Genomic DNA, 111,411 nt, shown 5'->3' on the forward strand with positions numbered 1-111,411 from the left:
TGCATGCTGTTTGTAAACATCATTAAAAATAAATAAAATCACCCACATTGCGTGAGCTTTTATGTAAAGCCCAAGGCATCACTGATCAAGCGATCAATACTAACGTTTAACTGCATTATATTGACTGCAGTTGTTCACGAGATAATTACATCCAGGTTTGTAACAATTTTCAATAATCCAATATTCGCAGTAATGATAATAATTTAATATTTATTATCGAACAGTATAATTTTTTAACTTCTGTGGCCCGAAGACATAAACTGCATTTGTGACCATTAAAACGCTGCCTATGCATAGCGATAAATTATTATTCAATATTTCATCACAATGCGGTTTTTAATTATTATGCCGCCGTTCAATTTTAATATCCAAAAAAACGTCCTTTAATTTATAGTCCAATTATTTGTGCACATAAAAGCGACAGTTGCAAAATATACAAAAGGGGGGAAATAGTGCCGGCACATAAATCAGGGATTATTTATTTTGTTGACAGCAATATATTTGTATGTGTTTGCAGAACTAACAGCTTCATATAGTTTGGTTTTGACCGGTTTATGTACTCAGTTGACAATTGGTACTATCTGTGGAACCCGTAAGTTAAATAACGAAATATATTTGGTTTAATTGAGGAAAGTAAACATCTAGGAACAGTTAGACGAATTGAACTGGTTGATAAAAATCGATATTATCACGTATTATAAACTGTATAACAATTTGTGGTAGAGATTTGAATAATTCAAGGGTGTTTAAAGGTACTTTAAAAATGATTCAGAGTGTCATTTTAGATACAGCGTTGTCTTCAACCACGATGAACTATTTATGCTTTGAAAAGAGTTTCTCAAAAATCAGTTCGGATATCAAAATCTTTCCTTCTGGAAGTCGCCCAAAACACGACTTCCTCTTTCCCTAAACAGGTTTCATTAATTTAAAGTACACCCGTCGCTCTAGCACATTTGCTCACGATCAATGGCAGTAGCAACTTTTCACTGAAACCCTGTTTGTAACTCCTTGTTTGAAATTAGACCATCTGCGTGAAACGTGGATACAAATGCGTCCAGTAGGCAACAACTGCAATTTAACCGCAACTTCAACTCGTCTATTATTCCCGTTAAAGCCATGACATCAATTATCCGAGCAATGTTTACAAGCAAAACGACAAACTGTTGCGGACTATTTGCAAGTTCTAGAGGTAAACCCTCCATTAGATGAGAGCGTTTCAAGCGACGTTGTTTTAATTAGAATGGAAAATGACAAATGCTGGACGCTTTCGCCGAAATAAGCCCTTCAAATCGACCCTTCGCTTCGTCTTTGTTTGCACTTTGTCTTATTTCAATACACTTTGCCCCATTATGCGCGTCGACTGATGAATTATTTCAGATTTGTGCATTAAATCCATCATCGCCACAAAGAAAATTGTATTAAACTTTGGAATTTCCATTTATTCTCATATCCGCTTGTCACAGATTGGCAAATGGTCGTTCGGGTGGAATGTTTCTGATATATCTTTTGAAATTTGTTTATGCTGAGCAACACGCGAAAAATTGAGTTAGAAAGTGTGGGCGGGAATTAAAAGTTTACTTTGGAAAGTGGCGGATTGATACAAGGGTGCTGCTTGGAGGAAGTTTCTTGTAGCCGAGGGGAAACCCAGACTTCTCTGCTAAGTTCAACTATTAATAATAATGCTGTTTATTCGCGCTTAACTTAAGCGATTCATTAGTTAAGAAAAATTGTTTGCTCCGTATACTTGCTTACACAAGATCGTCATATTTTTTATTCCTTTGAATTTTTTTGCTTTTGGTACCTATTTAGTCCACCACGAAGTTTATTATTATTTTTACCTTTACATTATGTAGCACAGATATAAACTTTTAAATACAAATCAGTTAAAGTTTTAATGAACGTAATTTGATCTGAATAAGTGGAAGGGATTGCAAAAAAAAATATATTTCGTTTGTATGAAAATGTAAAAAAGGAGACAGGTCCTAGTTGAGAACAAACCTATTTTATAAATTTGTTCTGAACTGATTAATATCATCAAAACTTCGGACCATGCTAAAGATTTTGTGATCTGCGAAAAAACCGTATTCCAATGAACAAATAAAATGAACAGAAATCATAATATTGTAAATGCTACAATCTTGTATTTAAGTACTACGACGGCTTTTAACTTGCACTGATTTTTCATACATTTCGATAGTCAGTAATTTTTTTAATTCATTCTTTCAATGAGGAAAATTAACAGGACTTCAATGTATTCTTTTAGTTACAGTAAATTTAGCTTACATTATCCTTAAAAATCCGCAAAATTATAGATTATAAATATTATTATTATTATTATTATTTAATTACATATTTTTCGGGATTCAGAAAAAAATCGCAATAGCGTTATTTTTAAAATCTGTCTTACAATATTTAATGGAAGCCACGAAATGTATGAATTAAATTAAATTTTAATATACAGAGTGTTCATAAAAAATCTAAAACTTCATAATTTTGAAGTATCAATATTTCATTTCTTTTTTTCCTTTCTGTCCTTACCCAATTTTTTGTCCTCATTCTTTTACCATGTTGATGTGTCTCTTAAAAAAATATAGAAAATACTGAGCGAAAATGAAAAGATATTCTATTTGAGAATACTGAAATATCGATATTTGAAAATTGTAATAATTAAAACATTTTTTCTCCTTCCTTCTTTTTGTTCCATTTCCTTTCGTAGGTTTTTAATTGCCTCTTTATTACCGTTGAATACTTGATTTTTCATCTATTTTTATGTATTTGAATTTCAACATTGTACCCTTAAAACAGAATTATTTTCTGGCAAGAAACTACCAATTACCACATCTGATACTAGCCTCACCCATCCGTCTTCTATTTTCTTAGAAGGTGAATCATTTGCCAAAACCAGCGTCATCTTAGCAAGTACTAGCCCCGCCCACCCGCCCTGTATTTTCTTAGAGGGTATGTCATTTGCCAAAATCGGTAACTTTTTTTGGTCGAATATGTCAAAAGTGTCAAAATCAGTCTTATCTTATCAAATATTAGCCCCGCCCACCCACCCTCTATTTTCTTGAAGGATATGTCATTTGCCAAAATCTGTCTTATCTTAGCAAATATTAGCCCCACCCACCCACCCCCTCTTCTCGTTCTAACAACTAATTTTATTTCTGTTCAGTATAAGATCATTCCACCCACTCAGAGCGGATAAAACCAATCACTGAAATGGGGACCGGGTGGGTGGGCGGGGCTAATTATGTTCTTCTCTCGAGTGAGAGTGGATACTAATAGAATTTAGGATGTGAAAAAAGTAAAAAAAAAACATCAATCGTAACTTTTTTTTGGTCGAATATGTCAAAAGTGTCAAAATCAGTTTGATCTTATCAAATATTAGCCCCGCCCACCCACCCTCTATTTTCTTGTAGAATATGTCATTTGCCAAAATCTGTCTTATCTTAGCAAATATTAGCCCCACCCACCCAGCCCCTCTTCTCATTCTAACGACTAATTTTATTTCTGTTCAGTATAAGATCATTTCACCCAATCAGAGCGGATAAAACCAATCACCGAAATGGAGGCAGGATTGGTGGGCGGGGCTAATTATGTTCTTCTGTCGAGTGAGAGTGGATAATAATAGAATCTAGGATGTGAAAAAAGTAAAAAAAAGCGCCAATCGTAACTTTTTTTTGATCGAATATGTCAAAAGTGTCAAAATCAATCTTATCTTATCTGTTTTTTTGGAAGGTATTTGATATGCCAAAATCAACCTTATCTTAGGAAGTACTAACCCCCTGCCCTTCTTCTAATTCTAAGGACTAATTTTACTTCTGTTAAGTATAAGATCATTTATTTGATTCAGATCGGATGAAATCAATCACTGAAAAAGAGGCAGGGTGGGTGGGCGGGGCTAGTTATGTTCTTCAGTCGAGTGGGACTGGAAACTAATAACAGAATCTAGAATAGTCCAATGAAAAAAGTAAAAAAAAAACGCTAATCGTATTTTTTTTGTTATCCTATTTGATATAAATTTATTTCTTATATGTATCATGCACCTAACCTGACTTGACCTAACGTGACCTGACTTGTCCTGACTTCTCTATTGTCTCAAATATACAAACAAATTTTAAACATTTCTGTGAAAAAAATATAAAAACCACAAAATACAAAGTAAGTAGTTGTATTTTTTCAAAAATTAATAAAAATGTCCTTTTTTAACAAAAAAAATTTTATATTTAGCGATTTTGATGGAACTGTAAAAATTGCTATATGTATTTCAATTAGCGATTTTGAAAAAACGGTAGGAATTTCCGAAAAAATGAAGCCGAGAATGACTTCTGGATATCGAAATCTACAAGAAAATAACTTCAACTATTTCGAAAATATTTGAAAAACGGTCGAAAATGTCAAAAGTGCCAAAATCAGTTTTATCTTAGCAAATATTAGCCCCGCCCACCCTCCCTCTTTTTTTGGAAAGTAGTTGATTTGCCAAAATCAGCCTTATCTTAGTAAGTACTAGCCCCACCAACCCCCATCTTCTCATTCTAACGACTAATTCTATCTCTATTCAGTATAAGATCATTCATTTCTTTCAGATCGGATAAAATCAATCACTGAAAAGGAGGCAGGGTGGGTGGGCGGGGCTAATTATGTTCTTCTCTCGAGTGGGAGTGGGGGTGAAAAGTAATAATTAATAGAATCTAGGATGTGAAAAAAATAAACCGAAAATCACTTCTGGATGTCTTTACTTAAGTTATTACACTATTAACAGTATAACTTCTCACTCGAGAGTTAAAACGAACTGCTATTTTTTTACAGCTTGAATTTGAACATTTATTCTCGAATTGGCCGTATTTAATGTTGTGTTTATTTCATATGTATAAAGCACATATGAATATTTATGTGATATGGGGATGCGTTCGGAGCACGATGTGATTTTTGTGAACTCATTTTGATTTCATCAATAACTTGAATAAATGCATAATTTGACGTGAAGTAAATTCTTTGTTGTTCGAAATACTTGATAGAGTAGCAGAGAGTGAGAGAGGTAGAAGTAGAGTGACGGGTTCGTACCCAAATATATTTTTTTCATTCTCATTGTTCATGTAAATATTTATCTGCAATACCGAATTCTCAGCGCCAAATTGCCTAGTTTTTTTTTCAGTCGGCTTTGTGTTTTCTTGCTCGACTGCAATAATTTAAATTTGTAATTATTATTCTTCAGAAGAGAAAATAATGAATTTGCCGTCCATACTTTGCATTTTGATTTATGATCACTTCTTCAACCTTGAGGTTCACCGCGTAGGGTTCCATTTTGTTGACCATAACAGCTCCGATCCAAATTTTGAGTTTCTCACGGATTTTAGAACTTTGTACATATGTCTAATAAAACTTGGTAGTTTATAAACTCTTAATTTGATGAATGTCAGAAATTACAAAAACTGGTTACATTATAAAGAAAACATGTTGTGATGTTTTTATACGATTTATTCTATATTTAGACACGTTCCATGTAACATGTAATTTACAATAAATTACTGTGTAGGGGTGTGTCCAAGCAGTTTATTAATATAATTATGACTATAATTCAAATATAGAGATTGATCCTCTTGCAAACGTCAAGGTCCGGATGAGATTACACTATTTAACGCAATTCGCAGCTTCGCGGGGTAGGGGAATTACGTCACGGCGCAGCCCTCTGGTCACGGGTTATGTAGAATTACGACTCTCCGCGCAATTCGTTCTTCGTGGAAGGAATTGCGTCACTCGGTAAAATCGTGTAAGTGCATTCTAGGGGGCGCAGCGACGATTACTTAAGCCCTGCCCTTTATCTTGTCACGGATTTTGCGGAATTGCGACTCCCCATGCAATCCGCCTTTTGCGAAAGAAAATGTGTCACTCAGCGCAATCTCATCAGAGATGGTAAGTGCAATTCCAAGGGGAGCAGCGAGGATTAAATAAGTCCTGCAATGCGTAATCTGTTACCGGGGAGAAGATACGAAGGATTGTGTAAGTTCTGGCTAGTACAGTCCCGATTCGAGGAAGGAGGTTGGAGTTGTGTCAACCCAGCCAAGCGCAAATTATGAAAAATATGGTGCTAGTAAGAGGGAAAAAATTGCTTTCAATCAGTCAAGTATAAAAATTTGCATTGTTTTTTTTTTATTCTTTGAAAGAACGGTTCAGGTGCTACTGTTCCTTTACAACCCTGTTGCAGTTCTCAGAACCTATTCTGGACTGTTTTAGTATACAAAAAAGATTCCTGCTTACAAGCGCTCAGCAACCTCGTACTCCAAACTCCAACGTACTTACAAAAAAATTAGTACTGAAAATTGTTTTTCCTGAAATAAAATAAGCAGCAATTTGTTACCTTTGATCACTAACAAAAAGCACAATTTTAAAGGTGCACATACCGAATAAAACAAAACGCTGACACTTGTTATCATAATGGATGGCTCTTCATTTGTTAACCGTTTAATTACACACTGTCATTCAGTTCCGTGATAAATCTGATAAATTAGACAAATAAATTATAACGATGAATATATGCGGAAAATTACGGACATTGCATTACATGCGCGTTTACAAACTGCACATGACACGAATTAATACAATTTGTCCAATGCGTCAAACCAACTTATCTTGCAATAAAAAGCGGAATTTCAGTTGTCTCTCCCGATAACCCCACATTTTTAATTCCAGACTTTCTTGCCAAATCTTTGCTTTTATATCATTGCGAGCAGTAATTCCGCTCCTTGTCTGACATTTTCCGCTTGATTGTACAACTTCGCTAAAATTTTGTTGACAATGGACCATTATTACAACACTAAATGCAATTGCGACATTATTCTCTTTACTGCCTTCACTTTACGACTTTAATCAGGATATTTTTACTCCGTCATCGTGTATACTACACGTAATTGTCTCGGTCCAGAGGTGGCTCGTCAGCCGTACGTTTGTTCAAACTAGGCATTCAAAACTGTTTACCCGCGTTTACGGAAGCTAAATTTCAATTTTAAATTTGTGCCCCTGGAGTATCAATTAGTGTAAATATTTATTGCTCCTTCAGCACCTTCTATAGCATGTTGTTCCTGTTCTTAGCTGTAATTTTAACGCGATTCAGATGCTTTTTGTGTCATTTCCTTAAATGATATGTGATCTAGATTTAATAGAATTATATAGTTACAAAGTGCTCCATTACAACAAGAAACTTTAACGACTGTAATTTGTTAGTTGAGTATGTAAATGGTAGGCTGGGAAGGTCCTAGATGTCGGTGTTATACATAATTAAGGCAGAAATTTTTATGGCAAAGCACTTAGTGTTATAACAGTTAAATGCTTAATTAGCACTTTATTTGAAAATTTCTGCATTTAGTACGTACAGGTGAAACGATGTCTTCATATTCATGATATTTTACAATTAACTCAGGTCTGTTATTACTTAGTTTTACACTTTATTAGCCAACCTTACTTATATATTATTTCTATGTTAGTCGAAAAGACAACATAACTGCGTTGCTATTTTATCACTGCAAGACTTGAGTGAAACTTAATTAAAGTAAGAAATCTCAATGTCAAAACATTTTTTCTTGTTATCAGCTTAGTAAAATCCACACTCACTTGATACGAAGAAGATAAAGAAAGGTTAAGTGTATGGTTGCATTTTTCCGGAATAGTCAGTTACGCCTCATTAATTTTATTACGGTTTTTGCATTTCAAATGTTGTTTTACTAATTTTACCTCAGAAAGAATCGTACAATGCACAGCAGCGGACTTTTGTTCCCAAGTGATATCCAACTGTGACTGAAATGAAACATTTTAACATACATGTGCACAATAGTGTAGCTGTTGAGATTACAATAGTAAAATATTGTGTCTTTAATAATTAAACATGAAATAAATTCAACAATTTTCCTAGTGGTATATCCATAGGTGTAAGGTCAACACAAAGGCAGATTTTCTGATAAATATATTTTTTTAATTAAAAACGTTCATTCATGCGTTGTTAACACACCTTCAGAAACTGTAGATTAACAAGTCGCTTTAATTGGATTACGTTTGGTAATGATCAATTCAGAAATAAAGTCTTAAAAAAAACCGGAAAGCGATAATTTTGTACGATTCAAACAAGGACGCCTTCATTTCACTCAAATTTGTGTGTTATATTATAATCGAGGCACTAAAACAGAACTTTTTATGAAAAATGTATGATCATCCTCACACACATTATAATGATGTTACCTTCAAATTGTGCTTACGGAAACGTCAATCCAATTTTATAAAATAATATACTACTGTTCTTCTGCTTATGAATTCACCTTGTTCCTGTTTACTATTATTGTAATTTTTATTTGATTCCAGGCGGCGTCTTCAGTTTTTTTATTAATCAAATCAAGAACGGTACATCCCATTTTTTTATTGTTATAATGTACGTATCAGACATCATGTCCTTGCTGAAATGTTAATTAGGATATGTTCCAATGACAAAATTCACTCGAAACACGAGTTTGCGCTTTATCAATGCGTTCAAATTTTTAGAGCAATTGTTAATCGTATCATTTACAAAGGAATCTTAATAATCCACGCCAGACCAAATACAGACAAGTCAACAGGGCGTGCTTTGGTAACATAATGCGTTCGAATCAAAAACAATGGCGGAGTATGAGTGATTAAAGTATGATACATTAATGAATGTTTTCTTTAGATATTTATATGGAGTAAATATTTGTTTGTGATTTTTTTTTTGTTAGATTGGCAACATATCTAATATTTTATGTTGGCTTACCTCATCGTCTCAACCAATCAACACGTTCGTTGGGCGTGCTCATGTCAAAACTGACAACTGTGAACTGACACACTACCAGAGCTGTCAATAAATCAGAATTGCCAACATAAAAATTTGCTTCAATCATTAATAGTCACCCGGTACTTAAAGAACTGGATTTATTTAATATACTTCGTGGGTGCGGGAAGTTCTGTCTAATAACATAAAATCAATTTTATTGTTTTTTATTATTCACATTGCGGTACTAACCATAACCTCAATGCTTAAATCTGTACGATTATTTTAATTTCCCGAGCGTCAGCGAAAAACATGACTACTTTCATATTTTCTGGACAAGAAATCAATTGTTTTGTACTCTTACGAAACAATAGATCTCCAGTTTCCGTTTGTTTGTCTGCCGTCTGTCCAGATTTTTATTAAACAAAAACTCTCCTTAGCCACTAGACCGATTTTTGTCAAATTTTGTATGTGTGTTGGTAATATCGTGTGGACGGCAAACCCCTAACCAAAATTTGTCTTATCATCCCCACCAACACCAGCATAACATTTTGCTTGCGCGTTGCGCGCCATTTAAACTTTTGTAAAATAATATATTTCTATACGTGTTGTTTATTAGTTTACTTTCATTTTGTTTATAATTTTTATTGTTTGAATATTGTTGTTTTTTATTCGCATAATATGTGGACATGTGATGCCCCCCATTGTAACAAAAATATTACAATACAGTAATGTCGCGTCCACCTATATTTAATAATAATTATTATTAATTATAATAACAGCTCCCCACCCAAAAAAAATATATCATCCATTTTGCACCATTATAGCTTGATTAATTAGTTAGTCGTGTCAACTTTCATTTTCTTCCGATTAATACAAATTTCGCTATTGATGATTGATGCTTGTTATCTAAACGTGCTAACAATCGAATTCTGTTGAAGAATAAACAAAACAGTCGATGTTGAGCATGTACTGAGAAATTGAGAATGCATTTTGTCACACACACAAAACAAAAATCGCAAGATCAAATTTTATCATTTTTCAAGGAAGTAACCTTCGACCATTTTTTAAACACTTTTAAGTATTTATCTCTAGTAAATATTTATTACATTTTTCTGAGTTGATGGCGAGATGAAGAGAATGTATAAATGTTATTGTGTTAAGAAAATTAAAAAAATAATTAACTTAATGTCAGGAAAAGCGGTAAAATTTGGAGAACCAAAGTTAATTTTTAGGTACAAGTGAAAAACGTGTGACATTATTTAGAACTTTCTTCAGTCCTGAAACATCACAATCAAACAAATTGAGTTTGAGTTTTTTTTTGTCACAAGACCGACATGTTAAAATAATAATACACTTTTCCAGAATTTTAGGAAAAATAGCTAAACAATTTTTGATTTAATAAATAAAATTAGATGACTCATTTACTAATTTTTAAACGTCATGTATAACTAAAAAACTGAAGTAGGTATAGTCGAACAAATCTCACTTCTTTGAATTTGAATTATAAAATTTGATTTTGCAATTTTTGTTTGGTAATAATCTTCATAAAATAAGAACCAGGGTCGCAAATGACCCTGCAGCCCCAACCAACAGGAAAAATTGTATTATTGTCAATGTACATGCTTAACTTCGATTGTTTATTTTTATACGTTAAAAGAATGTCGCAATTTGCACGTAGTCTTTTTTGTTTTTTGTTTAATGTTAATGAGTTTATCTCCTCAATATAGAGCACTAAAACTATTAGTTAAGCCACAATGGAGCAAAATATTGTGAATTTTATTAATATTAAATATAGACGGGTACAACATTACTGTATTCTCACATTTTCGAGAACATGGGGCGACTCGTTCTTAAGTTGATCAATAAAAAAAATTATTGAGACCTTAATTTTATTAAATTTATTTCATATAATATTTATCATCTACTGATATTCCTAATATATCTACACTGAAAATTTTACAACAATCGATCCATAGTTTCAGAGATTATCTGTCTGATAAAAATCGATACAGGCGAGAGACGACAGACAGATGAAAACAGGAGAACACTTTTTTCGTACTCGCAGAGTCATGAGACATCGAAAAAACGTGAAAGTATCAAGTCTTCCGATGGAATCGATTACAATATTTTCTTTGCTTGCCCTCGGGAATAAAAAATGCGATTTTTTGTGAATAATGCTAGAATCTTATTCTTAATCTTAATCTGTGTTCTAAAAAGAGCTATTTATTTCGTGTAGAATTGTTTTCATCTATTTTTCAGAATAACCCACATCAGTAAATATATTTGCGCTAAGTTTACTTTACAAAATTTTGAGATTTTCTCAAAGAGATAACAGATGAGTTCTGATTAGTGATTTCCTACAATTTTAAAGTATCTAAAACCTTCTAAGCAATGGCTTCTATAGTTTCTAAGCTAATTTTGACTTTTTTTTGAAAATTTACATTCACAGGGTTAAAAACAGTAGTAGATTAATAAATAACCAGGAATACCTATTATACCGCCTGTCTGGAAAATGGCGGATTAACTCTTCAGTACGTTATATACGGGAGTTTCGGGAGTCCCAAAAAAATTATGAAAAAATTCTTTATGATGTAGATTGCGAATAAAACGTAATTTTATAAACGTAAAATTGGCAACACAGCACAAACTGTTATGTACCTATCCCACAATTTGTGTATTTTTCCATTTCGATTCATGTAGTTTAGACTTAAATATGTACAATTAGATTATATTATCATGTCTTTAACCCGCTTCGTGCATCCCGTGCTCGGTATAAAGTTCTATTTGTATTTATTTATCTGTAATCATTTTCTTTGTAAACCGAGTACATAAAATGCTAGCAACACATCATTCTAGACAATTGAAAATTAGACAATTCGATACAGTCCGTTCGGTTCCTTTCAGTTATCCCGTATTTTAGCACACTTATTATAATACCTTTAAGAAGATTTTGTTAATAAATGGTGATATTGGAATCTGGGTTTTTCTGAGACAACTAAAGACAGGAGTTCATAACATACTGGTGTCAGAAGTGAGATAGAGATAAACATATTTCCTGTCCGACAAATACAGCAAGAAGTCCAACTTAATCATCAGAAACTGGTAAGTGGAAATATTCTTTTTGTTGTCCGTTTTGTTGTCTTGTTAACACCGTCCAATCCTTTAATAAAATCAAAATGACTCTTAATTCCGAAACTCAAACCCCTAATGAATCGTACAGTCTTTCCGACATTCGTGCTTTACTTCCAGAAACATTTTCGGGCGATCGTAATGACCTTTATGATTTTCTCCAAAATTGCGAAAATGCCCATAGTTTATGTCAGTCTCCACAACAAAAGAAATTAATTTTAGCTTTTATTGTATCCAAATTAAGGGGATCAGCTCGTGCACAAATTCGGGAAAAAGAATTTAATACATGGGATGAACTGAAAGAAGTTCTTATCAATGCATTTTCAGACGGTAAAGATTTTAGTCAACTTATGGAAGAACTAAATACTATCAGTCAACTTAAACATGAATCTGTTATCAAATTCTATACTAGATTAGATCAGATGCAAACGCGAATACTCAATTTAATCTCTCTTAAACACAGTACTCACATAATGGGTAGAAACGAAACAATTCGCGACATTTCTTTGCAACGTTTTGTTCTGCATACAGTGGAAGAAATTTCTACAGCCTTGAGACGTTCCAAACCTAAAACTCTTTCAGAGGCTTTAACTGAAGCTCTGTTGGAAGAAAAATATCTTCTAGCTAAGCGCTCTGATAACGTAGCAAAAAATTATCACAAAAGTTGTAGTTATTGTCATAAAACAGGTCACTTTGTAAAAGATTGCCGTCAGAGGTTAAAAAATACTTCTAATCATGTTAACTTCAATAATGATCAAAGTAAATCAAATAATTTCAATCAAAGTAGAACAAATAATTTCAATCATAGCAAACCATCAAAATTCTGTAATTATTGTAAGAAACCGGGACATTTAATTCAGGAGTGTAGGAAAAGAGAATATAATAATCGGCAGAGAAATCAGTCAAATCGTAATATTTCCCAACCGCAAAATAATGCTGCATCTTCATCTCAAGAGGTTCATTTAAACTTTCAAAGATCCCAGGTGATTGACCGTGCCAGTGGATCATCTATAAAATCAACATATGACATTCAAAATTGCATTAATTCTAAAAATCAAGTCTCCTTACATCCGCTAACAAACAACAGTTCATTATACTCCAGTTCAAATACTGATACGCGATTACAAGAATCTCCCATTATTTCAAGTCGTCGAGTTATCGACATTCAGTTATCAAAAAATGACAATGTTTCTTATATAATTATTCCGCATGAAGGCAAACAGGGTATTGTTTATTTCAAATTCCTAATTGATACTGGTGCAAATATTTCTTTGATAAAAACTCAGAAACTTAAACAAACCAATCTAACATATAACCCTAATGACACAGTGATTTTGAACGGTCTTAGCATAAATTCTCCTGTCGAAACCTTGGGCACTGTTACTCTAATACCTAGAATAAACGATCATGAACTCGGTATTAATTTTCATATTGTGAAAGAAGACACTACTAATGTACCATTCGATGGACTAATTGGTAATGATTATCTTCTCACCCAACAAAAAGCCAACATTGACTTTGATAATCTTAAGCTAACTATTAAAGACCTTCCATTTCCAATAAACATAAATTGCAATTCAAACCCAAATGATGAATCATGCTACTATTTATCTCCGCGTTCAGAAACTTTAATCAAAGTAGGTATTTTGAATAAAAATATTTCCGAGGGTGTAACTCCCGAAATTCCTATCTGCGAAGGAGTCTTTCTCGCTAAAGCTATTTTAAAAGTAAATACTGATAAAACCGCTTATACGACTATTCTAAACACTTCCGATAAGAAAATAAAAATTGATTATATTAATTTATATTTAGAAGATATACCTTTCGCTAAGTGTCTGTCACTTAACACCTCAACTGAATTTGACAATGTGTCAACTAATAGGCTTGACCTTCTTCACAGCAATTTGCGACTAGAACACTTAAATTCGGAAGAAAAAGAATCTCTTTTAAGCCTATGCCAGTCCTATAATGATGTATTTCATCTACCTGGTGATAGTTTAAGTCACACGACAACTTTATATCACGAAATCAAAGTTACTGATCCTACTCCGGTATCGTCCAAAATTTATCGATTTCCAAAAATCCATGAGTCAGAAGTTGATAATCAAGTGCAAAAGATGCTTCAACAAAAAATTATACGACCTTCTTTAAGTCCATATAATTCTCCACTTTGGGTTATTGAAAAAAAACAAGATTCCTCTGGTAAACGTAAATGGCGAGTAGTTATTGATTACAGAAAACTAAACAATGTAACAGTAGGTGATTCTTATCCTTTGCCACAAATAGATTTCATACTTGATCAATTAGGTCACAGTAAATATTTTACCACATTAGATCTAGCTTCTGGTTTCAATCAAATTTTAGTACATCCTAAAGATATCGAAAAGACCGCTTTCTCAACGCCAAATGGTCATTTCGAATACTTGCGTATGCCTTTCGGTTTAAAAAATGCACCTGCTACTTTTAGTAGATTAATGAACGCAGTACTGAGTGGCTTACAAGGTACTCAATGTTTTACTTACATGGATGATGTGATTATATATGCTTCATCATTACAAGAACATCAGACTAAATTAAAAAACGTTTTTGATCGACTACGTTTGAATAACTTAAAACTGCAACCAGACAAGTGCGAGTTCCTACACAAGGAAATTTCTTATTTGGGTCATGTTATTACTGAAAACGGAGTTAAACCTAACCCCGAAAAAATTTGCGCCATTTCAGATTATCCAAGGCCAACAAATACTAAAACTATCAAACAGTTCTTAGGCTTATTAGGATACTATAGAAAATTCATTAAAAACTTTGCTGCCATTGCTAAACCTTTAACATCACTTTTAAAGAAAGACATTGCTTTCGTTTGGGGACCGGAACAAGAACTCTCCTTTACAACTTTCAAACAGGTATTAACTAATGAACCGATATTGCAATATCCAGATTTTTCAAAATCTTTTACCCTTACTACGGATTCATCGAACTTTGCTATAGGAGCCGTTTTATCTCAAGGTGACCGCGATCTACCTGTAGCTTATACTTCTCGTACTTTAAATAAGGCGGAATGTAATTATAACACCACTGAAAAAGAGCTATTAGCCATTGTGTACGCTGTTAAACATTTTCGTCCATACCTGTATGGTCAGAAATTCAAAATTGTGACAGATCATCGTCCTCTAACGTGGTTATTTAATTGTCGCGATCCTAGTTCACGTTTAGTTCGATGGCGTCTTTTGTTAAACGAATACGAATATGAGATCTGTTATAAACCGGGTAAAATAAATTCCAACGCCGATGCTCTTTCGCGAAACCCCATATTAACCACTTGCGATAGTAGACCATTTCACCCTTCTTATGACGATTTTGTCCGATTTCATTACGAAAACCAAGAAATGATAACTGTAGATTCAGTAAAAGAAAACCCTCTTGATAACTCCCCTAACGCACTTTTAATTTCAAAGGATTTAAACGAACAAAATCTCTATTATGAAACGCTGAACAAATTGTACGATTTCAAATCAATTCCCCCAGAAATTAACATATATGATGTTATACCTTTGACTAATGCTAATAAACAGAAAACATACCTGCTAGTAACACACTTAAATTATTTTGATGTTCCCTCATATAAAGAATTATTTTATTCCTTACTTAATCTGAAAAAACAATTATTAAAAGATAACGTCCAAAAGATTCACTTCAAAAATCCATTGTGTTATAATAAGAAATTTAAATCTGATATGATAAATGAATTAATACATTTTATATTCAATTGCACAGACATTAAAGTCGTCCTCGTTAATAATGAAAAAATTACTCCCTCAAAAGATGAAATCCAACATATATTAGAGGAAAATCATGCAACTACTGCGTCAGGTCATAATTTTATACATTCTCGTAAGAGACGTGGAATTGTCAATGGAGTGTCAACCGGATTAAAATGGTTATTTGGAATACCTGATGCTGATGATGCCGAATTCTATTCTGACTCTATAAAATCCTTATTAAGCCAGAACCGTGACACTCAGTTACTAATGCAAAAACAAATTCATATTATTTCCTCAGCTATAACAAATTATAATAACTCAGTAAGTTCCTTTAAAAATTATGAAATGAGATTAAATGAAAATATCAATCGCTTTAATAATTTTAGCAAAGTTGTTTCTAAAAAACTAAACCAAGTAACGGTTGTCGAAGACATTATTACACATTTAAATTTATTGACACAGCTAATAACTGAATTGAATGAAGAATATGATGTACTAATTTCTTCAATCTTATTTGCTAAGCAAAACGTTTTACATCCGTCTATTATTAACCCGAAAGAACTTCAAACACAACTCGCATCGATTACATTGAGATCGTCTTTGCAATTTCCTATTCCAATTGATGACTATAGATCTTTATATAAATATTTTTCACTTTGTCAAGTTTCAGTCTTATTTGATGGTGACAACTTAATATTTGTAATTCAAATTCCTCTGGTTCACGAACAGACTTTTATACTTTACAAATTAATTCCTCTTCCTATTCCTACGGTAGAAAAAAACATATTTTCCTATATTGATCCACAAAACACCTATTTATTAATGAGTGTTACCAAGACGCATTATGGTCATTTGAAGGATATTTCTGCATGCCTTAAATTGTCTGAATCCGAGTGGATGTGTCCACAACCCGTTATCTACTTGACTTCTCAACGTCCTGTCTGTGATGTTCGCCTGCGAACGGAAAATCTTAACTTTATTCCAGACGATTGTTCTACGAAAACAATGAAAGCCGAAGTCGAAATTTGGCATACACTACGGTCCAATCAATGGTTGTATGTTCTTTCGTCCGTCACCCCAGCCACGATTTCCTGCGACCCGAAGGATGATCAGATTATCGATATTAATTTTCAAGGAACTGGTATTTTCACACTCCGACCCAAATGTAAATGTTACACAATGTCAACCAGCCTCATCGCAAGTTACAACGTGACTAAGAATTTTACGAACTTTATTCCTTCAGTTGACATTAGTAGCGATGACTGTTGTATCAAGGAACAACAAATTTTGAAAGCAGTCGAGATGAAACCTCTGGAATTAAATAATCTGAATTTGGATGAACTTCGTCACAGCAAGCACCAACTTGACAAGTTTGAAGAAGAGCTTCGTGCCGAAATAAACAAACCATTCCCATGGGGACATCGGACTTTTTGGGGTTCCCTAATTGGCGTTATAACTGTTATAACTGTTCTACTCATCTTTTGTTGTTGTTGTTGTAGGTACTGTTTTGACTGTACCTGGTTGCCGTATATTGGTAAACTCATTCCCAAGCGCTCGAATTGCTTCATCGAGTACTGTTACAACAGCAAGAATCACATAACCAACAGTGTGATTTGCGTTCCTGAGTCTCGTCGCAACAACACCATCGATGATGATGATGTCATGTTGCCACTCAAAGTTTTGTCAAAATCGTCATCCAATGAGACGTCTACTTTAGAAACTGTCGAGGAAACACCAGCGGTTTCCAATCCTTATAATCTACGATCTCGGAAATCATTGAGTCGCGAGAATCTTTCCAAGTAATCCTTCGTATGTAAATTTGTACCTATATATTTGTTAACTTTCCCTTTTGATAATGTTTCAATCTATTTTTGTAATAATTTTGTCACTGACGTTCATTTTAAAAGAGGGGAAGAGTGTTATGTACCTATCCCACAATTTGTGTATTTTTCCATTTCGATTCATGTAGTTTAGACTTAAATATGTACAATTAGATTATATTATCATGTCTTTAACCCGCTTCGTGCATCCCGTGCTCGGTATAAAGTTCTATTTGTATTTATTTATCTGTAATCATTTTCTTTGTAAACCGAGTACATAAAATGCTAGCAACACATCATTCTAGACAATTGAAAATTAGACAATTCGATACAGTCCGTTCGGTTCCTTTCAGTTATCCCGTATTTTAGCACACTTATTATAATACCTTTAAGAAGATTTTGTTAATAAATGGTGATATTGGAATCTGGGTTTTTCTGAGACAACTAAAGACAGGAGTTCATAACAAAACCTAATGCGTGAATACCTCCGGCTTACTTTCTGGTTTCTTAGTAACGATGGTGACTGAAATCCACCTTCGTTTTATATCAGGCAAACATTGTTGTCAAATGGAATTTTATCAAATTATTACAAAAACAACACAGCCATATCTTTGCGTATTCTAACTGAAATGGTACTTAAACATAGTCATGGGCGAGAAAAATATTAACTAAAAGTTTTATTACTAGTTATTGTGATAATGAATGAGTTGTTTAGTTGTTAAACGTAGCAAAAGAACCAATTTTAAAATCATTATAACTCCACCAAAATGTGAGAAGGATTTGTTTTACTATTTTTTCCAGACTCACCAGTTGATTGTTAAGAGCGTAGCGGAGTTAATCCGCCATTTTCCAGACACCCGGTATATACTGTCACATAACAAGTGTTTTGTCATGTTCACGAACTAAAATAACGTAATAACGTTTGAAAAATTTCAAGGTTAAAAAAACAAAGATGGATGAATAAATCATAGAGACAGAGAATATTATTTTGTACACGTTAAACAGACTTTACTCAGCACAATTTTGAGATGATGTCATCAAATTTTTGGTGAGGGCGATCAGAACAATTTTCATTAAAGTTTTACCATCAACATAATTTTCTTAAAATGCATCAAAATTTCGTTTCAGCCAATTTGGTAGTTTCGGAGATTATTTTCTGTAGAAAACGGAAATGGAAGCCCGACATTTGCGGATATTAGAGGCTGTGAAACGTCGGAAAGTGAAAAGGTTAATATAAAGGTGGTGCAAACGTAAAAATGAAAATTTAGAGTGACTGTTTTTTAGCCACCAGATCATTTTGGATCTTGTGATGAAAATAAACCAATCAGATTCTTAGATTCACGAGTTAATCGCATATAAAAAATTAATGCTAGCACTTATCTTACGAGAATTAATTTATTTCATAACACAAGATTTAAGACTCTATAACATATATTTACAAAGTCTAATTAGTAGAAATAAAACTAGCAATTTATTATATAAACTGTTTTTACCCTTTTCATTAGCTGCGTGCTTTAAGATTTTATCAATTTTATGCATTATTTATCACGTTTCCGCATCAAAACTAAAAATTTTCTGTACAATAAAACTCCACTACATAGAGGTTTTTATCTAAAGTAACAATACTAACGTTTATGTTGTGGCAATGCGGTTGAGTTATTCTTTGGGCAAAACAACAACTTCTTGGACATTACTTATACACCATTATTCAGTTCATTTCATACTTCAACACTACGAAAATATCAAACATCAGGAAAATGTTGAGCTGTTACGGTCGCAGTAATTTCCTGAAAAATCTTCTCAAAGATCACTATCCTACTCCCACCCATGATTCACAAAAGAAAACATGACATACAAAATCTATTTAAATTTCCGAATAGATTATGTTGATGTAGTAAAATGTTGTAATAAATTAGTATTGCAAGCAAATTCATCCGACTGATTAAAAGTCACCAAAAGTTATGACCATTATCTGCATTCTGTGACAATACCTAATAAAATACCTTAGACATCAGAATAAGGCTTGCAAAAGGCGTAGCTTGATGTATCGGTAATTTTCAATTGTATAATCTAACTTAGCATTGTAAAAGTCTGCGTGATGGATTACGCATTCACGCATTGATATAATAGGCCTGATATATTCGTCAAGAAAACCAATTTTTAGTGTGTTGTTTGCACACAACTCCTCAAGTGAAGATGATCCTCGCATACCGACTCCTTGTACGGCTTTAATGGCTTCCACTCTACACAGTCGTTACAACATTAAAAAAAGACTAAACAATGCTTGAAAAAATTAAAATGCCTATAACTGCCTAAAAACGTGCTCGTTAATTTTATGTGTGTACATACTGATTTATGCAACTATTTAATAAGCATAAAGCTTTATGACATTCTTGATTACATCCTGGTTTCAGGCGCTCGTTAGAAGATAATAACAGCGAAGATAAGGTGCGTTAGAAAAGAAACCAAATTACTTTTCTCATTCTTACCTTGCTTAAGTGGTGCATATGATTAAGTACTGCTCGTTCGTGATGTCAGATATGGTATAGGTGTGTACTTTTGTAAATGATAGATAGAAAAATGCGTCATTCACACTGTAAGAAGCATATTAATATGAACATATATTATTTATATGTGTATGATGACACGATGCTCTCGCAATAAAATTTACACACAAGTGCGCAAGTACTAACAATCATAATAATTTTGTTCGTAAACGAACCAGATCTAACAGTAACAAATCTGAAAAAATTGTTATTGGAAAGTGGGTTCTTAAGAATTGTTGGAGCTGTTTCGTACTATATAAGGTTAGAAGGCAATTTATTTTATGTACGCATTTATTGCTCTATCTTGATGGATATTTGACGTGATATCTTCCACATTCCTATGAATTTTTACGGAAACTTCGAATTATATTAGGTATATAGGTATAAAAGTTCAACGTGCTGGGCATATAATTTCTGTATCACGTTGCATACAAATTACCCTGTTTAATGTTTATAGTAATATAGCAAAATATAAGTTGGGAGCTGATCCTCGGTACATTTTACTACTTTAATAAACATTGTATAATATCTGAAAGGGGTGTAAAAATGGTGATGGTTTATGGCACAGTTAGCTAAAAATTAAATCAGAGAGTGTTGTTTTTTGTACGAACAATCACTGATTCCAAATTTCAAGATGATAACTGACAAATAGCTTAATAAAAAAATATATTTACCATTTACATGGGTATGCGTGTCTTGAACGGGGTGATAAACAACAGTTTGAAATCTATTATAAAATGTATAAGAACAACAGTGAAAACCGCAGCTTTCTACCATATGTAGCTCTCAAATTAAAGCAGCTTGGAATAGTGAGAGATTGACGCTTGGTGCAGTAACAACCGAGTGACAGGCGATGTGAGAGAACTCAATAGAAAAATAGCAAAGTTTAACCTTTACACAAGATGTTCGACTAAATGCTCTTGTATGGGAGACATTTTTTTACTCTGTCTGAGAAAACAGTTAAATCGAAATGTCAAGTATTCTCGACGATGCTAAAACGTTTCATTTTTACTTAAAACTCGCAGTCGCCTATAGAAAAGATAAAACCACAATGTAACTTTGATGTTCCTATTGTAGAGCGGCTTGAGAACATTCTTAAAGTCTGTGTAAAAAATATTGGCCTATGACGTTAAATTCGAGCGAAAGATTCAAGTGCCGCATTGACGACACAGTGTTTCAGACAAAAAAAAAGTTTTCTGTAGATGTCTGCACAGATCTTCAGATGTCAGAAAATCATTTCGTACGAATTTTATCAGCTACGACAATTTTCGAATTTTCCTTTCCAAATCATCAGTAATTACAACACATATACTCTAAAAATTATCTTATAAAGAGTTTTTATAAATAATTCTAAGGGCGTAGTTTGCCATGGATTTCAGAAATCCGGCTTTGCTGAAATTATGCCTCTTTATGACAGTTCTCACTTGTCATTAATGTCACTTGCAACCTGCCATTTAAAGTTATCGTTTTTTAATTTAATTTAATCAATAGATTTGTTCTAATTGGCAATGTCAACAAAGGAAAATCTCCTGGAAGACCTTAAGTATCTGAGGAAGTTGTTGATGATTTGAGACGACTCGAACAGAATCTGTATACATCTTTGACAAGATTTCCTTAGCAGTCACGAGTTCCTGTGGCAACATGAATTTGAAAAATGGGTCCAAAGTATTGACGAAAGAATGTTACAGAACATTTTTGAAATTAAAAGGAAAGTGAACATGTGCCTTGAACAAAATGGTGAACATTTTCAACATTTACTGTGATATTTAACCGCAATAAATTTGTTTCATGAATTAATTTTATTTTTTAATAAGATATGAAATATGTAGATAACCAGTTATACAGATGCGTGTGATACTTGGGCATTTAGTAAAATTCAAAAGCGAAAGGCGGCACGTTTCCACGAGCCTATAATCATTTATAGAAATCCCGTATTATGTTCATATGGACAAAGATATATTGTTCCTTCAGTTAGGCTGAAGTTAAAAATGTCAACGCTGTCATCAGAATACAAAATTGCTATTTGCTCAATAGTTATTTGAGAAATCTTAGTTCTTTTTACTCTAAAATAAAGCCAGCAGAAGAAATTCATCAAATGCAATCGTTTTTGTGAAAAATGTCGCTATTGGAATGTAGGCATTTCTACACCTCACCTCTTTAGTCAACAGGGAATCGTTATGACGTCACGCGTAGATCATCCCCGATTCTAAAATGCTCTAACCTGAAAACGACAAACACTAGAAAGTTCTAGTTTTCGCTGTTGTCTCAGAAAACTTTACTTCTATTTTTATAAAAAATTGAAGTTTTAACTATCCCTTGAAGACTTTTTCTCAAATGTATTTAAATCTAGCCAGTTCTAAATCCTGCATATCTGTCCTGTTAAAAGACATACATAATAAATAAATTTGAAAATAAATGTGCAAATGTATTGGTAAGATGTAAATCAGCGGTGACAGATGTATGCATTTGTAAAAGAAAATTAAAGTTGATTAATTTTGTTTCGTCTAAACAAAGAAGACCAATTACTTAATAAGCTACAGTAAAATGGGTAATAGCTCACAATACGATTATATCACTGTGTAAAATTCACAGTCCTAAGTATTAGCAGTGTCTAGAAAAAATTATTTGAAATTAAATATAAATTGTTATACGCGGCGCTGGTAATGTTTCGTGACCTACATAATTACTACAATGAATGGGACAGAGCGACTCGGATTAAGAACCAAAAAAGTGACTTTATCAGGCTTCAGACATTTTAATCGCAACGTGAAAAACACGAAAAAGGCTAGTCAAAGTTGCTCTTATTTTTGTTCCAATAAACAATGTAAAATCGTTGTGGCGAGGACCAAACATCCGTCAGAATCAAAAGTCGATCATCATGAAACATTACCAAAAAACTTTCGCACTGACCTTTAACGATGAATGAATCCATGAATGAATGATAAGCAGCAAAAAGTTAGTTTTATTTTTAATTGAAACTGAGAGTGTTTACGTCGTTTTTATTCGAACGTTTTTCCAGCTCTGTTTACAAGGTGGCTCAGTATCGAGGGTGGTTCATGGGGGTTTTGCCCCATTCGATTTTTAATTTGTTTTTTCTATATTTCTACACTACTAGGGTGGGGGATGCTGTGGTTAAAATTATTGCATATATTTCGCAGTCACCCTGCAGGTGAGCCCGACATTAGACATTTTCGAGAAAATGCGTTCTTGAACTGATCACAAAAAAAAAATTGAAATTCCCGGGGTTCGAGTTCGAACCCGGGCCTTTCATTTGCAAAGCGTGGGCCCGATTGTCCACCCCACGACGCTCGCTTATCGAACTTCCTATCATGTATCTAACGTAGAAGAAGAATTAAACAATCAAAATTATAATAACAACAAACAGATTCAAGGTGAATTCATAAACCACAAATACAGGAGTAAATTATTTTATAAAATTTAAATATCTTTCCTCCGCAAAATGTTGAGTTTACATCATGAAATTGTTGGTGGGGATACAAAATTGACAATAATGGGTTCACTAGTTGACGACAGACAGACAGACAGACAGACAGACGGAAACTGGATCTTTTGGTACTGTAGGGGTCATGAAACGTCGAGAAAACATGAAACCAGCCATTCACCAGGTGAAGGCGATTAGGAAATAAAGAAGTAGTGTGAAAAACTTGAAATCTGTGATAAATGTACGAAAAAAATCAGAAAACTTCAAAGTTATAATTTACAGTAGTTTTATATTCAGTCTCGACTTTATTACACTGGTTGGCAAAAAGTCAGGTAAAGATTGTAAGAACAAAACTTGGTCTCATGCTATTAGACAGAACTTTCCACGCCACTGAGGTACAATCAAACAAATCCAGTTTTTTAGAAAGAAATATATGTAGATATTACGAGTCAGGGTGTAAAAAAAAGTGGCCCATGAGGGGTTCGAACACCACATCTTCACGTTCTAACCGCGGAGTTAACGAACGTCACACAACGCTCCTCTTACATTACTATAAAATGTTGTAATGCAATATTAATTTTTTTGCAAAAATCTAAAAACTCAAAGCGGATTCATAAACCACAAGTACACTCCTGTACATACATACATAATTTGACAACAAACGGAACAGACAAAAAAGGGGGAGTTATTTTTTCGTACTCTAGGGGTCATAAAAATTCGAGAAAACATGAAAGTGGCCAATTATTACAATACTTCCTTAGCTTACGATCCAGAAGTAAATATTGTTGATTTTTACGTATTGTTACGGTTAGTAATAAATATCATTCATGAATTGTTGTGTCAGTAACGGACACCCCGTACGATCGAAAATAAAATGAATTAGAGTTGGCTGTATAAGACTAATTATACCGCCGATACCTGTCAAGGTCAAAAATTAAACACGTGCAACACGTATTATATCAACATGCAGTGACAAAAAGTGATTAATTAAAAGTTACACTGATACTAATTTATCTCAAACTGAGGGTAATAGTACCACCCAGAGTTTGTCAACTTCAATAACAGCAAATTATTTTGAAATTAACATTGATATTTGAAGAAACTAAACTTTTTAGCTCTTTTTGAACGTAAAAATTTTTATGCACCATCTGATGACGACTGATTTTTTTCCGATATTTTAATCTGAAGTAGTAAAAGATTTGCCAAAAAAAATGGTTGAAGGTTAATTTGACAGAACTTCCCTCGCCCTTAAATTATAAAATTTGACTTGGCGATTTTCGTGTTGTGATAAACCATAAATTAGTGGCTTAAATAACACCCCCGCAGGACGGACAATATGAAATCCATAACGTAACCAACGGGAAAAAATGTAGTTATTCTCAATTTCTCAGCACAAGCTTAATTTCGACTGTATTTATGGTTATACTTCGAAAGAATTGGAATATTAACACCTTGAGATTACAAGCATCACTGCACGAGAAGTGAAAAGAGAATTAAATTTGTTTGATTTTGTCTCCTCAACTCAGAGGATAGGACTAATTAATTAATTAAGTACACTCAGTTTTTTCCCAAAATGTAAGAGTATGTAATTCTAGAAAATTTAAAGAACTTTTATTCGACAAAATTATAAAATGATTTTTGTTTTTGAGGAGATACACGGAAAAATTTTGATTATCGATTTACCATCCTTACGATAACCTTAATCAGTTTGGTAGTTTTAAAATTAAATTGGAAAATACTGTTATACAATTTCGATTTTTTTTTTTTTTCAAAAATCTGGACATCTAGGGTAAAAACTCAACACAGATTCATAAACCACAACTGCAGGAGTATTTTATTTTATAAAATTTAAGTATATTTACTAAAATTGGGGGGGATAATATCAAATTGTTAGTGGGGATGATTAACTAAATTTTGGTTAGCGTTTTACCATCTACAGTATAATCCTAATATACATATAAAATTTGACAACAAGCAGTCCAATAATTTCGAAGATTATGTATCTAATAAAAATCCGGCAAATAGACAGACAGACAGACAGACAGATGTAAATATTTTCGTACCTACTCTAGCGGTAATGAAATGTCCAGAAAACATGGTAGTCAGTCGTTCGATGGACTCGATTACAATACTTCCTTAGCTTACGTTCAAAAAAACAAATAATTTTTTTAATTTATATTTTAGTTAAATTAATGCACATGGTTTAGGTGTATTCTAAAAAAACAGAGGTACAATTATTTTCAAATTAATAGTCGTTTTTTTCATACATTACTTTATAAAAAAAAACTTTTATTTTATTGTTTTTTTATTTTTTATATAAAAAAATCAAAGACAATAACTTTTATCCAAATTTCATCATTTAATGTACTTGTATTAAATGTGAAAAACACTACAAAATGCAGTTGCAGTAAATAAAAGTGTATAAATATATATTTTCTTAAAAACAAAACATATAACATAGAAAAAACGATGATAAATATTATCTATAACAGCTTGCACTATTTGTTATTTTAATAAAATAGTTTTCAGCGATCTTTTCCTTTCGATTGAAACAAAAAGTTTCCCTTCCTTTAATAAAAAAAAAACGAGTAAAAACGCAAAACCGTAACACAATATCCCGAGCCAATTTCAGCAAGAAGCCGAACCACTTAGGTTTGCCATTGAAATAAAAATATAGCATAATATCGGAAATTTAAATGGTATTAAAGCAATACGAGAGTACGTGACCACTTTATCAATTTAACCCCAGCACAATCATACATTATTAATAAGTTATCACTCCCAACCGAATAAAAATTATTGTTTTGCCGGCCAAAGTACAGGAATCTCCTCGAGAAGACGAGTTGATTTTCGATGAATAAATAATTCACAAATTCATCATCGATTCTCCTTATCTATATTTATCTGTTAAGGTTGCCGAATAATGATTTAATAGAGGAGCGATTGAGGTTTCTCCCCCGTTAATAATAGCCATAATTTATGAAGTCGCCAAAAACAGGAAAAGGTACTCACCTGTGGAATTTCAGTTTCGGATTCCTCACGAGCCACAATCGATTCTGTTTCTTCTTTTAGCGGCAATATTCATAGAAAAGAATCTAATTAAATCGTGTCATTAACTCGAAGCGGTAGCGTGCGTTATTCAGAATGAGCGAAATTGATTGGTTTAGCGTTGTTTAAATGCGACATTCAGGCTCCTAATGAGTCCTTATTAAGTAGAGTAAGTCAATCGCCGAAGGGCCAACTTAGGGTTCAATCCCCTTACTGTAGCGAAAGCATGGCATAACTGCTCCATTCTACATTCAAATTCGGCCACGGAAACACAACATGTTAAAGCACATCCCGGACAGCGTCTGGAGGGGAATTCCGGGCGAATTCCGGAAAGCGTTCCAGTGGTGTCACTCACTAACACAGTTTTACGTTTCGTCTTCGTAATATATAACGTACAATTATTAGTTGAGTTGTTCGCTGTATGTAGTACAGACTTGTGTCAGACTGTTATATCGATTAGACGTCGCGACGAGAGCGCCGGTCGCTAGGGTGCAGTGTTGAAAGAGACGGAGCGTCGCGGTGCCACAATCGCTCCGAGTGCGTCGGGGAGTGATTTAAGTTATTAACTTCCAGACGCTGCCGATTCCGGATGGTCATCATCGCTTAGACTTAGAGCTAAAAGCTCTGGAATAGACCGTGAAATGAAACATTCTGCCGCGAAAGCGCTGCATGTTTGGCTGCAGTTAAGGACGAACTCGACAGGATTACGGCGAGCCGCTTTCAAAATGCTCCTCTTTGATCTCGCTTAAACAATGATGTATAGTCATTCAGCAGGGAAGAAGCGGGTTCTGAATGAGGCTACATGAAAAATAAATGACAATGAAAATTGTACGGAGAAATTTGCTAAAGTTTGCAGACAAGAGAGACGTAGAGTCTACTGTGTAAAAGTGGAATGAACCATAAATTTTGGAAAAAATCTAAACATTTATTGTGTACGGAACTGGGAGCGAGGAAACCGGTAGATGTTCAGCTATTGTATCATGAAATTTCAGATACTGAATGGAGGACGATTCAGTGAAGGTAACGAGACCAGCGGGAACTCCGGATACATGTTACAGTTGTTCTTATCTTATGAAATACCCAGTATACTACTTAGGACTAATTATATGAAACAACAGAATTTGTTGATGAATTTCACTGACTTAGCTGAGTTGACTAATGGAAAATTGTTCCAATTAATAGTTGTTCAGTTGAATCATTTTGTCAAACTGTTAATTCACTTGTTGTAGAATGTCAAGATGTCGTCTACCGTTTCCGTTTGTTTGTCTGTAGTCTGAAGCCATTTTATGAGACAGAGAATCGTCTAACTTCTAAACTGTTTACTGTGATATTTCAAGTGCACTTTTAGAATATCGTGTAACGCTAACCACAATTTATCTGTTCGTCTGTTCCTTGAAATTTAAACTGTGACATTCGTATCTGTGGTTTAATAATGTATCAATATTTTTAAAGTTACACAATTTAGTTTTTGTAAAAAAATCTAATTTTTAGATTATTAATAGGAAATGATAAGTTTTTTGACATGTTAGTAATATATAATTGATTTGATAATTGCAGAACAACGATTAAAACTTATTTCTTCATCCTTACCAGGAACATGATGAAATCATCTCAAAAGTTTATACAATAAATCTTATATTTTATATAAGTTTAAGCTTCGCGATACATTTCTTTTATGTTTGTTTCTATTTTTACTTTCTGAGCGTAAAGCTAAGGAAGTATTGTAATCAAGTCCACCGGCTGACCCCCACTTTTATGTTTCCTCAATTTTTCATGACCTCTAGACTACGAAGAAATAGATGTCCCGTTTCCGTCTATCTGTCTGTTTGTCTGCCGTCTATCTGGACCGATTGTTCTCAAATTTTGTTTAAGTATTAGGAATAATATGTACATTTTACATGGTAAAACACTAAGCAAAATTTGGCTATTTTATAAAATAAGATACTCCTGCACTTGTGGTGTATAATCCCTGTTGAGTTTTCACCCTAGACATCCAGCTTTTTGGAGAAAAAAAAAAACAAAAAACTGATGACGTTATCTTAAAATTTTGCCGCATAAATCTTCTCTGACATATGCAAAATATTATGAATCTGTACTTGTGGTTTTTAGAATTGCTTATACCGTGTGGCTTAAAAAAATTAATGAATGAATTTACTGTATTGAATAAATCAAAAACGACCCACTCCATTTTGCCGAAAACTTGGGAATATAATACCTACTTTTATTATTGGTATTACATAGCACCTATTTAAATTTATATAAATGTCCATGCAAAAATCAAATGACGTTATCACAAAATTTTGTAGTGGAAAAACTCACTTGAAACAAACGCATAGCACCCATCTTTACCTTTACTTTAACATTACATACATACTTTTATTTAAGGGTTATCATAAAAAAAAATAATTCGTAAAATAACATCTTCGACCAATTTTTCAAAATTGTACGGAAAAAACTCTCGAAAGAAAAATTAGCAGTTAATTTTTTATGTATATTTAACTGACATTTACCGTACCAACCCAGACAAAATTCCTGCAAATTTAAAAAATTCCAATTTTTGTTTTAATTGGAAAATAAAGTGTGAAATAGTAATTTTGGGAATTCGTACTCTGAAATGGCATCTTGTGAACGTTGTTTTTTAATTACTATTGTACATTCGCTGCCATAGAAAACTGGACCATTTGGTTCCAAATTAAAAAAGAAAATTGGGTTTTGTGGTGTCTTACAAATTAAGACTGCTGATATCTAATTCATTTATAACATTTAAACTGATGATCTAAATGCTGGTCAGTTTTGAGAAAAGGGACTTGAAAAATTGCGGTTAATTTCATACCCTCGTGGACTCGAAAAGCGGGAGGGGTTTAATATTTTCTTACAGGTTTAATAGTTTGTATCGGGTTTACCTATTTTCTTTCAATGCCAAATTTTGAATTTTTCGTGGGTTTTTAAAATTTTATTTACATGTCAAATTCACTAAATTAAAAAAGTTACTAATTAAATCAGCGTACATTCAAATTGCTATTATGATAAAAAAAAATGACAACTAAAACTTTATTGCGTCGAAGTGGTCCAGTTTTCTATAGCCGCGATTGTACTTCTACAAATAAATCCCAACATTGTCATTGTAGATTTTGATATTTTTAAAACAAGTGCGATAAAGAATCATCGACTATGATGCCTAATAAATCTGGTAATAATGCGTTATGTTTAAATAACAAAACCATTTATATTTTACAAAAAAAAAAAAAAACTACATTTATCCTTTTTTAGGTTTTACCTGTTTTTGATACCACATTATTAACCTATGAATATTATCTTGTAATTTCAAGCAATCTTTTTTGCATTCCACAATGTTTGCAAACTTTACATCCTCGGTCATAAATAAATGTCTTACTGACTTCACCACATTGTCACAAAAATAATAATAAACATTAAGAATCTTAAATTAGATCATTGAACTATACCACCAGCTATGAATATAATGGAGATTTATTTTCTTCCCATCACCAAAGACTTCATCAGCAAAATTAATTTATCACCAAAACTATAACTCTTTAATCCGCTGAGTTAAATGCACAGTTGCACTCTGCCGATAAGTCTGTATACCTATACAACGTCGACGTGTTGTCGATTATCTAAAGCAGACGATACAAATGATATGATTAAATTCACAAATGTTTGTAGTGGTTGAGCGTTCTAAATCCGTGTTGTTCCGGAAATAAATGGCTTCCGAACACACAGGTTCAAAAAGTTTGGAAAGTCCGACAGGAGTTGAACTATTTGTTTTTCAGACTTCGAGATATGCAGAATTAAATTAAAGAGACAATTTAATTTAATTGATGAAGCAGAGGAACTAATAGAGAAACAATACAGTCAGTTAACAATAACGTCCTTAATTTTTTTTTTTTAGTTTTCTTCATTCGTCATCAAGAAAAAATATAGGAGAAATTTTTTCAGTTTAATTTTTGTCATAACTTTTTATTTTTGGTTAACAACTGACAAATCGGGTGTTGGGCACTTGTGCGCCGCGGTTAGTTTACCCCATGTGGCAGGTCTAATGCTCAGAATGGTCATAAGACACTTGCGCACAAGTAGGGGATTATAAGGCTTATCATTGCCTACCTACAGGTACAGGTACATAGCGAGGGAGTCGCCTACATAATAGTTCCATGAGTTTCATAGTAATAAGTCTAGCACTGCAGGGATAAAAATCCCTAGATTTGCTTTTGTAAAAAATGTTTCTTACAGATTTGTAAAAAAAAAATAATTACATAATTAGGTCTTTTGCCTAAGTAACTTGTGACGAATACTTTTGATAGGTGAAAAATTTGCTATTTTCTTAGCTTGTTTTAATTTTAGATTATCTATTATTTTTTTCTTACTTATTTAAATGAGTTTATCGACCTTGCGTTATTTAGTTTTTTGTCTTTCATTAATTATGACCTAGATGCCGATGTTAATTAATGAAAGAGAGAAAAAAAGATTTATTTTTATTAAAAAATAATTAGAATCCCATCCTTGTCTATTTATTTCTTTACAAACAAGAAATATGCCTGAAGTTGATGCCTTCCATCTCCTTTTTTCGTTCTTATTTCATAATTCACTTATCTTTGACGAGTTTACTTTTTTCTTAATTATTTTCTTTCTCTTCCCAGAATGTACCTCCTTTTCCACTTTTTTCTTTTGAAACTATTGATAATTTCTCCTCATTTTTTATTTTATCTGGGCTGCGTCTCTACTGCCCATTATCCTTATACTATAACTGTAACTACTAACCCTACATTGACTTCATTTGATGAGTAACTAATTTCATATTTTTTCGACGTTTCACAACTTGTTGCTTTCTGTTGGAGTTTTTATTAAACATGTTATGATTATTGTTAAAATTAATATGATAAAATTTTCAGGTTGTCTTGGAATTTACCTAACAAACTTTTTGGAAATACGAATTTTGAAATTTTGTTCAAAACGCTAACACTGATTTAATAATTACCGAACATCCATTAAAATGTATTAAACATAAACTCCTTTAACATGGCAATGTAGCGACTTTGGCTCATATTCGCATGTTTCTACAGTAAAACTAAATTTTTCTAAATTTTATACTAGAATACCCAATTTAAATTAAAATGCGTACCCCTTGTATCATATAAAAAAATCTTCTGAAGATTAAAAAAAAATGTGTTCAGTAGTAAGTGATCTTCGAACTTGTGGTTCTCGTGGAGGATGGTTTATACACTTTCATTTCCATACTTACTTATATACCGTCAAGAACAGTATAATCAATAACAATTTTATTCACGCTACAATTATTTACCTTTTAGACGCTTCTGACTTCGCATAGTCATCTTCGGTTAAAGTTAGTCTAAAAGCACTGAACTAGATTTTGAAATGAAATATTCCTGCTGAGAAAGCATCCGCTTTTTGCTGCATAGTTCAATGTACGTAGTTAAAGCTCTGCAGGATGCGCTCAAGAGAATTATTAGGAAACTGTTTTAAAATGTGCTTCTTTGATCTTTCTTAAACAATGCATACCTGCTTACTGTATCAGCATTAAACAAAGGAATAGAGAGCTTTGAGTGAGGATAGGCGAAAAATAAACGACAATGAAAATCTTACATTTACAAAGGTTTGTAATCTATATACCAGGAACGTTTGCAACATATGAATACGAATCATACATCTGTATAATTACACATATAAACAGGGAGTTTCAGTCTTTAGAACCACTTTAAAATTTTACAGTTTTTTTTACAGACTTCGTAACAGCTTCATAGGTGTGGTGAGTTACGACTATTGATTCAGGAATTATAGAAACAAACATTAAATAAAGGTCTATTCAAAAATACGCCGCGAAAAACAAATGCTATATTTGTTTACTTTATTATAGTGATAATGAATCTTCATTTACTAACATTGCCACTCCCCAAGCCCCAGGTTTAACGCTCCCCACTTACTTTGTTTTGTTTAACTTAACTGAAACTACGTTCAGAAAAATGTTTAAAGTACCTCCGTTCAGTTTTTGTACGTTCTGCCTCAAAAACAATTAAAGTGTATCCTTTCAACGAGCGCCTCTGACGTGAGTTCTGAAAAACATCCTTTTAAATAAGGTCCCTTGATGAAACCATTTCACCGGGTGGAAAGGCATTACGTTCAATTGCATTCTGCAGAGGATTTACAAGAGAGCCCCATACGTAATGTAGCCTGCGTAGGGATTTGCGATCATATTGAAGTGGTGCACTTTGGGGATTAAAATGCTGTTAAAACGTGCTTCACATATGTGACAAATCACAAATAAAGAAACGCTTAACGTAAATTTTTTAATAAAAATCCATTACCCTTACGGCGAGTTTGACGCTACATTACATTAAGCTAACCAAACCAAATACAGCTGGTTTAAAAAAAAAACGAAAATAGTGACAATAAAAACGCACCGAATTTAATGTCGACACGTTAATTCGAAGTCTGTCTCAAGGAGGACAACCATGTAAGTACTGTCCGCAACATATACCACACAAACGGGTTAATAAAGGACTGAAGGTCATGGTCCTTGAGCTGGTAGACTCAATTAAAAATTGACTGGTGTAATTGCTGGACTCGAACGAAATTATACTAATTCGCAAAATTTTCGAGTAAAATCTCGAATGTTTATCGAAGAAATAAATTCATGGACGTTCGTTTATGGCAAAAAGTAGCTAGCATTCCGCGTAAGATATTATCTGGAGTGTTTATTATTTTATATTTTTTCTCATAAACTCCAAATTAATTTATAACACATTTATTTAGACAGTTGATGTAAATTTTTTGAGTCATTGACCTCAATATTTTGTTAATAGATCACCATATAAAAATGTTGGAATTTAATTATAATTAAACGTGATTAAAAAGACAAAACAAAAAATGAAACACATTTTGAAGTAGAGTAGCAGGCACACAATAATTTTTTGTCGTAGAAAATCTGTGATGCGTAAGTCGGCATACGGTATTTATTTTATTTTATAGATGATCCACTTATTTATTTTTATTTTCTTTCCTTTAAAAATATTTACTTGTAGAAAACAATATACGCAACACGTAAAAATCAAAGCAAAAATGTATGTTAATCTTACGTCGCTTTTAAACTCAAGTTTTCTCCACTTCAAGGAAACTGTGACTGCCATTTCAGAATAGGAGTTATTAATTTTTTAGCATTAAATTTAGTCAAATTAAAATTTATTACCAAAGTGCTAACTTAATGTTAATTAATTTTACCTTGATTTACATTGAAAATGAAATGTTAAACTATATAAATAGAAATGTAACTAATTTTAAAACTGACTCAAAATTTTGCTTAATAAGAAGCTTCTGCAATTCACTTATAATAAAATTTTGTTTATATTGCCAAAAATACTCAAGGTGCACCACTAACTGCCTAAAAATGGTCAAAGAAATTGTATTAATTATTTTGAATAGTGGAGATTATTTGCCTTATATGATGTGTACTTACCACTACTGAAACCACTGTTAAGTAACCGCTAGTGATTTTTTGCTGAAAAGCAGCACATGCCACCTATAAATAAATATTAAAAAACCAAACACGTTGTTGTGTTGTTCTAAATTTGAAATTTAAATTTCGCACCTAGAGAAAAATAACGCAGCAAAAGCGCATTTGAAAATTAAAATTTTTAAAACCCTCGGTTAATTAGGGTCTCACGTCCTGTTGTTAAGGGACAGCGTCACTTTTTGTGCAGCTCATGAGTTGAGAAGTTGATGAGGCAAGGCACAAGATGATCCAATACCTAAATGTCAAAAAAATTGTATTGTTGTGCACGTGCTTGCGTTTTTGGTTCACATGGAAATTTTTTCGGAAAAAATTAAATTTTAGAAACATTAAGCACGTCAAAAATGTGTAATTTTAAATTTTTCTATCCCACAGAATCTAATAATACGTATTTAATTAATTTTAATATCAAGAATTTTTGAAAAAAATTGCCTCCATTTCTGTTTATCATTCATTTCATTTCCTTTATGACGTCTCAACGGTAAAGTAATCAATACCAAGTTTTCCATAAATTTTGTTAATAATGGTCACTGTATCTAAATTCGCGTGATTTACCTAAAGTAGTTCGCAGCAAATTTCTGGCTCTGAGAATATGTTGAAAAATTAATGCGAAAATTTCTAAAAAAATACACTTTGTTACAGATTTTTTTCTATTCTTTCAAATTATCTCAATTCCCTCAATATTCCCTCAGATTTCCTCAGAATTTTTCAGATCTTTACAAACCGTTTCAGGTCCTCTCAAATTTTTCAAGATCGCTTTGGATTCTTTCAGATCTCTGCAGACTGTTCCAGATTTTTCCAGGTTCACCTAGATTCGTCTAGATTCCCTGAGATTCTTTCCGATCCCCTCTGATTCTTTCTAGCTCTTTCCGATTCTCAGTTTCATATTCCCTCAGATCTTTTTGGATTTCCTCAGATTCTTATGGTGTTTTCAGATTCTTTCTTTTTTTTTAAGATTTTTCCTTTTGGATTCCTTTGGATTCCAAGTTTTATTCAGATCGTTGTAGAACCTTACAGATAAGGTACTTTCAGGTCCGTGCAGACTCTTCTAAGTTCTTCCAGATTTTTCTAGATTCTTCGAGATCCTCTGAGGTTCTCACAGATTATTTTCGAATCTCCCAGTTTCTCTCAGAATACCTTCAAATTTCTCCATATTTTTTCATTTTCTTTCTGATTCTCTCTTTCAGATTCTTTCGAATTTTTTCAGATTCTTTCAAAGTCACCGTCAGGAATCCTCAAGATTCTTTTAAATTTTTCAGTTATATACAGATCGTTTCAGGTCCTGTCAGATCCCTGCAGATTTTTCCAAATTCTTCCAGATTCTTCCAGGAATGTGATAGAATCTCGAAGAATCTAACAAAATCTAAAAGAATCTAGAAAAATCTGGCAAAGTCTACAGGAATCTGAAAGGATTTGTAAGGATCTCAAACAATCTGAACAGAACTGAAACATTTTAAAGAATCTTGAGGATTTCTGATGGAGTGAGTATTTGAAAGAATCTGAAAAGTTCGAAGAAATCTGAAAAAATTCGAAAGAGAGAATCAGAAAAGATCCAAAGAATTTGACAAAATCTTAAATTCTCTCAGATTCTTTCAGAGTTTTTCGATACTCTCAGATTCGCTCAAAATTTTTCACCTTTCATATCGTTTCAGATTCTTTCAAATTTTTCCAAATCATTTCAGATCCCTGCAGACTCTTTCAGATTCTTCTTGTTTTTTCTAAATTTTGATTCTTCCGAATTCTTCAAAACAGCTAATATCCATCTACCAAGATAAGAATAACAATAATTTTGACGTATATTTTTAAAATATTAGAAAAAAGTTTTTGTTGGCCAGAAATAATAAAAATAATAATACGGTGCAAATTCATTGTTGGGGCATTGCCTCACCTGTTTCATAAAACAAGCCGCCCCTGGCAGCAGTGCTAGTTGAAACACGTGTAAAATTAAGGGTACCTCTAATTAAGCGCAATTGTTTAAACAAATTGAACCGCATTCGGCGCCACAGTTCTCCTCAACAAGTGTAATTAGTGTAATATCAGTTTATCAGTAATTTTATTTTTATGTTGTTATTTGATATTTGTTGAGACATTTTCACAACGTGGGATCCATACCAAACCCACCCAATTTTGATTTTATCCGTATTTAATATTTGTCTGTTGTGTTTACTTTTATATGTGCTTTGTTTTATTTAAGTTGGAGTTGACTCTAGATCCACGGCGACATGATTTTTCAGTTAATCAATAATTTGAATTAATGAATGACTCAACATCATGTAAATTCAGGTTGTTCGAAATTGCTGATAGAGTGTGGCATAATTCAGCGACATGTAAATTCATTCAGTTATCGTTATAAATTCAAGAAGGATAGTATTTGAACTTTAATTAAAATCAAAGATTTCGTTACAATTGACTGCTTTCTCTAATATCAATTTACCCTAAAAATTGTTGAATTAAAATAAATTGAAAAAAAAACAAGTTTTGTCTAATTTTAGCGGAACGTTTAGGTTAACACACTGTTAGTATTGAACAAACGGAAAAACATATCTACATTTTAAAAAATATTTGTACGAAGCAACGTTTCGTATAAATAAATTTTTGTGTGATCTGCTTTTGCTGCACTTTCGGTGTTTTCGCACATTCCGTGAAATTAGATGAGCCGCTGTTGATGTATGTAATTAGTTTATGCAGTAATTTTTTTTACATTCGGTGTAATCAGTGTCGGGGCGTATTTTTCCTGAAGCGTTTTTTTTTACAGTCTTCGGGAAGGAATGCATAAACAAATTTTATTTAAATTCCCTTAATTTCTAAATTATTCCTACGATTTCTAGAAAACCTCTTTCAACAAACGAATATTTTTGCGAACAGCGTTTACCTTGAATTGAAATTTAAAACTCAAGAATATTCACAACTTCGCGTTATGAACGCAAAACACGTACACGGTTGGACACACTCGCGACAACGAAATTTGATGAAATATCCACGTGTTTCATCAAGTGCGTTGACATCTTCTTGGGTAAAGCAGTGTACAATTAAGGACATTATTTTAGTGTAGTAATAAAAATTTGATTCCTAGAACAATAAATTAGAGCACCTCGGTTAAAACTGGGCGATCGGCCATGGTAATAGAAGCAACGAAAGTCCTTACTGGGATGGGTTTTTTGCACTGTTTTGTATTGTATAATAAGGACCAATTAACCCAGTAGAGAGTTAAAATCTAAAACGAGTTTAGCACAGAATTTGTTAAGAAACCAGGTAACCATAATATACATCAGCTCTTTATCATTTTAAGGGTGAGCTAAAACATATTCCGGCATAGGAAAATACATATAAACTTCTGCCCAAGTTTTTGCCAAAAGTATACGTCCGATTGTAATAAACTTCACACCGTTGAAATGAGCGTAAAAAACCCTACCCACACTGCTTTTCCGTTTTTTAAATTTTGTTGTCAAAAAAAAAAAACTACAACGCTTTAAAATTGTGATGAGTATGAGATTATCTGGTTTTCGCTATTTATGGATCAATTTTAAATTTTCAAAAAGGTACATTAGTAGAAATTGTATTAAATAATCCATTCGCTTTACAGAAATAAAATATCTTAATAAATAATTAAGTAAACATATTTAAAATTCGTGGTCAAACAAACTTTAGCCATTTTTCTGATCAACTCAAATCTATAACAGGTAACCGATAAAGTCCGTCCTTTTAAACCCCTCATAATCCGACGATAAAAATTTATTAAAGTGTCCACCCTCTAAGGTTTTCTAAATTTAATCTGTAAGTCACAACGCCAAGTAAGAGGCAATTAAAGACAGACTTTTAAGTTTACATTATCTTGTAGCCCTCTTCTAAGTATTTAGGAACATCCTTTTTATTAAAGATTAAAAGATTTGCGTCCGCAGGTAATTATCGGTGGACTAATATTTACGATACATTTACACGTAACCAATAAGATATTTTGAAATATTCCACCAATGCAGATTTTTGCTTAAAAGTTGTTGCAGTTGGCACCGAACTTTTATTTATAGCTAGAGTGGAATGAAATTAGGCGCAAAAGAATCGGGTCTTCAATTTTTAGTTGTAATGAATTACTTTTTAAAAGTAATTGTTCCCCAGATTTGTACAAGGCTTTTTTTTCGCCCCTTTAAGAGTAAATTAATTTTAAAAAGAAAATGAAGACAAATCTGATAAACTTGCATTTTAAAGTTTTGAAGAATATTATTCACCTATTTTTCCTGGAAATGTATTATTTTGTATGGAAATGTGATTTTTATGTACCTATTTACTTTTCTGTTTTGACTTAAGTATAATGGGTTGCCTAGAGTACAGGGACGAAAACGAAGGACAATTCCATACCGCCAAAAAATTCATTCACACAAAAATAAAAAATATTTCCATAGCCTAACCTTATCTGGAAACTCTGATCATCCGTTATATGTATATGAACACGAGGGAAATCCCTGGCTGATTCCGAAATAAGATAAAATGATAGGCAATCTTTCAAAAAATGTATACCAACCTACAATTTTTTTTATGGCACCTAGTTTTCGAGATGCTTAATTTTAAGAAGGTAGTGGTAGTGTTTGAAAATAAAAAGCGTCTAAAATATTCAACTGCATCAAAAAGCCACTACCTGATGAACACGGAGCTGACATTGATAACGTCTTTTGTGACAATGAAGCCGATATTTAAGATGAAATAATGCATGAAATACATCAGCAAGTTTTCGTTCAGACATCTATTAAATAAATGATTATTTAAAAATATATCAACTTCATGGGTTAAAAGCCATCCAGGGAATTAACATGTTCACATTCTGGGCACCCAAATGCTGAGTTAAAGCAAATCCCAGTGGATGTTGGGATTACTTGGGCCCATAATGAGAAAACATTGTAATAACTGTAATAGAATTTGTTATAAAGTTACCTTTTTTATAACTGCTCCACAAAAATCACGCTGTAGATTGGCCAAAAAACACCAAAACACTTTCAAAAGTTTATTACGTTCAAACGCGATACAATTGACATATGTCAATTAGCAACATTTCCATAGCCACCCTTCATGTTTTATTTTTGATTTATTTCATTACCACGGCCTCCTTGATAGAAAGATGCACTTTCAGTCTATCCATAGAGGTCGTGGTTGTTATAAACGCAATACAATCTAAGATAAAAATTATACAAGTGCAGTTCTTTTTTTCACACCGATTTTCTGACGCACAATATTTTATTGCTTAAAATATTCAAACCTTTGTAAATGTATCAATTAATCACACACATGTTTCCCTCAAAATTCCATGGGGCAGGACATATCTCCATGAGTTTATTTTTATTTTTTAACAGCTAAGGTTCTTAAAGTTTCAATGTATATTTACAATATTTATGACAATTGTACAGAATCCTGGACCATACACTTTTAACTTGTTAGCTACAAATGCAATGACATGCATGCCTTCAAAGATGCTTATTTTGCACCACCTATGTAGTTTCAGATATAATCACAAAAATTAATTATCACAACAAATGTTTGATGATTATTTGCTATCCTATCTAAATTTCTTAATAGAGATAAAAAAAATTAAAGTAAACATGGTTTTAATTTTTCTGGGATAATCCCAAAAGGTCAGACACGTGTGTATTATAAATCACAGATAAAACATGTTTTGTGATAAACTTGCATTTTCGTATTCTAAACATCAAGTTAGGCATCACTTTCAACATAAATCCGATTTAAACGTTTAGTTGGAAGTAAAAAGACGATTTATGACAAAACAAAACTACAACACACAGTTTAGAACTATTGTTACACAATACAGTTTATTACACATTAAAGTTAACAAAGAATGTGTAGTATACAGAAGAGGCAATAGATACACTAATAAGTAAATATAGAGTACTTTGTGAAATACATTGTATTTGTGAGTACATAAACTGGAAATCTTATATACACAATTGTAACAACAAATCCTCATCTTTTAAAACATTTTGAAAGAAACGGTGTATACTCAAAGTGCTGAAGATTTGTGCAAAATACAATAGTTATCCGTAAAAATTACATGGCAATTTTTTAAACGTTTACTTAAAAATATACAGTCATTTTAAAATCCAAAGTTAGATGTTCAGCTTACCAACAATGGAGATGTTTTATTGTCTCTTTAAATTCCCGTATACGATAACTAGCGCAACATGGGCGGAACTGAACGCTTCATAGGTACGCACTTTGGAATTCTACTACAATATAAAATTGAACATAAGTACCCATGAGTCTCGCATCCTATCAAAATATCTATCATTACACGATTTTGATATTTATCTTTTCTACACTAAATGCGCTATTTACTCTAAATGGTTTTTGCGTCCTGTCGTCAACATCAAGAGACCTACAACAACTTTAGAATTTTTAGAAAATAACACGTAACTTCAACTAAATTCACAATAGTTCGGACAAATTGACACAAATTTATTGATTTTTTTTTTAGGTATAGACTAATAATAATTTAATAATATAAATATTGATAACAAACAAAGATATAAAGAAAACATTTTTAAAACCACTACAGAAGCCGTTATAAAAAATTTATAGATATGAAAATCATCACATTTTGTAATATTGGATATGTACATAATTATAACTATTATTGTACCCTTGATTGTAACACTTTAAATTTATTTACAACAATGATGGCATTTAGTGGAACAGCAGCGACTGTTGGCCCATCTGGCTTGACGGATTTGGTACGACGCCCAATGGGCTCATTTGAGGAATCATCGCTGGGGTTGCAACTAAAGGACGCATTCCCTGAAAACACAAATGTTGATCAGTCAGCTATAGCGCTTTATTACGATTCTTAAAAAATAATATAATAAAAAATTAAATTATCTTGACTGCATGATATGCGAAATCAAAAGCTCTACCATCATTTGTGGCAGTTGAGGGTACATCTGAGGCTGTAGAGTCGTTTGCATGCTCAGTGGTGGACTTGACATTGACTGATTCATAGGTTTATATCCGGCACCGGTGGTAGCTGACATTGGTTGTGGAGTCCAATTATTAGCTTTAGATCCGTTTTTAGGGGAATTCCATTGCCTAAAATAGAGCGTTATAAAATCAAACACCGACAATCGTACGCAAGTCTCACTTCATGGGAGCGGTTCGACTGTTAATAGTGAGATTCTCTGCTAGCGACGCTAGACTAGACTCCAAATCACCAGTTAGTAATGGCGAACCGGTCTGTTGATTCAAAGTATTGTTGTTGGTATTATTGTTGTTATTATTGTTATTAGGGGACGTTGAGTTGGTTTGCCCTGCTGATACTGGTTGTAGGACCCCGCCCAGGGCATCGAAGCCCGCACCTGGAAAAAATACATGTTTTGTAGGGATCGCATTTTCTAGCAAGTGTATATGAACCTGACACATTTTTTAAACTGTCAGCTTCATTGACTCGCACCTTAGTTAATTCACCACAAGCACTTCCTGAAATGGTTATTTAAGAAAGTGTACGTCCTTAAACGCACAATTAAAGTAACGGATCTTTTCTCTATTACACTATAATTTGCGATTGTCTTTCTTAAATAAGCTATTTATAGGAAAAACGCACGTAGTGCATGAGAAAAATATACTTAAACAATTACAGTGAGTCAGTAAAGGCCACAATGCTGTTACTGCTATCTATAAACAACGTATTCTAGGTTATAATTACATTTGTTTTCTCATGTACCACTCGAGCATGGAGTAATAAAATTAGAAATGTCATGCAGAGTTGGAATGCACAATGGATTACGTTGTTATGAACATGTATGGGTTTAATTTTCATAATACCGACAAGTGGGTGGAATTAATTAAATTGTAACTATTTTAATTTTCTAAATATTTTATGAAGATAAGTTTATACATAACATAGCACATTGTGTACGCATCCGCCTTTCGTTTCTGTTTGTGACGATTTAATGTAAACATATTTTGCTAGCAATTTTCTATTTTTAGTTATTTTAGTTGTTTGATATTACAGTGATAATCATTAAAAACTCATCACCGTGACATAAAAAATTTAAATGTCAATGCTGCATGAAGTAATAACTTACAAATAAAAGCTGGACGATTGAAAAGTTATTTCTTTACGGTTACAAATCAATCAAATCATACATGATTTGAATTTCATTGAAAAATGTAGAAAAAGTAATTTTATAATAAAAAGAACTTTTTTCTGAAACTTATTTGTATATACAATTGGTTTCAAAAAGAACGGGACAAATGACAGTGACATAAACGTCATATTCCCATTGCTTTTCATTGACTTATGATTTACTCATCTTGCCCCGTTTTTTGTGAAACCTATTGTAAATTTAGAAAAAAGTTCTTAAGAGATGAATTTGTTGGTCTAAACAGCGCTCTTCCAAAATATATATTTTAGTAAGTTAAAAAAAATACAAGAAAAGTACAAACCTTATTTACATAACCTTACTAAATGTTTAAAAACTGCCAAGGTCCAATACAAATGTTTGAACTTTCTATTTTTTAAACTGGTGGAATTTGTGCATTTATGTGTAAATTTTTCCGTCAAAAACAAAACACGTGCAAAAATGTAATAATAATGATGTAAATAATTACTTTTTGTCACTGGATGTTGACATATGAATATAGGGATCTATGTGTTTCATCTTTGACACTGACAGATGACAGAAACATGTGATGTGTCAGTTGTGCAGGGGTACCATCCATAAAATTAGTGTTACAGACAACTCTAATTCGTTTTATTTTCGAGTGTGGTAAAAATTCAGTGAGAAAATTACTTCCTTTGCTATAATACTTTTAATTCCGACAGGAAAAATATCCAGGTCATCAAATTTTATATATAAAAGCGCCGACTTCTGCTCTCAGGACTAAATACATAGAACATGAGATATTTTTAGCGTGAAAAGGTACGATGGTTGGGAAAAGATACAGTCGGTTTAGAACAAAGCGAACATTATGCAATAACTGTTTCCAGATACTTTAATTACACCACAAATGCACATGTAATTGCAACTATTACTACGTCATACACATTCACTGAAACAAATATTTGAAATTCGGTGCTACATTCATGCACTTTATCCTAATGGTGTGGTGGCATAAATCTCTGGGTACACAATGGAACTGTAATAATGTCGGCGTCATTATTTTACTTGAATACAGCAGATTCTACAATATTTAAAAGTGACATTTATGTGTTCTAACTGTTACATTAAACAACAGTACGTAACAAACATCTGTTAGAATTTGTTTAATTGCGTGGACTTGACATCTTTCTAGGTTTATTTATTAGTTCTGTCAACGATATTACAGATGGTTTGTGTTTAGAATGAGCACTTTTTTAAAGTACAAAGTTGAAATTTTTAGGGTTATGTCTTTGAATTGAATAAAAATAGTCTAATATTTTTTCACCTACTAGATTTCACAACCAACTCCAACTATAATGAAAAAAAAGCAAACATCTGGTGAAATAAATTGTGTTAGCTCACACTAAGGTCGGGGACATTTATTCACCTCAAGGTTTTTTTTCTTCACATTTTTTTTGTAAAATAGTGTCTCCGAAAAATGCTGAATTGTATTGTGTAGTAAAAATATTTCTTTTATCATTAAAAGAAAGTGAAATAGTTAAAATAACATCAGAAATTATATCACAAATAAAAATTGAAGCTCTTCAATATTTTGTTTTTTTTAATATCTCGATCAAAGATTACGGTAAAAAATTGGTTGAAAGTTATTTCCACAGAACTTTCCTTGCCCCTGAAGTACAGTCCAAATATTTGACAATATATATTTTCCTTTCTATCTTTTTTTTTCCAAATTCATTGTTGCTCGTTGTGTTCCCACATATTCATTTGTATTTTTGTTTAAATTTCTTTTTACTTCATGAGCGTAAGGTAGTATGTAACGTAATTTTATGTTTTCTTGACTTCTCGTAAATCTTAGAATATAAAAAAGTACTTCTGTGTGTCTACTGACGCTTTTATTACTCTGAAACGATATTATCTAGTTGTCAAAACGATATATTTGTATATATAATTTGTCTGACCGTTCCCACCAAAAATTTGATGATGTCATCTCAATTTTCGATCACCTTCAAAAACTAGCTAAAGACATGTTCTGTAGAGCTCGATCCCTAAAAGTTATTTTCGGCTTCAAACAATTTTACGTTGAAACTCAATATTTCAAAAATCTTGCTCTGGAACTATAAAATGTTCATATTTTTTGGATTAGCACATTGAGATTTACATTTGTTTTGTAAATGTTTTGGCAATTTTTCCAAAAGCTCAGTTTTTCAGTAACTTATGAAATTTTTGATAATTTTCTGACCACCTCGAAAATTGGCGAGAGACGCTTTTTCTGTACAATTCAACCCCTGGAATTTATTTTAGGTTTAATTTTTTCGAAAATTTCTACCATTTTTGCAGAGTCGCCAGTTGGAACATGGCAATTCTAAATAAATTCGGTTTTCAAATTGAATATTTTAAACATCTTGCCCTGGAACAATAAAAACTTCATATTTTTCGAATTAGCACGTTGAGATCAATAGTCCCCCCTATAAAATTTTTGATTATTTTTCAGCAATTTTCGAAAATTAGCTAAAAACATTTTTTGTAGATTTCCACTCTGAAAATTTATTTTCAGGTTGATTTCTTTGAAAATTACTGCCATTTTTCCAGAATAGTCAATTGAAATATGACAATTTGTATGACCAAATCTAAAATTAAATTTTGCGATTTTTTTGTAATAACCTGTATAAAGTCAAAAAATATTTAGTCAGCGTTTTACCACCTATGATATTTATAACATACATAGACAATCTGACAACAATCGATCCAGTAGCTTCTGAGTTTATCTGTCTAATAAAAATCCGAACAGACGGCAGACAGACAGACAACCGGAAGACCTATTTTCTCTTACTCTATGGGACATGAAACGTAGAAAAAATATGAAAATACTTAATTGTCTATTGGAGTCGATTATAATACTTCCTTAGATTATAAAATTCCAAAAATGAGGTTAAGCTCATTTTTCAATCTAACTTTTTTTTACAAAGATGTCACCGATTTTTTGCTCTGAATAAATACTAACACTAATTTTAATATGTACCGCGTGACGTTAATTATTGCAGTAATGTCTTTCCAAAGTTTTATGAAAATGTGATAAATCCATTTTTAGGAGTCCTCTGCTAGAAATTATAAAAACTAAAAGTGTATTACAATGCAAGCGGATTTCAATGCACATTTTCTTAAAAAAACATGTATTTAATAATTTTTATGATGACGTCATCATATTTTTGGAAAGAATGAATAGACACAATTTTCATGGCGTTCTGTAATCGCTAAGCTCTTAATAAATATAAGGCACTACAATATCGGTTTTTTAATGATAATTTTAACAATATAAAAACAGAACTTTGTTGCTAGAATTTCAGAAAAATATAAAATAAGTTTTTAAGAAATTGTACATCTAGTTAGTTTTTGTGCGATTATACTTACGATTTTTATTTTTATCTAGAGAAGAAAGTTAACCTAATTGGGACATTAGTTTAATGAGGATATAGATTTATTTCGTGATAAAGCGTCAAAATGTGATGGGTAAAGCTTTGTTTACGGAAGTTGTCAAGTACAAGTTGTTGTTGTACTGCATATTCCAGTTTTACATGACATGAAGGTGTCTCATAAATAATAATTATAAAATAATATTAAAACTGGATAAGTAGTTTTCAATTTATTAGTAAAATAATTGGCTTAGGTTTTTTCCTGAACCATTCTACACACAACAACAAAATATCTAATAAATAGTTTCAGAGATGACATCATCAACTTTCTCCATGGGATGAATAAATAAATGTTAGAAAACATTCTGTAATTATTAAGCATTAATTTGTAATCGAGTCATCCTGAGAGACATGTGATCGATGGAGTTAAACAAAGAACTCAGAACATTTTCGGCATTTCATAAATTTATTAATCGTGTACCGACTTTCCTCGCAAGTTCACACTTACACATTTTTTGTGGGTTAATCACCGACTTGCTAAATCCTTTCCAAGGATGATTCGATTACAAATTATGTTGGTCGCCGGATATTATAAATAATGTTATTATACTTCGTCAGGTTTGGTTTCTCTGTGAAGTTTCGTTCGCACCTTACCTTGGTAGTTTCACTCTGTATGAATATCAGGAGACTTTTTTGAATTATTAATCAGTCTTGAATTGTTAAAATAATAATTATAATTCTCGATATTGACGAATCTCTTTCAATTAAGTTAATAAATCGATTTTTCATTAGGGAGAACCAACTACTAATCGAGCTTAGGAGTATAATTATTACTTGATTAATGTTACTGCATTCATATTTCTGTTCTAAATAGGCGCTTAATTTTCAATTTGTATTATAATGCCAGTGACACATCATTCCCAGAAACTTTCTTCATTAAGATTACTCGGTACATTTATTCATTCTAATCCCCAGTCACTATTCAGCAAGCTCTTACATTTCCGATATTTAGTACTGTTAATGGAACGAGTAATGCGAAAATGTGATTAATTGTAGCTATACAAACCGAACTATAAACCATATGTATTGACAAAACGTTATCGTGGAAAATAAACCTATCCATCTAGACAGGACATAACGAGAACATTTGCTGACAGTTGACCCTTTTTAAATGAGATGTCAAACCACCTTATGAATATTAATCAATTAATTAATTCGTTTTCTCGTTAATACATATTCATTACACAGTTTGCTTTCCTATATATAAAATTAACCATCTGAATATTTTAATTTTAATTCTAGATTAATTAAAGTATGTTTTGTACGACTTTACAAAAGCAACGTCTTCGTTTGACTGAAAGAAAGTGCAAATAAAAATCCTCAAGTGCCTTAATCCCATTTTTGCTGACGTAAAGCACGAGTTTGATTAAATTTTCACGTCAAGAGAAAGCTCCTAAATTAACAAACTGAACGACAACTATCCTACACAACGTCAAGCAAAAGAAAGATCAAAAATACACGCATTTCATTACACCGAATACACTTTCATACTCCCACACGAACAACAACACATTTAAATTCACCTGCCATTTGCTTATAACCATCTATTATGTGTGAAACTACGGGCAGTCCATCAGTAGCAGTGAACACACAGGGTATTTTATTGTCAATGGTGTGACGGTGGTTATTGTCATGGGAAGTTAACGAAAAAGAAAGAAATAATCAAACCAGATTACTTTTGTTTTTCGCGCTGTCGCTTTCAAAATTCGGAGCAGCTTTCTCGCTTGCGTTTTGCTGGCCAGAATTTTGCGCATTCGCAGCAGAAAAGTCACTGTCTTTTTGAAAATAACTGAGGACGTGTTGGATGGGGTTGGGGTCCGAAGAGTCGATGTCTAGGAGGAGGGGGGGTTCGGAGTCTTCTACTAAGAAAGGATTGAAGGAAGAGGAAGCTTTAGTCTCTTCAGCAGCTTGCGAAAAAACATAAAAGCGTCTGTTAGTTATGTTACATAATGCACACATCTTAGATAGATAAGAATTTTTGAAAATGTTAAAAGTAGAGGAAATAGAGGAGTCGTCAAGAATTCAAGGGCAATTTTAGAGGCAAAATCGCTTATTTACATTACTGTGAGAGTCAATGAAACGACTATTAATTGCAAATAGCTTCTGAGAAATTTATTTTTATCAAGTAGTAGTGTTAGATTTAACATGGCCACAGATGAGTCAATAACTGATGGACGTTTTAGCATGTTACTTAACACTGGATTGTATACTTAAATTATCATACTAATAACAACATGTTTACTAAAATTTTTCATACTTTTATTTTACATTGTAATTTGCGAAGTGTCCAAACATATTAAGTTTGGAAATATAGAAAACGTCTATTTTTTTCTATTTTCTTAATAACTATTTTTCGGTACCTTTTAAAATAAAATAATTAAAAACTGAAATATATTAACACCTAATTATAGTTATGTAAGTGTTCTTGTTGTTTCTCATTAATAATTAATGTTTGTAAAAATACGCTTGCCATGCGGCTACGATTTTCATGGTTGTAGTTTTAAAATTATTAATTACAATTATCGAGGAAAACTGACCCAGACCAGTTATTATTTTAATCACCTTGCCATTACATGACTAATGAATGTGTTTCGTTGAAGTTATTACCATCATCGTCATTAAAGTCTTTAGAGACAAGAAATTATGAACATATCCGTCTTGAATTTATCAGAGATTTAAAGATTTAAAAAAATATACACTGTGTTTCATTCCAACAAATCTGTAAAAATTAGCTGTAATTTAGTAAATAATGCTAAATTATTTGCTAACAAGGATTCATAAAATGAAGAAAACAGTTGTTTTTTAAATAACAGTCCACTTTTTTTGCTTTTTTTAAATGTCTTATTATTTTCTGAATCCAGTACTACGAAACCTACCTTAAGACAATTTTAAATTGGCGTAATGTTCAACACAAACATCATTCTCCCCGTTTCTTTCTACTGTTACAGCTTTTCAATCAAGTTAAAAAAATACAGGGTGATGAAGAAATTGCGTACATGTTCGATGACACGTTATTAAGATTTGTTTTAATGACTTGCATTGTCCAATAGACAGTTAAATAATTGGTTATTAATAATTTAATAATGTTTCACTATTTTTATCGGAATTTTAGATTTTCAATTAAGTTTACTTTAAAACATATCAGAATTACGAAGTTAATTCTTTAATTTTGAAGTTTAATATTTGCAAAAATTTAGTCCAGAGATTTTTGAATCATTTTTTTTTTCGAGATCTGGAGAGCCTTCTTAGCAACGTATGTACCATATCGAGTGTATATGTCATTATTTCATAACTCTGCATTTGAAATTCGAATTCACTCGAAAACCTTGTCATAAAACAATGCTGTTTTAATAATAATGACAGCTTTATTTAAAATCACAATTGTTTTCCAATGAAACCAGAAATTATATTTTCAAACATGAGAAACTCGATATGACTGTATAATTACTAGCAAGCCAGTTGACTGCAAAAATTTAAGTGAAGTTGTTTTTTTATAGAACACTCTGTATTTTATTACTGTATCTTGTTCTATTTTTCGTTCCTTTTTTTTTATTTCCTGTATTTAAAATTAATACAGGATGAGATTTTTTATTTTATTAATGGACACACCGATATATTGAATAAAGAAAGAGGACAAAAATAGAGTTAAGATGAGTAATAAAATCAACTGAACGGTCGATATGTGAAAATTGTAAATTTTATTCTTTTATAAACACTCTGTATTTAAAACTTGATTTAAATGATAACAGAACAAATCTTTGCATAAAATATTGCAACACACAGCTGAAAAATAACATTACTGCATTTTTTGTGAACCCTTGCTTTCCTAAAAAAAATCAAAAACTGGAATAACGTGGCAACGTCCCATCGGAATATTCAAAATAAACTATGACTATAAAGCCTAAAAATAAAAATAAAAATATATAGAGTATTCTAAAAGAAATCTATGTTGTGTGCGATGCCTAAAAAACACCCTATAGTTGAAAATACTCAAAAACCTGTACAAATTTAGTCTCTGATTTTTTTCTGCTTCTAATAATTTTAATTTCATGAGCTGATAGAATTTAAAATATCGGGAAAAAATCAACTGAAATTTGGAAAGCTATATTTATTCTTCTGAAGATATGACGCTGAAAAATGTGAAATTTTAAAATGTTGCAAATTTGCCACTTTTTAGTAATGGTAGACAGTTTTAAAGTTTTAGTTACATAATAAGGTAATATGACATCTGTCAAAGTAATTATGACGTTAGCATAGACATGGTTAGAAGTTGTGCCATTCTTTAAATTTTCCAATCTAGGTTGCCTTTGGAACAAATATTCATGTCGTTTATAACACTAATTTTCAACGTATTCACTTTTTTATGTTAAATATTACCGTTCCGCATTGAACTTGACATTGACAGATGTGTGGTGTATGCCAGTATGCACCTCGCATACACATACGTTTCTAAACTACCTACTTTGATTAGAAATTTAAATAATCGCACATTAGTTACATGGTTTGAAAGAGGCGGAACAAATGAGTGCCCGCTTGGAGGTTTAATTTTAATGTTTTTTTTTTCTTGGGCACCAATTTTTTGACAGCAATATTTTTACTCCCACGAATTGAACTCCGTAAATGCCAATTTTAATGCAGTTTAATACACGGATACCCCGCTGACATTTTCTTAGCCGGAATACCACATAAATGTCTGCTTGGCACACTGACTTGATATCTCAAGGCCGACAGTTTGTTTGCACAATTCGTTAAAACAATCTTGTAAGTTTCTTTTAAATGTCTAATTTACAACCTAGGCGAAACCAAACAATTTTAATTTAAACCACATTTCCAAACAATAGTTTACAGCTACGACTTAACCCGTACCAATACTGTGTGATGTCTATTTTTTTTATGTATTATGCGTTCCGGTTTGACTTGGCTAACTGCAAAACTCGCAAGCAATGTATTTTAAATGGAAGAATTCGCGGCGGTGTTGTCAATTCTCCAAAAACCTTTCGACTTCTGAAAACTTAATACATGAATCTTACAAACATTATCATAGTTTTTGTCATTCCGCTTCTATTCTTGTTAAAATTTGATTTTTATGTCTTAAAATTTCATATAAATCGAATTGTTTCTCGAATTTTCGTAATATCAAATTGTTTTTTTTTTTTGGACGTCATTTCAAAAACTACTCCAAATTTTGTCTCAGTTTCTTTAGCTGCAATATAACCAAACAGTACTGATTCTGACAATGTAATTTTTAGCGTACTATAGCGTTTTTAAATTTCTACAAAATAAAGCTTTCTTTGTTACTTACACAAAAGGTGTATCGAAATTTTTAACATGTGAGTTTTTTTATTATTGAAGATTACGCTATGGTAGAATTTTTATACATTTTAAAATAATGTTACGAGGCACGGATATTTAACATCGGCGTGGATAAAACTCAACAATTTATTTCTTCTGTATTTTATTTCGCAACTTGACTGTACTCTCGTGGACTCGACTTGCTGACTGAATAATTACCGTTCCCGACCGTAACCTCTATTTAAACCGATATGTTGCTCTCGATGGATCGAGAACGCCGCTTCGAGATTTTTCCGGGTTGAACATCGCGAGTTCCGCTTCCAGACTTTTCTTTAGCGATCACCGGCCGCCGTCATCCATGATGAGTCACAATTGACGTACATACGAGAAAGTTCTCGACGAGCCATAGGCGTCGTACCGGGGCGGCGTATCGGTTTATTTCGTAACAATATGTTGTGATAAATGCAGAAAATTTAAAAAATGTGAATATTCAAGACACAATCGACAAACAACGAAATTGTGATAAATAAAAATCACATTTTAACGACACAACTCAAGAGTCGGTACGTGAATCTGGAAAATCTCTTTTTATCTTTTTCAAATTTCGTTAGTCGACTTTTTTCCGAATTTTGATCTTTCTAAATATTCATTTTTCTGCTATTTATCGCATTATATTTTAGAATCTACTTGAAGTTTTGCCTTAGATTTTTGACGGTATTAACAGTACCCTTTAAGAAAAAAGGGAGGGTGGGCGGGGCACAGTACCTGCTACGATAAAACTGATTTTGGCAAATCACATACCCTCTAAGAACAGAGGGTGGGTGGGTGGGGTTAGTACCTGCTAAGATAAAACTGATTTTGGCAAAGGAGATACCGTCTAAGAAAAGGGAGGGCGGGCGGGCGGGGCTAGTACCTGCTAAAATAAGACTGATTTTGGCAAATGAGATATAGATAGAACCTCAAGATTGTTCTAAATTTTTGAAAAAAAAAAAAACGGGGTCCCAAGATTAACTCAAAAACGGGTCAGGTCAGAAGTTTCCAAAGTTCTCCAAAAATTGTTATACATAATATATAATTCCATTTCACTGATTTATTTTGTCTAGTCCGAATGAAAGGGGATCTCAATTGGAGAGAGGTAAAATTCTTAGAACGAGAACAGCATGGCATAATATCTGCTAAGATAAGATTAATTTTGGCAAGAGACATGTCCTTTAAGAAAAAAGAGGGTGGGTGGGCGGGGCTACTACTTGTTAAGATAAGATTCATTTTGGTAAATAACATATCTTGTAAAAAAAATGGGTGGGTGGGCGGGGCTAAAATTGCTTTGCTGGGACTGAACAATACAAAGAGTAATCACTGGAACGAAGAAGGGGTGGTTGGACGGGTCTACTGTTTCCTCATAAAACTAGAAAAAAGCTAAATTTAGCCCGCTCACCTTTCTCGATTTCACTGACTTATTTAATTTAGTGTAAAATCGAAATTGAAAAATAACAGTACGAGTATAGTATAACCTCTATAATCCGAACCCACGATTATCCGAACATCCAGAAATCCGAACAGAGGTTAGTTGAAGTCGATGTCTCTTTAGTTCGAACAAAAACTCTGCAATCCGGACTGAACTTGCAAACATGCACTGACATGCAAAAATGACGCAAGATCTTTTACACGTGATGTATTGAATTTTTTGAAATTTTTACAAATTGCGATATATCAATGGACGTTTCTAGAAAAACGGTTGGAGTTTTCGAAGAAATGAGGCCGGAAGTGACTTTTGTGACCCGAAATCTAGAAGAAATGTAAGTTGGAATTTCGAAAATCGTCGAAAATGGGTCGAAATTTGCATAAGGTCCAAAATTTCATTTTTGAAAAAGTCGTTTAAAAATTCTCAAAAAATTCAGGATTATAGATCTCGACGTGCTAATTCCAAAAATACAGCATGTTTATGGTTACGGGGTAATATTTTCTTCGAATGTATCTATTATTCACTATTGCTTAAGAATACTTTATTTTTGTTTAATAAAATTAAGGTTTATTTCTTGTAGTTTGTTTTGAACAATGTATGAAGTTGTTATTCAATTCCTCGTCAGATTTTTGAGAAATCCACTGATCCGAACACATCTTTTCCCCAATTAATTTGGATTATCGAGGTTATAAAGTAACATCATTTGACATACACCTTGTAAAATTTTATGACTTAAGCGGCTTAAGCCACACCGCCCGTATAAGTCAAACTGGCTATTGTAAACTTTATGCACCCGAACCGCACGGATTATTATTACTGTCCATTGTTTCCATAATGGAGCTGTGAACTGGGTTAAGTTATACCATACCCATTTTGACTTAAGCCGCTTAAGTCATAAAATTTTACAAGGTGTATGAGGTTACTTTGCTGTATTCTATTCCCAAAATTTTCTGGAAAAATAGAGTGAGCCGTTCCCGATTTAGTCAATAAAATAAACTAACGCAGTCATTAATTTTTTTGAGACACCATGTATGAGCAAATCTAAAAAATATTAATGCAGTGATAAATCACAAGTATAGACTCATCATATTTTGCACATTTAGGATAGGATTTATTCGGCAAAAGTTTGAGATCATGACGTGAAAAAATTTATTATGCTTATCATAACTTAAAACATCTGCAAGATTTCAAAGCATTCGTTTTGACAGATTCAAAGTTAAATTGCAAAATGTTGTTTTATAATTTTGATTTTTTTTCCAAAAATCCGGAAGAAAAATTTTGTATAGATTTTGAAATATGATGTGATAAAGAAAAAGTCGCAATTTTAAAATTATGAAAATTTAAGAAATAATTCGATTTACTATGGAATTTTAATACATAAAAATCAAACTTTAACACGAATACAAGTGGAATAACAAATACTTTATGATAATTTGTGTAAGATTCATGTATCAACTTCTTCAGAAAGTGGTAGGTTTTTGGATAATTGACAACACCGCCGCGAATTCTCCCATATAAAATGCAACGAACTTTAGGTGGTTAGCAATATTTAAACCTAATTAATTAATAAAATGCGAAGATATTATTCTATGATTCTGAAGAAAATAAATTTATTAGTTTTAAAGAAAACCTTTTAAGTCTAAGAGATAAAGGCACTTTTATTATGATTCGAAACATATTTATTTAATACGTCAGTTATTACTGACTTGCATTTTAGTCAGGACTAAATTTGGGAGTTTTCCCAGTTATAAAAACTTTTTACTTACTTCGATAGCAGTATCAAAATTTAAATCCATTAGGAATGTGTCTTTGTACACCAAATAAGTAAAAACAGTGGCGTTTACACAATCTGAATGTCCGTAAAAAATGTCGAGATTGAACTTTCGCTGTACCTTGTTTGTTTTGCAACAATAAACAAAATTAACAGCCCAACCTATTCACGTTAATTTAACTATTAAAGTCTTGAAACAGGTGACATCAAACGTCAATCTCAAGATGAATCACTAACCAACCTGGTGATGGTATGGGAATTTTCTGACGCAAACAGTGACATCTTTTCACCGCCCAATTTTGCAAACATTCAAAAAATGCAATAATGATTGCACCGTCCTGCAATTGCCCTTGAATTCTTAAAAACTAAAACCGGTCGACTGCAAGTATAAACTCTTGACGAAAGTGTAAAGAGAAAGCACAGAATTAATTGTGTACATGTAAATTTGTGCAACAGCACATGCTCATCAATCATCACAGTGGTGGTCGCTTCTGTACACTTAGATTGCTCAATAATAAAAAAAAAAACGAAAAACAGAAAACACAATACTTACTTTTCGTTTCCGCGTTGCCAAAAACGGACGCGAAATTGTTCTCCGACACGAAAGCCCCGTTCGAGACAACAGGGCTCGGGGGCTGCGCTGAAAAAGCTACAACTACCATAAATCACTCGCCCACGATCTAAATCAAATCCGTTACCGTTTCCGTTGGCCATCCATATATTATTAGGTTGCATGAACGGCGTCGTGTTCACCGGTTGAGGCTGATTAAAAGCATCTGCGAAAGGATTCGATAACTGCAACAAATCATCGGAGGCTTTAACGGGAGCAGCCACGATGGGCTCGGCAGCGAACAAATCAATTTCGGATGCCGACTGTATCGACGTCGTTTTGCTTGACGAAGATGACGAATTGCTTAAGAATGGGTTGACGGAAGCCGGATTCGTGCCGACTTTGGACTGGGAGGAAACAAATCAAGTGAGACATTTTTCAACGGAGGTGATCGGGCAAACCTTGAATTGGTTCATGGCGGCTTCTTCCTCGGCGAGAACTTGAAGTTTGAGGCTTTCGTCGATGCCGTTTGACGGGGTGTCGAAGCGGCCGTTGGCTACCACGTTTCCGAAGGCGTTGCTCGTGGAGGATAGAGCTGTGACGCCGGATTTGACGTTCTTTTGATTGCTGAAAAAAAAAGTTCGACTTCGTGTTATCGACCACTGTACACAAATGTACCTAATGTAATTAACGCTGTAAATTTAGCAACGAGAAGCTTTAAAATGTACTTTTGGAAACTTTTAGAAACATATTAGGTTTCGAGCTCACGGTACAAAAACTGGAAAACAACAAAGCAAAATTTGAAGCCATTATTACGTGAGGGTCAGATAAAAGCACGGAGTGGTTAAATATTTGGAAAAGTGGAGTATCTAATTCGAATTTCGCATGAGCTCCCGAGTATTTAGATTTATGTAAAGTGATTTTTTTTTAATATTTATCTAAACTAGTTTCTGGGAAATAAGAATCACGTGATTTTTTTGAATTGATTATATAGGTTAAATTTAGTATCGTATGAAGGAGCAGATGTTTTAGATTTCAGTAATTATTGTTTTTTAATGCAAAAAATTGTGAAATAATTGCTTGGATAATAATAGTTTACTTTGTTGTTCTAGTAATTAGTGGCTGCGATTATTACTTTTGTCATAGCCAGTATTTTTAAAAATATAATAGTAATTTCCGATCAGTATTAAATCCATTGTGCACTTCAAATTGTTTCCGGAATTGCATACAAAGTGAATGGAATTTTTAAAATAATTGAAATTGTTTTAGGAATTAATGGGATTTATTGGAAATGATAGTAATTATTTATGCAAGAAATCTTAGTTCATGAGTAGAACCTAATAATCTGTACGAATAAAAATTATGTAACAGGTATTTTCTTAAAAAAAAAGAAATTCTGGAACAGTTGAAATTATGATTATAAAATAGAATTAACGGTATTTCTTATATTTACTGGAATTAATTATTTTGGAGATATTCGGCATTGAAATTACATTGTATTGGAGTGCTCCGTCCTTTGAGCAGCTCCTCAATAGCAGTAAATTTCTGTAATTAAAAAATTATATTTTTCGAGTTTTAAAATTTAAATTTTTCAATTTTCCAAATTTTGAATTTTTCAATGTTTCGATTTTATAATTTTTTGTTTTTTCAATTTTAATTTTTTCAATTTTTCTGTAGGTAAGCAGAGAAAAATGTGCCTCGGTGGGAGTCGAACCCACGTCTCTATGCTTTCCGGGCAAGTATCTTAACCACTGGATCACGAAGCCACTTATCTTTCTCTGCTTACCGACGTGTTATTGTGCCGCCACATTTCGATTTGCGACTTTTCAAGTTTTTATTTTTTTTTTACAATTTTTTGATTTTGCAATTTTTTTAATTTTCAATTTTTAATTTTTCCAATGTTGAATTTTTTATTTCTTCAATTTAAATTTTCCAGTTGCAATTTTTCGATTTTTCAATGTTCCGATTTTATAATTTTTTGTTTTTTCAATTTTAATTTTTTCAATTTTACGATATCCAACTTTTCGAGTTTTCATTTTTAAAATTTTCAGTTTTTCGGTTATCAAAGTTCTGATGTTGCAATTTTTCGATTTTTCAATTTTTCATGTCTTCAGTTTTTCGATTTCCAATTTTTCATTTCGATTTTTGTTTTCTTTATTTTTTCAATTTTTCGTTTCGGTTTTTATTTTCATTTTAAAAATTTTTCGGTTTTTCAATTTTACGATTTCAGAATTTTACATTTTTTCAATTAGTGCATTTTGAAACTTTTTCATTTGTTCGATTTTTCAATTTTTCGATTTTACAATTTTTGGGTTTTCTAATTTTTCGTTCGTTTCGTTTTTTCTTTTTTCTAATTTTTCGATTCATTACTTTTTTTCGATTTTTATGTTTCTCGATTTTTAGTTTTTCAATGTTTCAATTTTTCGTTTCTTCAATTTTTCGATTTGCGATAATTCAATTTTTCATTTTTCTTGTTTCTACAATTTTTTGAGTTTACAGTTTTAAAATTGTCCAGTTTTTCGATTTTCCAACTTTTGGATGTTTCAACTTTTCAGTTTTTCAATTTTACGATTTTAGAATTTTTTCATTTTTCAATTATTGGCTTTAAAAACTATGTATTTCATTTATTCCATTTTTCAATTTGTCCATTCTTTTATTTTTCATTTCTCCACATTTTCCACTTGTAATATTTCGTTGCGGTATTTTATTTTCTTTATTTTCACAATTTTTCGATTTTTCAATTTTCTGATTTTATAATTTTTTGTTTCTTCAATTTAAATTTTTTCAATTTTTCATTTCTGCAATTTTTCAATGGTTAATTTTTTGTTTCTTCAATTTTACGATATGCAACTTTTCGAGTTTTCAATTTTAAGTTTTTCAATTTCCAATTTTTCGCTTCGGTTTTTGTTTTTTTTATTTTTTCAATTTTTCGGTTTTTCAACTTTACGATTTCAGAATTTTTCCAGTTTTTTCATTAGTGCATTTTAAAATTTTTTCATTTATTCGATCTTTCGATTTTTTATTTTTCAATTTCCCCATAATTGAATTTTAAATTTTTCGATTTTACAATTTTTGTTTTCCAATTTTTCGTTTTTCAATGTTTTCTTTTTTCGTTTTCGGTTCTTCGATTTGGAATTTTTCGATTTTCCACTTACGATTTTGCAATTTTTCGATTTGAGATACATATTTCAATTTTTCATTTTTCTTGTTTCTACAATTTTTTGATTTTGCAATTTTTTGAGTTTTCAATTTTAAAATTTTTCAGTTTTTCGATTTCCCCACTTTTGGATGTTTCAACTTTTCAGTTTTTCAATTTTAAGATTTTAGAATTTTTTATTTTTCAATTATCTCATTTATTCCATTTTTCAATTTTTCCAGTTGCAATTTTTCGTTTCGGTTTTTTTCTTTATTTTTACAATTTTTCGATTTTATAATTTTTTGTTTCTTCAATTTATTGATTTTTAATTTTTCATTTCTTCAATTTTTCGATTTACAATTTTTCAATGTTTAATTTTTTTGTTTCTCTAATTTTATGATGTGCAACTATGAGTTTTCTTTTTAAAAGTTTTCATATATTCAAGTATCAAAGTTCTATTGTTGGAATTTTCCGATTTTTCCATTTTTCATGTCTTCAGTTTTTGGACTTCTAATTTTTCGTTTCGGTTTTTAATTTCTTAATTTTTGTATTTTTTCAATTATTGCATTTTAAAACTTTTTCGTTTATTCGATTTTTCAATTTTTTATTTTTCAATTTCTCCATATTTAATTTTTCAATTTTCCAATTTTCCGATTTTTTGAGATTTTTCGATTCATTAATTTGTTTCGATTTTTATGTTTCTTGATTTTTAGTTTTTCAATGTCTCAATTTTTCGGTTTCGGTTAAAATATTGAATTTTAAAACTTTTTCGTTTATTCGATTTTTCAATTTTTTATTTTTCAATTTCTCCATATTTAATTTTTCAATTTTCCAATTTTCCGATTTTTTGAGATTTTTCGATTCATTAATTTGTTTGGATTTTTATGTTTATTGATTTTTAGTTTTTCAATGTTTCAATTTTCGGTTTCGGTTAAAATATTGAATTTTAAAACGTTTTCGTTTATTCGATTTTTCAATTTTTCAATTTTTTATTTTTCTTGTTTCTACAGTTTTTAGAGTTTTCAATTTTTCATTTTTCTAACTTTTGGATATTTTAATTTTACGATTTTAGAATTTTTTCACTTTTCAATTATTGGATTTAAAAACTTTTTGGTTTATTCCATTTTTCAATTTTTCGATTTTACAATTTTTGGATTTTCCAATTTTTCGATTCTTCTTTTTGGATTTTTAAGTTTCTCAATTTTTAGTTTTTCAATGTTTCAATTTTTCATTTTCAGTTCTTCGATTTGCAATTTTTCGTTTTCCACTTTTTCATCAAAAAAATGGAAACATTGCCAAACTGTAATTGTAGAAATCAAGAACTTCAAGTACTGAAGAAACAAAAAACTGAAAAATAGAACGATTAGAAATTGAGAAACTTAAAAAATGGAAAAAATATGAAATATGTATTGTAAAATCGAAATATTGGAAATAAAAAAATATCGGAAAATCGAATGATTAGAAATTCAAAATTTAAAAAATGGAAAATTTAGGAATTGAAAATCAAACACCGAAAAATAAAAGAAATGAATAAACGAAAAATTGTAACACAAAATCGAGAAAATGAAAATTAAAAAATCGGGAAAATCAAAAATTGAATAATTAAAGAAAATATAAAACGAAAAATTATGATATCAAAAAATTGGTCGAAGGTAACTAAATCCAGACTTTTCGAAAAATTTTAACATTTGATTTTTTGAATTTAAGTTTTTTATGATAAGTAATATAAGTTAAAATAAAAATATAATATGTGCCCATGTACTGTTAAAGGAAATGGGCAGTATACTTTTCCTTTCGTTAAGTCATTGATTATCTAAAATTTTAATTAGAGTGAGTGACAAAATACGATAAAAGCTTGTACCAGACAAAGAGAAAAAATTTAACAAACGTTTCTAATTATTAATTAAAGGAAAATAATGTGGACCAACATAAACAACTGTTACGCATTTGTTTCAATTGAGTTTTCCCATTACAAAAATTTTTGATGCAACATTTTGCAAGGACACGTATGTCAAATTGGATAGGTGCTGTGTATTACTAATAATCTCAATCCTGTTTTTCCAAATTTTCCGGAAAATGGAGTGAGTCGTTCTTGGGAAGAGATAAATACATTAAAATTATTTATTAAATTTAGTCGTAATACCTGTAGAACATCCTTTATTTAAGTGCTGCATGTTCACCTGTTTTTTATTCCTTTTCTTTTTTTTGTAAAGTATTTTCAATATCTGTGGAAGATAGTTTATACAATGTTTCTTTATTTATTAAGATACTCACCGACTTATTGAAAGGAAGAAGAAAACAAAGAGAAGGTTCAGTAACAAAGTACATAATGTTCTATTTGAAAAAACTGAAATATCGATATTTGAAAACTGTGATGTTTTAGATTTTTTATAAACACTCTGTGTAATAAAATTTAATTTAATTTACACCACAACAAAGTGCGAATTTTTGTTTATCGCTCCATAAAATATTAAGACAGGATATAAACATACTGATATAGTATTTTTTTTTCTATGGACACAAAAATCTAGAAAATGGGAACAACGTGACAACGTCCCATCAGAATTTCAAAAATAAACTCTGACTATAAAACTACTCTAAAACCTATATATAACTTTGGTCTTTAATTTTTTTTATCTTTAATAATAATAATTATTAATCAGATATCGAATTCTTACACATCCTTCAGGTTAAAAATAGAGCTGCATCATCAAATTTTTGGTCGAGATTATATCATTACTATACACATTCAAATCGCCGCCAGAAAATGAAAAACCTACTTTTTCATATTGTAAGAGGTACGAAATGTCGATGTTATGATGGATACGGTACAAATACAATTGATAATGATAACTGATGCAATGAATAAAATATATTAGTACACACATTTGTGTTTTTGTGTCATTTTTATATTTTAGTAGACTTCTTTAATAATCATTTCAAGTGACGTCATCTACTTTTTCAGGCAATGAAGAAACTTATATTTTAGTTAACGCTCTGAAATCTCTAAACCAAAATGTCAAAAATTTATTGTGCAATCTCTGAGATAAACTGCAAAACCTGATTGTTTAAACTTTAGCTCAGAACAATACTTGTACACAATTTTACTTTTAAAGCGGGATTCGATGGCGTCATAATTTTTTTGGAAGAGATTATAATTGCCGTTCTACAATCTCCGCACTACTCTTAAAGTGCACCTATAATTTCAAGGCAATCAGCTCCGCAGTTTCGGAGATTATATATGTTCATTAAAATCGCCAACACAGCCAGAAACAGGAAAGTTGCATACGACCTGCGAAACGTCAAAAAATAAAAAACACGAAATTATACGTATGTCGAAATGGTCCTACTGTCGTAACGCGGCCATTCTGACGAATGTGCTTTGGTTGGTCGTTGTTGGAAGTTGGAAATTATATTCTGTAAATACAAAATCGTCCACAGCGCTTGCAAAATTTTAATTAGCCTTGGTGCATAATTTCAACTCTATAATTTTGTAGTTGAACCCTGTAATTTTGCCCAACCCTGGATTTGATACTAGTCGCGCAGGAAGTCTCAACAACTTTTTCTTTAGCCACATTTTCTTTTTTTTTTTTTGACTCAAATTTTAAATACTATTTTATAAACGCTTTTCTATATCAAATTTTTAAACATTAAATTAAAACACCTACGTTTAAAGTTTAATAAAGCGAAAAATAAATAAATAATATTAAAAAAAAAAACTCGAACGGTTTAACTAGTTTTCTTTTTTGGCAATAATTATTATCTTTTGTAACGCCACTAACTTTTAAGTTAGTACGTGATATGCATTTATTTTAATGAAATGCCACATTTAGGTACACTGCATTTAAAAACCCTATTTAACGTAAAAAATTCAAAATGGACTCCGTGTATTTTTAATTTATCTTTTAAACAGTGCAGTTTTTATGAAAAAAATAAAAATGCGGCCATCAAGTGTAAGTTATTTAATGGAAGTATATTTTTATACCTCCAATTTTCCCATTTGAAAAATTTTATTGTGGATTAAGATATTGAACACGAAACTGAAAATTAACATTTTCGATTATTATTTGATAAGTCAAAGTATGTAGTTATCTTTCATTCCGATAAATCAATAAATCTTCGAACAAAAATAAAAAAATTATCTGATAATCTCAGTGGCGAGATACTAGATAAAGAATTTGGCGAAACGTTTCTTCTTGCTTTACTTTTATTGTAAAAAGCAATTATCATAATCACACCTACATATTCGCCGCAAGACTACTTTTTTTATTTTAATCTGATTACATAATAAAATTTTTCAGTAAACAATAAACAAATCTCAAATGTGCAATTCTCATCAAAAATAATGGACAAACTTAAAATTTTGCAACTTTTTTCTATTTGATAAACAAGTTTCAAATTATAGTTGCTGATCAATAAATCCACATCATTATGCAGCACGAACTACACGACATTTTTATTTGCTCAATGGAAACTCATTATGTTCACATTCATACCTAACGGAACTGTGAAAAAAATTACACTATGCAAGAATCCGAACTTTGACAACCGTATGATAAATACTAACCTTGTGGATTGAGTTGAACTCGCTTGGGAACTCTTCTTCCCATCTAGATGATTCAGATGTTGCTCTAGGGCATCTAGTAGACTACTAGGTGCTTTCGTGAGGTCAGGAATGTCACCTTTATCGATGCCGACGTTCTGAAAATTTCATCCAAACACAAGTTTATCTGTAGTTAACTTAGTTAACGCGATAACATATCGCAGTATTGATTTCCGTTAATTAAACGTACTCACTTCGGCAACCTTTAAAAATTCAGCCACTTTATCCATCCTAATGAGGAACTTTTTGTAAATATCCAAGGCTTCTTTGCACTGTTTTTTATTCATATCGAAGAATTTTTCTGCAAGTAATAATTTTGTAAAAGGGGCGGATAGAACGTGAATTGAAATTGCAAAATCTGGAAATGTGCGTTGAATCTGATTTTTGGTGTGTCGTTAAAACGTTATTGCGAAGCTCATTGTGACCCGTTTTAATATTTCGTGAAGCTTTACCAGACTAATTTAATTTGTTTACTTTATTAAAGGAGATTCCGCTGAATGAAAAATTTTGCAATTCCAATAAACGAGTTCCTGAATTAAGACATTACCAACCTAATAAATTAATAATACCATCATTGTAGCATGCAAAAAGTCTTATAAGATCCTTGAAAAGTAACATAAAACACATATTAATAACGCCATTGGTAAGGTCATTGGCAGAACAATCGAATTCTAAAAGAGCATCTAATTGGTTCTGTAACACGGGTAAAGTTTTCAAAAGTTTATCGGCGTTCATTGTTCTCAACATGCCGTCTTCCTTCCTAAAAAGCACTGAATAAATATCAACCGTCACAAATCCGATTACAAACTTGCCCCCTTTTCACTTTACAAAAGTCGAAGGCTACAGTTCTGTAAGACAACGCCTTCTCATTTAAATATCTGGAATAACGTCTAATAAACGGCGACATGTCGTAACCTATAAATATACATTAGGTAAGTCAGAGCTTTGCACTTTGAAAAGAAAAACAGGGTGCAAAAAACAAACATTTAAATACGATTTAATCAAACACCCCCAACTCAGGAAAGTAAGTAGAAATTTAAACTAGCAGAGAAAGAAAAAGGCTCCAGAACAAAAGCTTCCCAACCACCACACATCAAAATCATCAACTTACCAGTCCTAACATTCAGTATTCCTTGAGAAAAACAAAAATGAAAGTTAATAACTCAGAATTATTAACACTTAGAGCTAATGAAGGCATTTCTGGTTACGTAATGGCTGTGGTTACTTGAATAACGACATAGATACGTTAGCAATCAACACTGGACAATTGCAACCAATATGCACTAATTCAGTGTTGACAGCTTCGCAAAAATGGATCGAAGGTGATATTTTTAGGTCGATCGTAAAAATGTTACCAAAAATATCCACTTCGGAATTAGTGGAAGTGCCATGAATGAAGTTAATAACTATTGCGTTAATTCTATAAGTTGTGCGTGCAAAAAATGGAAAAGGTGTGGGTTCGTAATTTATTAAGGATCAATAAACTCACCTTGAACGCCACTCTTATCAAGAAAATTGCTTAGTTGAAACGTGCTGTTGCTCGACGCTAAATATTGTGTGAAACGCTGAAAATTAAAAAATAAAAATTAGCTACGAGAGAGACGATCTAAAAACGCGGGGCTCGAGGCTGTTTTAACTACGTTATACAATGTTTACTTTTTCGTTGAATAATTTCGTATGGAAAAGAAAAATATATCGGGAAATTTTTTTCTCAATGGCGCTTCGATGTTTCTTTTGGTATTTTATATGAAAAGCCTTTTACCTTATTAAATATATATTTTATTGAATTTTTATCAAAACTATATTGGGTCTTGATGAAGATACCAAAGAATACAATTAATTACATAAATAAAAAGTAAATATAAGCGATGAAATAAATAGACACCCACTGTAGATTCTTTAATTAACGAAAATTTATACAATAACATTCATCTGTATCTGTGGTTTATGAATCTGCTTTGATTAATAATTCACACGTGTGGACGCATATTATTTTATTATTAAAATATTAAATTTAAAGAACATTTACTTAGCGAACATTTCAGGTGACTACTACTAAAATTTTGCCGAGGAAGCATCTGCCAAATTTCAGAATAGTTCAGTAAAATTTTGATACAGTTAAAAAATTGGGATTTTCGCGAATTTACTTAAAAATGCACAAAACAGTTGATGGTCCCATTTCAAAGTTGGGGGGTTTTCATCGAAAATCCGAAGTACTCGTGGCGTTTTTGTTAAAAAATTCTGTTCACGTAGGACTGCTGCGATATATTAGGGAAAATAATCCCAAGTTAATACTAAGACTGGTTTTTGACATATTCGGTTTCAAAATCAAAATTTTCAAATATCCAAAAACAAATTGCTATATTTTATTTTGACGATTTTGGAAAAATGGTCGATTTTCGAGGAACTGTGCCCATAAAAACTTTCAAGGGATCGAAATCTGACTGTAAAGGCCAAAAATTTCATAAGTGTTTGCTTTTTTTATATATCTATTTTACATACATATTTTATATATGTATTCCTTGAAGGTTGTACTTTTCAAATTTAAAATGGTATAAATAAATTAATTATGTACGTTCAACGCACTATACCATGACTCACATCCGTTGGCTAGTTTACATGCAGACTTGTTCTATCATAATACAAATTTCAAAAATGAGAATTTCGTTACCTAAAAATCCACAAAAAATTCTTGGAGACAGATTTTGGCGAGCTGAATCCAAAAATCTGGCATATTGATGGCCCACTTGCAAGATTGAGGGCTATCATCGAAAATCGGAAGCAACTGTGGCATTTTTGTTAAGGGTGTATTTGGTGCGATTTTGAAAAAATTAGGGACGCAAAAATTATGAAAAATGTCCATTTCTAAGCGAAAATAATCCCAAGTTTAAGTTCTAGGACATGTTTTCGACATATGTATTCATTTTCAGTGTTTTTTTTTATTTCAAAAATTGCTATAAATAACTATTTCATTTTGATGATTTTGGAAAAATGGTAGAAATTTTTGAAGAACTGAAGACAAAAAATTGCAGCGATTCGAAATCAACGCAAAAATCTCTCTTGCCAAATTTAGAAAGTGCTCAAGTAAAGGCCAAATTACAAGTTACTTAAAAATTCACAAAAAATTCTGGCAGATAGATTTTGACGTACTGAATTAAAAAAATATGGTATGTTGAGGGTCCTAGTTCTAAGATTGAGGGCCAAAATTCGGAGCAATCGTAGCATGTTTCTTAACGACGTATTTTGGGCGATTTTGGAAAAACTGGGTGCCCAAAAATTATGAAAAAAATCCTGTTTAAGCAGGGATAATGAATCAATAAAGAAAAATAATCCCAAGTCCATTTTAAAACTTGTTTTCGACATTTTCAATTTCTAAGACAATTTTTTAACCATCCCAAAAATTGTTATACGCTTGTAAGTATTTCGTTTTGGTCATTTTGGAAAAATCGCAGAGATTTTCGAAGAACTGTGCTGATAAAAACTTGGAGGAATCGAAATCAACGCAAAAAACTCCGGTTTTTATAGTGTTCGATAAACATAAAAAATTTCGTAAGTTACCTTAAAATTCACAAAAAATTCTGGGCGATGCATCTCGACGAGTTGAATTCAAAAATATGCCATGTGATGGTTCTGGAATTTTTAGGATTTTCAATTTTTTGATATTTCAGTTTCGGGACATTCAAATTTTTCGATTTTTCAATTTGTCCATTTTCTAGTTTTTCAATTTCTCTATTTTCAATTTTTCGGTATTAATTTTTGAGATTTTTCAATTTTTCGATGTTTCAATTTCTCGAATTTTTATATTTTCGATTTCTCTGTTTGCTGATAATTCGCTTTTAGGATATTTCAGTTTTCGAAATTTCAATTTTTCGATTTTTACATATTTGGATTTTTCGATTTTTCGGCTTTTCGATTACTCGATTTTTCGAGTTCTCAAATTTTCGATCTTCAGATTTTTAATTCTTCAATTTTTCGATTTTCCAATTTTTCGATTTTTCAGGTTTTTGATTTTTCCATTCTGAGCCTTTCGATGTTTCAGTTTTGTTTTTTTTTTTGTTTTCGATTCCATTTCTCAATATTTGACTTTTTTAATTTCTTAAATTTCAGATTTTTCTATTTTCAGTCCTATCAATTTTTAGATTTCTGGATTTATTGAGATTTAGATGTTTCGATTGTTCGATTTTTCGATTTTTTTATTTTTTTTTTAATTTAAATTTTTAATTTTTTCATACTTTAATTGTTCGATTTCTCCATTTTTAAATTTCAGGATTATTCAATTCTTCGACTTCTCGATTTCTCGATCTTTTGATGCTTCGATTTCTCGATGTTTCAATTTTCAAATGGTCGATTTTTTGATCTCTTGGTTTCTCGATTTTTAGATTTTCCAATTTCTGGATTTTTCAATAATTCTATTTTTCAGTTTTTCGAGTTTTTAAATTTTTCGATTTCTCGTTTTTTCCATTTTTCAATTTTTCGTTTTTTTTTAATGTTACATTTTTTGATTTTTCAATTTCCGATTTTTATTTATTTTTTTTAACACATACATATTTCAATTATCCAATTTTTCGATTGTTCCATTTCTTGACTTCCCAGTTTTTGAATGTTTAAATTTTTTGATTTCTTGATTTTCCATTTCTCAACTTTTCAACACTTCATTTTTGTGATTTTTCCATTTTTGGATCTTTCAATTTTTCGATATTTTAGTTTTAGATTTCTCGATCTTTTGACGTTTCGATTTCTCGATGACTCGGTTTTTCGATTTTTCGACCTTTCGATTTTTCAAATTGTGAATTTTCGAAATTTGGAATTTTCAATTATTCCATTTTGCGAATTCCAAAATTAGGGACTATTATCGAAAATCCGGAACAATCGTAGCAGTTTTCTTAAGGTCGTATTTAGCACGATTTCAGAAAAACTGGGTGCTCAAAAATTATGAAAATATTTCTGTTTACGCAGGGATGATGAATCTATAAGATACAATAATCCCAAGTCGATATTAAAACTGGTTTTAGACATCTCCGCTTTCAAAGTCAATTTTTTTAAAGATCTCAAAAATTGCTCTTTTGCAAAGTTTCAAAAGTACTCGAGTAGACATCAAAAATTTCAAAAGCTGTATTAAAAAAATTGAGATTTACGCAAAAATATGAGATGTTGTTGGTCCCAGTTCCACGAGTTATTATCGAAAATCCGGAATAATCGTGCCATTTTTGTTAAGGAAGTATTTAGCGCGATTTCGGAAAAACTGGGTGCCCAAAAATTATGAAAAACATCCTGTTTACGTAGAAATGATGACTCTATAAGAAAAAATGATCCCAAATCGATACTAAGGCTGGTTTTCGACATATCCGGTTTCAAACTCAAGTTTTTAAAAATCTCAAAAATTGTTTCATTTTGATAATTTTGGAAAAATGGTAGAAATTTTCGAAAAACTCTGATCATAAAAAAATTCAGAGGAACGAAATGAACGCAAAAATTTTCTTTGAAAAATTTCAAAAGCGTTCGAGTAAAGACCAAAAATTTCGTAAGTAAGGTATTAAAAAAATGAAATTTTCGCAAAGTTAAAAAGTTCTGGGAGACCACGGAGGTAGAAAAGACCGGAGGGAAGGTGTCGTGAATTTTGTGACACAGACTCAGGCACCGTTTATGACCCTACTTGAAATGCGCGCTGTGCTAAGCTCCACCCTCTAAATGTTTAGCAGTCATAACCAGTGGCGGGGCAACATATTTTATGTTGACAACCTTATATATAAGTCTCTAAATGTTATTATGATCTTTAATTATAATCAAAATCTATTCAAATTAAAAACACCAACAACACGTCCAAAACTAAAACAGCACAACTAAACTCGAAACTCAAGAACGAACAATTGCATATAAACAGCACGTGTTACGTGATAGTACGCCACTGGAAATCCAAACTCTGTCAGCTGTTGAGTGTAGCAGCGCGTTTGCGTCGGGCTGGTAAATATTGGCGCCTTGTTCAAATAAGATCATAACCGGTGTCTGACCGGGTCTTGAACGATGCCAGAATCGTTACATTGCTAGCATACGGTACGCTCCCTCCGGTCTCTTCTACCTCCGTGTGGGAGACAGATTTCGACGAGTTGAATCCAAAAATCTGTTAGGTCGATGGTCTCGGTTCCAAGACTGTGGGCTATCTTTCAAAATCCAGAGCAATCATGGTATTTTTCTTAAGGATGTATTTAGTGCGTTTTTGGAAGAACTCAGTGCCTAAAAGTTATGAAAAAAAAATCTGTTTGCGTAAGGACCATGGATCTATAGGAGAAAATCATCCCAAGTGGATACTACGACTGGCTTTCGACACATTTCGTTTCAAAATATCTCCAAAATTGCTTGCAATATTTCATTTTGGCGATTTTGGAAAATTGGTAGAAATTTTCGAAAAACTGATCGAAATCAAGGCAAAAATCTCCGTTACTACGATTCAAAAGTGTTCGAATGAAGGTCTAAATTTTGCAAGTAGATCAATTGAGATTTCCTTGAAGTTACCTAAAAAATCTACAAAAAAATTTTGGAAATAGATTGCGTCGAGTTGAATCCAAAAATATGGTGGTATGCTGATGATCATGGTTCCAAGATTGAGAGCTATCATCGAAAATCCGGGGTAATTGTGGCATTTATGATAAGGACGTATTTAGCGCGATTTTGGAAAAGTGGATAGCCAAAAATTATGAAAAAAAATCCTGATTACGCAAGAATGATGAGTCTATGACGGAAATTATTCACATGTAGATACCACGACTGATTTTCTAAATATTCGGGTTCAAAATCGACTTTTAAAAATATGTATCTTCAAAAATTGATATACATATTTCATTTTGCCGACTTTGGTAAAATGATAGGAATTTTTGGAGAACTGAGGCCACACAAAACTTCAGGGGATCAAAATTTCCTCTGAACTGGAAAGCACTCCTTAAAAAAAAAAATAAACTGGGAAACATTTCGAGGAGCTGAGTTCAAAAATACGGTGTATTGGTAGGTCCGGTTTCAAGGTGGAGGGCCATCATCGAATATCTAGACTAGAGCAATCATACCACTTTTGTTAAGGCCGTATTTGGCGCGATTTTGGAAAAATTAGGTGGCCAAAAATTATGAAAAATGCCAACATTTAACCTAAACACGGATAAAAGCTCGCACAGACAGAATTAAGTTACAAAGTCTAAGAAAATTTTTATTTTATGTGAATAACTGAGTCCAGGATATTTATTTGCTTTACCAAGAAACTTCTGAAAATCCCCAATAAAATGCCATTTCTTGGTCGAAAAAAATCTTGTTTGCATGCGTCACTGTGTAGTAATTCGGATTGATTACCTCCCAGAATAAATCATACCATTTTTATAACACATCAATGTCAAAAGTCACCCGAAAAGTTCATAAATTGCGGACGAAACGATATATAGAGATGACACAACTTCACAAAGCGTGCAGAGGTCAAACAATTATTAAATGTTATTATCTGTTGGGAATTGCCATCAACTTATTTCTATATTGTTATAAAAGCTGCAATCGGGTCTTAAGGAATTACCAAGATAATATCACACACAATGATGTTTTTTCTCTCAGTGCCTCTAGGCCATACAACGCTTTCTATTTGATCCTTTGCATAACACCCAAACAATGCAGTCCGTTGCAGAAGAAACATTCACATTGAACCTTTCCGACAGGCCAATAATGATGAATCAATGTATTCCTTGAAGTTTGTACTTTTCAATTTTAAAATGGCATAAATAAATAAATTACGTTCAACGCACTATACCATGACTCACATCCGTTGGCTAGTTTACATGCAGACTTGTTATATCATAATTACAAATTTCAAACTGCCTTCAATAGACTCCATAAACCACGTATTGTAATCCGGTGCAGAAACACTAAACTTCTATTAGCTTTAGAACAACAAGCTAATCGGTTTTGATTTACAATCTCGATTTGATTTATTATACACATCCTGCCGGTCTTATAACCGTAACTTCCACTATACAATTTTGGTCCAGTTTTTGATTTGCAATTTAAAATACTTACTTCGTTTCCGTAACACATCATGTGATGAACTGTGATGAGGGCTTTATACACGACGACCCAATTTGTGTTTTGTGATCTTTCGATGAGTAGGTTCGCTAGTTGTGGTATGGATACATTTGGTTCATTTGTGCAGTGTATTAAATCTGAAATGAAAATAAAAATTCATAAAGCTTGCGTTATAATTCCGTCACGAAAAAACAGTCATAACTTTAACAGCAAACATTAATTTTACATCGCACACCCACTCAAGAATTACACGCAGGTAGCTACTCATTTAACAAAGCATGATTCAAAAAATTACATGATCGTACGAGTGGAATAAACTCTGGGTGGAATAGAAATGTGCGTATTTACTGGAATTTATAAATGGGTTTTTATTCATTCATAAATAGAAGAATTATTCGCAAATTTGTAATTAGAATGTTAGAATGTAATGGAATTACGAAAACGAGGTTTTAATTAATATGTATTTTACATAGTATAACACGAGTTCAATTTCACTACTCATGGAAAAATACTAAAATTAAATTATTAGATGTTTAATTAAATTTTCCATACATATCAAAAATGTTCAACTGTGCAGCATTAACTAACTGTATTGACATTATCACTCCTCAGGCGAATTTTTCAATAACAACAAGTTATTAAAAAATATCGAACAATGAATAGATACATTTTTGTTAGAGATAATGTGAAGCACCATTGCATTTTCAGAGTAGTAGGTTGAGTAATTTACAACACAATCTAGTCAGTTTATATTAATCTGACGTTGATTTGGCAGCCTCTTTAAAATTCGTTCGGTCAACATTTTCTATAATTTTGTATATTTAAAAAATTATGTGGTCAACAAAGTGAATAACAAGATTTGGATACAAAATTTGCAACATTATCAAAATTTCCTAATCTGATAAACATAAATAAATTGATAAAATTTTAAAACGGGAAAATTATACAGCGACAGTTGAAGTGTTGTTTACCTCTTAAAGTCAATCGAATTGGTGAAAATAACTTTTAGGAAAGAATTTAAATTTATTGTGAGATTATATTGCTAAAAATACTGTTAGTTCTTTAGGAATACTATAATAATAATAAAAACAATGCGATCAGATAAGAACAGCTCGTGTTCGAAAACAATTCATTGTGGTCATTTGGCTTTGATATATTGTTATTATCATGTATGTACATTATTTTGCCAGTTTTATAAAGACAAGCGACTGTTTATTCGAACACTCATTAATAATAAAATAAATTTGATGAATATTAAGCATACAACATTTCTTGCTATTAATTTGTAATTAAGTTATTATCAACAGTAATTATTATTTATATGGTGAATATTAGTTTATTTGTACCTTAATTCTCCCACATATTTGTGATATATTATTTTTAACCTTGTCTGCAAGATAAGAAGTCATTCATCTGATAATTTTTACTGATAATAATAAACTTCGTAACACATGTAAAAACACTAACAGGATAACGCAATACATGGTTTGGTAAAAAAATCAGATTTTGATTTATTAATTTGTATCGTGTGAGCGGGATATAGTTGTGAAAAACCCAATCAGACAGAAATGAAAGGAAATACTGGTTATTGATAAAAATTGTAGTGCAACTTTTACATTGAGAAGAATCCAATAAAATTTATTGCGCAACTCTTGAAAGGTATAATTTATTGTTTTATAAAAGCTACATCGTTTTGTAACAACATCGAACTGAATACGACCTTAGAAATACATAAATCGCTTGCGCTTTGTACTGAATCCTATTTCTACGTATAACAACCACTAAAAAGCGATAGCTTAGAAATAATTGCTGCAACTTTGTTAACAAGAGGCCATTTAAATAACGTAATACATTTGTAACCATACAACATACGTTTTTCTAGGAGTGGGTAAAACACATTTTCTTCACATGTTATATACATTACATTTTCCAACAAAGTAATACTATACTATAACCACTTTTCTCACCAACATAGTACTTTTAATTTTCGGTTTTCCCCTAATTTAAAAATTTCTTTGAGGAACCGCTTGTATTACAACTGTTTTAGTATCTTTGTAAATCCCATCTATTAAACTCGCAATCAACTGCAGTTTTTGCACTATGGTGAATGTAAACATTTACTTTTCCCCGTATTTGGTTGTAAAAGAATTACGTGTTTATTTGAGACTCCAACTAAGTCATTACGCGCAGATTTTCATGGAAATCATGAAACATTTACGGTTGCTTTATTTGGTAAACCACATCTGCATTTATCAATTTAGTTAAGGCAAATCAAGCAAACCAGGAAATGTAGTTTTACTTTGTCCGCAGAAGTTATTAGTACTTTTACTAGGCTTTAGTAGATAGAGACATAATAAAGTTAATGTTGAAACTCAACCATTAAAAAAGTCTTGGTAATAAAGCGATACGACTAAATTAGACACATATTCACTTTCAAAATGGTAAAATCCTAACCATTTTAGGAATCTAAATTACATGTGTTAAAATCTACATAAACGGTGATTGTAAATTCATTCTATTCCTCTGTGATTAAATTAAGGAAAAACCGAGACGAAAATTAAATTAAGAGAAGAAGTTCAGGTTTTGGGCACAGAATGACGTAAATCCGACTGGTTGAGTAACCTTTATGAATTTATTCAATGTCTGTAAAACTACCACCAAGTACAAAGCTCCCACATTTGGTCTATGTTTAGCAATAACACAAATCATTCCAGTAGTTTTGGAATTTCAGATGTTTTCTAATTTCAACTTACATTCAAAACGATGTGACAAACCAGGGGCTTCGTTCTGATACCAATCAAGTATATTTTTACTAAAGACGGTGATCGTTTTAAAATTTTGACAATTAGGAGAATGGCCAATGACTGTCTTTGAAGTGTGAAAACAATAGTTATTGAAAGCCCGAAAACCCCAAAAAATTTAATAAACACAGTTGGTAATTCTAGGGATCATGAAACATTGAGCAAACCTATCCAAACTTTCAAATTTGAAAATAACACTAAATAAAGCCAAAAATACATTACTTTGCAACAATTTTTACCAAATGACAGAAAAATGCTGCTTTATGCGTCTCCAGTGATAACATTTCTGACTTAGTATTAAAAAGTACAATACAGTGCTACAAAGTTAGCTTAATTTGGCCAACTTAAAATAGTTAATTTCTTTAAAATGTAGCAAAATTTTCAAAAAGTAACACTAGGGAAGCTTAGACTCAAGCTTTGTCTTTCCCATGGTGGAAATTATTTTTCTTTTAATATATAGAGTGTAAAAAAATGACGCACTAAATCATTGAGACGTTAGGGACTGTCTACTGAGCAAGGAAAACATAATTTTGAAAATCCTTAGGTCCAAATGTAGAAAATTTAATTTTTCTTTTAGAGTTGAGCATTTCTTATAATTTATAATTCATGATTTAAAATAACTTTGAAAATATGTACATATTATGTCTTTGTCCACAGTTTTCTTTGTTTTATAATATAACAAAAAACATAAAAATTGGTCAAAATGAATCCAACAACAGTCACTATTTTTTCTTCTTTTTTATAAGTGAAAGTCAAACTGATGTAAGATTTTTTTTTAATGATTTTTCTCGACCTTAAAACTTTTGAACTTAATAATGTACCGTTGTGTTGGTGTGCCATTTTTGAATCACCCTATATTGTATATTCAAAAACATTGGTAGAAATTTATTTCGAAAGAACTTCCCTTGCCCCTCAAGTACAGTCCAACAAATCCCGGATATATTATATAAAATAATAAACTTTGATTTCACGATTTTTGTTTTGTAATAACCTATACAAAGTAAAAACCAGTGGCGTAAATAACACCCTCGCCAAAGAGCATGCAAATTTAAATTAGATAACTAATGGAAAAAATGTTCTCTTAGTAATTGCATGCTTAACTTCGAACGTTTACGTTTACACTTCGAAAAGTCGACTATATAACCACGTTCACAATACGAGTCAGCGGCCGCGTGCATTTGTGTTAAAAGAAATTTAAATTAGATTGATTTTGTCTCCTTAAAACAAAAGAGAAGATTAATTAAGCTAGAATGGACCAAAACGATTCGAATATTATTTTTGGGTGAGAAGCTGTTATTGTAATAATATCTATGCTATGTTTATAAAATATAGACGGACACTACATTACTGTAAGATTGAAGTAAATGGGAGACCAAGTTTTTGGTTTTTATGTTGTAAAAAATGATGACGTGACCTCAAAAAAATATAAAAAATACTTTGGAAATTATATAATGTACTAAATTTATGACAAAAAATGTGTTTTATTTAATTACAACGTTTTCTAATTTCTGCTCTAGTTAGCCATGACGTTTCAATTGCACCGCTGACGTACGCGTTATGGTCAACTAGAGCAGAAATTTAAAAATCGCATGGTAGTTGCTACGGGTACTTAATATTTTTTTATGTTTATAAACAAAAATGGTGTATGGGAGCTATTTAACAAGTAAATTGTGAAAACACTGTCATGTTTTTGGGTGAATGTCGTTCAGTTTGTAGTAACATAAGAATATCAAGTTAAAAAAATAACACCACTGAGGATCCTGCGCCTTAGGGCCACAAATTCAGGGGAACACGGCCCACAATGAAAGGTATATTTCAAGCAGATACTCAACGGGAGAAAATATGCTCACAATAAAAATAATATGCTGAACTTGGAGTGTTTGTTTAATTCTTCCAAGCAGATGCCAAGCTTCAGCGGTTGCATGGATTTGTGTTAAAAAAATTGGTCGAAGGTTATTTCGACAGAACTTCCCTTGCCCTGGAAGTGTAGCCCAACTTCCTTGAAATATTATAAAAATTGTTTGCGATTTTTGTTTTCTGATAACCTCTATAAATAAAAAGCAAATAACACTTCCACAACTTTTTTGACTTAAATTTTATTTTTTAATGATAACCTTTATTTTAGTTTCGGTTTTTTGTTTTCTTCTATTTTTCGATGTTTCGATTTTGTAATTTTTTGTTTTTCAATTTTAATTTTTTTAGTTTCTTGTTTCTTCAATTTTTCGATTTGCGATTTTTTAATTTTTCATTTTTTTGTTTCTTCAGTTTTAGATTTTGCAATTTTCCAGTTTAAAATTTCTCAAATTTTCAACTTTTAATTTTTCATTTCTTTAAATTTTAGATGTGCAATTTCTCGTTTCGGTTTTTTATTTCCTTTATTTTTACAATTTTTTGTTTTTTCAGTGTCAATTTTTTCAGTTTTTAGTTTCTACAATTTTACAATATGCAACTCTTTAAGTTTTCATTTTTAAATTTTGCACTTTTTCGATTTTCCAACTTTTGGATGTTTCAATTTTTAGATTTTGCAATTTTAGGAAATTCAGCTTTTTGATTTTTCAGTTTTTCGGTTTTTCAATAATTTGATTTTATAATTTGTATTTTTTTTTCAATGTGAAATTTTTGAATTTTTCAGTTTTTCAATTTTTGAATTGCAATATTTCTAGTTTTCACATTAAATATGTAATAATAATAATATTTTTCTAAATACTTAATTTTTTTAATTTTACTATCTTAGAATTTTTCCATTTTTCAATTACTTATTAGATTTTATTACGATGTTTTCATTTATTCGACTTTTCAATATTTCATTTTCTTCAAATCTTCGAATTGCAATTTTTTGTTTCGCTTTTTGGTCTGCTTTATTTTGACAATTTTTCGATTTGCAATTTTTCGTTTCGGTTTTTTATTTTTTGTGTTTTTCAATGTTCTGATTTTATAATTTTTCTTTTTTCATGTGAAATATTTTAGTTTTGGGATTATTTTTGATTTGTGAATCTTCTACTTTTCATTTCAAATACGTGATAATATGTAATTGTAATTTTTTATTTTTCTCTTTTTCAATTAGTGGATTTTAAACTTTTCATTTATTCGAATTTTCAGTTCCTCGATATTAGTTTTTCAATTTTTCGACTACAGTTTTGACGAATCTATAATTTTTCGATTTTACAATTTTTGGGTTTTCGATTCATAGATTTTTTCGATTTTTAAATTTTTCAATCATTAAAATTTTTAGTTTTTTGGTGTAATTCGTTTCTTCAGTTCTTGGTTTTGTGATTTTCCGCTTTTTAATTTTGCAATTTTTGGTTTTCTCAATTTTTCGATTTTTCAATTATTTACGATTTTTTAGATTCTCAATTCTTAATTTTTCGATTTTTCGGATTTTCAACTTTTCGAATCAAAAAAATGAAAAAAATTGCAAAATTTTAAAATTGGAAACTCAAAAATGAAAAACGACAAATTATAAAACGTGAAAGATTGAAGAAACGAAAAATTGAAAAATCGAAAGATTAAAAATTAAAAAACTAAAATAATCAAAAAAGTGCAAAAGTGGAGATTTTTTAGTTTGCTGATTTTTAATTGTTGGATTTTTCAAATCTTCAAATAAAAAAATGGAAAAATTATACAATTGTAAAATTGAAAAATCCAAAAAAAAAAACGAAAAAGGATGAAATGCAAATTTTGAAAAATTAAAAATAAAAAATTGGAAATCAAGAGCTTAAAAAATTGAAAAATCGAAAGATCAAAATTTAAGTAATTTATCAAGAGCTTGAAAAATTGAAAAATCGAAAGATCAAAATTTAAGTAATTTAAAAATTGAAAAACTGCAAAATCAAAAAAACGAAATATTGTAAAATCGAAATATTGAAAATTAAAGAAATCGGAAAATCGAATAACCGAGAAATCGAAAAATTGCAAAATTGAAAAATTTGAAATTTGGAAAATCGAGGAATTAACAATAAAGGAAATGAAAAAACGAAAAATTGTAATAATCGAAAAATGAAAATTGAAAAATCAAGAACTCGAAAAACTTTGAAACGAAAAACTGAAAAATCTAAAAATGATAAAATTAATTACGCGAATTTTATTTTTTGAGAATCCTTATAAGTTAAAATAAGATATGTATCGTTAAAGTAAATGTAAAGAAAAAGTCTCCTAGAAAAATTAGAAGCTTCCCAATACAGTAGCAGGAAACCCGCCAAACTTACATAACAGAATTCTCCAGTGACGAAATTCTTTTTTAACAACATTCGCAATTATCCCATTATGTAAATTGAGGGTTGTTAGGCGATAAAATTATGATTTAAAGGATATTTTTACAGTTCATAGTTGTGTTAACCATCATCGACAAAAAAATAAGTTGAAATTATTATCAACATTCACAATCAAAAATTTGTGTTTTTATTCATTTCGATAAATTTATAAAATTATAACTAATTACACAGACTGCGTAAATTCGCCAGATTTTGGTATTTCGGCTTTTTTAATCTCAAAACAAAGAAAACACACTATGCCAAAATCGATGAAGGGTGTAGGTGTAGCCGCAAAGTTTATGCAGACCTAAGACCTGAAACTTCTACTAGCCCTAACAGCAAATTGTAATACCAACCAGAACCCCGAATCCAAAGTTTCTGAAATCCCGACCCCTCCGTTTTTCATTTTGTACGTCGTAGCCCGGATTTGAAAGTACAACAGTTCAACGAAAATTGAAATTTATCGTCACAACACTTCGCAATTCTCATCTTTATTCCGTAATGCAATTCTCCCATATTGCTTCCAATTAAATTCAATAAGTTCTAGAATCATCCTCGCGACCCCAAAATCTTCGTTCACTGGAAAACTCCGCTACATAAAAAGATTAATAACCAGTGCATTTGAAAACGTCTCCATTATTGTGGTAACGATGACACTTCTTTTTAATCGAGAATCGATATCCAATTCTCTCTATTCGCCATTCGTGTGAATGTTTGCATAAAAGTGTTTCTGTGTCATTACCGTAACGCGAAATCCATTCGATTAATCCAGTTAATGGCGATTCGAACTGGAGTAACTTTCTTTCGTCGCCATTAATTACCGCAAATCGATTTTTGAATGTCTTGCTTCAACAAGTGTGAAAATCGATTGGTATGCGAATTATGGCCGAAATGTATATAGATAAATAAAAACCACATGGATGCAGCAGAAACCAGACGCTGCTAGAAACAAGATAAATTTTAAAACAAACAAGCCTGCATGTCACTGATAGTAAGCTCTAATGATAATTTTAATATCGCCGTATCATATGGGACCGGAATACTCCCCCTAGAACCGCGTGTTAATTTGTTGCTAACTTTCGAATGCACATCGCCAGAAAAGTCATACACTAATAGAGCTATTTTTAACGTATGTAATGAGGCCGCAATTAAAATGTTTACTTTCTGATAGTAAACAGCATGTTTGCAATTGATAATCGAGAGCATATTCTTCAAAAAGCTGAAACCGAAACCCGAAAGTGGGCGATCTTTTGATCAAATGACGGTCGGCTGGTGATAACAATTATTACTACTGGAGGTGCGCAATCTCTACATGTCACTTTAAATATTCAACGCTTAGTCAACTTGTTGACCTACACGTTCTGATGTGTTGTTAACCTTTCTTTAAAAATATTCTCTCGAAGTTCTACCGTTCTACTCTCGGAGTAGGTGTTTGAACCTTCAAGGTTCCAATGTTTCAGTGTTGTCGGTAGATACGAGCAAGAATACTCCATTTGGCAAAGCTTTGAAGCATCTTTGTGCCAATATGAGCGCAAAATCACTCGTTGACCAATACTTAACACCAATATTCTAAATAACGCGTTTCGTAACGACAAAGACTAGACCCAGTACAGTTGTGCACAACAACAGAACATGTTTCCATAAACGATTGCGCAATTGATTACGAAATAATTTCTAATTGTCCCACATTGCATGCAAAAAATGTCGAGTTGGCGATATATAGTATGACAAAAAATGATCTTGATCACAGCCGGATACAATTTTTGATTCTCTGGTCTAAAGTTCTATTTTTTTCCTACAGTCCAACCCTCTGCTGTTGGCGCGAAAATTCCAAATCTTGTTGAATTGGTTTTACGCAACCTAAGTAATTTGCTGCACGGTAATGCAGTGTATTATCCTACTCGAAATAGCCATTTTTTAATATTCATGATGGAATTATCGTACAAAAGGAACCATAATGTTGTTTTTTAAACAATTAGTATTTACGAAAAATGTAGGTCAAGACTAATCTATAAACCGCCTATATATTAAAATGCAAAGCTGAAGAGATATTTCAAGAAGTGTGAGAATTTTGCTCCAGCACCAGTAGCTGATGACCATATTTTACGCTATCTCATCATTCAGTAGCTTGTTTTTATTATTGTAGATTTCACTACATTCATGGTTTAATTTTAAAAATCCTTGTAGGATTATCTTGTATGTATGTACCCAAAAACGTAAATGTAAAATTCTTATGTTTTAAATTAATTTAGGAGTTTTAATTAAGGAATATCGTTGGAATATCGTTGTGGTAATGGATAGTAGATTTTTGTAAATATGCACGCCTTTATGTTACTGGTTGCACTTAGGACAATGTGAAGCAGACAATGGATATATTTAGCACAACCGACAATTGTGAATAATGGGAAACGTAGCTGCCACCCCTCTAACATTGCACCTGCCATCTATTAAGCAGACAAACTCGACAAAACTGAATCACTAAAATTTATATTGTTACCTTAGAATATTTTCTTTCTACTCTGTTTGGTTATAACTGTTACTGACATTAAAAAAATCGTTGTTGAAGAATTTTGTTTACTACATTTTTCTCTACCTACTTTTTTATTATGTACTATAAAATTCTGGGAACAGACAAAACAGTACGTTGAAATTAATGTTAATCGAAATATTAAAACTAATATCGTTATCCCCATCGAAAAATCGATGACGTCATCTTAAAAGGTATTGAAGAGTACTTTTGGGATGTGGTTTATTTTTCAGTAAGGTTCTTTTACATTTTGAAACGTTTACACATGATGTCTCAAAAAATTGATATGGGCAAAACATTTTCTTACACTGCACAAACCATACAAAAATTCCAATAGAAGTATTTGCTCAGTCCAAAAAGTTAATGCCATTTGAAAATACGAAGACTGATATTTGTAAATAGTAAATAGCAAGCGTACTATATTTATTGTTCCTCCGAAGCAGTGGAAGTTCTATGAAAATAACCACACACATTTATTGAGTACATTTCCATTATACAATGCTCAGACAGGCAATGATGCAGATACTGTTATTAACATAAAAAAGTGGGATAATTAGTTAACCCCTTTCATTTTAGTTTAGACTGTCCAATTTGTCTTTAAACATAACTTTTATAACAAATCAAAATCTACTGTAAAACAAATTATTGTCTTTTGTCGAAAAAATATTTTCCATATCTCTTTTAATCTTTTATAATCCAACTTCTATACATCTATACTGACGAATGTAAATCAACAAGATAATTTTAAAATTTAGATGGAATTTTATTTTCAGTTGTCAAATTTTACAGTTGCATAATACATACACTATTCCAAAATTCCAAAAATTTAATCTGGAAATTTTATTCAGGCTAAAAGTACCTAGTATACAAAAATTCAATCAAAAATGTCATTGCAGTGACTTCAGCAATGGCAGAAAATTTGTATACATAATTTATATAACAATAATAATATACACATAAAGTTACGTTTTTAGCACTTAATTATAAAATTACTATTTCTATGTTTTGTTTCAACAGTAGAGAGTAATTGCAAGCAAACATTAAAAATATTTTGATGTTTCTAATCAACTGTATTTTGTGAATCAGATATTCGCTATGTGGAAGTTCTACTATATTTGTTCATCCCGATTAAACTTAATACTTGCGCTTTAATGTTCAAGAGCTAAAGAAAAATAATAATATTTTAAAGTCAAATAGTTACTGTAAAAGGTGACTATTTTTGTGAATATTTAAAAAAAAATTGGTCCAAAGTGATTTCGACAGAACTTCCCTCGCCTCTGAAACACAATAAAACAAATCTAGCTTTTTCGAAAAATTATAATATTTGATTATGCCAATTTTATCTTTTTTAGGAGAAACCTTATAAGTTAAAATAAAGATATGTATGTAACGTTAAAGTAAATGTAAAGAAGCGTGCTGGGCGTACGTTCCAAATGAGTTCTCCCTTAACACAATTTTGTGATCAGGTCATCAACATTTTTGTGAAGACACGTATATCACTTTGGATATGTGCAGTGTAATACTAATGATAACAGTATTCCTCAGTTTTCAGGAAAACGGAGTAAGCCGTTACCGATTTAATCAATACAATAAATTGACTCATTCGTTAATTTTTATTAATCACCCTGTATAAGAAATTTAAAAACTTTTTATGCAATGATAAATCACAAGTATAGACTCATTACATTTTGCACATTTTGGATAGGATTTATTCGGTAAAATTTTGAGATGACGTCATCAGTTTTTTTAGAGGGGGTAAACGAATAAATTTTGCTTAACGATTTACCATGATTACGGTAACCTTAAAATATTCACAAGATTTCAGGGCAACCGGTTTTGCAGTTTTCAAAGTTAGGAATATTGCAAAATATTATTTAGTTTTGAATTTTTTCCAAAAATTCTGGATGTGCAGGGCGAAAATTCGACACGGGTTCACACACCACATGTGCAGGAGTATCTTATTTTATAAAATTTAAAAAACTTTTTATTATAAATTTTGGAGATGACGTCATCCCATGGGTGGTGGGGATGATTATACAAATTTTTTCTAGCGTTTAATCATCTGCATGATATTTCAAATATACATACAAAATGTGACAGCAATCGGTCTAGTAGGTTCTTGTCTAATTAAAATGGATACAGACACCAGATAGACAGACAGACAGACGGAAACGGGAGACCACTTTTTTCGTACTCTAGAAGTCATGAAACGTCGAGAAAGTATGAAAGTGGCAATTCGGCCGAAGAACTCGATTTACTATACTTTCTTAGCTTACGCTCGGGAAGTAAAAATATATATACCGTGTGTTCGAAAAAACCCAAACCTGTAACTGTTTTATTTTTTCGAGTACAACATTGTATAATTTGTTTTTGTCTATGACATTAAACTTTTTATTTAAATGACAATAAAAGTTACAAAAATTGTTAAACTTGCTAATAAAAACTTCGCCATGAAGTAAGTAGATTTGTCAAATACGCAAAATAATTGTGTTAATAAATTCATCACGGCGCACTTGACACAAAAATTAAATTTATTTCTACCACAACTTTTTGTAAAAAAATGACGATCGTGAAAAGTATATCAATAAATTAGGAAAAAATTATACAAGAATTGTAAAAAAAAAAACATATAGGGTGTCATTTAAAAACAAAAGTTGACTGCCGTAAGCCAAAACAAATGAGAATTAGATTAAAGTATTAAGTTAAATACTGATTTTTGAGATGCTATACTCGAAAAAATTGGTCTAACGTTGTTTAGACAGGACAGAGCTGGAGGAGACCACGAAATTGTTATGCGCTCAAAAAAATATCAGCTAATGACACTCGTGGCAAATATTGAATAAAAAGTAATTGTGATAAAAATCAAGCCGGATTCATGAATCACAAGTACAGAAGTAAGTTATTTTATAAAATTTAAATAGGAGTTATATTATGAAAAAAATTAAGTCTCCGTTATTTAATTGTTGGTGGTGATGAATAGACAAATTTTTCAAGTGTTTTAGCATCTAGACGATATTTTTAAATCACATCTAAAATTACAACAATCGGTCCAGTAGTTTCGGAAATTATTTGTCTAATAAAATCGACACAGACGGCACACAGACAGATGGAAACGGGGGACCCATTGTTTCGTATTTCAGGGGTCATGAAACGTCAAGAAAGCATTCGTCGGTGGATCTTACGACAATATTTCCTTAGTTTACGATCGGGAAGTAAAAAAATTGCTCTGAGTTTCTTCAACACAACTTCCCTCGCTCCTGAAGTACAGTGGAACAAATACAGCTTCTTCGAAAAATGATAAAATTTTAGTTTGAACTTCCATAACTTACAATAAAGATATGTATGGATTGTTAAAGCACTAAATCTATTTAAAGCAGATAACCAACGAGAAAACATATACTATCAATACATGCTCAACTTTTTAACAATTTACTTTTACACACTGAAAGAGTTCGACGATTAAGCACGTATAAGATTCGCAGTGCTAACAACGTTAAGCCTGTTTCTAGCTTATTTTCTAGTGAGTTTTCCCATTGGACAATGTTCCGAGAAACATCTCGGCAAGGACACGTACTGTATTCCCAAATTGTCGAGAAAATTGGGTTTACCGTTCTTGATTTGATCAATAAAAAAAAAGAGAATCATCGCCGGAAATCCAATTGGACACCTTCATGTGCAAAGCAGAACATTTCCCTCTAAGTCCATTAATCAGGTTTACATAGCTACATATGTATTATGTGACTAAAGAACAAAAAGCTTTAAACAATCAAAAGAACAATAATAAACAAAATCGAAGTAGATTCATAAATAAAAGTTCAGGAGTATATTATTTTATAAAATTTAAGTAATAATTTCCATATTTAATAAATGGTGCCGAAGGAAAAATTTGAAGTGACGTTATTATAGTGTTCGTGAGGATGTTTAGACAAATTTTGGTTAGCGTTTTGCCATCTACACGATATTAGTTTCATGTACATAAAATTTGACAACAATCGACGATAGTTTCGGAAATTATATGTATAATAAAAATCTGAACAGACCTCAGACAGACAGACCTACTTGTTCGTGCTCTTGGGGTCATGAAACGTCGAGAAAACACAAAAATAGCCATTCACGCGATGGACCCTATTACAAAGTATCGTAAGGAAGTATCCTTAACTTACGCTTGGGAAGTAAAAATTTTCATAAGCGATATAATCAAAGTAGAAAAATTGATTATATGTAGTTATCTAGATACAACTTTCCTCGCTCCTGACACACAATCAAACGAGTTTAATTTTTTAAACAATTTATAAAACATTATTCTGCGATTTTTTTATGACCCCGTCACTTTTGATTTAATAGCGTATCACTATTTTTTTTAATGTTTTCTACAAAAAGGTCTAAAAAATAAAAATACACTCATGCAATAATATTCTAAATGATGTTATTAACTTTCTAGACGACTGAATATATAAATTTTAATAGTTTTTTTTTTGTTGAAATTATGAAATCAATGGTTCGCAGGTTCTAAGACAAACTCTAAAGCGTTTTTTCACACTGGATTTTTAGGTGTCAAGCAAAATCGTCTAAAAAAATTGAACGCGGAAAATTTGAGGGTGATCGGTTTTGTAAACTGTAAAATTTTGGTGTACAATTGTCAATTTTTTTCCAGAGTTAAAAATAAATGTAGATTAATTAATAACTCGCATAATATTTTGCACATTTTACTAACGACTTTTGGTGGGTGTAATCAAATAAATTTTGTTCAGTGTTCTCGTCGATCTTCCGAAACAAATCCAAACTTTCACAACATTCGATCTAGTAGTTTCGGCGACCATCAGTCTAACAAAATCGCCAACAGACGATCGACAGACGGAAGACCTACTTTTGAATATAATACAACAAAAACAAAAACTGTGCAGCCGACTTCGCTCACAATGATTGCATTATGCAGCAGACTGTTATATAAATATGTAATTTACTTAATTGACTCAAAAGGTGTTACTTCCGCAACTTATTTTCAAAAAAAATCCTCTACAAAATGCAGTCAACGGACTCTTCAACAACTCTTTTTTCAAAAATGATGCAATCTAGACACTCTCGATTACGCTATCCCCTTTGTCGCTGCACTGTCCAGTGCATCGATGGGCGTTCGAAACCCCCCGGTTTCAGCTCACAAAATTTAAATGTCAAAGCTAAATCTAAAACGGCAATATCAGTTTAATTAAATGAGCGTTCATTAGAATTAATTGCAACAGTTGAAGAGGCGTGAGTATATCGCATGGCAGAACACAATCATCCGTCACAGCGAGTTGAAAACGAACGTGTCTACATCCAACAGCATTGTATGCAATCGTGGAAAGGTAAAAGTTGGAGAACGGTTTTCGTCAAATTAAAACACCGTCTTACGCAATTAATTATGTGTTTGATCTTCCTTGTAGCCAAGTAGGTTAAATACGTGCTGCCGTTGAATTATTTATCGAATCGACTTCCCTTTCGTCGATTTGAAATTTTTCACACGTGGGCTGATCTTTACGCTCAAAAGCGCGACGCTTTTTAAGGTCGCATTTATCATCAATAAAACTAGGCCATGGATGTTCCACGAAACAAAGTGGAACTTGACCACAAAATGCGAATTTATTGTCATATGAGGAAACAAATTAGCGCAACGAGGCGAAAATTGTCCCGGAATTAATGAGATGAGACATCGACTTTATAATTAAAAAAGTTGCTTTTCTAACAACTCTCGCCGCTCTGTCTTTCTAATTCCACTTTAAATTAAATTTTCTCTTTGGCAAAAAAAACTGTACCACTTAAGGGTATCTATTTGCACGAAATCGCAAAAAAACAAGTTACTCTGAATTAATTAATCTCCTGCTGGGTTGTACCGCTCGGAAGAGGATAAGTGTCCTTTTCCTTAATTAGGAGCATCTATAGGAAATCGTTACATTAACGGTATTGGTTTTTTCCAAGAATTCTAGAATGTGCGCGACTTCTGATTTAATTAACTTCAAAACTTAACTTCCTGAACACGAGCAACTGTTTTAAACTAATTCTACCTACGAAGATTTGGAAAGGCTGTGATGAAATTAGTATTTAAATCCGCAAGAGAATTTTCTGCTAATTATAGCAAGCACGAAAATCAACAGAGAGAAATCTTTTGAAATACAATTTGTCTTGGAATAGACAAAATACAGACGTAAGATTAAAACAGTATACAGAAGGTAGTAATAAAAAGCTCATAGAACAAGAGCTTTGTGGAGCTATAAATTTAAAATGAAAAAATAAACGAAGTCTGAAAGTCGGAAACTATACACTTCGCCACAAAATTGATGAATAACAAACAACGTTACAATAACTAACCCAGATTTTATTTTATTTTTACATATTTTTGTATACTAACCAAAAGAATCCAAAAAAATGAATACATTAAATGTTCAAACAATACTTGCGATCAATTAATAGCGTTGCGTCTAAACTGCGAAAGCGCAACAACACGAAGCGAAAGATTAAAAATAGGCATAAAATTAAACAAAATAAAGTTGGAGACTATATTTATTTGTATTATTATTTCTAAATGAAATAATATCTTTTAACCTTAATAAAAACAGAATAGTGCCGTTGTTTTGTCACGTGTTGAGTTGAATTGAGGCTCTCCACGCAATTCGCTCTTTGCGGAATGAATTGTGTGACTTGGTGCAATCTCGTCAACGACCGTAAGTGTAATTACGTAAACCCAGTCTAGCGCAACTCTCCTTTTCGGTGACGAAGTACACCCCTTAAATAGTGGTCGTCACTTCCACCTTGGACTATGGTAGGGGTGACATCCAATTAGAGCCTTAGGGTGGTCCGTTGGGGAGCGCCCCGGTACTAAACGTATTTACCCCACAGTTTTTGATTTATCAATAAAAAAATTGGTCCAAAGAGTTTAGACAGTACTTCCCTCGCTGTCGGAAACTTGACGACTGCATGCCTATTGTGTTTTTTTTCTCATTACATTTTTGTAGTGGGAATTTAAAAAAAAATTGCGATGACGTCATCAACATTTTTGCAAGGACACGTATATCAGTTGGGATAGATGTAGTGTAATACTAAAAATAAAATTATTATATTCTCAAATTTTCGGGAAAATGAATTGGGTCGTTTTGAATATTGATTTGTAATAATCAATAAAATAACGAAACAATTTACTCACGTATACATATCAGAGGCAACTGAAAATCGTGTATGTATAAACATTCTTAATTTAAGATGACAGGCGTAACAGCATACGTGAGAGTCAAACAAAGAAACTGTAAACAAAACGACAATCGGTTTTATTGCGTCGACTTCCGCTTATTATATAAAACATTGGATTTTATTTTAATTTTTGACGGTGGAATTCACAATTGGTTGTTTTAAAACATGTCTATACCACATTCGCGGAACCTAGTCAGCTATGTTTCAACCGAGTTTTAACTTTAAAAAATTTTGTGTCTACCAAATTGGGTTGATTCAATGTAATACTGATAATAAGTGTTGCCTTTAATTTGATCAATAAAATAAATTGACTTCATTAATTTTTTTGAGCCACCCTTTAAGAAAATCTAAAAAATATGAATGGAATGATAAATCACAAGTACAAACTCATCATATTTTCTGCATTTTAGATAGGATTTATTTAGCAAAATATAAGGGTGACGTCACCAATTTTTTTAGAAGGGATGAACAAATACATTTTGAACAAAAGTTTACCATGCTTATAATAACTTTAAAATATCTCCAAGATTTCAAAGCATTCGGTTTTGTAATTCCTGATTAAATCGATCAAATAAATTCACGCATTCATTAATTTTTTTGAGTCAGCCTGTATATGCAAATCCAAAAATATGAATGGAATGATAAACCACAAGTACAGACTCATCATATTTTGTACATTTTAGATAGGATTTATTCAGCAAACTTTTGGGGTGACGTCATCAATTTTTTAGGGGGGATGAGCAAATACATTTTGATAAAAAATTTACCATGCTTATAATAACTTTAAAACATCTCCAAGATTTCAAAGCATTCGGTTCTGTAAATCCTGATTAAATCAATAAAATCAATTGACGCATTCAATAATTTTTTTCAGTCACCCTATATATGCAAATCGAAAAAATATGAACGGAGTGATAAATCACAAGTACAGACTCATCATATTTTTCACATTTTAGATAGGATTTATTCACCAAATTTTAGGGTGACGTCATCGATTTTTTTAGGGGAGAAGAGCAAATACATTTTGATAAAAAAATTACCATGCTTATGGTAACTTTAAAACATCTCCAAGATTTCAAAGCATTCGATTATGTAATTCCTGATTAAATCAATAAAATAAATTGACGCATTCATTAATTTTTTTCAGTCACCCTGTATATGCAAATCGAAAAAATTTGAATGGAATGATAAATCACAAGAAGAGACTCACCATATTTTGTACATTTTAGATAGGATTTATTCGGCAAAATTTTGTGGTGACGTCATAAATTTTTTAGGAGGGACGACCAAATACATTTTGATAAAAAATTTACCATGCTTATGATAACTTTAAAACATCTTCAAGATTTCGAAGCATTCGGTTTTGTAGTTAATGAGTAAATCAGTAAAATAAATTTTGCGCATTCATTATTTTTTTTGAGTCACCCTGTATATGCAAATCCAAAAAATATGAATGGAGTGATATATCACAAGCACAGACGCATCATATTTTGTACATTTTAGATAGGATTTATTTGGCAAACTTTTGAGCTGACGTCATCAAGTTTTTGGAGGGGATAACCAAATATATTTTGACTAAAGATTTATGATGCTCTTTAGAGCCTTAAAACATCTGCAACATTTCAAAACATTCGGGTTAGCAGATTCAAAATTAAATTGCAAAATGTTGTTTTATAATTTTGATTTTTTTTCCAAAAATCTGGACGTTTCGGGTAAAAACTGAATTCGGAGTCGTAAACTACATGTGTAGGACTATGTTATTTTATACAATTTAAGACCTATTTACTATGTACAATTTTGAAGTGACGTCATCGCATTAGTGGTGGGGATGATTAGACAAATTTTGGTTAGCGTTTTACCATCTACATGATATTCCTAATATAAGTACAAAATTTCACAACAATCGGTCCAGTACTTTCGGAGATTATCTGTCTAATAAAAATCCGGGACGGCAGACGAACAGACGGACGGACAGACGGACGGACGGACGGACGGACGGACGGACGGACGGACGGACGGACAGACGGACGGACAGACGGACGGACAGACGGACGGACAGACGGACGGACAGACGGACGGACAGACGGACGGACAGACGGACGGACAGACGGACGGACAGACGGACGGACAGACGGACGGACAGACGGACGGACAGACAGACGGAAATGGGAGACCTATTTCTTCGTCTTCTAGGGGTCATGAAAGATCGAGAAAACGTAAAAGCAGAGAGTCGGCCGACGGACTCGATTACAATACTTCCTTTGCTTACGCTCGGGAAGTAATAAACTGCTGAATTCACGCTCGGAAAGTATTGCAACAGGGTTCATCAGGCGAACGAATATTTTTATGTTTTCTCGACGTTTCATGACCCCTAACATATTAAAAAATAGGTCTTCTGTTTCCGTCTCTCTGCGTGGACTTTTATTAGACAGATTAACCTCCCAAAACTATCGGGTTTATTGTTGCCAAATTTTATGCTTATTTTGGGGATATCGTGTAAACGGCGAACTTAAATTTCATAAAATAACATATTTCAATACCGATAGTTTATGAAACCGCGTTTATTTTTTACCCAAGACGTCCAGATTTTTGGAAAAACTCACTTTGGACATTATTATTCTATATAAATTAAATAGGATTTACTTGGCCAAAATTTTGAAATGACGTCAATTTTTGATGGGGCTATTCAAATCTCTACGGATGTGTCGTTCTCAGTAACTTCGTACTTTTCACGGGAGGTTTCAGTTCAAAGAACTCGACTAAGATGCATCTGGAGTTTTTCTCCAGCAATTATTATAGAATTATTAATATTGGAAAAAATATTCTTACAACATTTATTTATAAATGGAAGGAAGACCGAATAATTATTTTCATGGGCATGGGTCAGTTGCGCCCAACGGTCAGAAAAAATTGTATATATGATTTTAAGAAATACCATAAAGAGCTGTTGTCTATGATGGGTGTTAGTCACATTAAAATAAATAAGTACCGGAGAAATAATTTATTTTTCATACAATTACACATTTCTTCCAATAGATCCGTTCATCTTAATAGCTAAACCGCTAAATATAGAAATTTCAAATTTGGAGAGAATGTTCATTTTATACTGGAGTCATCGTTTAAGAAGGGATTTCTCGAAATTTATCCCTTCAGGGGGTGAAAAGGTGTGGTAAATTAGTGTAGGATCAATATTTTTACTGTAAATTTAAATTTTTACGTGAAATTTGGTATTAATGCTTTTCACACAAATAATGCAACAGGTATTTAAGTGTTTTCCGAAATTCAACCCCTAAGGGGGTCAAAAGTGATGGCTAAATTTGTATGGGAAAATTGTAAATGTTTGACGTGAAATTTAGTATTAATGCATAATGAAACACGTATTTAAGTGTTTTCCGAGATTCAACCCCTAAGGAGATGAAAAGTGGTGGCGAAGTTTGTATGGGAAAAATATTTCTTCTGTAAATTGTTACGTGGAAGTTGGTATTAATACTTTTCAACACAAATAATGAAACACGTATATCAGATTTTTTCGAGATTCCACCTCTCAGTAGATGAAAGGGGGTGACAAAGTTTGTATGAAGAAAAAATAATTTGTCGATTTTTATTTGAAACTTTGTATTAATACCCTTCACCACATTTTTTACTTGAAGCTTGGTAATAATGGTCTTCAACACAATGAATCATCTACGCGAGCGAAAGCTAATAAAAAATAAAACAGATTAGACCTGTCAGATGGAGTACACACACTAACCGCGGCGCGCAAGTGACCAACATCATACTTTTATCACTAACAAGTTGCATCACATATGCGCTATGGAATTTGCTTTTAGAATTCCTTTCTTTGTAAAAATAGTAATATATTTACTTTGTCTTCGTTACATATGTAATTAAATATTTAAAAACTGCAACACACTTCTCAAAAAAAAAAAGTTGTAAACTCAATGACTCCGTAAACAATTTTGTGGTGAAAAATGCAGTCCGACAAACCAGTCGAGTTAACCACGTTGAGTTCTCATTCAAAAAATTATACTTGTAGGCCTTGGTAAGCAATATAGTATTACAAGTTCAGTTAAGTAAAGGCACAATGAAATATCAGCTTTTCAAAGGATGGAGTAATAACTTACACATGCGTGAGATCCTGAATATCTACAAGGTTTGACTAAAAAAAACCCTGAAGTAATCGTATGTATCTGTCAACTGTGGTAGAAATTTTAGGTTTCTGTGATTTCGTTCTACAATAACTTTGTTTGAAATTTTCACACTGATGAATCACGCCTTCGCTACGTCAAACCAGAAAACAAAAGCAATCTTGGAATATCATTACACTTGTTCATAATGTGGTTATAAAAGTTGAAGACAGCGTTGTTTATGGATTAGCTCTTGACCGTGATGCTACAGCTGGCTTCACACAGTATTCTTTAGAATTGCAAAAGCTCAAATAACCCGCAAGATCAAAGCGTGCATTTTTTTTTCACCGTGACAATCTTCTATCACAGTACAATAAGCAAACAAAGAGAATTGATTTTAACTTTTTTTAAATCTTAAAAATACCAGTACAAGTCGGACGAGGCCGTCAGTTGCACTATGTCAGTCGCTGAAGGGCAAGAATTCCAAGTACAAGGAATTAAAAAATGAGCTTCAGGAATGTATAAATGTATGACTTTTATAGGAATTCTGTTGACGTAGCGGTTTGCAATTTTTCGCAATATAACCTAATTGTTATTCTATCCGAGTTTCATTCATTCATCTGGACTGGAAATGTTATTTAAGACGAAGCGCTTCTCTTCAACCCATCCTCGTAGTATAAATTGGACTAAAACAAGCTAGATGCATGCCGCAATTCAAACAGGATGAAAACATCCAGTTTACTAAGCAAAATTTTGAGGCGACGTCATCAAATTGTTGGTGGGGATGATCAAAGTTTGCTTAGGGTTTTCAGTCAGTCCGGTACAACAGAAAGGCGATAGACAGCCGGAAACGGAAGACCTATTTTTCATAGTGTTGGAGTCATAAAGTAAAATGTTGTCATTAAAACGAAGTTTATTGAAAAGTGGAGCAGCAAGAAATAAAATCTATATTTTTAAAGCGGAAAATTCTATGAATTTGCAGAATGCGTGAACAACATTTAGGTTTTCCGTTAGTCTTCGGCGACAATTAAAATAGTTCGATACTGGAAAAAAAATTAAGGTCAATACCTTTTCCAACACGACACTCCTCGAAGTATAATTTTGGATTAAATTTCTTATCTTAAACCCATTACTCAATACACAAATATCGACGTAATCGATATTAATAATAGTTATTCAGTGAAAAAAGTTTGTTCGCTGCCTTTCATACAATAAACTGAATTTTATGCATTTTTCAGCGCCAAAGACGTTAAAAATCTGTCCTCCCCACGCGCCAACAATCCGTTCGGTTCGAGGTCTGATTTGGTCCAAATTGAGCAAATCTATTCCTGCAAGAAAACAGCCAGTGGGGATAGCATGAACTTGAACTCCTAACATCGATCAATGTCGTTGTTTAATTTAATTCAGTCTGAAATTTTTATGACGTCTGATGGTACGATAACAACAGTAAAGTAAATATTTACTCGTCAAAAATAGGATTGGCGAACCAAGCACGTACGGCATCCGCGAACCTCTATGATTCAGGATTCACGAAACTCCCTCGGCTTTTCCAAGACGGATTCCGTCTTCAGACGCCGTTCAAAATGGTAAATTACTCTTCCCAAGTTCAAATGCAAGTCAGCGCGTTTATTCTCACGGAGAATTGGTCAACCTTGCGACGTTGAGTCATAGACTGTCCACACTGACACGCCAACCTTTTATTATGCAAAATGTACTTTTCTGTTTGTACCCAACACCCTGCTAATTCTGAAGCCTGAAAGGGTTTTTTTAGCGCACACGTGCGTTGACCCACACCCACAGATCACGCGAACGGGGCAAATATAGACGATCCGGCCCTTGGCACCCACGTAATAATCGATGCATCCATCTGGTCAAAAAAAGGATATTCCGATTCAATTCCGTGGCTTAAAAACTCTTCTCGTTTGTTGTGACAAAATTGCTGAACTTGGCGGAATTTGCATAAACTGCGTTTGAAGAGATTACTTTACAAATTGGAGATTAGGGAAACGGCCCTCATGCTCGTTGAATCAATTATGTAAAATGCAAGCGATAAAATAGATTCATGATGGTTTATGAAAAAACATAATTTGTTTTCTCGTTGCTGTTTCCGTCGAAATTTAATAAAAGAGCGGCGGCTTGTTAGCAGATGTGGATTTTAGTACTAAGAGTTCGGTGATTACCCGTACGGTTCAGCTCGTGAGCATGGCGAATTCCACCGGCAAGGTGAGTTCACGATAAACGTTACGATCTTTACCTCTGCGAATCACGTTTCCACGATCTGAAGAGCTAAATGACTACTACAAGGAACGTTTATGTATGCGATGCTATTGGCATACATTGGGAATTTTGCCATAATCAGTCATGACGGTCACGTGCTGATTTCCTCTGACAGCTCATCGTTTGATAATGGCTTGGATTGCGTTAAGATTTGGACAGATCAGTGTTCGCGCAATTACAAAAATATCGAAATTGTAATGTCAATAGTAAAACGGGAACATGCAACCAACATACGTTAAGCAATAAAACAATATATAGTTTTGGTTATCGTTACTTGACGTTTTTGCATTCATTCAAAGCAATAATGGAACTATGACGCAACTTTGAATTTTAAGCACATATATTTAGTCATACTCTCCATCAAATAATGACGATACATATGCCATTTCGCTCCTACGCGATTATTACTTTCGTCATTTCAAATTTTTTTCAGGATGCTTACTCCTGAAATCTAAATCATCGTTTAAAAGTCAGGGTTTATATTAGAAGTTTATTTGTTGGTTCGAAACTAGATAGAATCCAAGGATTCTGCACCAATTACATACCTTATCTCAAACTGAGTCTCAAATCCTAGTTAGATTTATGACTTTTATCTCGGTTTGAATAAGTCTTTAAAAGCCCAAAATAATTCTTTCGAATGTGTATAGTATGAAAAAGCGTCGCTATCTTCCGCTATTTGTTTTCTGTGATAAAATTTCTTGCTTTGTCCAAATTGACAAAATTGTTACATTTTACTTTCCGGGTGTACGCCACCGCTAATAAAATAACATGCTCCTCTACTTGTGGTTTATGGTTCCGTCTTGATATTTTGAAACTGACTCATTGTGCTTAGGAGCGAAGGAAATTCTGTCTAATAATGCCAGTCTTGCCCTTCTACTGCTGTGGTGCTTTTATTATATCAACAGACTTTATATACATACATATATAATTTTTTATGAACATATATTTCTTTTAATATTCAATGTAGCAGAGGTAAATGTCATACATTTTTTGTTTATCCCGGTTTTGGAATCTTCAAAATCATAAGAAATACGATTTCTATTACATATGGAGCTACAATTAAAATGCGTATCTTCATTTAAAAAGAAATTCCATTTTTAAAATAATTCTATAAGTATCTTGATTATCTACAGAATTCAAAAACTTTCAAAATACCATGTGTGTAAGGAACCACATTGTAAAATTATTGCGATGTGATTTACCTTTTCCCCAAGGAAACGAACTCCATAATCTTTTTGAAATTCGGCCTTTACACAACCGAAAATTTGAAATTTGAATTGCAATAAAGAAATGTCCTCGACTTTCTAAGCAATAAACTAAAATTGTATTTATAAAGCGTCGTAATATAACGAGCGTTCAAATAAAAACGACGTCAAGTTGGCTTTGGAAATGTAAACGAATCGTTCACTAAGCTCTAAATTCGCATTTACAAAGCCAGCTTGACGTCGTTTTTATTCGAATGCTCGTTACAGAAGCGATATTTTTTTAAGTCGCATTTTTGTAAAAAACCGGTCTAAAGTTAATGTAGAAGTACAATAAAATAAATCCAGTTTCTTAAAAAATGAAAAACGCCTGTAAGTTAAAATAAAAATATATATGGATTGTGAAACTTTACTACAGATAAAGAAGCATGCTATGCCTACATACATGTTTCTGGTAATAAAATTTTGTGAGGACAGTATCGACTCTTTAGTAAGAACAAAAACGAGAATATGGTAGCAAGAAAAGGAGATAAAAACGCGATTAAAAAAGTCGACAATAAAAGGCGATGAAAAATCAGATACAAAATAAGAAAAAAAATAAATAAAGAAAAGGCAAATAAGCTCACAAAAAATTTTTAAAAAAGCTGCAAATAAATCTTTTTAAAACTACCAAAAAAATGTGGCAAAAAAGAGCCAAAAAAAAGTTTAAAAAAAAAATGAAGGTGATAAAAACGCATTTATAAAAAATGACAAAAAGAAGAGAAAAATACAATTGATTAAAAAGACGACTTAAAAGACTGAAACAATACGATAAAAAAACAGGACAAAAAAGTGACAAAAACTCCACACAAAAAGGAACAAAGAAGCGACAAAAAACGAATAAAAAATATGACAAAAATTCGCAAAAAACGATTACAAAAAAAATAGGGGCCAAAACAAAGAAGAGAAAAAAATTACAAAAATGGCGACATTTAAAAAAACTCGAAAAATGCTAATAAAAACGCGACAAGAAAGATAATGCGTGGAAAAGACGCTGAAGAAAAGGAGACAAAAAAAGGTAACCAAATAGAACAAAAAAAGGCGGTTAAAAGAAAGCAGAAAAAAAAGTCCGCACAAAAAAGGGGCCTAAAAGTGACAGAAAACGAAGAAAAAAAATGATGGCAAAATTGGGAAACAAAAAGGTGCAAAAAAAGACAAAAACTACAAAAAAAGTTTCACAAAAAAAGACGACTAAAAAAAATGCGAACAAAAAGACAAAAGAAGGCAACAAAAAAAGAGCGATAAAAATCTTGTACAAGATGGCAAAAAGAGGAGACAAAATATATAATTGGTTCAAATAAACATTTAATATTTAAAGGAGCGATAAAAAGACGACTTAAAAGGGTGAAAGAATACGATAAAAAATACGACAAAAAAGTGACAAAAACTCCACACAATGAAGGAACAAAAGAAGCGACAAAAAAGATGACAAAAAGTCGGAAACAATTACAAAAAAAGAGAAGAGAAAAAATGTCAAAAAAAAGGGGACAAAAAACGCCATTAAAACAAAAGGTGAAAAGAAATGCTGATAAAAAGGCGACAAGAAAGAGGATGCATGGAAGAGGCCAAAAAAAAGGCGACGAAAATGATAAAAAAAAAGGTAACGAAAATGATGGAAAAAAAGGCAACCAAAAGAGAATAAAAAAGGCGATTAAAAAAAAGGCAGCAAAAAAAATATACAAAAAAGAGGCACAAAAAAAGGCAAAAAATCCACACAAAAAAAGGGTCAAAAAAGGACAAAAAACGAAGAAAAAAAGTACGGCAAAATAAGGCAACAAAAAGGTCCAAAAAAAGCTATAAAAAACTACAAAACTGTCTCCTAAAAAAAGGCGCAAAAAATGACAAAAAGGCAACAAAAAAACGTCATTAAAAAAAGCGCCAAAGAGATATTTCTATGGTGATAAAAAGAGGCGTCAATAAAGAGAGAATAAAATATGATGAAAAATAGGACAAATAAGAGAAAAACCTCTACCACAAAAAAAATTGTAGTCCTTAAAAAAAAAGGTGAGAAAAGATGACAAAAAAGTGAGAAAGAAGATGACAAGAAGCCGAAAAAACAGCTGCATAAATGACAAAAAGGCGATAAAAAGGTGACAAAACGGGTGAAAAGGGGCGATAAAAAGCCGACAAAAGGGAAAATGCGATAAAAATGGCGAGAAAAAGGGCGAAAATACGATAAAAAAAATGGGACAAACATTAGAGAAAAATGCGATAAAAAATCCACAATAAAGTGACAAAAAAGTCCTTTAAAAACTACAAAAAAAAAACACACAAAATTGACGACATTATCTGTGACAAAAAACGCACTTTGCAAATGGCGAAAAAAAAAACCAAAAAAAGATAAAAAAAAGGGGCAACAAAAATGCGAGCAAGAAGGACGACTAGAAAAAGGCGACAAAGAGAGAAAAAAAATGCGATTAAAAAAATGGACAAAAAAAGGTCAACAAAGGCGTAACAAAAAAGCGTCAAAAAAACTTACAAAAAGTCCTTGAAAAACGTCCTTGTAAAATTAATGGCATTTACTAGATACAAGAAAAATTAAGGGGAATGGTTAACGTGTTACCATCTATATTATGTTCCCAATATACATGCAAAATTTGATAAAAATCGGCAGTTTGTGTCTAATAAAAAATTGGCACAGGCAAGTAAACGACAGACAGGCATACGACAGACAGGCATACGACAGACAGGCATACGACAGACAAGCAAACGACAGACAGGCAAACAGGCATACGACAGACAAGCAAACGACAGACAGGCAAACAGGCATACGACATATAGCCCGACAACAGACAGACAGACGACAGACAGACCGACGACAGACAGACCAACGACAGACAGGCAGACGACAGACGGTAAGCAAACTGTAGAAGGTCAGCAAACGTCGAGAAAATATGGAAGTAAGCAGTCGCTGGATGAACCGTATTACAATACTTCCTTCCTTATGCTCAGGAAGTAAAAATATCAAAACGTTTAAATTTAAAAATCTCGAAGTGTTATCGAAATTAATTTCGCAATTTCAAGTTTCGATATAAGAACTTGTCCACGAATATTTTGGACTAAAAAAAAACCTAAATACATTCATATATTCGTTTTTGAAATCTATAGGCTTGGAACTTTTTTCTCCGCCGATTATCAATCAAAACTCGAATTTAACTATAAGCACATGATTTTCATATACTAATAAAATTTTACCATCTAAAAGTCAAGTAGCTCGTAAAATCATAAATTACAAATCTTGGACCGAAGTTTGCAGTCGGCAAATGCGGGACAGGGCCGGATATTGTCTACTCTATAATGAATTTAATTAAAGCGTTTGTAGTTGTTTATGTGACAAAATATTCACTTGTTCTTTGTGTCTTATAGGTACGTAGTTGACAGTGGCCACGTGAATTTCCGTTAATCAACTATTTTCCTAAGTACAACCCTGAAATTTAACCGAAATCAAAATGGCACAAATAAGATCTTATCGGCAAAACTGCTCGACCATTACTGACTTAAATGGCTAACAGGACCATAAAATTTTATTAGTCTACAAAAATACTGTCTTTATTGCAGAGCCATTTTTGTTTATTCTATTACAAATGCAGCCTCGTTTTCTTGGAGCTTCAAATCAAGATCAACATTCGCGAAAAATTTTCGAAAACAAAGTCGAAAATTGGACTTGGAGATGAGAATCACGATGTTGGATCACCCATCTTACACCAATTACATAAATAATGACCCTTAAATGATTATTAAAAAGTTCAAAGACCTAACAAGTGAAGTACAATCATCCACTTCCAACCAGATGACAATTTTTGTTGATACCGCGTGAAAATATAGTAGAAGCTTCATTTACCGTTAGTGGTTACGGTGACGATATGGTGTTATAATTTTTTTAATTGGAACCATATGTTAGAAGCGGCGTTATTTTAAAAACGCAGGACATCGCACTTAGACAACGTGCTGTGGATTTCGTTACACTTTCGATGAATCAGGGAGCGCAAAGTTTTAACATCGACAAATTTCACCAAAAAGGCTGCGTTTATTTAATGGTCTCAAGATACTTACAAGATAGTTTTTTATTTTCAAAAGAAACAAAAACGTACAGGTTGTAATAAAATTCTCAATTGACATAATGCGAGGACTTTCATTTATTGCTAAGATTCTCTAGATTATAGATAAATACAAGTAAAACCTTACGTTTCAAGGTTAATATAATTATATCTCATGATCCACATATTTAGCTTTTGCGGGTTTTCTGCTACAACTCTATTTTAATGACGCGGTGTTAATTTAGTGTGATTCACTTGACTTGTGTTGGTTTCTTGTTTTCGCTCAATATCAAATTCATATTTTACGATGAGCGCAGCTTTTGGTTGCAAACCGCTTATTACGACGCACAAATCTACCACAAATACGATCCGAGCAATATCTTGCGGTCCCTTTCCTGAACAAGTTTCTTACGTCCATGTGTTAACAGATAAACTATGTTGTCATTGCTGATAGCAACACCCTGGAAAATCCAATTTTCACCGAACCCACAAAAATAACCCTAATCCAAATTCAATGAAACGATAAAGTCAAAAATATCAACTCGCTGCACCATAAAATGGCTTTTTGACTGTGTTATCAAAGTCAGGAAATTATTCCGGGTGTGTTTTATCTTGCAGCCGGTTTCGACTCCGTGTTCGTAACCACTACAAGTATGTACATTTGCTATCTAATGGTAATAACACCGAATTATCGCTTCGTTGCACAAAACGCAGCACATAGTTAACACCTGCTTAGTCGTTAATGCCCAACAATATTCCAGCCCCACTTTGATCATCTGTTCAAATACGTCTGGAGTTCTTGCCACCTGAACGGATACAGACGAATTCTTTCCACAAGAATTTCATTGCCGTTCTTCCGCTTGCAAATCAACTTGAACTCTTCCGATGGCTTAATTAGTAAATCAAATGCGGCAAGGTTTCTCTTTCTTGAATGGTAAAAAGTGAAATTACATTACGCGATGTTTCAGCTTCGTGGGACCAAGGTGTGTTCTCCGTTAAAATCGTTTCGGTATTTTTTGATGGGATCTGATGTTTCATAACGGAACGCGAATCTAGTTTCTGCAACAACGGTTGTGGGAAGGTTGAACATGCAAAATCTCACAAAATGGAAAAGTGGATATTTTTACCGAAATTAAATGGAAGCACGATTATATAACACACACTTATCGCTTCCTATGAGACCACAGCTGTAATTTAATAAAAACGGAAGCTGGGTAAAAACTGTAATTGAACAGAATTGCGTTTAATCATAAAGTTTAGTTGCGAACATATGGCTTTCACCGAATGGACGATTTTCGAAACGGAACAAAACAACGAAAAAGAATGAAGTGATTATCTGGTCGCAGTGGGGCAATGACACGATAATCGTACTAAAACTACAACAAATAGTTTTTATTTTGTTTATTTAAAGAAAGGAATGTTCCTCGCTGTTGTAATGGTGATGAGTAACGATCTAGTTTTCGAAATTAGTTCTTTAAAACAAAACAGGTGACCCGGGTAACTAAAGAACAAATAAATTTATCGTGAATGAGCCAATGTAACAATAATCTAGGCAATTCATCAATAGAACCACTCGTCCTCTTAATCAATTACCAAACGTATGTAAGCCGACGTTTTCGTGTCACGTCAGCTTATTGGGTCGATTTTTCCAATATTTCACTTCCGTACAAACACTGTAACATATGATTATGCAAATGTACTCCATCATACTGATAAAATATTGATTCACACCGTAGAAACGGGAAAAATATTCAAAAATATCGCCACACTCCTCGTACCCCGAAGGTGACGGCTGTTTACAAGGATGTACTTAAATTTAGAACCACTATAAATACGTTACACGTGAAAATTCACGACATGTTTGAACGGTCATGAAGAAAAATCTATGAACGTTATTCTTACGGACAACATTGATAAAAAAAAGTCACAAAAAACGTAAAATACAAACAAATTTTCGTTAATTTGTTGACACTGGGGAAATTCAAATTACGTTGGTAAATATTGTCACTGTGAGCGCGTATGTTCGCTCCGTCTCCAAAATTAATAAACAAAACAATCAATATCAGACTTGAATAAAACTGAATCGACTGTAACACACCCAATTGTATCTGTTCTTTGTGTCAATTAACCGTCATTAAATACGCACTGTTTGATAAATCAACTCTCTCTTGTGTTCGAAAGATCAATATTAGGCTTCTTTACACGAAAATACACCGAAATTTCGCCGTCTGGAAGCAGTGACGTGGTGATTTTATCTGACCTTTCAGTAAATGTGTGAGTTACAAAAAATATAGCGATAACCGTTGAATAAGTTAAATAATAATGGTTTTTTTTGGTACGATTAAACGATTATTAATGACCTTCCACCATTATTCAACCAAGTTGATACCGTGGATAATCACATAAAGAACTCCTCTTCTTCCATTATCCTCTTATCCTGTCTTTATTATTCTACGATATCGTCTTGTCACGTTGTTTTTAAAAATAACTTGCGCGACTAATTTGCATCCATGATGTTTATCAACATAATATTTAAGTTCAATAAAAATGTTGTTTAAGTTGAAAAGTAAGGTCGTTAGCTTTACGTATTAACAAGTTCTACAATTAGAAAAGTAATTATGGCAATAATTAAAAAACCATATGGTTTTCATGTGGCCATTTAGTTATCGTAAGTACTTTCTAGAGATGATAAAAAATTAACTAAAAAATTATGGTTAGAAGGCGATGAGGGATGTATCTGCCACAATGCGTTTTTGTGTTGTCAAGGCTACTATGAAACAACTGTGATGTGCAGATTGACTTCCTTTATAACGAAACCTACACAACACAAGCAATTGGATATTGAAGCAATATTGACAATTTTTATAACTATACAACTGAGAGAACATAACCTTCAGTGTCTGGTTAGTTGTACAAAATTTTTTCGGACACATGTACTCCTTTTACGAATCATACTTTATGCACAACGAAAACAAATAGTATAGAAACCGAAATAAAATTAGTTTACGAACTTGATTAATCAACCATAGAAGGTTTCTTACTGGTTACCATCTCCACTTTTTTCTCAATTAAATTGACAAAGCAATCGTTCCTCTCTTTTAATTGTAAAAATCAAGGTCGTGTTGAGCTTTACAACACTGGAAACTTACCCACTTGTTCGAAAATGTACACCTATGCTACAACTACAACCCAAAAACAACTTTCTTAGCGCCTGCAGTTATTTGAAATTTGTCGTTTTGTTCTTATACGTACTAGAGAATAATTTATTTATGTGTCTGTATGCAATCAGTGTGATCTTCCGGCAAGTTGTTCCGCACTTTTTTCCTTCCGTGTCAATGACTCTCAACTCTTGCTTGGTGTGTTTCTTTTAAGGCAATATGTGTAAGACTTTTCCTGTAGTTTTCCTGTTTGCTGAGTATCAGCGTTCAGAATATGGTAGGAGTTGGAAATGTCAACTAACCACATTAACAATCAAGATTGGTCCATCTTCTTGGGAAAATAAATGTCATTTTAAACTTTTTTCTGCAATGAACTTCAACATTCTTCTCGATGCAAATTTAACACAAGTCGTTAGAAAAACCGCAGGCTTGTCTGGATAACGTTAGATAAATCACACTTGAATGGTATACATAACATTCCAGATAAGTTGAAACAACGAATAATGTATTAATTAACTCAAGGAAATCTTAATCTGAACTGCCATTTTGATATTTAGAATCGTTTCATCAAATTCCAGGAGCACTATCAGTACATGGAAATGCAACTGCTAGTTATAAATCTTAAAAAAAAAACTATATTGATATTTAGGAACGAAATCATATATGGATATGGTTTAATTTAAGTCTGTTAAAACAAATTATTACTTTCAATTAACGATGAAATTATTACTTAAAACATGGGTGGGTGTATGTTAACGGTCAAAAAATTCCACTGTAGCACGTTCAGATAACAAGCTTCCGCGGCTACATTTGTGTTAAAAGACAATGAAATTTGACTGATTTTGTCTCCTCAAAACTAAAGAGACAATTATTAATTAATTAAATTTCAATGGAGCAAAACGTTCCGAAATATTATTTTAAGTGAGCAGTTATAAGAATTTGGATGTTTAGGGTAAAAACACCACGGATTCATAAACCACAATTATAGGAGTATCTTATTTTATGCAAATTTAAATTATATTTACGGTTAATGGGGACGATTAGAGAAATTTTGGTTAGCGTTTCACCATCTGCACGATATTCCTACCATACATGGCACCCTATATATGACTGTACAACTACCACCCAAATTAATACATATTTTTCGCTACAAGAACGATTATTTCTAAACGTTGTATACAGTGTTGCATGTTAGTCCCGTCCGGAAAATCCATTTACCATCCGTATATTAGAAATTAAATATTTATTATCATTTCGTGTGGTGGAAAAACGCTTTACCAGGTAACAAACAAGATTCGAGAACTTGATAATACGTATTCGCCACAGAATGTATTATAATCGCCCTAGGCCAACAGAATTTTTTCAACGTATTAACATCGTGTACAATTGTGGATACCTGTTAGAACGTATTTTCAACACATTTGTTTAATTTTTGGAATGAAATTTCAAAATAATATGATCCACACTTTTCTACTTTTGACCAGCTTAAACAAACGAATTTTTCAAAAAGTCTTTCTATTGCATTACTTGGCCACTCTGTATAACACGAAAAGGCTCAGTTAAGTTATCGCAATATGTCAGTTTGACCAGTGACGTAATTGTTTGCTCTGAAGTGAGAGTTTCTTATAAAATATATTTACAAATATTGTTTTGGTCGATTTTTGTTCTAGAATTTCCAGTTTTGATTTAATAATTACGAATTAGGGACCGAAGTGGAAAAAATAACAAGAATATCTAAAAAAAAAATTGTAAAATTTTGCGGGGTACTATATTTCCCGAGAGTAAACTAAGGAAGTGTTGTAACAGAGTCTACCTCAAAGTTTCATGACCCTAAAAGTATGAAAAAACAGATCTTCCGTTTCCGCCTGTCCGTCTATCTGTCCATCGTCTGTCGAAGACGGGGAAATCCTGTTTAAATAACGTTAGAACTATTTTTTTCATACATTTTCACTGGTATTTTCTATATCTTTTAACGTATAGAAGCTGTCATAAAATAAATAAAATTATTATATATTTTTTGTTGTCTTTTATTTCTTGTAGCCTTTTCAATCTTATTTTCTTCTTTTTTCATCACTTTTTTGTTGCTCTTTTCTGTAGACTTTTTTGTCCCATTTTTATCGCCTTATTTGCCGGTTTTTTGTCGCCTTTTTGTTTCGTTTCGTTTTTGAATCTCTTTTTTACTAATTGCTAATTGCTAATTTGCTTATTCTTACTAAAAACTTTATGATATCATCACAAAATTTTATTATGAAAAACTATACCGGGTATCTAGAAAATGGCGGATTAACTCTTCAGTACGTTATGTACGGGGGTTTCGGGAGTCCAAAAAAATAATAAAAAAGTTCTTTATGATGCAGATTACGAAAAAAACGTAATTTTATAAAAGTGAAATTGGCAACACTGCACGCACCTAATACGCGAATACCTCCGGCTTATTTTCTAATTTCTTAGTAACAATGGTGACTGAAATCCACTTTTATTATTATTAATAAAACAAGCTGATATTTTTCATTGATAAATAAACCACAAAAAACATTTAATAAGACATTTATGAATTATAAACAAAAACAAAACCAACAAAAGGAAAATCCATTAAAGCATAACCAGCTAAACACTAGAGAGGATGTTCAAATTTCCGGCCTTGTGCATATAAGTAAGCTCGTAATGTTTCCAAATTTTTATCATTTTTTATAAAAGTTAGTCATCAGTAAGGTAAAACTGATTTTGGCAATGGCATACCTTCTAAGAAAAGAGAGGGTGGGTGAGGGGGGCTACTACCTGATAAGATAAAACTGATTTTGGCAAATGACATACCCCCTAAGAAAAGAGAGGGTGGGTGGGCGGGGCTAGTACCTGCTAGGATATGACTGATTTTGGCAAATGAGATCCCTCTAAGAAAATAGAGGGCGGGTGGGAAGGGCTAGTACCTGCTAAGATAAGACTGATTTTAGCAAATGAGGTATCCAGTAAGAAATTTAATTAAATAATAGAGGCTCCAAAGCACTTTCAAATTCTTTCCAAAGAAGAATACTTAGAACCTAAAGATTGTTGTAAATTTTCAAAAAAAAAACGGGGTCTCAAAATTAGTTCAAAAGCAGGTGAGGTCAGAATTTTCCAAAAATAGAACACAAAGTCCCTTAAAATTGTTTTAAATAATTTACAAAAAAAATCTCCAGGAGCTCCCAAAATAATAATACACCATGGGTACCCAAAAGTTTCCCCAATTAGAAAAAAAAAAACATTGAGGCACTCAAGACTTTCAAATTCATAAAAAATAAAACTCAAAGATTTTGTCAAGTTCATCCAGCAACACAACACCAGATTCCTTTAAATTTATCCGAAAATAAAACACCAGCGGACCTAAAATTAACCGCGAACATTTTAAACGTAATGTTTTGAAAACTTTTTTGTCGTCTGTCTGTGGCATCGTAGCTCCTAAACGGATGAGCCGATTTCAAGGCTTTTTTTTCTGTTTTGAAAGCTGGTTTAATCGGTATAGTTCTTAGTTGTTATGTTTAATGATAATCACATCAGATCATAACATAGTTGGTGTAGGGATCGGCTTGGTTTGCGAAAAAATGGAAAGGGCGCGTCGACCGTTGCAGGGAATCTTAACCAATTCCAAACTTTTTAGTTGATAGAATCAAGCAATTTTTCTATGTTAGAGCATGGTTAGACAAAACAAGCTAAAATGTGGACCCCGCGTTATTTTCTTGTTGAATACCTGTGTACAAATGATAAAACTACTTTTGTTTGAAAACCTTTATCTTTATAATTTTGATTATACGATTTAAAACTAACAACTTTACTGCACAATAAGATCCATTACAATACGCAGACATGCTTTATAATAAGAATACGCATTTGTGAGTCATTTTTGCATACATTTCTCGTTACAGTGATCAGTTAAAAAATCTTGCGGGTTTATTATTATGACACTACGTACTATTCCCGTTAAACGAACTTTACATAAGATTCCATAAGATTTAAGTTATTTATTGTGTTATTATCATTGGAGATTTATGATATTTAAAAACGGCTTGCCATTTCAACCAAAATAAATTTAAATTTATTTTCAGAAACATTTTTGTTTTCCAAAATATTAAACATACACTTGCATAAATAAAATTTTCACAAAAAAAAAACTATATTGGGGCTGCAGTATCACGAATTTTTTTACTACACTACTATTTTTTGATGACGTCATTCATATTTAAATTCAGACGTATCCTCCCGTCATCACCTTTTTTAAAATAACATGATTTTTTCGCTTTCACTGTTACTACAGTTTTATCTTTGTTAGTTTTTCCGGTGTTGGAAATATTCTGCTAAATTATATACATAAGTGTAAATATCTGGAAACCCACTAATGATAAGACTATTATTATTATTAAGTTTAAGGAAAGTGTTCGGAAATGCTATTTCAATGACAGATATGTTATCTTTCCATTTAAAAAATTGCGCATGACGTCATAATAACTTAACAAAAACATTATTATCGTCAAAATTCATCATTTTGACGATATTATTAACTTGTTAGTCATTCATTTTCTTCTGTAAGTAGTTTCAACGCTATGGATAGCAACGGTAGACGTCTTTTATACGTTTTTCCGTAATAAGTGATAAAATTGTGATTATTTACCATTCACTACTTTAAAAAAATCACATTGTCTTTCTAGTTTTCAATGTGATTCAAATCAGAAAATTATGCAGGATGTGAATTCACAAACCTGTACTTCATAAAAACTATTCGTGATTCACTTTTCATCCACTCTTCGTTACACTGATTAGTGAAAAAAGTGTATTAAAAAGTTCACAGTATCGGTAAAAGCTGACGTATCGTTCTCATTAAACGACCGACCAATAGATAAGATTCCATTGCCTCTAAATTATTTATGATTTTATCACCAATGTATCATATGACGCCGAAAAACAGGCACTTGGGTGACTTTCGAAAACAAAAAGCCCACTATTTGATTACCAAGTTAACAAAGACAAAAACCAAATCCCCGACTGCGTGGACCAAGATTTTAGCCTATCGGTACCACAAACCCGACACAAAAACCACATTCCAAAGAGCAGGTAAATAATTCCACTCCTACAGGTGCCTAATAACGGCTTATCACTCTCAACGACTATTTGTTCCCGGCAAGCACTCATCGGCCAATAAAGACCCCACGTCCAGTCTTTCTCGAAAAATCGACCACTTACAGTCCAAGTGTTTCTTTTTGGGGCCAATCATCTCCTCTGTTGTGGCTTTGCAAACGGACTTCGCTAATCCCTGACCGGCGAGACTGTGCTTGGCCGCCAGCAGCCTGTCGTTAATAGTCTGACCTGCCATTCTTCCCGCCATGTTGCACCTATTGCACTTTTTACCAACTTACAACATAAAAAAAAGCACTATGCACTGCACTTTTCCCGAACACACGCACAGATCCTCCTGAGCCCCTTTATTACCACGAACTGAACCGTCGGGCCGCGGACTGTCACTTTAGGAACACGATTGCGTCAAAGTTGAAGGAGTGCGCGCTGTTGCCACATTGCTTAGCAACGGACGGGCCAATGGGGCGACGAGGCGGCGGCGACGGTCGCCGATCGGCGGTCGGCAGGCTCCGGGGAAGTTTGAAATTTTGGCGAATTTTTAAAGTGGGAAAATCGCGAGGTGTTTGTCTTTGATTGACTTAATGAGAGCCCGAGCGGGGTTATCAGTGCATCGATTACGTAAGTTGCGGTGAATGTAATTACGAGGTGACCTTGCTGGCTTTTAGACGGGTTCTTGGATTCGGGACAGTGACGTAGGTGAAAAGAGGGCTATAGGTCGATGTATCAGTAAATCAATGTGTACCGGTTTTTGTGGGCACGCGGATACCCCAAATTTGTTTTTTGGATGTGAGTCAGACAAAGGCCGATGGGATTTCGTCACTGCAGAAAATGATTTTTTTCCAATAGACATAAGGATATTTAGGTTACGATTTGAGAACAAAAACAACATTTATTAAGTTAAGACAAGTAAGAGTTGTAAGATATAGCGGATGTGTCTCCTCCAAATAAAGAACTACAAGAGTCAGTCAAGAATGAAACATTTATATAGACAGTTTTAGTGGATTTGTGTGGCAAAAAGTCATGACTCAGTTCTTTTTATGAAATGAATTATTTATATTTTGTTGATCTTAGAGAAGATTACAACTCGTTTGTTGGAAATAAAAAAATATGCAAAAGGAAATATTTATAGAAATATTTTTTTCATTTCCTTACTTAACGAGATGAATTTTGAGATAAAAGTAGAGGTAAGTTTCCTAACAAAGTGAATTAAAATGGAGCTTTCCGGGACGGTTCTAACAATTACCTTCTGCGATGCACTAACTATATTCTTCTAAGCATAATATTTAGCTTAAACGTAATCAATAAAATCAAACGTCCAATTTTTATAACCTCGATAATATCGTAAATACTGTACATATTATTTTTGTATATGCGCATTATTAGTTTTGTAAAAATATACATTAGCAAACAGCGTTCTAAATTAAGTTATCAATACAGAAAATGAATCATGGAAAATATATATGCAACGTGAACGTTGTTTAACAGGTTGTTCAAATTAACGTAAACATTTTATTGCTTTTTAGACGAATAGTAATAACTGTTAAACAAAATTTATTCGCATTTATTTTTCAGAAAATTTAGGTGATAAAACAGGTCCCTTAATTATTTTTAAATTCGTAACTCGTGTAAATAAGTTAAAAACAACAAAATTCAATCTAAACTAATCAGAATAACATTTTGTGGAAATTTTAGTCCAAGATACAAACTGTTAAAATGATCTTTTAATTATTTTTAGATTGCTGTATGTCTCTATTAGTTGTAACATCTTTAAAATATTAACAGAGATAAAAATACTCTAAAAAAAGATATCAGTAATTTATTATCATTTATACAAGTTTTTTTGAGTTAGTAAATTTACTGGAGTAATATCTTTTTCTGACAATGTGCCATTTTAATTTCAAAACTACTATCAGTTTCATTTAGAAGAGAACTTATTAGAGTTCATTCTTTTACTTAATTTTTTTTTCAGGGTATTTGAACTAAGAACTGTAAAATTTCAAAATGCAGTTTCGACATGTTGAGAGTCACTGTTATTAAATGCATATTATATGGCTGACGAAGCTCGGGAAACAACGAACCAGAAAACGAACGACCCCAAACATTTTTCCAACATGACGTTTCATAGCACTCCGACATTCCAACCAAGAGAATCTCAAATATCTATATTTTACCTTTTTGTTTTTGGCAGTCATTTTGTACGGTATTTTTTCAACAAATTGCTATTTCTTTTTTTTTTTAGTCAATTTATTATTATTTATTCAACAAGATTCACAAGTGTCTCACAGCATGACATTGTTTTTTAACGCAGTTCCAGTTTTTTTTTTTTAATAAAAAAAAAACAAACACTACAAAACCTTGACAACATGTATTCACAATTCTATTTGTAGACCGAGTTCACATTAATGATTTAATGATAGTGGCATGTGTCATCTTGATTCTTTTTTTTTGGCATGGTAATGTCCTTTAAAAGTGTCAGTTCAAGGGTACTTCTGCAAATAAAAGTTCTTCTTTTCGTCCGTGGAGAAAAAAAAAACAATTCGTTTATTCGTCCATAACAATCTCTGTTACGTCATTGCGGAATCACAGAATTAATTAATTAATTAACATGACCAAAACTATTCTCCACCTCTCTCTTTGGGAAAAGTAAGTAATTCTAATTACTGAGAGTATTTCAGCTATGTTGATTACCCTTAAGTTGCATACGGTAAAAGTGAAGCATCGCAACAATTTTTTGAAATTATGCTGTAACCTTTGCTTTAAATACCAGGAGCATGCACACAAAAATTCACGAGTACGATTTTACTTAAAAACATGTGATATCTGGCTGGTTTTGTAGTGCTGACACAGATTTCTGTGTAAAAGATAAGCGGCGAATATTATATAAAAAAATTAATTAACAGATGAACCTGTAATCCGATTTGGCGAATGGCTAAAACACGTAAAATTAATTTAAATAATTTCTCAAGATCAAGAGAAATTACAATAAATCATTCAATAAATAAATTCAGAAAAACAGTTTGATTTATTTGTTGTGGTGTCCATGACCTCATGATAAATTAAAATATACTAACGCCAAAAATAATGATAACCTACAAAAATAACAATCAGACGAATAGAAATTTCCATTTCGATTTGTTTGTTCGTGTAATATTTCGGGCAGTCAGATCCCAAAGTTCTTCAAATCAATTATCTCTGCTATGCAGTTTTGATCAGAGCTATAGTAAAAACAATATCAAAAAATTATTGTTGCTTTAAATTTTAAAACAAGATTTATTTGTTCACCTTTTCCAGAAAACGGTAAAAGTTAACACTCATTTTAATGGTAAAGGTTTATTGACATTCTATTACAAGTTCGATAAAAGCAATATTTCCGAACACACACAAACAAAATTTTATCTATGATTTCAGAATTTGTTTGAATCAATCAATTAGTTAAATGAACAAGTTGTTTAACTATCGTAAAAAGTGTGTGGGTAATATAATTGTCTGTCTGGGTAATATAATTGTCTGTCTAACTCAAATGTGTGAAATGACTGGAATGAAGTGAAATTTATCTCTGCTGTAGATAAAAATGCTTACATAGTATAAAGTGTTAATTTACTTCACAACTTGTTAATAATTTTAGAAAAACTACATTCATTTAATACCTCTACGTGTTTGATTTTATTAGCCAACTCTAATTTATTTTATCTAGGTTATTTTACAGTTAGTTATACCTTAAAAATGTTGCTGAATTAAAATTTTTTTTAGATGAGCTTAAAAAAAATTGTTTTTTTCAAAAAACAAAAATGTTCAGCAAGCTGGGCTTAATTAATTCTTTTTAATTCTCAAATACTTTTCATCATGGTATTTTACATATTTAATCTATAGGAAATATAATCTAGTAGGTAAGTTTAGAAAGCTATTATTATTTTAAATAGCCTGGTTCTCTCTTCAGTTGTGTCTTGTTCGAAATACAATAATATTTGTATTTCAAATTTTGATCTGCACAATGTATTCAAGATTTGAAATTTTTTTGTTGAAAGTTTGGATTAAATTTTGATAGTTAACTAAAATATTTTTTTCTGCTGATTTCGCTAAAACACAATTTTTTGTAATGTGACAAAATAAAAAGGGAAATTACCGGAAATGGTACCGGATAACTAAATTATTGATGATTGAAGCAAACTCTTATGTTAGTG

The 111,411-nt window shown here is 32.1% G+C and overlaps 2 protein-coding genes across 2 annotated transcripts; one reads left to right on the forward strand and one right to left on the reverse strand.

Annotated features, from left to right (window-relative positions):
- Window positions 1-11,436: 11,436 nt before the first annotated feature.
- On the forward strand, window positions 11,437-17,766 carry LOC135135549 (uncharacterized). The gene has a single exon (XM_064064631.1). The coding sequence runs from the start codon at window positions 11,950-11,952 to the stop codon at window positions 17,464-17,466; it is 5,517 nt and encodes a 1,838-aa protein (XP_063920701.1). The 5' UTR covers window positions 11,437-11,949; the 3' UTR covers window positions 17,467-17,766.
- Window positions 17,767-39,840: 22,074 nt separating this feature from the next.
- LOC135134881 (phosphatidylinositol-binding clathrin assembly protein LAP-like) lies at window positions 39,841-107,632 on the reverse strand. Its single transcript, XM_064063756.1, has 14 exons — window positions 107,339-107,632; window positions 70,483-70,625; window positions 63,929-64,004; window positions 63,551-63,571; window positions 63,252-63,354; window positions 62,991-63,199; window positions 62,634-62,740; window positions 62,404-62,537; window positions 55,162-55,327; window positions 54,849-55,107; window positions 54,704-54,799; window positions 41,195-41,408; window positions 40,971-41,142; window positions 39,841-40,854 (listed from the first exon to the last, which is right to left on the reverse strand). The coding sequence occupies exons 1-14, from the start codon at window positions 107,478-107,480 to the stop codon at window positions 40,744-40,746; spliced, it is 1,953 nt and encodes a 650-aa protein (XP_063919826.1). The 5' UTR covers window positions 107,481-107,632; the 3' UTR covers window positions 39,841-40,743.
- Between the last annotated feature and the right edge of the window lie 3,779 nt (window positions 107,633-111,411).

The sequence above is a fragment of the Zophobas morio genome, unplaced genomic scaffold (genome assembly GCF_036711695.1).
Source record: "Zophobas morio isolate AGI-343-1 ecotype UQ-CSIRO unplaced genomic scaffold, CSIRO_AGI_Zmor_V1 ptg000024l, whole genome shotgun sequence".
NCBI classification, from domain to species: domain Eukaryota; kingdom Metazoa; phylum Arthropoda; class Insecta; order Coleoptera; family Tenebrionidae; genus Zophobas; species Zophobas morio.

What these genes read in the sequence shown, in the direction of transcription:
- LOC135135549 (XM_064064631.1), top strand. Translation starts at nt 11,950, where the DNA reads ATGACTCTTAATTCCGAAACTCAAACCCCTAATGAATCGTACAGTCTT.
- LOC135134881 (XM_064063756.1), bottom strand. Translation starts at nt 107,480, where the DNA reads ATGGCGGGAAGAATGGCAGGTCAGACTATTAACGACAGGCTGCTGGCG. An exon ending in TGGCAACGCGGAAACGAAAA is followed by an intron (nt 41,409 to 54,703) that starts GTAAGTATTGTG and finishes TATTTTTTCCAG; the next exon opens with GTGCGGGCTTCGATGCCCTG. An exon ending in CTCAACTGCCACAAATGATG is followed by an intron (nt 40,855 to 40,970) that starts GTAGAGCTTTTG and finishes TTGTGTTTTCAG; the next exon opens with GGAATGCGTCCTTTAGTTGC.